Below are 144,179 nucleotides of genomic sequence, written 5' to 3'. Positions count from 1 at the left end.
CTGTCCCATACACACCCTGAAACCAGAGCACTGCACACACAGATGGGCCTGGCCTACACTTTCAACAAATTTTTCCTTCTACCTCCATATTCTTTTGCAACAAACCAGCTCCCCAGGTGGCTCATGCTGCAGAAATACTCCACTGCAACAGCTCTTAGATACAACGAAAGTTTGAGAGATGCTACCATTGTGCTGGCTGGAAGAAAATACACCTTGTCAACTCCATTCTCAGATGACAATGTGTCACATGAGTCATTGCCATCCCAGCCAGAGAGCACTATTAGTGTCAATGAGAATAATAAAGAAGACAAGGTTGGATGAAGCCTTGAGCAACTTGGTCTAGTGGGAGGTGCCCTTGCCATGGCAGGGGGGTTGGAACTAGATGATCTTTCAGGTCCCTTCCAACCCAAACCATTCTATGATTCCATAAGGAGTGCAGAAGAGCATGTGCAGCCCCCTCTGATTACTCCCATCACTAACAAGTCAATGAATCGAAGCATGAAAGTGAATGCATGCAAAAGAGTGTAAAGCTGAAGAAAGCCCCCCGTATTCCCTGATGGAGAGGGAGGAAGCCTGTATCAGCAAAACAAAGCTTCAAAAGCAGTATGAAAAGTTGAGACTGAAGCTATGCTGGCCACACTGCACCCCTGGGTGACTTTGGATAAAGTCCGTCTCCCTTCTGCAAAATAGGGATAGTGCTTCATTTCCTGCACCGTTGCCCATCAGGATTTGGTGGGTTTTGAAGCTCTTGTGGTGGGTGAGATCTCTGCCCAGCACAGAGGAGCTCCTAACTCTAGGCAGGAATCCCCCAAACAACAATCTTCACAAACTGTGCTCCCCTGTGAGACACAGAGGCAATGAGGCACAAGGCTCGGCAGTGGGCTGAAGACTGCTAGATGTACTCTCTAGGATCAGGACACGCCTGTGAGGAGATTGAAAGTGTCCTATTTAGTCCCCTTTCGCTGACACAATCATTACTGTTCAAGAATACTCCTCTTTCTAATCCTCCCTCTTGTCTCTGCTTCAAAGGGCCTGGGACATTACAGCAAACTAGCAGAGAACGAAAGCATCCAGGCAGTTTTTAATGAAACCATGCAATTAGGGTCTTTCCATTCTCATTCTGCCAACCAGGAATACTTGCTGTCATGCTCTGTTAACGCCCCCTGCTCTAGAGCAGAAGTATCAGCTCAGACCCTGATTCAGGCCCTCCGTGTCTGGGAAGGAAGAACTGTTTCACAACCTGATTCAGAGCCTCCTGACGCTCAGGAGAAGAGCTCGTTCCAGCCCTGATTCACACTGTTGTGATCTGATTCAAACCCTCCTGGCTCAGCAGGGAAGTGGGACCGTGACTCAGATGTCCAGATTCAGAGCAGGGCAACTCAGCACTGCTGCGGATCACAGCTGCGATGACTTCTCCAAAACCACCTCTGCTCCTCTGCCACCTACTGGGGGACACGCTACTGCCTGGGTGCTTGGGATGAGCTGTTCTGAGATGCACCTTGGAGCAGATCAATACAAAGAAGTTGTATGTTCAGAGAGCGCGAGGGCGTGAGGATACTCGGGCTGAAGTTTCCCCGTGCGTAAATAGATGCTAATCCACCTCTGGTGATCACTGCACTTTCAACCCGTTGCAAGAACCTGCCTGGCACGGCCCCTCCTTGTGACACGGTGCCAGGTCTCATTCTGCAGACACACACTGCTGGATTGATGCCCTTTATGTCCTGCCTTGAAGAATTCAATGAGCTTTTTCGGCATCAGCAGCTCAGAGCTGCTGGGTTTTATACCTCATGCTTACACTTATGGGACCTGACAGTGGCTCTTTAATTCTTAATCCTTCTGAGAAGCAGACTGTGTGTTCCTTCCAACTCGGGTCAGTCTGGACCTCATTAGTTCTTCTCACTCTGGTGTGCCTAGAGGAGGTGGCAGACGTACAGACCCTGGCAAAATTGCAGTCCTTCACTATGGCATTACTGCAATCAAGGCCCGTGAATTTTACACCAAATTGGAACTGAACTCCTTGGTAAAGCCCCTGCGGCTTCCTTGGCATTTCTGATTTCCCTTGGTACATTTTCCTTTTTTGCTTTCCAGATTTCCATTTATGGTCAGAATGGATCTTAGGGTGGGCTACAGGATGCAAACAGCTGATGCAGTCTGCCTAGGGGCCCTTACTCCCAGCAGTGGTGGGTGGTGACTGGCCCCACGTCTTCAGGGCCAGGTATTTGGGTGTGCGTACATGGGAGAGGCTGGAAGCTCTAGGAAAATCTTCACTGACATCCATTGATGAGCAGTGAGAAGAGCAGTCAAAAGCTGCTAGAGAATCCAGACCAGAATTGATAACATTATCTTGTGAACAGGACAGTCCTCTACTGGTGCTCTACAGGTAGGCACCATCCTTGGATGAGGTCTGAACAGGTCAGCTTTCAGGTGGGCTTAAGAATGAAATGCTTCCTGTCGGATCCCAATGCCTTCCCCAGGAACAGAGACACATTGCCCATTGGTATGTGCTTAGATAGGACTGGGTCACCCTTCCCTTGGTAGGGATCTCAGATTATGCCTAATTCCCCAATTTTTGGGTGGAGGATTAAGCTAATGCCATTTTAGAATTTGAAAAGAGAAGGGAAGGGGAAGGGGAAGGGGAAGGGGAGGAAAAGAGAAGAGAGAAGAGAGACGAGAGAAAAAAGAGAAAAGAGAAAAGAGAAAAAAGAGAAAAGAACCCTCCCCTGCAGAAAGATTTGTAACTCATAGATGCTTTGCAGAAAAACTTAGCTGGGGGTGGGGTGTGCTGTGAACTTTGGCAGCAGATTTGGGGCTACTGGGACGAGCCTGGTACCAACAAGCACCATGGCTGTGGTTTGGGCTTGTTAGCTAGCTGTTAGCGAGACAGGTTCTCTAAAAGGACCAATACTGATCAAAATCAAACCCACATAAAAATGTCACTGAACACAGTGGCATTTGAACCCTCCCCACAGGCCTGAGAGTCAGGAACCAAAGAAGGAGAGCGGGATGTCTCTAGTGTCGGCTGACTGTCGCTGTGGGCAGAGGGCAAGAGTGAGGGACTCAGCTCTCCATCGTGAAGCCTTCACACCACTGAGCATCCAACCTCCCACAAGGAGAATTGTGGCTTTGGAAGCCCAGTTCACAGCAGACCCCAAAATATGGTGAGACCAGTAAGCACTTTTAACGTGGAATTTTATACCAAGAAATGCAGTTTCCTTCTGCTCTTTAAGTTTGCTTCCACAGAGTAGTTTCTAGTCCAGAAAGGGAAAAAAATGCCTGGCAGCCTGAGCGCTGCCTGAGCAGTCATCATGGAAAGAGGCAGAGCTTTTCCTGGGCACCACAGATTGTTTGCTTTACTAAAAAAAGTGATCCTAACTTGTCTTAACCCTGAGATCCCCGGCATGTTCTGCAGCTCACATCAGGCCAGTCGCAGGGAGCTGAGGCTGGTGGCTCGGCGTGGTGATTGCTGGCCAAGTGGGAACAACGCACTCGCTGTTACACAATGTGGACAGCAGTATCTCCAGCTCAAAAAAAGTAAAATCCCAGCTCTATGGGCAACAGAAAACAGGCAGGGCCATTTGCGAAGGGGGAGCAGGATTTCCAAAGACGCAGGCGTGGACAGGAGCCAGGCACCAGCATCACTTCTTAAAAATCCACTTTGATTAAGATTTGAGAAACGCTTCATTGTTACTTTGTCTTGGCCCTGCTATGCTAAGCACAGCAGGGTCTGAGGGGAGGGGGACAGATGTGTTAAGGAGTTAAGCATGCTTTCACACGTATCTCAGGGAAGCTGTGTTTCCCTCGTGTTGCTTATACTGTGGGATTTCAAAACACACCAGAGTCTTGGAGGCTTAGCACCAGCCTCCCAACAGTTAATGCAAAACAAACTGTAGCATGGTTAAGTAGTTCTTTTTTACATGATGCAGCTGCAATTTGTCCTTCATTGTAATTGAAACCAAAGAAGCTGGAAGTAAATTGTTTTAGTCAAATCAGGACAGAGCTAAGTGACCAACAATCCCGCTGCTATGCCAGCCCTGAATGTTTACTTTTTTCCAGAGACTGATGCAGGCTGAGATATTTGCATTTGCTCGCTCTCATGTGATCGACATTGTTTCACTCCCCCAATTTTCATCGCGAGAGGTATATTAGCAGATCAGTAATCTATGCACTTAAGTTACCATTTTCCTTGCTGAAGAGCAGCGTGCACGCTGCAACGAATCACGAGCACAGACAGAGTACGGAAATCCATACCTCCGGGCTGCGGCGACAGCAGAGGTAACAGCCTGGCCTTGCAGTGTTATCTCTCCCTTCAGTTACCTTCAGCACCCTTGGGCGACCTTGCTAACATTTCAAGCAATGCACATCATTTACCTAAGCAACATGTACGCCAAGTGTAGGCCTGCCTATGGTAAACTGAGCCTCACACTGCTTGAGGGAGAGCTATGTATGTCCACGCTCCCCTTTTTCTAGTAAAATATTTCCTGGCCTGTTTTTCAATAGGGGCAAAACTGGTAGATCAGGTAGAACGGAGATAAGCACAGTCGATCTGAACACAGTCAAACAAATGACTGGTCACGCGGTTTATGCCGAATTAATAACCTGGGCCTCAGTTGATTTACGTGAGCGTGTCTCCAGTGGTTTCACTGGCCTCTGCCTGTTCATGTGAACTTTCTTTTTGGCCCATGCACTCCAGGCCATTATCTTGAAATGATGTAGCACAGCACCCCTCCATCACCACTGCAGCTGCACCCTGCCCTGTTCCCAGCCTCATCCTGAGCACAGCCTGCTGATGCCAAGGGTCTTTGCACACTGCAGAGGCCTGTTAGCATTGAAGTCACTCCCAAGATCTTTTTTTTTTAAATTAAGAAATCAAAAGGAAGTACATTTATTGGAGAAATTATGTGTTTATATTACCCACTGCCCATCTCTTGAAGGTAAAGGTACAAGAAAAATGCTGTTTGTGAAAAAAAATACTGATGTCACCGTAGATTTTAGGTGAAAGAGGTTCAGACTCCTGTTTCTGAATCAGAGAAATCCCAGGTTAGTTATTAAAGTCCCGATCATCTTTCTTTACTTCTGATTTTTTTGGTCCAACATATAGACAAGTTTCCAGCCCCTGCTCTTACCTGACCTTTATGGAATGACCCTTCTTAGAGCCGGCTATTCAGTCCCATGCTGTCAGGCATCTGCTTCCTTCACCAGCTGCATGGGAGCTGATTTACTTGCCCTTTAAAAAAATCATAATCCCCTAGACGTTTCTTCTAATTATCCAAACCTTTGTTTCCTTTCCACTGCCTGATAAGTGCTATTTATATCCACAGCTGCTGAAGTATCTTCTTCCCGATAGCAGGTGAAGAAGATTCCTGTCACAGCACATGCTCTGAAAATCCTAATCTGTTTTCTAAAGTCATTTGATGCTACCTGTCTTTTGCCTTGCAGAAACTGCCTCTCTGTTATTTTGGTGGCATGCACAAAATGACAGGAATGTCCCTGGGAGGGGGGGAAAAGCAATGAAAATTAAAGGAAAGCACTGGGGCAATACAGTTAAGCTGACTGCAGAGCTGAAAATTCTGATCCCACCTCCCTTCCCTTACCAATGAAGCACTGGGGCTTCTCCAGCTTTGTGGAGGAACCAACCAGCTATCCTCCCTTTCCTGATTTTTTTGATTGTCCATCACCTTGAACCTTCTCACTCTACTGGCATAAGTGGAGTGGCATAAGTTGAAAAGTGGAATCATCAAGGGGAGAAGATGGTGGAAGAAACCCCCTTCCAGCAACAGCTATCCCATACATCGCTAGAAGTATGCTTGGGTTTGGAGATCTCTGTCATGGGGTAGATAATTTGATGGAGTTACAAATCTGCCCCAAAATCAGAGACATGTGGAATGGTCATACAGGAGGTCAGTTCCTTCTGGCCTTGTAGCCTGTCCTGAAAACCTCAGGCCGTGCTGCAAACCTCACATGGACCCGTTCCACCCAGCTACATCTACACAAATGTTCCCAGGGTCAGCAACACCTGTGCTGCAAAGCCCAGAGTCAGATTTTCAGCTTCTTCCCTGCAATATCAAAAGAACCAAACTTTCATTGCACCTGGGGATTTTGAGATCTGCTGTTTGTTTGTCCTACCACAGAGCAGAATTCACACCTGAACTCAATGGGCTTGGTTCCCTTTTGTGTTGGTCAGGCTTCAAAGCAAATGTGGTTAAAATTGAAGATTGTGTTAAAACTGACCCTCATATTAGCAATTTCACTGCAATTATTGAGAACCTTTTCCATTTAACCTGGCACAACAAAGCCTTCAGGCTCAGCTGCATAACCAGTGATTAAGATTGAAAAGTCCATCCTTGACAAATTAAGAACAATGCTATTGAACTGGCTGAGAAAGGAACACAAGCCCAACTCTCTGTAGCCTGAGGGATGTTTTTTGCCACATGGAAATTTGTAGACGAAAGGGCAGAAGCTCTTGTAAGAGCCTTGAACCTACCCGCTGGAGCTATATGCCAGGAAACACAATAGTTATGGACTTAGTCCCATAGGTACCTCAGCAAGATGCACCCAAGAGAGCCACTGCAGGATTCAGCCTTCAAAATCTATGCTAATTGCATGGGCATACTAGGGAGCGAACTGATGGGCAGCAATCAGTCCTCAGTCCTTAGAAGTTTTGCAATTGCTCCTTGTGCTGAAGGAGGAATGAACCAACTGCAGTTCTGTCCAGAGAGACGTCAATAACCTGCACCCTAGCAAACTGCTGATCTGATGATGGTCTCTGCTGGCTTCAGCTTTATCAGGCTCATTCCAGTGTGCAACAGCAATTAGTTTTAATTCAAGTGCCAGCACCTTGTGCTCAAGTTCAATGTACTGGTATTTTGTGTGAGACTGACAAGATGTATCACTGCTCCAGGAGCTATGTTAGTAGCGCTCCACTGCCAAGTATTTTAAAGGGATGTTGATGCTAAAGAGGTGCTCTGAGTTATTTGCGCCAGAGGCAGTTTGGTGGACCCCCTGGAACATTCATGGGGAAACCCCAAAATATTAATGAAAAGTGCAGAACATGTAATGATGTGTCACATGAGAACAAAAAGCAGACATTGTTGTGATCCCTGAGTGATGTGTCATTAAGAAGGATAATAACTCCATATAAAAACAGTTACAAAGTTATCCACAAAGGAATTCAAAAGAGAGCCGTGAGAAGAAGAGAAGAATGTTCCCGCAAGAAATAAAGAAAAAGTCTTCAGAGTGAGGTGAGCCATTGGGAGCACACCGACTCCTGCAAGAACATTGAATAGACCACGATATGGCGATGTGTATCTGGGCTCTCAGGGTTTTGTGCAAACACTTCTGCCAGGACACATTTATCGTGGTTTTCACCTACTGTGCCAGGCCAGCCTGGCAGTCCCTCTGCGTCACTGACTGGCACCAGTTAGGCAGCCACTGTAAAACGCTGTGCACTGGGAATGCTGTACAGAGGTACACTCTGATATGTGCATTGGTGACGAGGAAATATCTAGTGATACTTTATGCATTATTGGAACCTAATAACCTCTACTCACAAAAGTGATTTTGGACCTCTCTGCCGTGGAAAACCAAGCCTAGCACACATGAAAATGTCCTGAGAAACCACCTGGTAAGAAAAACAGTCCTTGTCGCAGCTCTTGCATTGGGCTCCTGGGAACAGGGGTGCTGAGATCCACCAGCCGCACTCCCCAGTAAGCACCATGCAGGCCAGCAAGAGGGATGGTCCTTCCTCTGCAGCACGGACACAGCAGTGAAGGTCCCTCCGTGCCGTGGGCCAACAAGGGCAAGCGTGAGCAAACGCCCTTTGCATTCGCCAGGATCTGCTGCCTCACTCAGTGCAATGTCAGGGCCATTACTCACAAATACTTTGTAAACAGAGGTGTGTTTGCTGCAGTGTGTTCCCAACTGGGCTGGTCGGAGCTGCCCTGGCAGGGCAGAGGGAGTGGAGTACCCGCCTTTCATGTGCTGCAAGACGTCTGCTGGTGGCACGGTGCCAACGGCAGCCACACCGTGGGGTTAGAGGCTCTTTGCCTTTCCCAGGAAAACGTCCACATGCCCTAGGTGGGGCTGCAAGGGGTCTCTGTCTGCCCCTGCAGCCACCATGCACATCCACATTTACCCCTGGGCTCAGGGGTCTCACCCAGCAAGGTGCTCTGAGCTCCCATGGGCCAGCGCTGGGCCCCCACCAACTACCTGCATCTCCTTCCTCTCAAGTTTTCATCAAAACAACCTGACCTCCTTCATAGTAGCCTCCCCAAAGGCGGCACACACAGAGACCTCCAGCCGTGCCAAAGAGCCTCTGACTATGCCCAGCCAACGAGGCTCGCCTCCCCCCCCTGCAACAGCCCAGTGCTGTGTACCAGAAATCCTGTCTGCCCCGTCCCTTCCCAGGACGGATTTGCATATTGGGTCAGGCGAGTGTTTCCAGCCGCTTCATTTCCAGGGGATAATATTATTCATGAAGCCATTTGCAGTCCCCAAATCCTTGGTTGCTGTTTGTTTGCCTCTTTCTCACTCACTCTTCCCTGCTTTTTACTCCCCCTTGGCTATTTGTCTGTTAAAAAAAAAAAAAGTTTCCCTTGGCTGTACTTTCAGTAGGACATTTCAAAGTCAGACTGAGATGGGTATTAAATGAGGATAGATGCCAGGTTCCTTTTCACTACATCCAAAACTACTAGAATAGAACCGAAAGCTGTAAATTAGGTCAGCTTTGCACAAGAGCTTCCCGAGCTTTTGCCGGGAGTGATGCTGTGCACAGCCTTCGAGTAACTATCGCTTTAAACAGATCTGGTGCAGCTCGTCTTGGGGGACTGGTGTGATGCAGTGAGGCCTCTCCCAGGGCTGCCCCCTCCCCTATATAGACACAGTTTTGGACCCAGACCTGCTCCTCTGAGGGTGCACAGTCAGGGGGAGGCACAGGAAAGCCGCAGCACCCTGAGGCTGGGGCCTGATAGCCAAAGGAGATAGTGTGCATGAATATGGGGCAGGGTCCCAGCCCACAGAGGAGGGAGGCTGTGTGCAGTCAAGATGGGCAGCAGCAGCTCTTGGATGAACAGCAACAGGCTGAGCAGCAATGCTGAGAACTGAGATTGCCTGGGGGAACTTCCCATCAGGTCCTGTGTCGCTGTAGAGGCTCAAAAACACCTTTTTGGATACAACTGGTGAAACCAGGAGGATTGCTGGTGCTGAGATGATGAGCAGAAGGACAGGCAGCTGGCTGCACGTGCTCTCTTGCCAGTTAAGCCATGGCCACCTTGGTATACCATTCGCAAGGTGATGCCAGTTCCTTGCTCCCTGTGGTGAAAGACTAGCTCCCTGGTTTCAGAAACGTGGAAGCAAGCAAGTGGGGTTATGGGCAGGGGATATTTTGAGAGGAATTCCTGTGGAAGAGAATTAATGGTCTCACATGGCTTTTCTGACTTTGTAGAGGGCTTGACGGTGCAAACCAGTGAAGAGCTAAGAACAGAGCAAAAGTATATGCTCCTTCCCCAGAATTCTCACCTGGCTTCCTCTGACCTATGGCTGAAGGACGTCCTGTTTTAGGGGTGACGCACGTGTGTTTAGTAGCCCTGGGCGTATTTGCCTTCAGTGTGTTTGTCTAATTGCTTTTTCAACCCGTGTAGCATTGGGGCAACATGTCCCACCCTTCGCATGTGTGTTTGGGAATATACAGGCTGTCTCCTCTCTGCTCAGTCAGGTTTCGGAGTCCTGCCCTGTCTCCTGTGGCACCCTCAGAGCTAGCTCTTTGCCTGGGGCAAGACCATCTCCTGGATCGGGGACAGGTATGCTGGGAGGAGAGAAGGAAGGAGGAATGGGTCCAAGTCCTCAACCATTAATGGAAAAGCAGGAGCACAAGGAATGCAATTAGCATCTTGGCATGGTGCTTGGGAAAACCAGAGAGGCATGTCAGAGGGAGGAGGAGAAAAGGATCAGAGGATAAGCCAGAGAGCAGAGATCACGAAAACAGAAAGTAAAACACAGGACCAACATTGTGAGGCTCCTGAAGGACAAAGGTCTTCTGGCTTGGCCAGCTCCACTGTGCCTCTCCTGGTGGCTTCAGGCACCCTCAGGGACTGTGGGGATGTGAGTGACAAAGCTGATGGTGTGAAAGGCTTCTTCAAGGACCTGCAATCCTTTCCAAACCCTTTCTACCCTGAATTCCACTTCTGCGGTTTCTGCAGAGATGTCGTGAATGGGAGAGTGAGTGGAGGTCCACGTGCCCTGGGTGGGATGGACTGGCAAAAGCAGTCTCACTCTTGCACCTTTTACAAATCTAAGCAAGTAAATAGATACAAATCAGCTAGAAAATTATCTCTCTGCCCTGACACTTGCAGGAAGCACAATGGAGGTTCACACATGGTGTCCCTTTGAGATCTTTGTGGCTGGAGGCAGGCAAGAGGAGAGAGAGCAAGGGCAATGGAGAGCTCCTTACCACCTCCAGCTGAGCTCTCCGGCAGCAACACAGTCCAAAATGATGATAAAATAACCACTTTCTGCCCTAAAAGGCAACAGCAGACCATCAGCAAAGCCTTGAGTTTGATTAAACTGCAGGAGCGAGCTACAGCTTGGCTTACCAAGCCCACCTGTCCCTGCTTCCTCCTGAATGGCACAGCCATCCACCCCGGCTGTCCTCCCTGCAGCATGGGCATCATGCCCTGGGACGGGGTGGTGGGGTGATGGTTTGCAGGCAGGGAGGAGGGAAGGCTTGGACTTCACCATTGCCATGTGTTTATTTGCAAGATGCTGTTGTGTTTGGACAGAGCTCCGGGCAGGATGTGTCTGCAATAAACACAGGAAAAGGGCTGACACTGGAGTTGAGTGGAAGGGCTGGCAATAGTTTCAAGTTTTAATTAAAATGGCCCCTCTTGGGGTAGCATGTGATTCCTGAAATCATGGTCGATAAAGGCAGGCAGGTTACTGAGGGCTCCCTCTTCAGGATGCTGTGGAGGTGCCTTGGTCATTTGAGTTTCCTTTCTATAAATGGACCAAGGAGACACCAGATACCTCCGGGAAAATACATGCATGGATTTAAACACTGAAACATCTCCTGATAATGTTCTTTAACCTCAAAATCAAGCATGTGTTTGAGACAGGAATAAAACATACGTTGTGCAATGTCAGTGTTGTGCAATGTCAGTTGTGCACAAGCCCTCCTCATTGCAAGTTGTGCTTCTCGGCCAGGGAGTAAGAGGGACATTAAAGAAACTCCAGGTTGCGTGTCTGGCCCTGTAATTTCACAGTTCCCAGGCTCAAAATGCTTAATGGCTGGTAAATGGATTTTCCATAGAGCACTGCCCCCTGCTGCGGGCTCGTCATTCCCACACACTTCACTCCTCACCAACCCTCCTGGTAGGAATAATCATCAAAATAATGGTGTTCTCCCAAAATTCTGGGCCATTCGTTGCCTGTTTGTCTGCTTGATGTCCGCAGGTCTCCCACAGAGCAGAGGCTTCCTCAAAATATAAGGAAGAAGAAATACCAACAGAACAAAAGGGGGGAATGAGGAGCATGGAATTTGGTCAACATATTTCTTTACCTCAGCGAAATCACTGACTGATACCTGAGATCTGGGAGCATCTGGGTCTGCAGCAGCTGCAGCCCAGGCCTTTGACACCGGGGCTTACCCTGCCACGGAGGCACGTTGTGTGACTAATGCAGCAGGTGGGGACGGATGGGACCAGTTGAGCAGAGTTGCTGATGCCACTGGGGCAAGCCCATACGTGTGTGAAGGGCTTGAGCGATTTCACTGCTCAACAGCAATGGAGGAAATACACATCTCTAAAGCATCGCTTGTCTTAGTGCTAATAAGCTGCATTGAGTTGAACCCTCAGCCACGATGCTTGTGGAGTTACAGTCCTGCACAGCGGTGGGAGAGGTACCCCAGGAAAGCGCAGGCTGCCCACGGGGAGCAGCTCTGTAGGAGCTGTGGCCAACGAAATGCTGCTATCAGCACTCTCACAAAATTTTCCCAACCAGTCAGGGCATAAAAATGCACCTCAATGATATTATATTTGCAGCAACCAAACCCTCCCATACTGCTATGTCACTTGCTGGTGCCGAGAAAGTTTATTTGGCACAGCAACGTGATTTTCACAATATGATTCCTTTCTTAGTATTGCCAGGGCTAATGTTTAAAGTCTTCTTGACAATTTAGCCATGGTCTGGGTAAGTCTGGTAACTCAAAAGTCTGATTTCTGGTAACTCGATCTCTCGTTGAGTGAGTGGTCTGCCTGCAGCTGTGCTGCTGGAAGGCTTCATTTTTATGGTGGATAATGTATTTCAAAGGCGCCCTCACACCCCATGGAGGTGATGCGGTTGTTCTCATTTTTGGCAGATGAACGCGGTAGCTAAAGACTCAGCCTTTCACCTGCTGAAGTCCATCACAGTTTTGCCCTTGTATTCAGGAGAAGCTGGTAGCGACTTTTCAGTTAAAGAAGGAAGAGAAAAGGGGGAAGAATGAAATAAAGACCTGCTAGCATCCAAGCTGCAGGAGGAAAAGCTGCAAATTTTGTAAACAGAGGACACAGAGAAGACAGGAAGTTTTGGAAACTGTATGCATTCTAGATTAAATAAGCTTAGTGTGCATCTACTCTGAATAAACCCTGAATACTTAGTGCACATCTACTTTGAATAAACTTGGCAAAAGTCTACCCTACAGTAGATTGTAAAGCATTATGTGGTAGATTATAAAATGACTAGTCAGAGAATACCTTGATTGGCAGATAAGAAGAGGTGGCTGCTGTAGTGCAATTCACAAAATGAAGCCCTGGGGCACTTCTACCTACAAAACAGCAATTCCACCCACACTGCAAAGACACGGCTACAAGCGAAAGGAAGGGAGAGAAGGGTTTCTCACACAGTTGTAATTGGGACCTTGGGGAAGCAGAGATGGAGATGACTCTGGGAGGCGTGTTTTCAGCCAGAAAGAAGGCTTTTATGGTTGACATTCATACTGGGAAAATCTGTCAGCGTTAGTGAACTGCCAAAGACTGTGAGAACCGTCGTGGCATGCCCTCTTGGTCTGGGAGACACAAGTTTGATTCTGCAGCCTGGCTTCTTATTCCCCACATCAGAAACTCCCAGCAAAAAGGTAGAAAGTTTATCTTTATAGATGTCTGTGGCTGAGCTAGGAACTGAAACAGCAGGTACTGAGGAACATCTCTGCTGGCCTGCAAACGTCACCAAGAGATGCAGTGTAAGGCATATTTCTACATCTTCCATCCGCTTTGCAAAGTGTCTCTGAGAAATCTGAAATAAAAGGGTTGGGCCTTTTTTTTAATCTCTTCTACCATTTATTTTCTTGATGAGACTCACTGTTACCATTAAATTAAATGTGTTCAGGTTCTAGGAGAGTGAATTTACACAGGGATTAAAATAGGCTAATATTATGCCATTGAAAAATTACTTCGCTTGCTACTGAATGAAAGCTCAGTGCTGACCTGCACAAGTATTTCTGCCCAGGAACAAAAACAGGTCTAAAAGACAGAAATGAGAAGACAGCTGGCAGGATGAAATGAAGAAAGAGAGAATGTCAGCTGTCTCTCTGGGGACCAAGTTTCTTTGAAACGAGCCCTGCTAGACAGAACAGAAGTCCTGTCGCTCGGCTCTAGCACAATATTAGCAAAGGCCGGGTCCTGTATGCCTCAAGGCTGGAGTGTATCAATGTTAAGATAAAAACGATAAACGGGGGTGGAATATGAATGGTGCAGCTCAGCATTACTGCTCATGTCCCACTGGTCTCCACTCCTTATCACACCCCAGAGAAAGGGAACGAGTTTGCCATGGCCCTAAGCTGGGCACCCATCAATGCTGAAGGCAATCCCTGGCATCTCCCTCATACTAACCCCCTGCAAAAAAACAGGGACAAGAAACTATGCCCAGTACATCAGGAAGATGGACAGAGGGACCCAATATGGATTTTCTCCTCACACTGATATGATGATACACCTCAGGTTTAAATAGGGTTTCCCACTGACAAGCCACAATGTTAGCTGATGTACGTGGACTTCACATGAGCTGAGGAGCTTATTGAAATGTCCCAAAATAAGAGAAAGGTTTTTCCTTTATCATACTGGTCTGACTGAAATCTCTAAGCCAGAAGAGTTGGATTGAGGGAGCATCTTAACCCACCTCTGGCCATAATTATTTCAACACAGCTGTGCAGACAGGACATGGGCAGTCTTTGTCCTGCCATAATTATTTTTGCCAAGGTATGGTTTTTTGCTGATATATCCAGGAAACAAACTGTTATAGGATGCTTCATACTGCTAGCCATATGGGTCCATACTGTGTCTGCTATATAGGACAGATTAATAACAGTCCTGTACTTATTTCTGTACAGATAAGAATAAATATTCATCCCAGTAGCTGGTAAATCCCATTTCGACCACTGTGTACAGTTATGTGACTACCTCCCTTAGTGCATAAATTGTACAGGTATAACTGGATATATGTTTTAAACAGGGAGAGTTATTCTGTTTCTGTACAGGAGCAGCTATCCCAATACAGATGTATTTATACCAGCACATCTGTGCCCACTCAAAAGGAGTTTTGCCATGTTAACTGTGTGCACAGCTCAGCATGAGGGCATCATCGAGCTAGCAGAAGCTATCAACGAGAATGCGGTCTACTATAACACATGCTTTTCTGCAAGACTTGATGAGCACACTTCCTCCAGCACCACAGGGGGGTGACCAAGAAGTAGAGCCAGTGTGGAAAACAGTTAGAACAGGTGACCTCTAATATTGGGGGAGATTCCTCAAAGAAATCATGTCTTTCCTCCAGTGGGGAAAATAGAGTTGTTTACTCCTTTTTTTGGTCTGACAGTAGTGGGTGTAATTGAAGGCAGCCAAAAGCGTGGCCTGATTTGTTTGACTCATTGGCAATCTGAATAGCTGCCTTCCATTTTGTTTGGCTGCACCAGGAGCCAGCCTATTTTGCAGGGTGACACAAGGCAGGGGTATAAGGAGTGAATAGCTCCCTTCCTAAGGAGCCCCTCTTTTCCCCCTGAGCCGCCAGGCTCTTCTGGAATTTGACACTTCTGGAGAGTTTTTCCCCCTCCGTGGGTTTTCCATATTGCTATTTTCGGGAGATTTCAGAAGCAGCTCAACCTTCGCCTGTTCAGCTTCTCTCTGACGGTAAAAAAGCCTCCCTGCGCCACTAACCATCCAAATGTTTGGTATTAAATTATCCATCAGAGCTCCTTCAGTAGCAGAGGGAGCTGATTGCAGTGTCTTTACAAAGGATAAAAATAGCAAACCTCATAGGCGAGGGCAGCAGGGAGGGCTGAGGCAAAGCTAACGAAGGCGGTGGCACTTTCACTGAGACTAAAGTTGGTATCTTCACCTGCAGACAGTGGGATTGGTAAAAAAGGGGTTAGTTTCTGTTATTGATCAAAATGTAAACAGCGGTTTCTGAATTCATGCTAATGACCTTCATCTGTTAGGCAGGGAATGAGACACTGGATACTGTAAATTTCCCTGCAGCAGCCTGAAAACTCCCAATCGCCATCAGAAAACCCCTGCCTGCTTCTTCAGCTGCCTCTGGAAAACAACCCTGCCTGCTTTCCTTTTCAGTTCCAGCACTTGCTGAGCTCGCACGTCCCAGGAGGAACAACGAGGGAGGGAAGCCATCTCCTTGCAATTTTTTGCAGCTGTTAAATAAGTGGGGCACCCTCCTACCCTGCTCCACTGAACCCCCTTCCAGCTGCTCTGCTCCTAATCCAGGCTCTGACATCCTTGCTCAGCCAAGACCACTTGCATCATAGATACAGCGCAGCAGCTCTTCCTCCAAACCTCACCGAGAACTGACAAACTCACTGTTGTTTGTAGCCCAGAGGCAGGGCTGACACGCAGAGACGGGAGTCATTTGTCAACAGCATGTCCTGAAGTGGGGAGGAGATGGGATTTGCCTCCTTTGGCCCACGCACCAGCGAGCCTATAGTCTCCAGTGTGTCGCGTGCCACTTTCCCTGCAATGGGCTGGCCCACGAGAGCACAGCCATCTGGCAGCTCCTATGTGTGAATGATGCCGCTAAAGAAATGAGGATTGCACATTCAGATCCCTTTTTTTTTTGCAGAAGTGCCAATCAAGCGTGTGCTACTTGGGCTGGGAAAATGGTTTGAGAAGTTTGCCAGGATTAGTAGAGCTTCCTATCTGTTCAGCAGAAAAAAAAAATAGGAGCACATTTACCTGCAAGTTCAGGTAATTTCAGACCCAGAATTCAACATTTCCAGGGCTAAAGCTCTTCATGGGTATAGAAAGGACCCAGTTATGAGGAGCATTTCAGGAGACAGCAGAAGAATATAGGAATTTTACCTAAGTATAGATCGAAGTGCAGGTTTGGGTAGTGAGTTTATACCTTTTAACTAGAGATGGGGATATGCTCTGGTAGCAAACCAGAATCAGATCTCCTTTTCACTGATATGAGGGACTGGTGGCACAAATTTCAGTGATCTGAACTTACACCCTTTGGTAAAATAAGAGCTGAAAAAAAATAGGTGGTGAATCCTTTACTGTTCTCTAGCACCTTCTAGGGCACTATCAGAAATCACACACCCCCACGGACACACATCTGTTCAGCAGGAACATACAGGGTCATACCATTTATTTATCTGTGATCACTTAAGCTTTTATTAATCAATAACTGGATATCTGTATCCCAGAAATGCTGCTGCTCTGCTATTTCAGCACGGTACATATAGCCAACAGCAATCCTTCCCCAAAAAGCAGACAGTGAACGTAGTCCACCCACAACCCACGTGCTTTCTAGGAGCACCTGCACTCTACTAGCTCAAGCAGTCTCTGAGACATGTCTCATGTTTTCACATGCAAAAGGCTGTTGATACCATGGTAAATTAGACATAACACTAAATTCCCAAGAACATGCTTGGGAAGTGCAGAACCAAACCACCCCAGCAAAGTGTCAGTGCTGCAGGCCAGCTCCTGAGGCTGTGATTCATGTGAAAAGAGTTCAGCGGTCCTGCGTGGGTGCAAAGGAGCAAGATCTGACACATGCAGACATCTGCATTCTCAGATGAGACCCGAACGGTGAAGATCTGCCGCGTCCCCCGTCCTTCCAACGGCTCAAACATTTCCAGGGTGAGCGCTGAACGCAGAAGACCATGGGGTGCAGGGAGTGACTGGCCACACTTAGGCTGAATTTGGTGCACAGAAACTGTGAGAATCTGCCTTCTCGTTTGTATGACTAACCACAACTTGCGTGTTCAGCCCTAGCAAAGTTTTTCAACTGATGGAGACACTAAGGCACAGAGGAGAAACAGTCCAAAATGATCCTGCTTTGCTAAAAGTTACATCTGCAACTTATAAAGCAAATTGCCATGGTAAATAGCTATCAGTGAGGCTGAATCATCTCCCCATCCTCTGCACATTTTCACTTTGACATTTGTTGTCCTTCTTCTTCTGTTTAACGAGTGAAATATATTTGAAACTTGTGTCAGTGCATCTAGCAGATGAAAAACTACTTTAAAGAAAAAAGTACATTTAAAATTGCTTAAAGCTCAGTGTAAAGAGAGTACATAGAGTGATTCTGCTACTGCACATTTTATTCTGGTCTGTAGCAAATCAGAAATAATAAACTTGAAGATCCAAAGTGATTAATAGCTCATTTTCTCTCTGCCTATCATTGGCGTCAGCCCCACTAAGCATTGACACAAGCTTTTCTTGGGTAAACTAAGCTTTGATACTTCAGCTTTACATATTTTGCATATGAATTACGCATTAAAATATGAATTTTTATATATACATATCAGTATCTTGAGATACATATCTCAATTCTGAGATATATTATTTAGAAAACAAAGTTTAATGGCATCTGTAAAAAAGATGAGCATTTCATACAGATGAGTTTTATGAAAATAGCAGTGTGATGACTGGGCTCTGTGTTACTAACACTCCATTAGCACTTTTTCCAGCCCATTACTAATATCAGGAAAAATGTGTCTTTCAGAATAACCTTCATGTGGATGCAGTGTCACCAAGACCTTCATAAGGCAAATAGGAAATGCAAAGGGCTCCAACCACTGGGTAAGGCAAACAAAGCCACTTGACTTTACATCGTCTCTATGTCCCAGTGACACGTAGACAAGACTGCTTTCTTTTCTAAATGGGAATAAATTGTTGCAGATTCAGGGCCAAAGTTACTGTTAGTGCAAACTAGCAGCTTTTCAGACTTAAAGAACTTGTGCCAGAATACAGCGGGACCAAATCAGGCTGGCTTTAGGTCAAAATACAAAATAGATAAAGCCTTAAAGGGAAAAAAATCAAGTATGTCCAAAGCACAAATTGCCCGGAAAATCCAAACGTTGGCGTAGCTTTATGCAAACAGAGAGTAAAAGCAAAACAGTGAAACCTGCTTGTTTATCAGCACTGGGAGCTGAACCTGGGAGTCCTGCATGGAAAGCGCAGAGCAGCCCGCGCACGCACTGCTGAAACCACAGTGGGACCTTAGACTTGGTGATCAGGGGCGGTTTGGAGAAACAACTTGTTTTGCAGAGAGGAGCTGTGCCATGACGCATAGAGCTGTAGGCTCAGTGATTTGCGAATCCTTAGGAGATCAGTGGGGATCCCTGTCAAAAGCTGCAGAATATGTTGGAAACATGAAAAAGGAGCTCAGCTAGTTACACGAAAATGAACTCTGCTTGTTACTTGGTGACAGCGGGACCTCACCTATGAAAGCCACTAATATGCTTCCCCAGACTCCACAAGGTGATGATTAGAAATGCACCGATGCTGAATTAGGGGATTAATGCCACCTACTGAATGACCTATTCTGGTGTGTAATGCAAATGCATGGGCTGAGCTCATTGCTGCGCAGCCCTTTTGCGTCTGGTTTGCAAGAGTTTGTGAGACACCAAACCAGTAAGAACACAGAGGTGGGCAGGGGTGCTCGTGGAAGAGAAATGTGTTCCTTGTGACAACTATTTGCCAGCAAGCAAGACAGCTGGACAGTCTGGTGTATCAACTCAAGGGAAAAAAAGGTTAACACAAGCAGGGGGGGGAAGGAGGGATGGGCAAGGCATGGTCTGAATCAGCTATTGCTACTATTAAAGTGCAATTTTAAACAACAGGTGGATACAAATATTAATAAAGAGAGTGCATAGCTGCTCAGTTTTAGCTGGTACCTTTCTGTACAAGAAGCAGAAAATGAGCCCAGTCAGCTATAGCCTGAAGGGAGTCCTACAGGTAAGATCTTTAAGTTGTTCCCTAGTTAGCTCCAGACACAGCCAGCATCCAGTTGCCTGAAATGCCAGAGGGAATTCAAGCTCCTATTGACACGTCCTCATCTTGCCTGAAGCTCCTGTGTCTGCCATGTCTCCTGCTCCCAGTGACACCTCAGGCCCTCTCCTTGCACAGAAGCACCCGCTGCCTAGTGAGGTATGGGATTTGCCAATAGCAGTAATTGAAGCAACACATTTTCCATGAGCAATTTGGCTGCTTATACTCAGACTGTCCTTTTATTTATTTGGTCCCACCTCAGGGAAATGCTGTAGTCCGGTCTTACACTGCTGAATAGGAAAGTCTAATAATTATTCCCTTAACAGAGGTACTCTGCTCTTTGCAGAGATGCTCTACACTTAGTTATTTTCTTGGTGCCCGAGGCATCAAACTTTTCCAGTGAGATCAGCGCCAGCAACGTATTTATCCCAGGGCTTGTAGGGTTCCATGTTACTCTTCAAAACTCACAGGTATAAAATTTGTCCTCATGAACCTCCTGATATTTTCAGCCAACACCAAATGAATAAAGTACATTGAATCATCAGCCAGCTTAAAAAATTAACCCAGCTGCAAGCATCGTTGTAACAGCAGCAGAAAAGCGTTACTATTAAACAGTCAGAAGTGTCATTTGTCCCCAACCTGGTCCACTGCTCCAGCCTTTGGGGTATTTCAGACTGATTCCTTTCCATCGTGTCAGCAAAGGGGAATCTTTTATAAGCTGAGAAAGGGCTACGGTAGCAGCTGACATGATTTATGTTTAATAAAGGCCCTTTAGTGCCAGGAAAGGGGGGCCCTGCCAAATCTCAGGCGTCTCTCGAGCCGCTGCTATTGTCCCTGGGGCAGGAGCACTTTTTAGGTTCCCTCTCCATCTCTATAAACAAAAGGACAGCTGTACGCTTGGCTGGCTCCGGACGGGGCTCTTTGTGCATGATTAGTACCCCGCGCACATCATTCATGGCTCTTGAATAAAGATGACCTCTCGCAGGACAGGATGGGGATGGATGGGGGAAAAAAGCTTCTTTATTCAGCAGGGCTTGAATTAGCATAAGGACAAGGAAACCATTCCTTGGAAGTCACAGAAAGAGCTAGATAAATACATAAGCAAACTACAGGTTCCCTGCAAATATTTGGTGCTCAAGAGTTGTGCTTGGGAACTGTAAAATGCCAGGTAAGTTGTCCCCACTCACAGTCACTAACACATGTGCCACCCCTCGCTCTCCAGTCTGAGCTCTGTATGGCCCAGACATACATCTGCAGCTGGGAGAACGCTTTGTCACAGAGGTTATGTCCCAAAAGGAGGAGAAATGAAGCATGCAGCATGGCCAATGTGAATTAATTTCCACCACCTGATCTTTCCACCTCTCTCGGCCAGGCAGGATGATGCCTCGGTCAGTGGCTCTTGAAGTGGCAATAATATTTGCCTTTATTTTCCCAGTGCTGTGTGCAGGCTGGCGGGTCAGGCAGTGAGCTATGCAAACAGACAATGACATAACGAATTTTTTCACATGCTGGGTTTCCTGGTTGATGAAAGGCAATTCAGCAGCTTATCGCCATGTATGCTGCTGCAATTAAGAGCCCTGGGAGCAGTGGCAAATGAAGCTCTCCTCCCCCAGCCCCCTCCACCTCTCATCCCTCCCCCATGCCCATAGGAACAGGCTGTCTCTCACCACCCACCACATCAGCACAATTGCAAGCCTTATACTCAGCTATGAGCTCCACCGAATTCACTCTGACCCAGCAGCCAGGGGCACAGCAATAAGCACCAGGGTGTCCTCTGGACTCAACCTTCACATCAGATTAGTTTTCAGTTGAAGCCCTGCTGTGTTAACTGTAATAGCCCTTACAAACATGAATTTCTCTCCTGGAAGACTTAGCAACAAACAGCAGAGTTAGCTTGTACCCAAAATTAGCTAAAAGCAGCAGACCAGGAATAAAATGGGTTTTAAAATTAAATTAAATTCCAAAACGGTTTTTAATGCAGCGTTGCCACCTTCTTTGGTTTTGTAAGTGCTCACAGTACTTGATGGTTTTCTGTAGGTCTCACTTCTTGAAAATTATTCCATCCCTGTTTTTTCCTTTTTAACAACATCCTTTTTGCTGAAAAAAAACCTGAAAATATGGCCCTGGCTGTAGTCAAAGGCTCCAAATGGAGGAGGCAAGCACAAGAAAAAAATAAATATTATTTCATGACTTCTGGTTTTCAAGTCAGTCTCATTACTTCTAACCCTCCGCAGCCAGGAGCAGAATGAACAAGCTGGAGTTCTCACTGTCACTCTTGTGTTCTGTGAAAGTTTCATGAGTTTCCAAAGAAGCTGAAGCAGAAAAATGCATAAAGACACAAAACAAGGCTAATTGCTGAACCGGCATCAGACCCCTCCAGTGGTCTGGCTTACTTTGGGACGGAGATTAATACAGGCCAACTCTAATCATAGGTAGCGATGTGATTTACGCAGGTGGGCTTTATCCACCCCATTCTTAAAAGCATGAGAGGCCAAGTGTCTTGCCCTGATGGTGTGGTTTGACACTGGAAAACTGGGGAGTAGGACACTACTATTTAATTTAAACCATGCACCCACACAGAAGGACATGACACAGTGAAGACTTCTGACAGCGGCTGCCCAAGGAGTATTGCTGGAGTAAAGATATTTCCTGTTGTGCATTAGTCTTTGGACTTCAAATGACAGAAAGTGAGCCATTGGAAAGTTATTTCCATGAAAACCACTTGCATGTTCCTCCACCCTTGCCTGCTTCCAGCTCCCTGCCCTGCACCTCATGTGTGTCCTGTTTGTTTCTATTCGTCTCTGATGGAGAAAAAAAGAACACTCTAAGTTTAATAGAGTGGGCTAAACTCAACATTTACAACAGGTATCTCTGATATATGTGATAATTACATGTCTGCACCATTAACAGCCCTGTTGGAGTTGCAGCAAATCAATGAATGAGTCCATAAAGGGCTGAAATACAATAGAAATCTGTGAATGGGGCTGTAAGAAAGCTCAAGTGCATCAGACGCGAAACAGTAAACCTGAATGAAGGGACTTCTCAGAAGAGTACCTAGTGAGAAAAGATTATCAAAAGTGCTTGTTATTTAAGAATGTTGTATTAATTCAAGGGAACTCCTGGCATCCTTAGAGGTACTCTGCCTCTCTGCTTCATTATGGAAATGCTTCCCTCAGGCCCCATCTGTCTGGTTTTCTGCTGCGGATGAAGTTGACCCAAAGGGAATTCGTTACCACACATCTCCTACGGCAAAGCAAGCCTTGCTGCAAATCAGGCAGCGCAGCCTGGTGAACGCTGCCTGAAGAGGCTCTGACAAACACATAGCAGACAGGACTCCACCGTCAAAAAGATTCTCATGTGACAGTTTCTGCTTTCTCCTCATGCAGCTGGAGGTTTTGGCAGCAGGCAGGAGGTTTGGGAGGGTGATATGATTCATGTAGGGTTTTTGCTGGGAACATGCTCAGACAGGACAAAAATCACAATGCATGCTTGGATCAGGTACTGTCCTGGATGCAGGCAGGACATGAGAGCTGTGTACAAAGGAGATGACTTTCCTGGAGAAATCAGACAAAATGCTGCAAGTCTCAATAAGGGAATATACATATTTATCTCTCATCTTCCGTCACTTTTCTGAAAGCATTCACAGATTAACCATCCACTACAGCTGGGAGTACTTCGCTAGTCAGTGTTAGTAGAAAAAACTGGGGCATAAAACATGAAGTACTTCATTAAAGGCCACGAAGAAGTCATAGACAGACCTCCCGCCTGTTTTCTAGTATTCATGACAAAAAAAAACAAAACCCAAACAGAATGGAGTCAGGCTTTGCCAGCTTCAAAAAAACCCAAAATCCGTGTGAGGCAGAGGCATGAGATCCTCAACCTATAAGTAAAGCCAGGGCCCACCTGGCCATCAGATTTCAAGTACATGGCACCTTTTAAATACGTAAGTGCATTAGATAAAATGCATAATCTCGTGGCTTAGACGTGTCATAAATCAGGGAGACGAGAGGTGGGTAGGAGCTGTACACCAGGCTTTGACTTTAACGTGGAGGATTAGCACAGCACCAGGATTATCTGGCAAACCCCATGCCAGGTACAGTTGAGCTGGGTCAAGCAAGCAGTTGAAGTTAGTTCCTTGCCAAAAGGCTCAGTCACATAAAAACTGTCTGTAGCATTACACACCCGTATGACTCAGGCTCCTAGCATCTTCAGCTTTATTCCACAATAAAAAGAAATACAGATGCAAGCCTCTACAACAGAGAGGCCCTTGCAGACGTGGCCAACAGTATTTTTGAGGGTCTATCATCCCACAGGTTACTGTGCCAGTCCAGCAGCTGACTGACATCTTTGCATCAGTCCTCGGTTCTCCAGCTGGGCTGGCTGGACCTACAAAAAGGGGATGCTCAACGTTTCTGGGAGACTTTGCCCTGCTAAGCTCCATGGTTCCTCTGCTGCTGTTTTGAGAGAATGAGAGCCTGGCGGAGGAGACATGGCATGCGCCTGCAAGTTGCCAGGAGTATTCCCAGCAGAGGATGAGCTCAACGCCTTCTCCAGCAGGATGTCAGGCAAACATCAGCTCTGGAGAGGTTTGGGTAAGGCAATTCCCTCTGCTCCGAGGCATGCCTGCTCAAAGCTCTGAAGCACCACGTCCTGCGAGAGCGTTGCCCGAGGAAAGGGGTCCGTTGCCTGTTCTCCAATGTGCAAACAGTCAGCAACGTGCAGTGGTTAGTTTTTTCACATACCCATGGAGCTGATTCCCTGGTCTTCTGAGTTTTTTCCTTCTTTACTAAACCCCGGCAGTGGCTGAGGGATGCAGTCTTACAGGGCACATCAGGGAGCAGGGGGTGTAGGAAGGAGCGTGGCAGCATGTGAGGGAGCAGGGCATGCAGAGGAGACTCCATGGCACCGGCGGGACAGGCAGCCCAGGAATATGGGATTTCAAGGGTTGTTTTCTGCAGCCTGGATTATAAACCTTGAGATTTATAGTCTGTTGCAGTGGGAAGGCTGCAGCACTTTGCCTGCCTCCTGTTGGCTTCATGTGGACTTTCTCCAGCTCCTTGGATTTCTAAACTGCTTCTTGCTTAAAAACCTTCATTTCAGTGTGGGGCCATGAAATCAGTCTGGTCTGTGGCATGAGCCACATGAGGAGCAATCATAAAAATTTATATTTTCTAGTGAGATGGTATTTGTGTGTCATCGGGTGGAGAAAGATGTCCAGGAGGACATCTGGGACGTTTAAGGACGTCTCCTACACCACCCTTAGCTGTGGCATGTCCAGCGTGAAAACACAGGCAGACTCACACACCCAAGCCATACTTTTTGGAGTATGAACTCAAAGGCCTCAGCAAAAAAGAGTTGCTTCAAGCCTCAACATAGGCTTTAAAGCAATGAATCCTAGTCTTTGCTGTAGGATGGCAAATTGACACAGTGTTTACAAACATTTACAGGCATAGCATGGTAAAACAAATGCCGCCAGTCCTCCAGCAAAAAGCGTGATTTATTTTGTTTCACACACAAATATTTGAGTTGTTCTGTCTTTGAGAGCTGCTGAGTGAGAGCAGTGAAGCGGCCTCTCCCACTAGCTCGGCCCATGAGGTGCCTGTACGCGGCACCTCCAGCTCTGTGCAAGCGCAGAGACAATGCGGGTGGTCAAACTGGGACCCAGCCTGGCTACACAGTTGCAAATTGTCCTGTAAAAATTTGTTTTGTGCAGGCTGTTATCTTTCTGAAAGGGAGGAAGGTTATATTTATACTAGATAAAACCCAACAGGGCTTTTTTTCTTGCTAAGAAATAGTAAGATAAGAGTTTATAGTTCATCTCTTCGCTGTGATGGACAGAATCAGTGACAGATATGTGAGGGAATTTTGATGAAAAGCTTGTAAGCATCCGCTCTGAGAATATGAGAATCCTCCAGAGCAATTCCATCCTGTCCTCCCATCTCCACTGCTGCCCTCAGTGATGCTGAAAGGGCTGTCCAGGCAGTGGGGCCGTGGGGAGGATGCCCAGTCCCTCTGCCCCGTGGCATGCCAGCTTACAGCGTGGGGAGGGAACACCAGCAAAGGAGAATTTCGTTTCTTCTCCCACTCTCCCAGCACCAAAGCAGCTTACAGAGGATTGCTGGCGGAAACAGCTCATGCAGACCATCAAACCACCAGCTGAAAAAATGCAGATAAATGAAAACATGGTTTCCTTCCCATCCACAGCATTAGTAAGGGGTTTCCACTGCAAGAGGATAGGGTAGGGATATAAATACATTTACAGCTCGGGGGATTCTGCTGCATCACCTCCTCTGCTGCAAACCTCACTGCAGGCTCCTGTTTTAGGGAGATAATTTCTCCCAGGCCCCACGGAGGGCAGCTGCCCTTGCCAGGGTAGGATTTCTGTGAGGATGCAGCTGCGGAGAGAGAAGGTCAGTTTTGGGGAGACCTGGCATCCTCACCCCAAAAAGGCAGCAGGGGAGCCAGGGCAGCAGGATATCAGCACTAAACAGCAGAAAGACAGCAGGGCTGATGCAGGTGAATGCAGCATCCGCAGGGAGATGTGGACTCAGGGAGGGCTCAGCCATCTCAGCCTGGGGCAGCTTCCAGAGCTTCTTAGGTTTTGTGCAGGCAACAAGGAATGGGCCTCTATTTCTCCCCTAAATTGTGTTTCCACACATCACCACTTTTGTATCTGTGCTCCATTTGTTTGGACCAATGGCACCATCCCTGTCTGAGCGGTAACTGCTTGTATTTACTGACCAGGGCAGGCTCAGCTGGGGAGGGGATGAGACCCTGCAGATCTCTGCTGCCCACCATGCATTTCGGTTCAGCCCTCCCTTCCTCAGACAGACCCAGGAAGCTCATCCCTCCATCTGGGGACTATTGGGAGGATTAGTTATCCTACATGACACGGTTACCTGAGATAGCCCAGGGCTGGATTCAGTGACTCAGGAGCTCCCTCTGTTTCTAATGTTTGCACAGACTTCCAAGACAGAAGCACTACCCAAACATGTTTGCTGAGGGCCAGATGCTCACAGCAAACAGGGACGCAGCTGGGGAACGCTACCAATGAATATGATGAGCAGTTGTGAGGAAGGGGCTGGAGTCCAGCCGTTAGCAGGCATGACAGTGCACATATAGCTTTGATCTATTTCCCCTTGCAGAAGGTGCACATGGTGAGGTTTGCACCCTGGGGGCCCTCTACAGCTGTGGGTGCAGCGCCCTGGGATGTTGGGGCTGAATGCACCACACATTTGACGTGGTATGCCTGCCCCAGAGCCCTTCCCGAGGCTACAATCACCCTGCCACCTCTCCGTGCCCTGTGGGCAATGAGACATGGAGCCCCTCCAAGGGCAGGCAGGAGGAAAGGGGAGATGCCAGGGACAGTGGCAAAAGAAAGGGTGTGCCTGGATGCTGTGGCAGCCCTGCACCCCAACACCAACCCCGGATAGGGATTGCTTGCCGTGAAGGTTAGGTCACATTTGTCAGACACAGGTGATTTTTATTTCTTTTCCTGCCTGAGCTGTGTCTAACTGCCTGCCCATATGCTGGCTCGCTGGCAGCTCTGGGCACCCGGGGTGCGGTGTGCCTGCGGTCAGATGGCGGGTGGCTTCACCCATGCAGGGAGCTGGCTCTGAGCTGCACCCTCAGGTGTTGGCTCTGCTTTCCCATCTCCCGTATCACCAGCTTTCACCACAAGCCAGCCCTGATGATGGCATTATGCCCTACTGTGTGTCACCGGGGGACCCTGCTACAGCTTACAGACCTGGCAGTATTCAGATAGTGGCCTCTTTGGGATGCTTAAAATGAACAGAGCAGCCTGCCCCATTTTACAGAGTACTGCTGCCCTGAGTCCCAGTCCTGCTCTCAAGCTTAACTGGGAGTTTGCCTTGCCTCTGTGATAGCTTCATTTCTGTTTCCATGCTCCCAACCTCCCAGCCCAAAGGTGAAAATATCTGTAAAAAAAGCAACCCCTGTGCAAGCATCGTTTCCACAGCGTCTTATAACCCTGAATGATATTGAAATTGTCAAACCTGGGACTGCTTTGTGGTCATTACCCAGCTGCGACATCAAGGGGGCTGAGAGGGATGCCGTGCTGAAAGCTTTCCCCACTCGTTTCTCAGGAAGAAAGGAAAGAGAACAACCAGCCCTGATTAAAAGCTTTTTTTTTTTTTTTTCTAAAGCAGTCTCTGCATGCAAAGATTTGGTTCAAGGAGCATTAAAATCACTGCTGTCAGTTCAGAAAGAAGGAGCCGAAGGGAATCTGGGCCATTGGCATTGTGCGAGGGTTGCTATGGCAATCCCCGCAGAAAGGCAGCTTAATAGGCTTTCTTCCCAGGAAACTCAAAACTGCAGCTCGCAGGCTGAAAAGCGGCGCGTGCAAAAATATTTTCATGAATAGCATCTCTGTGAAAAATTTTGTTGGCTGATTACGTCCTCTCTTCAGAAGCAAGGCAGCAAGGAAGGTGTTTGAAAATCACCTGGCGGTGGCTGGTGACATAAAGAGGGGACAGGTGACGTTGCACAGGGGCAGAAGCAATGCAAAGGGAAGGGCAAATTTCTCTGCACGAGACAGGCATTGCGAGCGACTTAAAAACACACACGGCAATGAGCCGTCTTCGCACACTGGGAGATGCTTTAGTAAACAGGCAGGACCAACGAGCTGTTTGCCCCGAAATCCGTGACTCTGCACAATGTTATTCCTGAATGCAGCAAAATGTAAATTTATGCTGTCTCTCAGCTCTTCCCTGTAATATTTACCATGCTAAAAAAATAATGACATTAGCTAAAATATTCATGAATGCTAGTTGATCAGACTCTGCTTTTTTCAGTGGAAGCTTCAGAGAATACCGATGATTCAGGGCTTACCTGAAAAAAGACTTAAATGTTGTGGATTAGGGAAACATATTTTATTCTAATGGAAAGAAAGAAAGACTGGGGATTAAAACATGAGACTGTGAGAGAGGATACCTCTGGGCTCTGGCAGACCTTCATTTCATGACGTCTGGCTAGTCACATAAATCCCTCTGTGCTTCTATTCCTCTGTGCCACCTGTAAGCTGGTAGTATTACAAGCAATTATTTACTTTCCTGGGTACTACAAAGTTTAATTATTTTGGTGTCCTTGGCTGCATGTTAGTAATATAATATATAATTTAGCATAAAGAAACTACAGTCAAATATGTACATGTGCATTTTATTGGGAAAAACACAAACTGCTCACCAGCCTGGCATATGACGAGGAAGATTTTCCTTTTTCTTCAGCAGTAAATGCTTTGTGCTTTGGAGCAAAGAGATCTGAGTATCTCTCTGCTAAATCCAGGAAATTCCAAGTTATCACAATGTGTAGCACAGAGCTAACCCACAAGTCTTAAAAGGTCATGAGTTAGGTTTAACCTGCTGTACTTTTTGCTGTAGCTCTATTTTCCATTTCATCTGTAATTCTAGTGCTGCATTCTCTCAATGCAGGGATAATTAGTGCATTAGTTGAATAAAATCTGCACTTATTATAAAAGACGGCTATGTGGCCAGGAGAAAAAATTAAACCAGATTTACATTATAATTAAAAATCAGAAGAAACCATAGAAAAAATAACTTGGGGTGGGTCAGGATAAGAAAACAACAGATAAGTGTCTGAATGGTTCACTCCTCACTGAGTTCGTGGTCGTCTGGCAGAATTATGCCATTTCCCCATGTTATGTAAAGAGATTACTGCCCTCACAACATTAAAAGGAGAGTCTGAGCTCCTCATTTTTAGATTCAAAGTCAGGCTCATGTAATGAAACTAAAATCAAAATGTGTGAAGACCTAGGCATCTGTGACATTTTTTTTGTAGGCTCGTCTCAGTTATAGGGAGGTTTTAAAGACCAATTAACAAAGAAGGGGAAAAGTGGCATGCACGTCTTTCACTTCACTAACTGAGCTAAGTCAGATGTAGGAAACCCCAAACAAGCTATAGCAGTCCTTCCTCTGTCACTAGTGGATGGTGGTGCCAAGAATGTAATGACACAGTAATTTCTAATGGCTGCGAAAAATTATGTACAGAGGAGCAAAGTCCCCGAAAGTCCCACAGCAAATCACAAGTAAACCTATGAAGATTTCTTGAACTTCTTCTTGAACTTCAAAACCGAACTTCTTTCTTAATCTGATTACGTAATTTAACTACTTTACATAATACTAAAACCCAGAAGTTAGTCTGTTCTTTAGTGTATGAGATAATGAAAAGACAGTGTGCATGCAGAGCTACAGCTGCTTCGTTGTACCCAGGTGTGCAGCGGGAAAACTCCCGCAGGCTGGTTAACTCTGTTCTTGGTAGTGAATGAACACAGGACAGTGCCCTCCATTTATTTTTCAGGCTCTTTTGGGTAGTTAATACACAAAAGGCATCGGTTGCTTGATTTTCAGGAGCCAGGCAGCATGCATCATTTTCCTAAAGTTTTGTCAGTCGGAGCTACAGCTGGAGGAGAGACTATAGACCTTCAGGGACTTCAAGCAGGTCTCTAAATTGAAAGCTACAGTGAATCCAATTTAAAAAATGCAATTTACATGTGATTATAACTCATCTGCATAAAATGCAGTTGTTTCACTGCTATTTTTGGCAAGCTTAAGCTTCAACAAGTCCTTTTCTTCACACTTTCAAAATTACTCATTTGCATTTCTCATTTTCTCACCTTTGTTTCCCTGAAGCCCTGAATCTCAGAGGATCAAAGGATTATCTGGGTTACCCGGCTGCGTGGGTGCCTGAGGTCTTTGCTGGGGCCTTGCTTCCCTGAGCCTCTAAGAGGTCTTGTATTTGGAGCTGAAACACAACTGTATTATCTAAATAACCAGGGCTTCCCTGCATTCAGAAAGCCTATTCTTACAGCAGATACAAGGACTTAATCCACTCAGTTTTGCTCCCTGAAGATTCAACCAAAGTTTATCCAGCGCTGGCTTGTCTGAAGGCATTCAGAAATTGCCACAAAACCTCCTTTGGAGCAGCAGCTAAAGCGGCCGGGTGATTACAATGGATGAGCTCATGCTTTTCCTGGTAACAAGCACGGCTTTGTTCAGGGCTCTGGGGATGGGAGCCGTGAATGGCAGGGAATACACCAACTATTAGGGTCAGATGATGCAGGAGTAAGAACTTAAATTGTTTTCAGTGGTGGGCTGGTTGGAAAGATTAAAAAATAGGTTTTACAAATACACTGGGCAGGAGGGGAGAGTTTTGTTCAAAAATGGTTCAGCCCCTCTCTCTTCTGCGGGTAAGTAGTATTTGCCCATGCACTACAGAGCCCGGTCTCTCTCCCATTGATGCCAGTTACAAAATTCTGGCTTCAAGCAGCAGAACAATGATTTTATAGTCTGCAGTGCTGTTCTGCAGTGCTAACCACAAGTCCTCTAATTTCACCCTTCAATTACCATAACTACAATTTTTCCTATAGAAGCAGTAATGTAGAACCAGCACACTAATAATAAACTACTGCTTGTATATCAAAGTAGAAGATAATCTACTGCCAAAAAAAAATCAAGGCACTAACCAGGAAGGCATTTTAAATATTATGTTTTTATCTAGATTTGTAATCCTAAAAAAAAAAAGCTCTCAGGTGAAATTATTCCCAAGTGAAACCTCGTGCAGAACAATAGCAGAGACTGCAAATACCGTTAAATGGCTGAAAAGGTTAAGAAGGGATTTATGAGAAAAACCTGGAGACCATTAATTCAGGTTCCTATTTTGAGATCAGCTTGATGGTAGGAGATTAAGACAAAGACAGAAACAAATTCAGAACAGATGCCAAGATATGCTAGTTTACTACAGAGAACAAATAGTGGAATTATTCTGCTTCAGCAAAAATATTAAGCCACAACATAAATATTTAGATAAAGAAACATTAAGAAAACATGGAGCTGCTGTACTTCTCTTCCTAGGACACCCGTGTTTTAAAACAATGCAATAAATATAGCTGGATGATTAATTCTGCAGAAATAAAGAAAGGGTGTTAACCTGAAATGAATCACAGCTCATGAAGTTTATGTCATATTATTGAATTGAAGGAATTTCCTCCAGCCCAGGAACATTCTGAGTGACGTTTTCACTAAACAGCATGCTCAGAGTGCCACCTGATGGCTAAGCCTTGCTTTCTTCTCAAGCAGCTGTCTTCAAAACATAACAGGGCCATCAATGATCTCATCACTGTTTTCCTAAGCTACAAGAAAAATCTTCTGCTTAAATTACAAATGCTCATGCACTTTGGTGTTACATTCCTACCTGCTATTGTCAGTTTGATGAAGTAGACTGGTCTACTCTGGATCTTCATTTCAGTGGGTGTGTTTGGGGGACACACTGTGGCACTTGGGGGACCTCAGTGGGTCAGGGATTGATCTGAGACGGGGAGACACCACACCATCTTGGGAGGATAGGCCTGGGAGATCATCCAGAGCTCCAAGCCATTCCAAATAGGGAGGAGTCAGCTCCAAGCCTCAGAGAACCAGACCTATGGATTTCAAAAGACACCTCAAAATCCACATTTGTGGATTGAATAAAGCCACCCTCAATTAATACCCTTCCATTCTGCCTTCTAAAATGACCCCAGATTTGGAAATGAGGATGATGCCTTCTGGGAGTATGCACTGGATCAGCCAAATAACATCCACTGAGCTGCAGCCTGGATCTGGTTCCTCTTTATTGACACTACAATGAAAACAGGAGAATTTTGCCTGATCTCTGCCGAGCCAGCAAAGGCAGCCTCTTCCTTCAGCACTCTGTGTAGGAGTCAGACATGATCACGTCCTTGAATGCCTCATCCAGCCTGATGGAAACAGGGCCATGCTCCCACCTTCCCCTGCACTCATCTGCAGGTTTTGACAGAGGGGAAGGTGAGCATTTGCTCTTCCCCACTGAGGACAGCAGACATGGCCTTGCTTTCAGGTGAAGGCTTGTCCAGGTCCCCTTCCAGACAGAAGCACAATTCCAACTGACTTCTATAACAAAAAGATCTCATTCTGGTTGATATCCAGTTTTCATGTAAGAGGCATTTCCATTTTGACACCTGCTTTGCCCAGCACCTGCTAAAACATAATGCAGCCCGAGGTTTAGCTTTCTAGCTGGAACAGGCGATTGCAGAACAGCTGCAGAGGCTGTTCAAGCTGCCAGAATATAGAATAAGAATAACTGAAATATTGCTTTGTGTTCTTATGTATCTGTGGTTCTCAAGAGAAACTGCAGGCAATGCTTACATACAGCAAGTCATGGATTCGTCTTTCCTGGAAGGAACTAAGAAAGAAGGTCATCATAGTTTTTTTAATAACTGTATTTAGTCTTTAAAGTAATGTCTGTCATTCCTCTGCTAGGGCACGAGGCTGATAAGAATTCAGAATAAGTATTCATTATGGTACCGTTTGTAGGAAACCAACATCAAGGCCTATCACATTTTATTTAAGTATCATTGTGGGGTAAAATACAAATCCCTCTAGAATCTCATAATCTCTACAGAAAAACAGGAAAGGCAGCATTCTTACAAGACAGGTGTATCAGAGGAAGATATATATCCAAGCTGACATATAACAAAACAATATTTCACTATGACAGTAGTGAGACACTGGAGCAGAAACAAGTGGACTCTTCCTCCCTGGAGATATTGAAAATTCAGCTGGAAAAATGTCTTGAGCAATTCAACCTAACTTCAAAGTCAGGCTCATTTTGAGCAGGAGGTTGGACTAGATGACCTCCAGGCATCCCTTCCAACGTAGATTATTCCCTATCTCTATGATGCAGACAAGGAGAACATCATCCCACCCTTCCACTCCGACCAGCAGCAAATTAATTTAACATTGCGCCTCTCTGCATGGGAAGGTTGCACCAACCTAGAGCTAATGAGTTGCTGATTCACCCAGCAGTCACATCAGGCCAAGTCCTGCAGCATCACCCCTTAGAAAGCTCCTCTAGCTGAGGCTGACCAACATGAGTGTGTGTTGTCCCACTTTACAGTAAATTCCCAGAGGCCATTACCTATAAGCAAACACAATATTTCAAATCCAGCTGACAAAACAAAGTTTGGCAACAATATAGCACACCCTTCCCTTTTGAAAATCCCCATTAAGTGCAGGCACATTCCTTACTCATCACACTAGCTTCCCTGCAAAACCTTCCTCTGACCTGTACATCAGAGCTGATGCCCTTTTCATCATCCAAGAGCAAAGCTTCTTCATTAATGGCAGCTGCCAGTTCATCCAGCTGGGCCAAGCTGCAGCTCTTGTTGAGCCTGTATGGACCTTTCCACTGCCCAAACAGCATTTTGTTTTGATTGCTTCCCTAAAGCCCGTGGGAGACAGAAAAAATACAATTTTCCAAGAGATCTTTTCCCTCCATTCTCTCACAGAAAACACTCTAAGGTTTTCTTCAGATCAATGTTACATTTATTATCAAAGCTCTTTCTGCTTTGTCATTGCATCCTATGGATGCATGGTCCTATGAATACAATTACATTTGCACAGTGGATCTCTGCTGTGTGTTTTGACCAGTTTTGATTGGAAAATTCCTGACCTAACACCTTTTTCTGCTCAATTTTCACTTCATATTTGCCTGATTTTGTACCTACTCAAAGTTAACTGCTATGTGCTGTAGAGCCCCTCATGGTTCAAAAACCTCAGAGACGGCCTGTGAAGGGGCACTGGGACATGCCCGAAAGCACACTCAGTGTCCCCTTATAGACGATAGTTAACCTCACACATTTCAACCTGATGGTGCAAGAGGGACTGAGCAACTGCTCCGCAGCACACAGCTCATGGCTGGGCACGTGCCGAAGGCAGGGCAGGCTGGACCACTCCCTGACTCTGCTACTGCCGGGGTCCCCCTCAGCGAGGTCCTCAAGGATCACAGTAGGTCAGGGCTAACAGCATCCACAGCCTACCCTCCTGACCCTCCTTAAATTACTGTCACACTGCCAGACATGATTCACAGACTGTGAAAACCAGAGGGACTCTTGCAGTGCTCTGGTGTGACTCCTGCCTACCGCAAGCCACGAGTCTGCCACTAACACCTGCAGCAAAAGAGAATTATTTTTCCCTTGTTATATGAATGTGTATCTGCTGGGACTCAAGCTCATGACATGCTGCATCACGTAGAGTTACCAGCAAGAAAAATAAATGGGCTATGTGTCATGCTCAAAGATTAATTAAATAGCTATTGAGTAGCCCAGCTTCCTCAGCCAGCAAAAATCTTCAGGAGGTATTGGGACACATCACCCTCTGGTAATGTGTCATAGTATCGCTGATCACCATTATCCCTCTCCGAGGTCACCAAAACATTTGGCAATGCACCGGCGCTTTCATATCCGCTCTGAGAAGAGTGTGAACAGCAGAGCCACCAGCTGACACTTTGTTCTTCTTCAAAAATCCTGAGGTTTTAATGGGGCCCTGGAGGCAAAGGAAGGGAGGAGACGAGCCCATCGAGGTGTGCCCTGGCATTTCTGGAGGCACATTCACTCAGACACAGACTCGCTGCGGGCTTGTGTTTGCTCCTCAGGAAAGCAGCATTGGAAACAAACCTGCCAGCAGTAGCACCATGTCCTTCACGCAAGCCAAAGCAAGTACCAGCCGTGCAAGGACTGACTTTATAACTGACTTAACTTCTTTCCATCAGCTTACACAAACAGCTGCCAGGCATCTCTGAAAGTCACAACCCTGGCTTCAGTGGAGGTGCGACAGAAACAGGGAGAGATGCGTGCGGGAGCTGGTGGTGGCAGAGGCAGTCTGCAAAGGCAACCACTGGCTGCAGGGGTATTAATGTACCCACAGAACAAGTTCATATATTATTTCAGCAATCCCCTTGCTAATCCTCAATTCTGAAAAATCTGTGGATGAGCCAATAACCTGTACAAAGTGTACAAAGGCAATAGGCACAGACAGAGTGTGTGCTCCTTCTTCAAGCATCCCAAGGGCCCCATGGAGCCCCCTCGGCCATCACACCACCAGCACAGGGCTGAGCTCAACCCGTTCCTGGGATGCAGCCCCTCCATTCAGGGCTGCCAGGGCACATGTAACTCCCAGAGCAACTCTTCTTGCCCAGCCCCAGGCTGGCTGAAAGGGCTGTGGGAGAAGGTGGAAATATTGCAGGGGACAAAGGCCGGTGGCTGAGGGGACCAGGGTTGCAGTGGGGTGGTGGCTTGCTTGAGTGTGAGTCTCATGGACCTAAATACCTCGATTAAACACTACTCAAAATGATCTATCATGTCTGCTACAGATTTTGCTTCTTAATTCAAGGCTCCTGAACAGTCACAGTGAATTGCCTTGAAACCAGAGGGGATGTTACATTGGTTGCATTCAGTACTAAGGAATTGCTGCAAAACTCCATCTTAGGGGCTTAGAAGGTAGAAAACTCTTAGGATGGAAAACATAGTGGATGAAAAGTGGTCTTAACCTGATGGACATAGGTCTGGATTGCCTCACATGAAGCACAGTGCAGAAAATGCCACTAATGGGATTCAGGGAAACACGAATTTACTGGTGCTGCTCAGGGCATGGGGATAAACTTTTATTTTGCACAGAGCTGGTGTTTCTAAGTTCCCTTTTCATTGCAGAGAACAACAGAAAAGGCCATCTACCATGGCTGCCTGTGTGGATAGCAGACTCCCAGAAGACCCAGGGCCCTGGTGTCCCAGGTTGCCGGAAGTCCCAGTCCCTTGGAGCATCCTCCACCTCCTGCAGGCTGAAGGGTCGTGGTGCCACACCATGTCAGCTTGCACCCATTACTTCCCCTGCTTGTATTGTGGTTTCCTCCTCGGAAAAGAGGTGATGGCACCACCCTCTCCGAAAAAATGCTTTGAGATCCATGAATGCAGAAGTGCAAGTGAAAGCTAGCAGCTGCTTACTGCTGTGGCTGCCACTGCTGCTGTCCTTGGGAAGGGAGGCAGGGCCATGAGACAACTGGCAGATTTGTTAGCAGCTGAATTTGCAAAGAATAATTAAAGACATGTAAAGCAGAGGACAGGCACCAATTTCCTTTAGTTCATTCCTCAAAATAAGCACAATAAAAAATGCAAATGCTTTCAGATTTCAGCCATGGGGAAAAATCCATGAAGAGTCTGGTTTTCCTTCCCAACCTCACCTGGTTGCACACCAGGTGAAGATGAGCCATTCTCCCCCGAAATTCACCAGGTCTCACGTGCTTCATTTCCATCCCAACCACACAAATGATGCTCTGCTCTCTCTCCACTCATCCAGCCTTCCCTACCTGTCACTCAAAGGTGCAAACACACAGTGTGGTTACAGCTGGAGCCTCAGCTTGCACCACAAACTGTCCCATCAGTCAGAGAAGAAAATCCCGGAGCAGAAAGGCACTGGAGACAGCATTCATGGAAACAAGAGGACTGGCAGTTACCTGCTAGACCATGACTGCTCACTTCCAGGCTCCTTTGAGCATCTAACACCAGAGCTCTAAAAAGCTCTGTGGCTATGCAGGGAATTTGGACTTCCCTCTTGAGCCCTGAGCCATAACCACACTGATGTCCACAGCAGGAGCGTGAATGTGTCCCTCTCTCCTCGCAGGCGGCGTGACCATGCTAAAGGACCTTCTACCATCTCATATTGTTTGGCAGACAGAGGGTTGTCAGGCGTGGCTGTCACTTGCCCTGCCTTGTCACCAAGGCAGATCAGCATTGGCAGAGAACTGGAAAATCACTGCCTCCCCTCTTTGCTTTTATCCAAGGAGGTTAAAAAAATGCTTACTGGCAAAATTTGTGGTGTTAACTACAAGAGATCGATAGCTGCTAGATTTTTATACTGTTTGAGACTACTCAGCACAAGGATAACAGCTGCTTTTGCTTCTGAGAAAGGTCTAGAAAGAAACCAGCACTCAGCTATTCAGCCAGCTGCTTTGTGTCAAAAGAAAAGTCATTTGCTTCACAAGGAAATGCTCCCAAATTTGGATTCACCTTGTCAAGAGGTGCATCACTGCATGCTGCAAAGAAGATCAGAAGAAAAATCAATTTCTCATGCATTAAATACTGGTCTAGGGAGGGTGGGCACCAGTGGGGTAAAAAATTAGTGAACGCAGTATCAAGAAGGGGAAATGAGTGTTGAACGGTGCTGTGTGTGGGTACATGTGTGACAGCAGTACACCCTCTGCGGTAAGCACTGTACAACCTTATTTTTATCACTCTGCTCTAACCCAAATACAGCAAACACAACATCCTGGAGCTGTCTCCACACAGCAGGGTAGTTTCTTGAAACAATGCCCCTGTTAAAGCATCTGCACCCTTCACACCTACCAGCTTATATTCAGCATCTCCAGAGAAAGTGGGCAGTTTCCCACCCTTCTGTGAAGGAGAGACAGGATTCACCTTTCTCAGTGCCCTGGGCAACAATAGCTGTGTGCAGCCAGGTTGGTGTCGCAGAGGGATGAACAGGAGACAAGGCTTAGGTTCCCCACAGGGCAACGGGGACAGAGTGGAGAGCAGGGACACCTCCGTGTGAATGTTAACTAACACACCTCTGTTGGCTGGTGTGACGTGGCCTGAACTCACAGAGACAGACTGCAGAATGTAGCAGGCAAAGCAGACAGGAATTAATTCATGCACAGATAAAACACTTGCTGAGGAAACATGAGAGACATTTGGAGAAACAGTGAGAAAGTTATTTATTGAGGAACAGCCTTGGCACATCCAGGCTGGCAAAACGTGCCCACATGCCTGAAGATAGAGACCCTGAGGAAACCCTGCACACACCATGCTGGGGAGGGCTGCCGTGTGAACACGAACCTGGCCGGGGAAGGACATGCTTTTGAAGCTAAAGGACAAAGTCAGCACAACGACAAATGGTTATAAACTGGTTGTCAGCAATCTTAGGTGGGGCACTGCAAGGTTACAGCTAGCTTGGAGGTTTGAGAATAGGTTGGTGGGAGCAAAAATAATCCATTTCAGGAGGAGGCTTGATGAGTTTAGAGAAGGGATTTGTACAAAGTGGAGTTTGCAATAAACAGGGTCAACAGGCAGTGACCTGCAAAGTGCCAGTCAGTGCAGCGCTGCTGCGTGTTCACCCTGGTCCCTGCAAGGGCACAAGACGGTGCCTGTCCTGTAGCAAACCTGCATGCAGGGCGTGAGCCTGCACCCCGCTCCAGATGATTTTTGTGGGAAGGGGCTGTGCTTACGTCTGGCAGCTGTGGAGCTGTTTGCTGGCGATAGAGCAGCCGAGGAGCTGGAAGGGTGCCCTGGGTGTGGCCCACTGCCTATCGCAGGGACCGAGGGCCTGAAATTGCCTTCATTTGCTTAACCTGCTATAAAAACAAGGCTGAAAGCAATTCTTGGAAGCACTGCCCTTCTCCACGTGCTAAACCAGCAGGAGGAAGGACAAAAGCCCTGGGTCAGCATGTTGGACTTCACTAGTGCACATCAAGCAGAAACTCAGGACCAAATTTTTCACCAAGACTTCCTATGGTCCATCTGTGTTCTGGTCATGGTTATATTTATTTGTTGTTGTTGTTGTTAAAAGGTAAGCCTTCTCTTGCTTTATTGTCAGTATGGGGTGTTCTCAGCCTGTAAGAGCTGTCTTAGGTTGGGTCTTCAGGCCATATCGACCCTGAGGTAAAAGCTCATAGTTCCAGGCAGTGTTTGCGCTTCTAACCAAGTTGTAATGTAGTTAGCATCTTGCCTTTCATGCTGTCTCCTGTGCATGGGTTTGCACATACAAATGACTTTTCTGGCTGAAGTCACAGAGTTTGCATTTCTGCAGCCAGAAACAACTGAGAGACAAAAAAAAAAGCTGGCTAAGCATTATTCTTATGATAGTTTTTGAAAGGGCCTCTATTAACCTAAACTTCCTATTGCTTATGAGCTGCTTAGCGCTTCTCCTAAATTTACACTTGTGAAAGGCTTTTAAAAAACATCTTACATGCCACCATTTATGTTTGTGGGTTGTATTTAAGAAAACTACGCAGTCTGAAAAATGCAGACACATTCCCCTACTTCCATTTTATGGTTTAATTTTTGCAAAATCATAATCTTTTCTTCACTGGGCACTCAATGAGAGCAGCTGCAGTGTCCTCTCTGAGTGGTTTATCAGACACCTCACAGCCTCACATCCTCAGGAATTTAACACCAGCAGCTGAAGATGTATCAGCACTCTTTAAACATCTGCCCGTGCTTTTGGCACTGTGAGCAGACAGGATTTCCTCTCTCTCTGCACAGGCCAAGCCACTTGAAATGAGGAGGGGCTGAAGATTTTGCAAGATTGCATCCTGATAGCTTTGGAGAACTATGTGTTGCAGGATGAAAGTCAGAGCTGGGTTCTCTAGCTAAATGACAGAGCTGAATCCCGCTCCCTACAACTCCACAGGCAATAATCCCTCTGACTTCCTGCACTGCCAAAATGCCATTAAACTACATTGATTTTATTTGTTCTGCTGGCTGTTTTGTAAAAGGTGAAGCCAACAAAGACGTCAAAGCCCTGCTGCTTTCAGTTAGAAAAGTGACAAGTCAGGTTAGCGTTAAAAGCCCTCATGAAAGCCAAGGAACTGCATTTCCTATTCTGCACTCCATGGCAATACAGCAGCCACTAAGTACTGCAGCTTATTTTGGGAAGTGTGTCATGCACTCCAGTTATATATAGAAAACAGCAGATTAGGTGGTGCCCTGTTTCTTTCAAGACCCTCATGAGATTTAGGGGACCAGGTACGAGTCTGGCTCCCAAGCACAAGGAACATGTCAGACAAAATGGGTAAGTAGAGAAGAGAAGAAATGGAATTGCTCACACCCTGCAAGGCAGCAGCTCTGTGCGGTGGAGAGCAAGGATCTGGAGCAGCATATAGAAATAGAAACTTGTTACTGTCCCTCCCCCTTGGTTCCCAAATGAAACCTACTTTCATCAAACTGCAATAACACTGCAACTAAGGGAGCACGTGGCTTCAGGCTTCAAAGCAGAACCATCCTGGAGAGATTAAAAAGTCACAACAAGTATCAAATCAGAAAGAAAATCAAGGAGCAGAATAAGACACCGCTAGGTGTTTTCCACCCACAGGGAGGAGAGATGAGACAGCCTGCAGCAGAGAGTAATCTGCTGCCTTGAAGGAAAGAACAATGGTCTACGAAGACAATAGACACTTCCAACACACCCAGCAGCTTATACAATGGGTGGAAGTATCTAATGCCTGTTGCAAAATAATGAAGTGATTTGTTTAACCCATTGACATGAGGAAAGGGACAGCTTTCATCCATACCAGTTGCCTTGTACTCATGCATTAGCTAGTTTCTCCAGTTGGGCCGATGGCCTTCAACACCCGCAGAAGTCAGGGACCCAGTGGGGAAGGAGCTTCTCCCTAAAAGGTGACTTCATCTGAGGGAGAGGCTGAATTTAAACTAAGGTTGGCAATCACATGTAGGGATTGTGGTACAGATGTTTGTACAGGAGGGTATGTATCTCACAGAAAGGCCTCGGAGACACCAAAGCTAACATCTCAATATTCAAATTTTAAAATTATATTAAAAACTGAGCCAGTGATCTGTGAACTGCTTTACTCTCGGGGAAGGTTGCTCTGCTGTTGGTTGTCGTGGCTTATTGTCACAGTGCCTCTATCCAGGGTTGGAGCCAAGGTGGGCCATTGAAGTCAGGCTGGGAACTCCAGTTCAGCTTATGGGTGCAGACTGAGACAGGTACTCAAGTCATGCACAGCCATCTACCCTACTCCCCAGTGTCACCAGTCTAACTCCTTACTCTGCCGGATATTCAACCAATGCATTGAAAGACGGAATCACTAAACCAGCAACAGTCAACTCAAGGATCAAATATCAAAACAAGAATTTCTGAGGCCTGTGGTAATGATTGCCACCTACATCTGTCTTCTTGCTTTGAAATATCCCAAGCTAGAATACAGATCAGTAAAACAGAGTACACAGAGAAAGCTTCACCTTAAATCACTGCCTGGCAATCACTAATATAAGTCATGCAATGTACTGTCTACCTTAATCCAGATTATGTGGAAGAGAATGTGTTCATTGTCAATAAGATACACAAGCCTATAAAACCCCAGAGAAAGAATTTTCTTTATTGCGTGAGAAGGCTGGCATGCCATAAAGCAGAAGGCACTCCCATTTTCAGCAGCTGAACAGGTAAAACTAAGGAAGGGTGTGGGAATCAGAAGGCTCAGCAAGGGGAAATGAACCAAGATTTTCATGTATTTCTAGTGAGTATGGAGATCTTTTTAAGTGTCCTGTTAGAGCTCTCTAAGCAGTACTTTGTCTTCAGAAAATGCTTGGGAACTGTCTCTGAATGAAGCCTCTTGTGGAGATTTCAGATCGAGTGGCTGAAATATGCCTCCTCCTCCAGTTAAAGACCTTCCCTCCAGTTGCCAACCTTGATAATTCAGGGAAGGGAAGTTTCCATCAGAGTCCTTTCTGCCTGTTGAACTTTCAGCAGATCGCAGGATCAGAAGGGGAACAGAAAAGGATCTGAGGGCTGCAGGCTTTCCAAGCATCTACGTAAGTTATTGGCACATCAGGATGCCTGGCTGGGCAGGAGCCATCTGGCACCTCCATTCAGATGATGGGGAAGCAAGCACAGCTCCAGGATGCAACAGGAGTGGTCATCTTCTGGGGGGGGCTGGTTGGCAGTTGGCACAGCCTTGGTCAGTGAATCACAGATGGTGGCAACCAGCCGTGGCTGGCATGGGGAGCCATGGTGCAGGCAGGAGGCCTTGCCCAGCACAGCAAGTAGGTGCTCTCGCCCTAGCTGCAGGCAGGCCAGAGGCAGAAGCCAGTGGCATGAGTCCTGCACTTGATGTGTGAGATCAGACAGGTCTGGGCTTATGCAGGATCATATGCTGAACATGAGTCAACTGTGTGATGCTCTTGCAAGGAAGGTGTTCTTGGCTCCATTTATAGGACTGCAATAGCTAAAATATGAGAGGCAATTATGCCATGCTACTAATTACTAATGACTCCCCAGCTATAGTCCTGCGTCCATTGTGTACTTCACGAAATAGGCCCATGGTGAGTGTCTATGGGAGAGCCACCTAAGCAAAAGAAATTTAAATAATGTGATGTTACTCCATGATAGAAGATTGCGGCTGTTTGGGTGCTTGATCTGTAAAAGCAAGTGCTAAACGGGGAGCTGGGGAAACAGCTATTTTCTGTGAATGATAAGGGACTAGTTATTTGTTACCAATTATTACTCAATTACTCTCCAGATTCCTGGGGACAGAGTAAGATGGAAAGAAAATCAGTATTATTTAAATCTTTACATGAAAAAAAGAGTCAAGCTGTTAGGAAAAGCTTGCTAGCTATAGAAGCAGTAAAAACCTAAACCAGGCTACCTACAGAGGATGTGTATTCTCTGTGAAGGTTATACAAATATTGGTCACTCATGATCTGTTAATATTAATCCTCTCTTAATACAAAGATTTTCATGAGATTATCTCCTTAGGTCCCTCCCAAGCTGATTCTGTGACTTAGTGCCTGCCAGACATCTGTTTTCTGTGCTGGCTATTAAAAAATGGTGGCTGTGGGCTCACGAAGAGTGTGCTCCCACACAGTCAGTGAAGGCGCTTTAGAGGTGCCCATCTAAATTTTCACATCCTGTGTACTAAGTATAGTACAGCCTTTCATACCAGTTGGTCTCCAAAGCCAGTTAGGAACAAGAAACAATAACATAACCTCAGCTCTCGGAGGTGCTCTGAAAACAAACTCATCAATATTAGTGAAATCTGCTATTATGAAATTAGTAATGGTATAATCAGAGAAGGATTTATATTATTTGCAGGAAATAATATAAATGTGAACCCAGATATTGAATAAGAAGCTTAAAAAGAAATATTGAGTAACTTTTCACTCATGGTTAAAGAAAGGGTAATCACAACCTGCCTGCATTGGGCAGCTGAGTTAAAGCACGTGCCCTAAGTTAAAGTACACACTTCCCCAGTTTTGAGGGCACTTTGAGGGCTTTATTTAGCTACATTACCATCACAGCATGGCTGCTTCCCTAAGAATTTAACAGAACGTCACAGCTACTCTAAAGTGGATGGTGCATTAATTTCCAAAGAAGAGTAAGCTAAATAGAAATCCGTGACACATACTAGCATGTCCACAGAAGACTTAAGAATGAAGATACTCAACAACTCAAAGGTATCTTTAGAGTAATCAAGTCAAGGCAACATCTCATATAGCTTCCTTCAGAAGTTGTCTCTTCTCATTTCCAGCCTGGCTAATTTCTATCCAGTTGTATTTCTGCCCACATCATACATTAGCATAAGTAATTGCTTTTTCATCTTTGAGACTTGCCTTACTATTTAGAGAGAGCAATCTTAGGGTTTTTTTCTCAGCTTTCATTTTTCTGGGCTACAAAACCCAGCTCTTTTAATGCCTTCCACTAAAGCAGGTCCTTTATTGTCCTGGTCCGTTTCGCACCTCTCGTAGTCATTAAGTTTCCCGGCGTGGGAATGACCAGAAGTGCATACGATATTTCAAACAGGGTTTCCCTACTGCCCTGTGCAAAGATAGTAATGCTTCCCTTTCTGTACTGGAGATACCATGCCTGGTGGATTGTAGGAACATGTTCATCTTCTTTATGACCATACCATAGGGTATAGTAAAGTATAGTATAGTAAAAATACTCCAGAATCTCTCCGTGAGGTAGTGCCAAAACTGAAAGCAATACTGCAGCGACCACTCAAATTTCCACGTGAAGTTCTGTGCAGCCTCTGTGGGTCAAGGTCAATTGGCCTTGCATTAGATATGAATATTACATATGCTTATCTTCAGTCATATAGCACCATTGTATATAGCATCATAGTAAGCAAGTGGGAATGCAATTGCATCATGAACTGGTTGATGTGCTGGTGTGTGGCTGGTTTTGTATTGTATGATCAGAAATTGCATAGTTACTGAAAGTCCAGGCCTTTTCCATGCTTAGGTCCTTGAGGTATTCGGCAGCTGACTTTGCTGAACAGCTCTCTGAATTTATAGGGATGCAGCCTTATGAGCCAAGACTAAAACCAAAGTTCCCATAGTTTATCCTTGCGCAAACCCAATCCCTGATTATTTTCTATTGCCAACTCTTCAGTGATGCCACAACTGCTTAGCAAAACCTGTCTAAAACATTGTCATCTTTGACTATTAACATCTTTGATTATTCGGATTCTGACTGGGGCCCTGACCCCAACCTGATGGCTCAATTCCCAGCTTAACCTCAGACCTGCCCCATCACCAGACTTGTCTGGTGATCTGGAGTCCTAGCAGAGCCTGGATATTGTCACTGGACCTGCCCTGCCCTGCTGTCATGCTGGCTCCTGATGCCCCATCCCGTTCTCCATCTTGTCCTCCAACTCCTTCCATCAGTTGAATATATCAGCAGTAGTATTTTTTAGTCACGGTGTTAGTTGTTCTTCTATTGTCTCATGCTTTTTCATCTGTTGTTACAACATCCTAACGTCCTCTTTTTCCATACCAGGTAAGCTTGTTAAAGCTCTCTCAGTTGTCTTGTATCTTAGTTTAAACAGTTTCTTCACAATTACCAGAGCCTTGGTCCTAGAGATCTATGACACAGGAGCTCATGTGGCCTGCATGTATTTTTTTGGGGTCTCCAGGTCTGACCACGTGAGTAAAATTGATCTTTGCCAGAGACATCAACTAACAAATGCAACCTCAATTTGTTGGTTTCCACCAGGACAGAGAAAGAATTCAGTCATTGGTGAAGTGGTGGAAACACAGTCCACAAAAGAATTAGTAACTTGGGAAGCAGCTTGTGCTTGGGAAGAACAAGATGGACCAGAAACAGAAGTGAAGAAATTTGCCACAAAACTGAATTAAAGGTTTATAACAAAAGACAGGGACAAGATACATCAGAAACACAACAGCTCTGTAGAAATTAAAGAGTCAATAAATTGGCTTCTGCTCGGAAAACTGGGATGCTGAGAAATGTTCCAAAACACTGAGTTGGAATGAGGCCATTCTGAGGCTTCCCAAAGAAGCTGCTGGCTTTGCTGTATTTCAGTAATCTTTTTCTAATTATTTTTTTTTTAAAAAAAGATTATTTGCTCTCATTGCTGTAAACTTATTTAACCCTTGCAGGGAGCCACCCTACAATTCATATTCTGCAGACTCCCAGTGATCCCTGGCATACATTTAGAAGCCCCGAAAAGGCAACCCTTGTCAGATTTTAATTTGCCATATGTATTTTTTTGAGTTTATAATTTGAAGAAGGTTGGACATCACAGCACACATCATATGCATGTTCACTTGTCTATATGTGTTCAGCAAGATGTTTTGTAGATTATTAAGATACTTTTTCTTAAGAGTTTAGTACTCCTAATAATTCAAACTTGAAAGCACATTTATACATTATAGCAATGTAAATCATCCTTCTACACTAAGGCCACACTTCACAAGCAGTCTCCTGTTTTAACTGATGATTTCAAAGATCTTTGTCATGAATTGGGGTGGACTCTCCCTAGGGAAGCTTTTAATCCAGTTTGGATACTATTGCATTTGCCTAAATTAACTTCCACTTCCAGCCAAGCGAAATGATCAGTGATAGCTTCTGATCCAAAAACCACTCACATATGGCCCCTTCAAACAGCAACACATCTACTGTTGATGCAAAAAAACCCTAGCAGAGGTTGAAAATGCTTCCACTCCCTTTCTGCAGGTCACTTTAAGCTGTTGATTGCTAGAATACCTGAAGGCAAACCAGGCTGGGCATGAAGATGATGCCATGATGTACCAAAAATACACAGTTCAGTTTTTCACAATTGCACTGCTACTAATGTAACACTAACTTTTTTAGACTTCCTTTGAAACAAGGCATCAAACAACGTACCTGCACAAACTCCTACTTCAGGTTGGAAGTTTTAGCCCTAGATATGTTTAGAACTGGAAAAACTGAAAAAATTGTAAGACTATTAATGATTTGCTTTGGATTCAGAGAGCAGAGATTTCCAAAGGAGCTCAGTCTGTTTGGGTGTATTTGCTCATTAGCCAAGCAAAACAGGAGCTGAGAGGCAATTCAGCTGTGGCCTATAAATATATTCTAGACTACACGCTAGCAGAGAAGAAAAGCTTCTCATGCATATGTTTATGCTGCAAATTAGAAGGTTACTCAATCCTCACAGCAATGATGCTTTGGAACAACCTTTCACTAGAGGAATGAGGCAAAGCCATTTTAAGTTGCAGCTTGATTAGCTGCAAGGATGATCCCATGGTTGTCTGTGACAAGAAATGACAAGGGTGCATGGGTCTGTGGATGGGCTCCTTTTCAAAACACAGCCTTACTTGTCAGAGTGGGAACTTTAGGATGATGAGTATTCTGGAAAACCTGGCTTTTACTAGATGTCTGAAAGTGAGCAGAGGCCATTCATTAATATCCTTAGTCGATAGAGCACTTCAAACCTCCTTTTCATGTGCTATTAACATGAGGCAACTGGAAGGTAAGAAGGAGGCATTTAATCACAGGCTATAGAGTGATTTGAATAAAACAATGTTATGAAGAATTTTCTTTAAAAGAACCTAAGAAATTCAGCATAAACAATTACACAAATGATATCTTGCTACCAGTTGTTATACTATCCCTTCCAATTATCAGATTATTACAGGATATAGCCTTTGTGTTGAACACTGTCTTCCACAAGCCATGCTGATACTTCAAGTGCATGACCAGGCATTTCAGAGAGAATGAGGGTAATTATGGCATCCCTAGAGATGGGTGGCACTTTCTTGCCTGAGGGCACACCAAGGCTAACCCTCATCAGCTAGAGGTTGGATTGTGCCCGGGAGGAGCACTTAGGGTGACTCAAGTTGGAAAACAATGTTGAACTGCAGGGTGTAGATGAGGTATAACTGCAACAAAGCAAAAGGGAGCTTCGCTTTGCTTGCTTTTCTTATGTCGTAAAAGTTGTTGGTCAAACAACAGCCTGACAACTTTACTAGGTGGTGGTTTTTTTGTTTTCCTCCAGCCTTTCTTGTCTCTCTGCTTCTTTGGGTTTTTGATTTGGCTTATAGACCTCTCAATGGTCATGGTCACAGATTTCGTTTGGGGTATCTGCTCCAGAGTCGATACAATTGGGGAGCTAAATAAGACAGGACCTTATTAAGGACACTGCACTGCATCATTGTGTTTCTTCCCTCATGAGATGCTTTAGATTAGCTGCCTGAAATAGAAGCTTCACAAGGAACTCCTGTGGTGCACAAGTTTGGCAAAACTAATTGTGGAGAAATGGCCCAGTTAAGAAACTCATTGCACTTTTCCATTTCTAATGGCAAACTCTGCTAAGATTTATGTCCTGTAGGAAAAGTTTGCAGGCTTAGAAAGGGTCTTCACTGTTTTTGAACGGACAAACAGTGCAACTGATGCATTCACCTGCATTTGGCAGTGCCCAGAACCAAGTGCTGCAGCGAGAAAGGGCAAGTGTTGTGCATAGCCTTCAACAAAAGCACACTTCATCCTCAGCTTCTTCAGTCAATGACCAGCTTTCAGCTGACATGTACATACCTACCAATATAACCGAAAGCAATATGTACGTGATTGTTTCATGTAGCAAAACAGAATGATATCCAGACCAGCCAACATCTAGTACATGCCCCACAACAGCTCAGCAAAAGCCTTAAATGTAATTTATCAGCTTCATCTAAAAAAGAAAGCCTGACAGTATTTCAGGGAATATTCCCCCCAAAGAATTCACTTTCTCAATGAAAGCTCATAAGCAACAGGGGAACAGACAGAGCGCTCACTCAAAACATCAGCTCCGAACATTTGGTCGAGTGCTAACAGTTTCCTCTAGCAGGAATATTTTCCCCAATCCTGCCATTTAAATATCTCCTGCTGGCAGCCAGCTTAAAGAGTCCTTCTACTCCTTCGACTTCTCAGCTGAGAATTCTCCAAAGGAGAGGATACACCTATATGGAAATAAAATACAGTTTTTCCAGTTAAACCATTTCGGGCACCAAAATCTGCCTGTCCTAAACACACACACAGAGACACAAAAAAAATCTTAGCAAGGCAAATCCTCTCCTTTGACAAGTGAACAGCTGATCAAGACAAACAGGTCAGCAGCTAGCTGAGCAAAATCTAGGGCCATTGCCCAAATGATTTACTGGTCTTCGAAGAATGTATTTCCTTCAAATAAGCTATACTGTTAAAAGGGAGAGAAAGAAGATACAGTGAACTTGTTAACTATAGGACCATTTAACCTTTATAAACCTTGTTCTTACCTGATGTATTCTGGGCAAGACTTTTCCAGATTGTGTACAGTACTTTGACATGATCACTTGTGCTTTTTATTGCAAAACACTTACTATGTAACACAAAAGAGCAATTGAAAGCAACTGGTATATTTTCCGTACATGGTTCATTTGTATTGCCTTTATCATACCCCATTACTAAAGCAGCACAATCCTAGGTCTGTAAGAGTTGACAGTGCCACCTTCTTTCTTTCTCCCTCAGAGATTTAACTATGCAGGTTGATCTAATGACTTACTGCTACTGAAAACCTTAAAATTTGCTCCTAACCCATGGCCGCATGACCCACCCATTCATTTTGCAGTAGCTCTGGCCCACATGCCTTTCTAGAAGCCAATCTGACTCACTAAACCCACAGAAGTCTCCCTCCTCCATCTTTGTTAAGTTTGCTTTCTCCCGTTTTATTGGATTAAATCACCTCATAGGAGCTGGCCAAGCAGCAGAACCTGCACAGAGCCTGCAGCTTTCTGGGCAGAAATAGAACTTCTGATTTCCATCAGCAGTGAGCTGGTAACTTGGCTTGCTGCACCTTAAGAAAACGCACTGAGCTATGAGGACAATGATGGGAACATGGCTCACCTACACAGTGTAAAACCAGATTAACTTAACTCCTACTAAAGGTTCTTTAATCCACATTGCCTTTGCACATGAAGAGACTTCATACCGTCAGTTTTGCAAGCTCACCTGTGAGGCAGCACCCTTCAACAGAAAAGTGGCAAGATCTTAAAACAGCTACAAGTATTTTTGCAGTGACCATCCAGCTGAAGCTGAAGAAAGATTGCAAGCAAGGACTGCTGTAATGGTTGTAACGCAAGGTTGAATGCGGAGAAAACCAAAAGGCACCAGATTCAGCAAGTAGAGGTAGAGGTGGTTTCCACACAAAGAACTTTATTTTCATAAATACAGCAGTGAAAAAGCAAACTTTTAAAGAAGGAGAAAAAGAAACAGAAAGAGAGCTTTATGTCTATATGTTTAATAAAAACACTTTCTCTAAGACAAAAATCATGTACATTCTGGTAACTCACATTCAAAAATAAATAGAGAAAGGCAGCAGGGCATAACATTCAAATGAATACCTAGTAAAAGGTAGTAATGTATTTTTATTAATAATCAAGAATATAACACTGCAATAGTTAATCTTGAACTTATATATACAAATGCCATACCCTATACAGCAATAAATCAAGACATATACACCATAAGGAGCGCATAGACTAATTTCTGTTAAATTGAAGAAGTAGGAATCATACTGAACAAAAACCTCCTCCAAACTGATAACATAGCAAAACCACTTTGAGCGGAAAACAACAAAAATAAACAATGAAATAAGTAAAGAAAATAGTTTAAAAAGAAACACAATTAACAAATAGGAATAGATGTAGGATTACCTCTCCCCCAAATATCCAATCATTTACCTTGCTCTAAGGTAGATCACAGAGCACACAGAAAAGTTATTGTATTTCAGTATAGTACTAAAATGCAGGCTTTTGCAATTTGGTCCATTTACATTTTGCTGATTATTTTAGCCTGCCGTATCAGAAAGAAAAGTTGTGTGTTGCTCAGTCTTTGGATATAAAAACCAAATAAATTACATTCTTCAGCACAAAAGCAAGATTTTGAGAAATCTGTGCATTATTTTTTTTGGTTAAGCATATTTAGCTTATTACTTTCATTCATGCAAAATGTGTGAATTAATCTCATTCCAGATGAGGATTTTACCATAAAATTTATAGTCAATTTATTAGATTACAGAACAATGGAAAAAAGCTTAATCCACATAATATCTTGCTACTGAACTCTACTCAGTCAAAATTACATTAACCTTACAGATTTGCCTTCTTATAGACACAGGTGTAACTTTTCATTCAGAACAGCTAAAGGACATACAAATTTAAAATCTAACAGAAAACTATACTTACTCATTTTTACAGAGGTTCAAACATTTACAAAGCTACATGTAACCTCCAAAGAACACGGACACTAAATTCTTGGACAAACTACAAGTAACCACTGCAGACCTAATACTACAGAAAAACAATTAATACCATTACACTATCAAATTCTTATATTCCCTAAAAATGAAAGTGCAAATCAGAAGTCGCAGCTCAAAGGTGTAGAAAGCTTGAAATTAATAACATTATATACCTGAATTATTTTAGTAATTTTCTGTGTTGGCCACATAATATATAAATATAGATTGGAATTTTAACTAGGAGGTAAGGAGAGATAAATTCAATGGGGCTGTCTCTGAAGGAGCAGAGAGAATCCTCCAACAAACATTCTGTCATTGCCAAACTGTGCCTTAGGCACTGTACCCAACTGAAAAAACAGATTGGTTTTGGCAAGTAAATTTGCAAAGCAACCACCTGTCCAGTCACAAACAAAATATATTCACTCTCTGAAACTACACAGCCTTTCATCAACATCTCAAAGCATGTTATGGAGCAAACATATTCTCTCCTTGCAGCAACAGGCACAGAAGACCTGCACAAAGTCCCCCATCTCCACATCAATGCATTCATTTTTAAGCAGAATCCCTGTTTTGCAAATTTGGTACTCATTCTCAGGACTCTATAGAACAATTGCCACCTATCATACAACGTTAATTTGACATATATTATAGTAGAATTATATATGTGCGAGAAATGAAGTTTGCAAAGATTACAAATGTATCAAGCTGCCAGTAAACAGTTCCTGTATCTACACATGACGGTGCAAATTAGTGGTGTCACAAAGGCACTTGTCTCTCACAGACAGCATTGTCTTCTCTAATCAGTCAAAAATAGATCTAAAAATACTTATTTTTAACATCCGAAATGTTTTTTACTCCTTAAAGTGGTGCAAATGATCATCTATAGAACAACAATTCATTAATTCAACATGAAAGAGCTAAGTGCAAAGTATCCATACTTAAATATACGTTTGTAATTAATTCATTTTAATGCCATGCTCTCAAAAAAATGCCAAAACCCATGCTATAGTCGAAATGTGATTGGCACTAGCAGCCACAAATAAAAAGGTAGGTGCATACAATAATATAAGCAAGCTTATTTACGAAGTCACTAAAACAAGAAAGTGATGAGTTACAAGGAGAGACGTTTGCCACAAGTCTTTTCCAAGTCATGCTTGAAGCCACACCTGACCAGTATGAAATACATAACACACATTTTCATCATTAGGGACACCTCTATAGCTAACTACCTAATTTTACAAAAATAATTCCAAAGTGCTCACTCACTTCAAAGTGAATTGTTTCCGTTTTCACTGATTGTGAAAAGGCAAGTCAAAACCAGATCTAACAACAGAGTTTAAAAAGACACCTAAGCAGCCACTACATAAAGTTCAGTGCAGTTTTCAAGGGCTTGTGGATGGCAGCGTGAAATCCTTGAAATCCCATTTATCTGGTCAGTATATATGCACAGATTTTCCTCTCCACGTCTCAGTACCTTACAGCAGTAATTTGAAAGAGTTTCCACCAACACAAGACCTGTTTTTGCAAATCAAAGGGCTCAGGTATTACAAAAAATAGACATAATTGGCTTTGCCTATGTAAACGCTCATTTGCAGTTGTCACTATAGCTCCACTAACTCAGAAATCTAAACACCCAGAAAGGTGTGGTGGATGGAATAAATCAAGTACAACCCAAAAGCCAGCAGGTTTTTTACCCTTAATGCTTTCTGTCATAACAACACATTAAGAGCACATCCAGACTGCTGCAAAGTTGCTGGATGGAGCTTCATGCTTGAATACTAATTTTCATGTCCAGTCTTCTTCAGACAGCTTTGCCAGTACTGTACTACTAGGAAGTTTCTGAAAAACATGCATTCACTGAACATTGCGCAAGGTTATTAAAACAAAAACAGAAAGAAAAAAAAAAAAGACAACATTTGATCAAATATTAAGCTATTCCTTCAGAGAATCGCACTTCTTTGCTTATAGCAATGACCAGAATTGCTGATGGCGTACTGACAGTTGCCATGGCAAGTGGGTGACTGCGTGGGATAGCAGACATACAGCCAAGTCAACCGCTTATGCAATCTCCGTGATTTAAGCAAGCACAGAACACACCACTCTTATTATGTGCTGCCAATGATCCACATAAAGTGCCAGGGAAAAAACATTCTTCTGTGTTAGGCCGTGGCTGTTTCAGTATTCCCATTCATCTGTTTTCATGTCCAGATAGTACAGAATATTCTGCGCAAGCTTTACTGCTTGCTTTCTGGCAGCCTTACACCGCTCGTCACCTTGTGGATCAACAGCATCAAGTGCCAGAAGTTGTTTTGTAAGAAGTTCTTCCAATCTCATGTAATTTTTATCTGTTCTGTTTCCATCAAACGAAAGCACCTCCCGCTGAATTTGAGACAAGTTCCCAAGAACAGTCCAAACTGCCTTATGAGACTGATGTTCGGCAGCAGTTTGCTCAGAATACATTTGCCTTTTTTCAAGTGCTTCCTTCAAATCAATATACGTTATTAGAGTTTGAATTTCTATTACTGCTCTTCTCCTGGCTTCTCTAATACAGGGGTTTTTTCCTGGACTCACCTCATCTAAGCGGGCAATTAATCCCTGCAATTCTGCTTTGGATCCCAAATACAAATCAGAAGCGTTCTCTGTTTTTAAAAGTAAAGAATTAACTTCCTTCATTTTCTTGCGGATCTCTTCTATTTTTAGAATGGACTGATTTTGTGCCAAATCATATGCGTGAGTAGAATTTGCTTCTTCTTCCAAGTCCAGGTATTTCTGCAATTTATTGATCTCTTCCACTACTTCCTTTCTGTAATTTCTTATTTCTGTGTGACCACAGACATCTAAAGCATCCAAATCAGCAATGAGGCCCGTCAGCACACAGGACAGATGCCTGCAGGTATCATTACTACTCACTCCCATTAGAAGCGCAATAAGAGTTCCTCTCGCTTTGTTCACATCACACATTACAGAGTTAATTTTGGAGACAGAAGGATGTGCATCATTAGAGAGTGGCAGGGACAGCTGTTGCTTTACACAGCTCTCTATAATCTCCTGAACTGCACATACTTTTGTCAGAGTGCGATACCTTGCTTTGCGTAAAGAAACTTTCCCTCCGGTTTTCACCTGGGTAAGCCTCAGTACAATGTCCTGAATACCTTCTTCAAATTCGTCACTTATACAGTTACCTCCTTTGTAAAAAGGTGTAATCTCACGTTCCACAAGCGACTGTGCCTCCTTGAATATAGCCTCTATTTCCAGTCTGCGCGGATGGTTTGCGTTTTGTTCCAGTTCCTTAAGCAGTCTCTCGGCTTCCTGAGCAGCTCTCTTTCTGGCTTGCTGAATATCTCCCTTCCCTTCAGTGTCTACAGAATCTATTTCAAAAAGCTGTTTAGTGAGACTCCTTTCTAATTTCTTGTAATCTCGATCAGTAGACAGACCACTGAAGACAACCACTTGCTGTTCAATCTCTTTGACTTCTTTCTGAATTTCATGCAACCGTTTTATGGATGGGTGTTGGTTACCCATATCCATTCTCTTCTTTCGTCCAGTTTCAGATGAACTACAAGGAAAGTGAGAACAAGACTTGCGATTAAAAAAGTGCTATGCAAGCACACGTCACAACTTTCAGGACATCCTGAAGCACTTCAGCATTACAGCTATTTTCAGTATTGCTAGCAGTAAGAATAAACCACTTGGCTGACATTTCATAGCCGTTCCTCTGTTGTTTCACACCTTTCTATCCTGCTCGGGCTGCAGGGGTGATGCTTTAGTAACCACACGACCAGCTCTTAGCGTTTACCCACAGCCTCCAGCCCGCCCTTCCCCGCCCGCTCCGCAGCTGAAGGCACCGCGGAAACAAACCGGACACCCGCGGCCCAGGGGAAAAAACAGCGGCAACACCCGACCGCCCTTGGGGTGCCACAACCCCAGGGCAAGGCTGCCTGTCCCCGCACACGGCTGCCTGCCCCCGCACAGGCCCCGCAGCCGCCGCTCCCCCCTCAGCACCCGCCGCCTCCCGCCCCCAGGCCCCTCCGCGGCAGCAACCTCCCGCCTTCCCCCGGCGACTGGGCCGGCCGAAGCGGAGAGAGGGGGAGCCCGGAAGCACCCGAGAAAAGGCTCGTCCCCCACTCTGCCCGTAGCAAGCCCTCTCAGCGCCCCCGCCCGCAACGCTCCCTCCCGGCGCCCCCCGCCCGTCCTGCCCCGGCCGCCTCACCCGGCGGCCGCCCCGGCCGAGGGACCCGCTGGCCGGCCCGGCGCTGCGCCACGGGCCGAGCGGCGGCGAACCCCGGGAGCCCCGCCCCGCGGCCGGGCGGCGGCGGAGGCGGGAACACCGCGGCCGAGGGACGCGGCCCCTTCCCCGGCGCCGCCCCCGACCGCAGCGCCGCGCTCCGGGTGGCCTCGCCTTTACGACACCGCCGTAAAGCGCCGCCCGCCGGCAGGAGGCGGGCGATGGCGGCGGCCCGGGCGCTGCGGGGTGGATGCTGCCGCTGCCGCCACCGCCGCCTCGTCTCCTCTTCCTCAGCCGGCGGCGGCCCCACGGCTGAGCGCGGGGAGCGGCAGGATAGCGCGGTAAATCCGGGCGGGAGGGAGGGCGGCTCCTGAGTCGCGGAGCCAGCCTGCCGCCGGGGAGGCCTCGGGGTCCCCCGCCCCTGGGGAGCTCTGAGCGGGCAGCGGGGGAGGCCGCCCTGGCTGACCCGGCGGTAACTCTCCGCGGCGCTGGGCCGGTGCGTCCCGATAAAAGCCTGCGTTTCGCGCCGCTTCTCGCGGTTTGTGTCCTTTCCAGCGCCCCCGGTGTTCGTAAATACCCCGCGGGCCTTCCCCGCTGCGCGGGTGGGGCACAGGGGAAGCGAAACGCTTTTCCAGGCTAGGCGTAAGTCGCGGGCTGCTAGAGCCAGGTCTGCCTAAACCCGGCCTGAGAAGCTGCAGCTTGTGCGTGTTCACAGGGATGCATGAAGAAGGCAGCGCTCAGGAAAGCTTGCATTCTTGCTAGTTCTTGCTGTCAAGTATTTTAACGAAGTGGAATATCAGTCATGCAAAAACAAAAAAAAAAGAAAAAACCCAAGTTGTGAATCATGTCTGTTGGGAAGGAGTCAAAGGTATCTTCTCTGTAGTGCATTTCTAAATGAAAGTAAATTTTAAATGCATCACACAGTTTTCAGTCAGGGTAAATGGATGTGCATAATTTCTGAACTCGTTATGTTGATACGTTTTAAGGTTGTGTGGAGTTCTGGAGTTTATTCTAAATGGGGCTGTTCTTCAAAAGCTCTGTCGAAGTGGTCATAATGAATTCTGCCTGTGTTTTCAAGGGCCTGGGTTTCAGCCCCCCCGCGCACTCCTGTAACGACTGGATCGGGCCCCCCGACAAGCACTCCAACCTGCGCCCGGTCATCTTTTATGTGCCCCCCGAGGAGTCGCCCCTGGAGCGGCGGCTGCGGGAGGCGCGGCAGGAGGCCCAGGCCTGCGACCAGCGCTTCTGGGCACGGCACAACCGCGCCTTCCGCCAGGTGAGCCCGCCGCGATGCCCAGGGCCACTCGGCTCCCCCCTGCCCTCCCAGAATTGGGGGTTTGCTCTCTGTGAGGTAGGGTTCAGTTCTGCCCACCGTTACTGGCTGGTAGTTGATACCATTTCTTTTAATACACATGGTGTCTTTGTGGAAATTACTCTTTTTTTTTTGGTCATTAATTTATTTAAAATTATGCACAAAACTAAAGAACCTGTGTATTTTAATTGCCATTTAGTTGTGTATAATTATAGTTGCCTTTTTTTTTTTCCCATCTTGTACTGAAAAGAGAAAGTTGTAGCCACCCTACATGCAGGACTTATCTGTGAGTAGAGCGGCTGTTGAAAATGATTCTGCAGCTCTTCTTGCTCTGTCATAAGTGAGGTAAATCGGGTATAAGCACCAAGGTTAAATGAAGGACATGCCCTCATTCACTGGCAGTGTACCCCAACAAGGCTAAGAGTGGAGCTTCTTCAGTCATAGTCTGTCGTCCCTCATTGCAGCATTGGTTAGGAGACAGTGAATGTTGTTGGAAGAATGGTAACGGTTCAGTAATTCACCATCATTTGTGTTTATCTTTGATCATCATATCCTCCCAAAACTTGCAAAGATCTTGGAGAAAAAACAAAGGGTGTTTTTTAATTCCATAGAACTGCTTTTTAAGTTTGAAAAACTTACGTACAAATAATTATCCTGTTTCCATCTAAGTAATTTCAATCTTTTAAGGCTGCACGTTTTTCTCTGTGCTCAAATTCTCAGTTATACAATCCAGCACACCTTCATAGTTTGCCTTATAAGCTGAAGGTTCAGACCTTGTCAAACAATACTGAAGCTCAGCTGTAACTTTACTGCCCAAACAAGTTTTGTACGTTTCGGTAGAACACTTGCATGAATTAATTGATGCATGCAGGTAGCAGGATCTAAGTGACAAAGTTTAACTAACTCACTGGATTCAGGAAAATGTTTTGTTGACATTTCCAAGTATACTGAGCATTGCTTGTTACTCCAGAGGGTGTTAAGAACTACACCGCCATGTGATTAAAAACAATAGTTAACTTCAAGTACATCAGATTCTAATGTGGAAAAACACGTTTTAGGAAAAAGAAGAATTTATTTGTTCGAGACTGAAAGCCAAGGGTCTGGAAATGCGAGATGAAACAGGTTAGTGAGATCTTTGTTTGTAGTTTAGGATGCATTCTGAATTCTGTTCCACTTTGAATTTTGTTAGTTTGTGCTCGTTGTGTTCTGTCACAAGTGAATCTTGAGAATGGGAGTTAGAAGTGTTTTCAGGAGCATGGTAAAAAAAAAAGAGGGGAGGAGCTCTTTGCAGGTGTGCATGTGGGTGTCAGATCACCTGTTGCACTCTTTTTCCCCTGATTCCTTCCTCGCAGCCGGAGGGAATGCGCTGAAATCCTGGCCAAGTAATACAGTCATTCTGTAGTCTAAGGAGGAAAGGGCTTTCCCCTCTCACACGTCCTGACCCAGGGAGCTAGCTGAGCTAAACGTACAGAGCATTTGCCTCAGGTGCATGTTATGGTTGGGTGGATAAATTCACACTCTGGCTTCGGGTCCCTAGTGTATACAGTGAATAGAGTATTTTTCCTTGAGGGTGAATAAGGCAGCTTCTGAGGAGGCAGCAGCTGTTATCTGCCTGTCTTTGCCTGAGCACAGTTGCTGTAAAATAGTTGCGCCTCTAACTCATCATGTGAAAGCGAAGATGCCTTCATAATAACAGTGAATTGGCCATTGTAGTATGAGGTCGAACATTTTGTTCATAGAATAATGATCTGTTTGAGTTCAGTAAAGCATCTGCTCTGACATTCTGTACATCGCAGACCATTATTTTTCTCTTCTGTTTGTATCCTGGTGATCAACCTGTGGTTGAAGTTCTGTGTTGTTTAGAAAACACTTCTTTTCTATTCCCATTTTGGTTTGGGTTTCGCTTTTTTTTTTGTTTTGTTTCATTGTTATACCCTAGAAATAAAAGAAAAAATAGTAAGCATGTAGAAATAGAATTCTATTGTCTGCATGTGTGGATTAACTCCATTCAATAATACAGTTGTATATAAAAATAAGAGTAATAACAATATACATGAACAATATACTGGAACAAAACTTTTTTATGTAAGTGAATCTACAATCAGTTCTGCTGATAACAGTTTGAAGAAACAAATTAACTATAGGTGTTAAGTAAGCAGCCTTCAAACAGTTTTAAGAGTAAATTTGACCCATAATACGTTAATCCATTGTAATATGTTAGTTTTGTAAATAATGACAAGTAGAACTGATCAATAATTTACATTTCTATGATCAGTCTCAGTAGCTTTAAAATGCATTTTGGAACAGTAAGAAGTTGACTATCACAATTTCATCTCCCTCTTCATACCCGTGTCCCCTGGGACATTCAAATTTGACCTCATTTTAGAAACACTGAAAGTGCCAGGAAGTTTGCATAGGAGTTGTCCGGTAGAGTTGAGAATATTTGCTGGTTCTCAGGATTCTACGTATGTACTGTAGCCACAGGTTTTCCTTTTATGTTCTGTGGAGAGAATCCATCTCCTCTTATATTCTGCTTATGAGAGTGGCATATTCAAAGTCACCTTTTGTACTTGCTCCTTCACAAAATAATTGTCTACTATATTGTTAATAAATCTTATATATCGGAACGTAACTCTTTGGTATAAGTTATATGAAATTTATCAACAGCAGCAGAAAAAAAAGTACATCTGAAAATGTTGTGTCAGCCATGGATAGCGTTCTTTCTATATTTATTGAGTTGCTTTAGAGGGGAAATTTAAGTTACCAAGTGCTCTTACTGGTGCTCTTTAGACTTCAGCCCTGCAAGAGATTAGTTTTACTCACAGGATGGCTACTCCTAGATCTATGGAGTTTTTCATAGGGGTCCACTAGTTCCCTAAATAATCTAAGACCTGATAAACATAACCACTTTTACAAGTAATAACGGCGTAAGAGTTATGCCAGCTTCAAGGTGATCGGTATTTTTAATTTGCTGTGCTCCCTAAGTTTTAAAAAGTTAGAAGATGGAAGCTTATTAACTCGTTTGGGGCTACACAGGAAGCTTGTAGGAGCCAGGAGTCAGACCTAGCTCTCCTGCATCTGAACCCAGTGTTTTAATCCAAAGAATTATCTTGACATTGTTATGCCAAAACTTATTTTCAGGTCAAAAAGCAGCACTGAATGCAGAAGAAATGGCCGACTTTTACAAAGACTTTCTAAGTAAAAATTTTAGAAAGCATATGCAGTACAACAGGTATGTAGAAGGTGTTTATGTTGACTATTATACATTGCAGTCTGAGTGAAAGGTGTAAGATCAAATCGGAAAATTTGAACGTTTTTTCCCATAAGTGGTAAAACAGCACATAAAGCTGTCATTTTAGAGAATGATTTTTTTAAATGCTATTATTAGCATTTGACAGAAATTTGCATTATCATGAGTTCTGCTGCTTCTTGTTGGTTGAGTGGAGAGATGAATCTCATCTGTGAGATTCGGAGAGATGAGATCAGGCACTCAATTTTTTCGCTTAGGGCATGGGTCTCTTCATGCCGCTAATTGAAACTGATAAATGTGACTAAAACAGCTGAAATTTCTATATAACAGATTCTAGTTGACTGTTAAATAAGGGCTAGTATATGTGATTCATCTCAAGATTGTTTTCATCTCAAGGAAACTGTTTGAGAGTAATATTTAGTATTTTTGGTTTTATTATTTTGCATGCATACAGTAAACGCGAAGGTGATTAGCCTTGAGTTTGAGGGATTTTTGTGTGGTGAAGCAGTAGTAAAATGATTGCCTGAACTCAGCCTCTAAGCCCACATCCACCGTGCCTCTTCCCAACATCTACTGCGCTGTTTCAGTGTTACTGTTTGTACAACTTGATAAACTGGTTTGAGGATCTGAAACAAACTGAAAAATTACTTTTGAACACACATTACCCTGCAAGTAGTTGTGCACGCTTGGGAGAGGGCTAGAAATGAGGAAGGAACTGGAAGCTGGAGGAGGATAGCACTTCATGCAGTTACAGTAGCACTGCTCACTGAGTATGACACCACAACTTCAGTTTCTTCTCTATATTGGATTGAAAGATTATTGGGCTCAAAGCTGTCAATTGTCACTGGGTTCCTAACGGTGTAATGCTAGTGGGAATTCCACCAGCAGTATAACTGGTCTATAACAAATTGGTTTAGGGTTCTTCATATGTATTGTGCATATATCGTAACATACTATGTTGTAAGGGCAATTTTACGGTAACAAATACTTAATGCAAATATGCACATCTTGTCTTGCCTGGTGTGGGGGGGGGGGAACCTCCCCATAAACCTGAGCAACAGCATGAAAAGATGGAAAGTAAAAAAATTATTTTTAGTAAGAGGATTGTTGTTCAAATTGCCTATAACTGATGAGTGAGAAAGCAAAGAGTTTATCTTGGAACTAGTCACCAGATGCCATTGTTGTAGTGGCCTCGGGATAGTGTCCCGTCTTCACGGTAAGAGAGTTCAGGCTTTGTGCCTAACCATGACCTTCCTTGTTGCTGCCTTGTAAAATCACGTAGTGTCAGCTGCATCGTTGTAGTTTCAAAGTGGAACTGCACAGCCCTGAAGGCAGTGGAGCTTTTTACAGGCACTCTGTTCTGAGGGGTCATATTTATAAAAATCTGTTTATGCATTCAGCTGTATGTTCTTTTGCTGTGTTGCCAGCTGGCTTAAAAACTGTGGGTGCTGAAGTGTTAAACTTCTAAAATTTAGCTGAAATTGAAGCAATGATTGTGCATAGACATCATGAATATTTAGTTCAGGGTACTTAGACTGGAAATACAGTCTAGTTTGGGAAAAAAAAATGAGAAGGATATAGGAAATGAGACATGAAAGGGGAAAGGAAACAGTTGCAGTGTTAGCATGATATTTTGATTCAACATGACATTTGAGGGGGTAGCTCAGTGCTGCTTGTCAGCATGATTTTGGCTACTGTCCTTACTGGGAGGTTAGTATCTCAGGTTTGTGTTAGATCTGTATGTGCAAGTTTTCCCACAGAGATCTCAAGAGAAGACCGAAATCCCAGTGTTTAATATTTTCCACTAGTTCTACAGTATGTGTGGTTTATTGCTTCTTGTGTAGCACTTTACAAAATGGGGGAGGGATCGTTTTTAGAAATTAGAAAGAAATTATTAAATTGGTTTGTAACAGGGGCAAGAATTTGAAGCAAGTTCTCAGAGATTAAAAAGGGCTGATACAGACTATCCTGTCTACATCTTGAATTGGTTCCAGAAGCCATGCATGCTTCCTAAAAGCTATTTAAAGACAGAAAGACTCACTTTGGCCATATTAGAGGCATCATCTTTAAAAGGTACTGCATTAGAAACATAATGTTTCCTGTATTAGGTTATACAGTTAGTCTTTGATTTTGTTTTCATTTTTCCCACACTTATAGGTGACCAACTAAGCCCTTTCCAACACACACATCTTCATCATGCATAAACAAATCTTACCCATAGCACAGCACTGGCAGGAAATTCTTCTCGATAGCTTGATGATCACCTTACTTCTGAAACATGAGATATGGTTACAATTATTTTATCTTACCAAATCCCAAATACAGTTGGTCACAAAACTAGCCATCCCTTTTTTACAGTGAAGCTCTCAATGTTTATAGCTCTATAGTCCATACATAATCTGTTCATGGATGTGGATATTCATGTTGACCTTCTCATAGGTTATTTAACTGTCATTAAGCAGGAAAAGCATTGCCATGAATAATGGAAAATGCAGGTCATCACTGAATGGTCATTTATCAGTGCCAAAGGATATTTTAATATAATTGTGTACCTTTTTTCTGTTCTTGTTCTGTGTGCTGATGATTTTCCTGGCTTTGGAATCCTAGAGATTGGTATAAACGTAACTTTACTATCACATTCCTCATGGGACAAGTAGCACTGGCGAGAGCTCTGAGGTGGCTTCGTTGGAAAAAGAAAAGTGTTGGAAATTAATCACAGCTCCATGAAGAATGCAACACTAGCTAGGCTGCTATCAACTTGTTGTTTATAATGATGCTCAGAATCTGAATGACTAATGTAATAATTGCTTGAACCTGTTTGTTAAACTATATAAATAAAAGTTGCCATTGCCTTTAATTTATAATCACTATGTAGATTTTCTTTACCTTTTATTTCAAGAATATCTAAAATCTTTCCTGACCAAAACACAACTGAGAAAAACTATTAAAAGCTGTTCCTCATTTACATTAAACAGAATGGATCACAGCTGCCATGTTTTTATGACAGTCACAGCCCTAAATAACATCTGATTCAGTATGCTGTACCTTGACTCGGGTCAGAGAATGATGTCTCCACCAACCATATTAATGTATAAAGACAAAAATGCCTCATTCTGCAGCAGTTATCTGGGGCACTGGCTATCCGTAAGTGATACAACATGGCTGAAGGAAAAGTATGATTTGTGAGTATATGCACAATCAGTTTAGAATAATCCTCTTTTCAGTGTGATTATTTCCTATTTCTAATAAATATTTAAGATAAGATTTCATATAAGTCACTAATGCAATAGGATCTTCTTAGCTTTTAATTAAAAAGAAATGTGCCCCCTTGAACAAGATTTCCTCTAACTTATGATTGATAAAGATATTAGTTGCTGAGCAATAAAACAGATGCATTACCAGTCACTTAGTCTTGGTAGAAGAGGAAACTGATGCTTGGCTCTGTGGAGGAGAACAACATTAGTACTAACACGCACTGCTTTCTACTGGTTTATTTCTTTCAAAAAATGTGCTGTTCTCGCCGGTTTCTCCGAGGCACTCCAAACAACTCGCCTGAGGGTGATTTTTCTGGCCTCCAGGTATGTAACATCAATTGGAAGGAGGTTGGTTTAAGTGAAGTCTCAAAATGTTATGCCGTGTATCTGTAATTTAAAAGAAGTTCCATTCCTCAGAATGTTCTCCCTGTCCATTTATACAGTTAAATGATTTTTCTGATACAGTACTACTAAGAGGATTCCGTTAAACAGAATGTATGTTGCCAAATGAAGCGTGCCTTCTTAAAGCTATGCTGTAGGGAAGGTTCTGCTTTTCGAAATGTTAGCTCAGTAGCCATTGACCTGTTTGTCATATCTAAATGTGACATGATTTATTCACAGCTTTTTTCAGCTGGAGCAAAACCAGCTTTGTCAGTATCAACTGTAATAATTCCTTTGCAAGATTAAATGAATATTAATGTTATAGTAGCAGATCACACTGTTTCATATAATGATGATATATTTGCTGAGATGGTAACCAATACTTCTAGGAAAATATTATTTGTAAATGTTATTTACTGCATCAGTACTGTGAAAGGTGTATATTTATTAAAAAGTTACCAAATGCCCTGTTTCTTTAGGAAAATAAATTTTTGAAATGGACTACTGTGGGTATGTAATGTAAATCATATCTTACAGTCTAAAAGCTTTGACTGCAATGCAAATGCACACTTTAATAAGTTGTTCCAGTGCAGAAGAATGATAGGATAATACAGGAAGATGTCCCTGAAAGGCGGAGACGAGAACACCAGTGGGCTGGTGGTTGATAGCCATGTGTTCTGACAGCCTATGCGTAAGATCCCTAAGGTTGTTTCGCATACGCTCTAAGTGGGTAGAGGTCAATCAAAGGAACATTTTCATCTTCTGAGCTGCTCGCTTTTATTAACACGGACATTTTTGTGTCTGCCTGCTGAACCAGATCAGGAAATTGATTCACTACTAGAACTAATCCAAGGAAAAAAAAGTGTTAGATGTCAGTTGAATTAATATGCCTCATCATGCAGATATAAGTGTTCCACTGTTGGCATGGGGGAGATGTGGGAATTCAGATGGAAGGTTTGGATTGTGCTTCAGTCAATTCACAGTTAAAACTGTTTTCTGAACGGGTAATTTTAGCATTGGTCACCCAAAAATATAAGCAGCGTATGATAGAACATACTAGCATTCTGCTCTGAGCTGCTTGTAGGGAAAGTTCATGCCTGTATGGCGTTGCCTTCATTAAGATTCTATGTGGAGTGCTGGGTCCCTTCATCTAAAGCCCATTGAAGGAGTGAGGTATTTATCTGTTAGGTAAGTGCTGAGCTCTGATTTAGAATATCTAATAAAGCCACTGTGACAAGATGTTATTAAAAATAATCCATCTGAAATTTTGAGTCTCATTACCAAAACCTCATACATTTACTGCGATAATTACATTTTCTGAACAGCCAAAAGCCATATCATTTTTGCCAGTGTTGCATTACTTTCGATTTTTTTTTTCCTTGACTCAGAGCAGTTGTAATAATGCCAGCTACTTTCAGATATTATTGATCATAAATCCTTTATACATCAAAGGAAGAATAAGGAGCTGCCCCAGACTGCTAAAAATAAATTTTTTATGTATACAAAGGCCTGCTACAGTAACTGAAGCTAATGAAATAGATCAAAGAGTGACTTTTCTGTGCACATTTTCTGAGTATAGGAAAAATACAGGGGAGTGTTCTTATCATTTAGGTATTTAGCTAATCCTGTCAGAAGGAATAGCAGTGTTTCATATTTAGTGGTGTCAGTACGTGCCTTTTTAATCTGTCTCATGCAATCAGTAAGTGCATAATAAAGCAATGGTATTTGGGTAATATTCAAATCATTTTAGATCATTTGTATTGACTTGGGGTGGTTCTGTTTTGATAATTTGTGTGGGTTTTTGTTATTCACTGAATTTCTCTACTGGAGCATTAATTTTGATAGAATATGAGAGGAGTAAGGAAGTGTCAAATGGGGATTGAGAGGCAGATGACTAAAGGTTGGGTTGAAGTGATTGTAGCACCTTTATATATGATTAATAAAGAACTGTACATCTTAAATGCATTTCTCGATTTCATTAGGAGCTTTCAAAGTAATGGTAGCAACTACTGAGAAGATAGCTGCTATGTTTGACTGAACATTCTTATGGATAAAATTAAAATCTAGTTCAAAGCTCAGATTTGTTATTTAGAAGCTGACCCTTCCTGGCCCCATTTTAAGGGGAATGTTGTGCTTGCAATTTTTAGCTTTCACTATCACTAAGCAAGACTGGTATCCTCCAGGGTAATCGGATTTAGGCAAACAAGAACTTAATTTACATCCTGCGCAGAGCCCACGGGCCAGTCTTTTGCATGAAGACTGGGAGAGTGAAATGTTTTCAGGAAAGGATAATATATGCCTGGAACGTAATATGCATGAATAACATTTTCATATTAAAAATTATATCCACTGATTGCTGTAAACTGATTCACAGAATAATAACCCTATAATAATATTCAGGTTAATTTCTCCAAAAAAAAAAATAATCAGGGAAACACAAGTCACTTTATTTCTTAGGAGTTTGTTTCTTAAAAAGATTTTGTAAGTACATGGAACGTAATCATCTTGAAATACATACTCATTAATATTCATTATTATATAAATAACTTCTTTGTGCCTTGACTTTGCATTCATTAATAGCTTAAGATTTACCCAAGTATTGTGAGTTTTAGTTGACTGATACATTCAAAGAGCAGATGTACTACTTTTGGCTAGCAATAGTAAAGGCAAAAAATGACATGATCCCTTTTTAAGAGTGTTCTTACTCAGGAGAAATACTATTTTTTGGTACTACCCACAGTCCAAATCAGTTTTAGAAGCTGTGTAAATGCTCTGAAGACATGGTCCCTGCTTCACACAGCTGCTTGTGTTTTCTTAGTTCAAACCAGATACCCATTTAATCCATTTTTTTATATTTTTCAGGGAAAGGCACAGTGACTTTGCTTTCTGGTATATGCAGGTTGTCATCCTTAGGGGTGACCCCAGGTGTGTTGTGACCGGGGCCTGGGGTGGCAGAAGGCAGAATGACTGTATGCATCTCCTGAGTCTGCCAGGAGGCAATTAGCGCTCAGCCTAAGCTGGAGTAGCCCTGAAGCTTCCCAGATGGAGCATGACTGGCATGAGTTTCCAGCAGCCCCCAAGCCTGTCAAGAATTACCAGCATTCAGCAGTACTCTGTTCACACCGCTGCCTCCAAAGAACCCACTGATATCATTCGGCTGCAGAACTGGCTGTGATCACTTTCATCAGCTCAGCCAAAACACGTTAACAGGCAAAACGCAAGTTTCAGAATTGTAAGAAATTCAGGTCGTTATTCATATCTCATTCTTAAAAAACTTCCTGTTGACAGACTTTAGCTCCGTCTTTGTAATAAATCCCTGCTGTGGAAAAATTTTCATATGATGATCAGTATGTAGCATACATTGGCTGTTTTTAAAGGTTTCCAGAAAAGTTACAGATTTTCATTTCTAGAATGATTTGAATAATTAGAAGCCTAGATTCTTTGGCGGGTGTGTGTGTTTTGCAAAACAGGTTTTGTAGTCATGCCTATGTTAGAAGACAAAATCCATGAATTGCAAATTTCAAAAGAGATTAATTGACTGCCTTGATTGCTTTCCAAGTGATTTTATTATTCTGGAGTGCCATATAGGAAATAGATGGTATGACACAGCATAAGTATTCTGTAATAAACCAAGTCAAGACAGTTCTGACCTTAGTAGCTGTGGAAACTATATATACTTAGGTAGAAAACTCTTATTTGTCCAAAACTGTATGAGACTGAAAGACAAAATGGGAACTAAATTCCAATGAGTATGTAAGAAAATGTCTTCTGGGTTTACCAATCTTCTTCTCACATTTACCAAAACAATATTTCACTTTTAAGTCATGTCTGGAAAACCCAGTTTCCTCAGGCCTCAAGAAAAATTCCACCATGACAAACAGAACAAAGTACTAAGCTGACATATGAGTAAATAGCCACAGGTAATAATTTGTGTCAAAGGAAAATTCAAGCTCACTTCAAAGAAAAAAATCAGCTGTGATATAGGATACTATAAAGCAATTTTAATTTCCAAGTGATGCTCAAAATTAATTCATTTGCTATGCTCCTCTGCTGCTTCTTCCCTGGTGCTGCTTTTGCTGTAGGGAAAAGAGGGGTCTGTGCAGTGTGACACCTGGAGACCCGCTGGGCATGCTTAACAGTTACCACGGTATTGCAGCCATAAATCTGATTGCCATAGGACTGAGTCAAATAGGCCGATGATGGGAGAACGTGGCTGAACAGTTGCCACTGGACAGGGCTTGTTTCCATCTTGGGAAGATTTTTCTTAGGCTTTTGAATCATGAGGCTCACACTTTCTCTGGAAGCATGAAGAAGCTTATTACTTACTGTCTTGAGTCTATACCTAACAGCCACTTAGCACTCAATGTTGAATTTCATATGTAATTAACAATGTCACTTCAAGGTTTAGTGCTGTCATGTGTGCACATGTAAACTAGAAAAGCAATCTCACTTATTTACAATATGAGCTTTGTTTTTGGGCACTACCCAACAGAGTTCACAACCAAAAATTCAAAGAGAAAGAAGATAAGTGAAATTAATGAGAATGCTGGTAACACGGCGTTCCAGCCTCCGTTGGTTGCAAAATGAGTGGGATGGGGAATGACAAATGTGTGAACCTTCCTTTAAAGATATTTAAAGTGCTTTCTGCATTCGTGCACAATAAACCGGGCAGTAACATTTTAGGTTATGTAGTTAATTATAAGGATATGGGGCATGTGAAATTGCTGTCCGCAACAGAACCATTTGCTGGGTAGATTTCTGGTCAGCATTATACACTGATGAAGGAAGACCCTATTATTCATTAGCCCATTCTGTGTGAGTCTTGACAGGTTTCAAACACATGGTGATGGTGTACTTTGTGGCCCTTCAGCATGCAATAACAAGTGTAACACTGTGTAGGCAGTACATGTCACTTTTATAGCTGATTTATATATATCAGTTGCTCCCAGCTTTCTCCTAGTGTTTACTGAGGCATGTTTCAGCTTCTGTTTACAGTTACATTATTTTCAATACCTAGGGTTTGATAAACTGTAAAACTGCACTATATGTGTCTTTGAAACAACTTCAATGTATTTCATCTTTCATTAAAACACAATTATTATTTTAAATATTAAGGTATAATAATACGATGTTACAATACACAGATTCAAAATCTGAAGTACTGCATATGGCATGTTTCAGCAATTCCCCAGAACTTCTCCAGGAGTCTGTTGTTAACTGATGTGAGGGAATGTACTGCTCCATGTAATCAAAACACAGTCCAGGTGTTTAGGTGACACTGGTGTTGTAGAGAACCATAGTGGCACGGATTTTTTCCTTGAATTAAATTACTACAAGCTCTACTTTCTGTGGATTGTACTATGCCCAACTGGCCACCAAAGTCAAAGGTCAAGGAGTCCTGCTTTAAATCCCTGTCTAATTATTTGTCCTCTGAAGCAAAATTGTAGCCTCAGAATGTCTGTGATGATCTATGTACTGATGAGGTAACTGCCGCCTTAGCCAGTTTCTGCATAAATTACAACTTACCTAAATTGAGTCTGGCCTTTTTGGCACAAGGAAAACCCTCAGAACATGGTGTGATGCAGCAGTATCTGCTAAACTTGACAAATTAATAGCATCCCCTCACTGTTTTTTTTTTTTAATATACTGTTCTCTAAAACATCTAGATACAGAAGTATGAGGAGTTCCTTTCTTTGGAAATTGGCCCCTACAAGGCTAGTTTCTACAGCCTCCTTTCACATCCCCTAATATAGGGGGTGTACTAAGTGTGGATGGGCTAGGTTACAGATGGAGCCCGTGGAGGTCCTGGGCAGAACTGTCTCATGGAAGCCAGGTCCTTGTGGTTGTCTAAATCGCACAGGGAGCAGGGAGTAGTTTAGGATTGGGAAGGCACAAAGATGATTTCAAATAATTTTCTCAACCCCTTCTTGTCTAGGGTTTCAGACTCTGTTCTAGACCTTTTGGAGACTGCCCACAGATTGAATTCTTCAAGAATATTTACTCTCAGGTAACTGGCAGACAAGCCTGTAGAGATAAAACACACCATCCATCCTGTAGGAATGAATTATGAAATCATCTCACTAATGATTTAAGTCTAAGACTTGATGGCAGAGATGGACATATCTTGTTTTCTTCTGTATAATTCTGAAGATAAAAAAGAAGTGAAGAGTGTGTCCATGGCATGTCTTTGAACTTAATACTTTTCAATGGATTTCTCTGTGAACTGGCAAGAAAATGTTTCATTAAAGCATATTAAAAAGATAGAATTACAACAGAAAAGATAGGAATTACAGCATCTGAAACAAAAGCAAAAACTTAACAGTACATACTTGCTTTGGGAAGAGGGAGGCAGCAAGGAGAGAGAATTCATATCCACACCCCTGGGAATAAGATCTCTCCTTATCTTGCATCTGCTCCATTTCCCAGGAGACAGGATGAGGAACAAAATATCTAACACAGGCAGTTCTGTTTCCTATTGATTTCTAGAGTGACTCTGCCCTTCTCAGCCCCACCCACTGTCTACCATCCATCTAGCCAGAGGCATACTGGCAGAAGCCATTTTCTGCAGAGACAATTGGTCATTGGCACAGAAACGACAGACACAGTTGTCGCACACCAGAAACATTCCCATTTCCCTTTCCCTTGGGGCAAACTGTATTACCATTAATTCCCCAGTCCAGTGCAGCTGAGTACGGCCTTGGTTTGAATATCCTCTTAACCAAGGCAAACTCCAACGACAAGGAGATGTAAAATGGTCTCCCATGAAAAATAGGAAATTCCAATCAACCTTGGATGCCAAGTGAATTTGGTGTAACTCCATATAGAGTATTAGTTGAGGAGGAGGGAAAACCATTTAACAGAAGAACTGAAAGGGGGATAAGGGTTTGGCAATTACTGCGGCACGTGCAGAAAAGGAATACATCAAGTGAAAGGGAGGTTACTGATAAATCAGACTTAGGAACAATCACTTTCAATAGCGGCCGTGGCACAAACAGTTGCAGCACATTAGGCTCAAGAAAGACAAAGCAGTTGAATAATCAGGGAGATGTAGAATCTGTCTTAAAGAGATTAAGAGTTCAGTTTGTTTAGCCAAGCAAATTGATGGTCAGGAAGGGAGAAAGGAGTGCAGAATCTCTTAGTCAGAGGAGTGGAGGAAGAACAAGCTAAGAGGGTTAGCCAGGGAAGAATTCTTTGTCTACAATAATTTAATCAAACATATAAAAGAGAAGTGTTACATTTGAGGACCTTTTCAGAAATGCAAACACATAGAGAAATGGAGCTAATCACCAGCAAGGGAAAAAAGCTGGAAAGAAATGACACGGTTTGGCACAATTTCTGTATGTATGTATTACCCTTGAGACTGAACACTGGAGGAGTGAGGTTCTTGGGCAAGATGCCTGCTTGGTGTTCAATAGAGTTTGATAATTACATTTAGAAAAAGACCAGATGAGGTGGTTATCTGTAATGCCTTTTAGACTTTTGAGACTTAGTGTCCTTTCATCAGTAGGTGCAAATTTCTACTCGGAAAAGGTCACATCCAGGCATACACTGACTGGCGTTAGCATCGCTTGTGATTAGTATATGCATGAGTTTTAATAAAAGACAGCATCTGAAATATCACTTCTTTCTTTCATAAATGTCTGTAGGAATCTTAGTGAGAATAAAGAGAATACACCTTTGATATCTGATTGAGGAAGCACCAGTTTCCCTGGAGCCAAGACAAGTTTATGTTCCAGTCCGTGCCTCTGCCTAATGTTGGAAAAAGGAATGCCCTTCCTACACTTTCAAAGATTCACTTCTCAAAAAAAGGGAAAATCTCATAGTGGGTAATGAAATTATCCCAGATTTACATTGATGTGTGACTGAAATTAAAATCACAACCCTCACAGGATTTTTGTTTTAGGGAAAAAGCACATTTCACAATGAAACTCTGGAGAACTTAATGAGAAAAGGTACCTAAAAGTCCCCTTCACCATGGAAAAATCCCTACAATCACTACATAGATTATCGAGGTAATAGTCTCGCCTAATCTAATTGCAAGTAATCTGGCAGCAAAGCCTGGTGAGTTAGCAAATCTCCATAAAGGAATGCTGACAGACTATGTCGGTAACAAACAGCTGGTGTTCAAAGAAAGGGAAGGGGATAATGTAAACAGTAATAAAGCAGTAGAGGTGATCCTTTTGTCTTCTGCTTTTAGCTAAGCGCTCCTGGGTTTGAACACAGGCTATCCAAGATTTTGCGTCTGGAAGAGCCTGTCTGTTGTGTTTGTGGAACAAACTCTTTTCCTACCAATACGAGGCCTTATCCCAGTAGAAAGGTAAAGAAGGGGAGCACAGTCATGGTTGGGAAGTAAAGACATGGGAGGATGAAGAGAAGTACTGTATCACACACTGAATGTTTTTATTCTAGTAGTGGCCAAGATTGTGATACTCCACCAACAGAGTGGGTTTTTTTATTTCCTCTGAAGGATTTAATACACTTCTGCAATGGTTCAGTGACCGAGGTAGGTGAATACAGAACTAAATGTAACTTCCTGTGACTCACATGCGGTGATTTAATAATTCTCATAACCTTGAGTTAGCAACTGAAACCCCAAGAGAGAATAAACTCACTGAAGAGAGTATAGAGGAAGGAAAGCAGGAGCTATCTTTCTTCATGTAGAAGCACTAAAGGTCATGCAGAGTGAATATGGAGAAGAGAGTCTTTCCAAGCTAGAAAGGTGCTGGTAGTCAACTATCAGCTGACTACAGAACATGGAAGCAAGTAAGGAAGAAAGTTGCTTCAGCTTTCAATGCAATGAGAGGTATGGCAGAAGTAAGGAAGGAACAGAAATTGCTGGTTGAGCAGAATAAGTGTGTATTGGTGTGAGCATTCCCTTGTCAAGGTGGGAACCTATTCCTTGAATGCAGAGAATGAAGACACAAGCGTAATTATCACCATAAGCTCTCCTCTGTGAACCATTAACTTGGGAATTTTGATGCTTGAAAGTAGGATTTTGGAAAATACTGACAATGTCTGTAAATTCTTACAGCATAGAGTGTTATAGTTTGTCGAAGGGTGCAATTCCTAGCTCCTTGATCACTTACTACTTTGAAGATAATAGGGGAAATGAGGATATATAAATATAGCTGTGTTGCTGAAATTGTCTAGTATTTTCCTTTATGTTCACATTAATATTGACATGCAAATTCTCTAATAGTTTCTAGCTTTCAAGTGGTTACTTTAACTGTGTTACCTGAGGTTTTTAAGTCTGTTTTTCATAACAGAACTGTTTTAAAGCTAATCAAACAGGCTTCTTAAACCTTCCAGTAAGTATCTTTTGGGCTTTAGCAACAGCACAGCTCTGTAAGATTAAAAGAATTCTGTTTAGCAAAATGTTAATGTCTAGTGCAAGCATCCTGCTCTGTTTAAAAAAAGTAACAGAAATTAACTAATGAAATGGCCTGTCAAGAGCTGAATTAACACTGCATGCTTTATTTCCTTGTTATTTCTCTGTGGATAGAAAACGGCAGGGAAAAGCACACTGGCTTTCATTTGTTACAGCTTTCTAGAAATCCTTGTGACTCTGAAAAAGGAGAATTCACTTGCCTGTAAATAAAGCTTATTGACTTAGGAAGCAGGATCATGATCAGTATTTATTTTACTTAGAACCTTAATGCCATGCCCAGCAGTGGGTTCCCAATGGTACCTTCAGGCATCTGGACTATGACAGTGAGTCAAGGCAAACAAAATACAGTCCTGTTCCTCTAAAGTGAGCTCCCCAATAACGAGGTAGCTCTGCACGCAGCCGTTGCACATACATGCGCAGGAGCTCGGCTAAACTGGTGTCTGGGACAGTGTACGTGACACTTTTGATTCCTGAGCACTGATTTTTATGTTTCCTCATGTCCTTAAAGGACATTCTTGTAGGAAATACAAACTAAAAGCAATGCAACTGTCAAGTGGTTGTGATGAAAAGTCAGACAGGTTGCTGAATCTGGCCTTTCAATATTTATTATTGCCAGGGTGCTTTTAAACAGCACTTTAGCAGCAGTTGAAAATATTCCAATGTAGTGCTTTACTGTTGCCCATATTTATAAAATGAAGTCATAGATTTTACAGACTGTACTATTAGATTGGAAAAACTTTTGTCTCCTTTGGAGGAAAGATCCTCTAAACCAGGAAGACAGGGGTTTTTTAAAATAACAATGGTAAAATAAAACAACCCAGGCTTCTTAAATGAAGTCAACCTGAATTTCTTTATAGAGGCTTGGTCTATTTGTAGATGTCAGTTAAACTGAATCTTAAGTTTGCTGCATGTATTTCTCACGCTGCTGCACTACAAAAACCTGAGAGCTTATTTTCTCTCCCATGTGAATTGCCAACCTCTCTCTTCTGGGAGAGGAGGGGAATGGGTTTAATGAGCATAAAGAATACAGCTTTGTAAATAATGTGTTTTGCGGTTTTATTTTAACATCCACTCAGACGTCTGCAGAAGACCACGGTGACCTTGTTGGTGGCAGACAAAGAATATTCTAGAGCCAGGATGTCTAGATCATTTCACCCTAAAAGCAGGGCATATGGCATAACTAGTTCCCTAAGAGAAGGCAGAAATGCAGGCAGTAAATAGTTTTTACTGCTAGATGAACTTGGATAATTCTTATGTAGATGAGACAGGAAAAACAAGATCTAAATAGAGAGGAACTCTTACAGTATTTCAGGTCAGGCAGAAGCTTGAGGAAGAAGCACACTCACCGAGTGTCTGTCTGTCTGCTCCTGTGTGCCATAAACAGAGGGGAGTAATACTGCACTTCAGCTCCATTGAGTTAATCAGCCTTCCTGCAGGAGGGAGCTTACAGTGTGTGCCCTGATGTGGGAAATTGCCAGCATGCACAGACTTGATTAGCCAGCGCATTACGAATCAGGGTCATAGCTGGAGTAGCTGCTTTGTTCGGAGATGCTCAGATCCCTCGGGTAAGCAGCTAATTGCAGGAAATCTTTTAAAGCAAATGTGTGATAGGAAGAAAGCAATGAATATTGTTTATTCAAAAGACAGGAGTGGTTCCTTTGAATCAGTTCTCTTGCATAATTATGTAATTAGGGCATGTTCTATTTTTAATTACATCTCCTGCGTATTCATGAAAATTCTCTGAACCTGTGGACCAATTCGCGTGACTCCTACTTTTAAAATGTAGTTTGTATAAAGGAATGCCCTTCAGTCTTTATTTTTCCCTTTCATATTACTGTACAAGCACATATTTCACGTTATTATACATCATTAGTCTGTATTGCCTGTGAAAACTACAATATCATGATAAACCATTAATACAAAGTTGCCAGAGAAATGTTTTAAATGGAGATGAAGAACACAAGAAGTTGCTGCACTGAAATACTAGTAACAGAGTTGGCTTTTTGTTGGACATCCGTGTAAGATACCAACCAGTGAGCAGTACTCAGAAAGTACACTTCATTTCCCTCAGCTTTTCAGATCCAATAGCGACTCTGCATTTGCAGTCTGCAGACAAGCCATATTTCCCTAACTTTGTTCTGTTTCTTGAGGGCTTCAGTGACTCTTCCTGTTCTTCTGCCTCTTTGACAGCAGCATGAGCTTTGACTCCTCTTCTGTCTTCTGCTTCTTCGTAGGAGTCTTGCTCTCTCACCTGACTCTTGTCTCACACCTGCCATTTTGTAGACTTGCTCAGTGTTGTAGGTGAGAGCGAACAGATGTAAGCTCTCCTTTCCTGGTGCTTTTTAGATATTGGCATTTAGGTGAGGCTGCACATTTTGATTAACCACTGTACCTCCATATGTTTCCATTAGCTTACGATTCATCCCCTGCAGGTACTGCGGGAGTTACACAGGCAGTTGGACTAGATGATCGTTGTAGGTCCCTTCCAACTGAACTATTCTATTGCACGTGGAGCTCAGATGATAATTCATCACAATATTCTGCCCAGACGTTAACAATTCTTTTATAAAGTTAGGCTGTCACTGTTCCATGATGATTTCCAGTGTACATTTTACTGCTTTGCTATATTTAACTGTTTTTTTTTTTTTTTCAACTCAATTCTTTCATCTTTCATTTCTGGGCTTAATGTCTACCTAGTGGAACATAAAGCAACATGAATAAAATACTGTGACTGTTCCTTCTTCTCTAGCGAGAGCAGGAATGAAATTGGAAGCTGCAAAGACATACTTCTTGTGACAAGTGCCACCGAGTTCTCATGGAAGTCTTACTTTTTATGTGTAAACTTGTAAAAAAGTAGGGATCTTTCACTTAATTCAATATGGAACAAAGACGAGAACATTGAGACATATTAATAGCCCTAAGCGGGGACCCAGTGTTCACCACGGAATTTGTACTTCAGCCTCGGTTTCCCCTGTGTGACGTGCACTGCGAGCACCTGTGGCAGAGCTCTTCACGCGCACTGGTCCCAGAGGTGTTCAACTGAGACAGGAGCCTCAGCTTTACAAGTCAACCTCCTTTACCGAAGCAAAACCCTAAACTTCTTTCCCGCAGAACAACCAACACGAGAAGCATCTCCGCCGGCACCCCGCTCTGGAGCGAGCCCACCTCAGTGCCACCACAGGGAGGAAATGCCGGGACTTGCTCTCCGCCGACACCCGCCTCAGGCAGACAAGGCCTCAGCGAGGTTTAGCGCGGCCCCAGCCCGTCTCCCCCGCGATGCCAGTGCGGAACCTCGCACCCGAGCCCCTGAAGGCCTTCATCAGCAGCCCTCCTCTCCCTCCCGGGGCTGGCCCAGCTGCTGGGGGACGCCTCGGGGCCAGCCCCGCGCTAGCGCCGCTGCAGCAGGCGGGGGCTTCGCTGACGGGAGGCCGGCTGGCGGGGGGGGGGGGGGGGGGGGGCGCCGGGATAGTCGCCGCCATTGAGCCCTACCCCTCCCCACGCGGCCCGCTTCTCTCCGAGGGGGAGGGGTGACGTCATGCATGGGGGGGCGGTGGGAAAGAAGGGCGCGCGGGCGCTTGTGGGAGAAGACGGGGGAGCCGCCATGTTGGGCGGGGCGCAGGGCGGGAGTGCGGGGCGGGCACAGCCGCTGCAGCAGCAGCAGGAGTTGCAGCAGCAGCCGGGGCGGCGGCGGCGGTGGCGGTGGCTGCCTGCAGCTGTCAGCGCCCGCTCCTCCGGGGCCGACCACCGCGGCCGCCGGGCCGGGCCGGGCCTGCCAGCCAGCGCCTCGGGGGGGGCACTGAGGGCGCCGTGGGGCTGACCTGCTTCCTTGCTTCCTTCCTTCCTTCTTTCCCTCCCTCCCTCTCTTCGGTCCTCTCCCATCCCCCCCCGCCCCCCAAAAAAACCCTTTTCCTTCCTCCCTTCCGCCCGCCCATCGCTGACATCCTCCTCCGGTCGTCTCCTCCCTATTCCCCCCCGCCCGGGCTGCGCGGCCCCCGCCGCCTCTGCGAGCGCTGCGCACATCGCCCGAGCCTGCAGCACCGAGCGGTGAGCGAGGGGAGCTGCCCGCGCCCGGGGGCGCCGAGGATGCAGGCGACGGGGGGAGAGCGGGGGTGGGGGGGTGTGTGTTTAATTTTTTTCTTCCTTTTTATCTGCCGTTACGCGAACAACAAAAGGTTGCGCGGGGCGGCTCGTCCCCCCCGCAGCGCCGCTGACAGCCAGCCCCTTCCCTGCGCTGGGGGCTGGGGTGGGGTTTTTTCCGGGGACGATGACACGCTGGGGGGCGAGGTTGATTTTGAGTGTGTTTGTGGGAAGGTCTCTCGTTTACTGTCTGCGCTGGGCTGCGGAGGAAGGAGCCCCCCCCGGCGGGGATGGGGACCGGCTGGGCTTTGTCCCCTTTTCCTCTCCTGGCTCCCGTCGGGGCTGCGCCTCGGGCGGGCGCCGCCCTGGGAGGGAGCCTGGGCAGGGCCGGGGGCGAGGGGGGCTGCGGCCTCGCCCCGCCTGCGCCCCCCACTCCCCTCCGGCGCTTCGGTTTGACTCCACGTACTTCGCTGAGGTGGTTTCGGTGTGGGTTTTTTTTTTTTTTTTCTATTGCTAATTCGGAAATGGTGAAGGAAGAGGCGAGAACAGCTCTTTCTCGGGGTTTGTAAATTGTGACCGGGTTTATGTATTGTAGGTCACTTACTTACCGTGCTGGAATCGGGGGCGATTGGTAGACTCGGGTCTTGGCCAGATTTCTACGTTCCTAACAACAAAAAAAAAAAGCGTTGATTAGTAACATGTTATTTTAGCAAAATGACATGAATGCGCAACTGACAGGTAACTGTGTCTTGAGGGCAGAGGTTAATTAGAAAGACACTTTAAAGTCTTACTCATTCTGGCTTCGCTTTTCTAATATTTTTAGCAACAAGATGCCTCACTCGTAGATCTTCATAGCAGTTGTCTGTAATCACAAGAAGGAACTTCTTGATTTACAGAATTCTGCGTTCTAAGCATATTGGAGCATATTTTAATGACCAAAGTGGCATCACCCCGTGTAATGCTATCGCCTGGCTTTTTGAAAGCTACTCGATCGATGACAGTGCTCTTAGTCTTTTTTTTTTTTTTCTTTTTCTGTTAATGAGTTCCATTAGTGGGTATGATTTCAGTGTAGCAGCAGTACTCAAGTAATGCTCATGGAATCAGAATACAGAATCAGAAAATAAAAACAGCTAGGAAAAAAGCAAAAGTTTGGTTTTATACTTTGCTTTGAACAGCAAAATGGTGAGCAAATGTCATTTGTGATATAAAATACTTTCACAGTTATACATAAAAAAACCCTATGAAAACTATTAAAATGTAATTTTAGCATTCTTGCAATTGGTAGAAGGGGAAGTAATTGTCTCTTTCTCTTCTTACTTTTGTGTTTGCACTTCACTTAAATGGGAAACTTATGCCCAAAGATTGTGTACTGAAAGCTAAAAAGGAACCTTCAAGGTTTAGGCAGCTTAGCATTTTAATTAAAAAACAAAGCAACAAAACTGAAACCAACACCTTTTTGAATGCACAATAGATGTCACGCTCTTTTGGAAAATAGCTTTATTTTAATTGATTATGAATTCCAAAGCTTCAGCGAAACACGGTAGAGGATATTAGAACCCTGGGATTGTAGATACAATTGAAAGTAACACACTCAGCATTTACTCGCAGCAGAGAGAAAGCTGATCCATCTGGTGATTCTGAGCAGAAGACCTTGTGTTTTTTAAGTCACTTGCACAATTATTTTTGTGAGCACATGGTTTAAGAGGACCTTTTTGTGAAATTACAACAGATACAGAGAACTGTAGCAGTTCCATTTGGATACGCATTTTATATAATGCAGAACCGTGTGGGTGAGTGCAGGGAATTTAAATTGTCAGTTCCTGAAACTCACACAACAACGCGGTATCACTTCTGCATCATGTTGCAGTTAAAGTTTGGCAGCCTTTCTGTTTCCGAAGGATGATGATGGAATGGACAATTCCAGTAATCAGGAATTCTAACAGCAATTTGAGCTTAGATTCCCTTGATTTTCTAATCAAAGAAAACGTGCTATCATGTGTGATTAAAAAAGAGAATAAAGTCACCCTCCAGATGTCTTCTGATGTAGCCTTATTTGCTGTTTGTCAAATTACTGTGATATGCTAATAGTTCCTTATTAATGGAAACTGATTTTAAAAAGGTTTGACAAAAAGAGGAATTGCATAAAAAATTGTTAATTAAATTTACAGGAGTCCACAATAGAATCCTCTGAATGTTTTTGACATACAGGAATCAAAATAATACTGTACAGACACTTAAGGCATATAAGAGCAATTGCTGCTTCCTCGATTTATGAAGAACTTACCATGATAATGTCAGAAAACCCTCACTTGTGTGCTACTCTGCAGTATACATATTGCTCTGTATGTCTATATATGTGTAGGTATACACACACTCCACTACGTAAGTCTCTTATTCAGTTAGGAGTTTGGGGAAGTACTGTAGCCTTGTATTCAGTTCTGAGTCCATTTAATGCGGCTTCTGTTTCTCTTGAGATGTGGGCTTGGGCAGTTACCCTTTCATCCCTTCCTCTGTTTGGTTTCTCTGGCAGACATGCAGTTGGATTTATTCTGGGCTTAACAGCATCTCTTCAGATGCATAGCTCATGATTATTTTAAAACTTAATTCAGTGTACAAGTACTTGTTAAACTAACGCTTTTGTAAGAGGAGTAGAAAATAAGGAAATTCAGGTAAATTCTTAAATAAGCAAAATACACTTCTGTATTTAATGTTGAAGAGCATAGTAGCAGATAGTGATGGGGACAAGCGTGCTAGGTCTATTTAAATAAATTCCTCTTGTATGTTTGCTTCCAGGGTGTGTTCAGTATGACACAGCTATCGTAAAAATGGACCAGTTCCATCATCATTGCAATGAAGTGGCTAGTCACCGGCTTTTCTCTTAATCCAGCCCATATAGTACATTGTGTTTCCAAAGTATTTTTTAATTATTTTGTAGTAACATTTCTTTTCAATGTTAATTCTCATTTTCCTTAAAACAAAAGCATGACACATACAATGTCTAATAGGTACTTCATGGTAACCAAGTTCCAAAGACAGATGGTTTATTAGAAAAAAAAAAATTTTGACTTCAAAATAGAACGGATTAAAATAGTTATATCCTGAGTCACAGTTGGCTTCAGGTATTTTTGAGGTATTAAGGTTTTCCTAGTAATTTCTTTAGTGAAACATTTTCCTTTCTGAAAGGAAGTAAGTGTGGTTCCTTTGAAAAATTACTTAATCCATAAATGCCTCACCAGAAAAAGGTGCATTTATGCTGATTTAGATTTGCTGAGATACTTTTGTTGCCTTCATTTTATGGGATTTAAATTAGGCACTTTGTTAGAGGATTGGAGTGAGTATTACAGATGTTTTCAGTGATGGAGAAATTATTTCCATAGGTTTTTGTGTGAGGTGATTTGCAGGCATTAGACATGACACTATACTTGTGTGGTGGTGGTGTTTTTTTTTTATGCTAGGCAACTGATATCTTTAATAATGGCAGGCAATAGAGAATAGGCAAGCATGAGGACTGAGGATGTATGCTTCCAGTACCCATAATATATTTGGGAATGTGAACAAAGGTGGTGTTCTCAGATGATAAACACTAAAGCGCAGTTAACACTAGATATGCTAATTTCTTACAATGTATAAAGAAAATTAATCTTTGATAGTTGACAGTTTCTTCAGATTCAGTCAGCTAAGAAAACAGATGCAAGTTATAGTATCTGTGTGTTGATTTAACCACTGTTTGTTTCTTTGAATCCAGCTTATCTCCCACAGACTCTTGCTGTTTAACTCTTTTTAGTGCAATTTGGAACAATCTTTACTCTGGAGGCTGTGTTTGACATGTATGTAGAATTAAATTGTATTTATTTTGTCAATTATTGCTGGTCATCTTTCTTGCTCAAAATTAGGAAGCATGAGATCATGTAATCTTCTATTCCAAATATGCTTTCCCTCTGTCTACTTAAATGTACAGATTTTTTACATGGTTTTTCAATATCAAGTCTTGCTTACAGCTAAAAGCCATAAAACTTCATTTGCGGGTGGGCTTATAAGTGAGCAATTTCCTGTTTTGGTTATTTTGTAAATATCTGCCATAAAACCCATTCACTGATTAAGATTGTGTTTCTGGGATTCTGGCAGAACTATAGCTGAAGTTATTAAATTCTACAGTGAACAGAGCAAAGGATGTCCCCAGTCTAGTCGGTAGTACTCGCTTCCTTACGTATCAGTAGGGTGGGGGTGGTGGCTAGTTATACTCTACTTACTATGTGATGCACCCCAGCAAACCATTGAAAAAGTTGACATTGCAGTAATTAATATTTAGAAGGTCAAGAAATGTCTGACATAAAGCTGAATTTTTTGGAACTACTTAAAGAGATATATCTGAAAATCAATCTTTTTAAAGGATAATACTGGTATTTTTTTGAATGATCAGATAACTGTGTATCTTAATTCTTAGTAATCTGCATTACTAATTATAAACACTGATGTTATGTTCATAAACTGTTTCTTAAATCCTGTGCTGCTATCCCTTTCAGCAGCATGTTATTGCTGTTATTTTGTAGTGTTCTAATGCTGTACTTTGTCTGGAGACAGCACAAGTAAATGTTAACAAAAAATAAGATTACTTGCAGTGTGCTATTATTTGTGTGTGCGCGCGCCATTCCAGAGTGTAGAGGGTGGTGGTTTTAAGCTTTTTAAGGGATTACAGTAACTGCATTCCTGCAATATATCTTAAGTTTGCTCCTTCTGGCTGACAGTAGTTGAATGATTTGCAAAGCATGTCCTACAGATCATGGACTAGCAGGGAAGGAGGGTTGTTCTGTTTTTGTTTTGTTTTGTTTTGTTTTTCCCCCCTGAATAAAATACTGTGTTTAAGATCGAATGCTGTTACGGATGTTCCTTTTATCAAACAATGTCAGGCTGAATAGTCTAGAAAAGTCACAGATGTATCTTCCAGCTTGAGCAGCTTCCATTTCAGAGAGCCTGCTGTTACTCCCTCATGTCTTTTCCATATATTTATTTTCATATTTAGTCTGTGCTTAGAGGGAGAAGGGTTGGTTAAAAAAAGTAGGATTTCCTCCCTGCCTCAGTGTAGAGAGTGGCAGTGTGTAATCAGGTTAGCGCAACTAACGGGATGGTAATCTGTGAAGATACAGGGGAGGTTACAGCTTTGAGATAGAAGGAAGACAGCAACCTCCTGAAATGTTTCTGCTGACAGAATAGTAATATATAATTAATATCTAAGGATATAGTTGAACTCTTCTTCAGTCTCAGTGCTGGCTTATGTAGTTCCACGCTCCTGTCACTTGTTTCATGTCTTCATTCTGTTAACACAGCTCGCTGCGTGGGGAAACAGGTGTGTGTTTTGGCTGTGTTTGTCTCCTGGACCTTTCCTTTTCTGTCCCTCAACCTCTGACTGAAAATAATCTAGTGAAATGTGCAGATCTTTGGTTTGATTTATTATGGACAGGAGTTCTTGTGCTGGCATGATAGAGGATGTGAATTAAGTGAATGGCTGCATGAGGAGCATTGCTTATTATCTCTAACCATATCCTTAGTGGGGAATGCTAATGGTCTTGTGCTTGCAGGAAGCCAGACCAGATGATTTGGTGGCCGTTTCTGCCTCTAAATTTCTCTGTACATAGAAGGCAATAATGTGTGGAAGATACAAGAAGACATTATTGTTTATATTTACCATTTCCCTGGATGTAGCCCAGTTTCACTTGGTGTAATGACTATTGCAATATTGAAATATGGAGACCATGCAGTGCAGGAGTAGTGATGTTTGGCAAGGTGCCAGCACATGTGGTAGTGACCTAGAGATTGTACTAGAGATGAATGAATTAATGAATCCTCAGGAAGATATGTTAATTCTGAGGAGTGGTCTGTATTGTGAAGGTTTGATGTGCAAACCTGATCACTATGCCTACCATCAGGCAGAATTACATTGAACAGAGAGGATGTGATAAAGCTGCTCTGTAGGGTTCTGGTCTGGCAACATTCTGAAACACTGAATACTGGTGCCTGGTGGACATTCCTGGGGGCTTCAGAAGTCAGGCAGACATGACAGGTAAGATTTTGTTACGGTACGGATGGATGTCTTACCCAGATGTCCTCAGTTTTCAAAGACTGGTAATCCATCCTGTATCTTTCAAAAAGACAAGAGGCATCACAGGGTGACTTTAACTTGGTGTTCCAGTAATTTGCCATTACTTAATTACATTTCCTTTCTGTTGTTCAGGAAAGAGGTAAAGGCAGATTAATAGTTCAAGTACTCTGCTTTTAAGTCTTTCTTATTCAGTTCATATCAGTTTCTCTCACAGTACTTTTAAGTTAAAATTATATGCTGAAAGTTGATTTTAGAGCACATTTAAAATATTGCTGTTAGAATACTTGTTTAACTTTAGGAAAAAGAATCTTCTAGGTTTGGAGTTTGTGCAGAAAGCAGGTAGAGAGCAAAGATGCACAGTGTATTTTTGAAAGCAACAACTAGTAGGGTTTGAATTGCAGTGGCCTGCTTGTAGTTTGTGTGGCTGTTGAATCTTGATCCCCACCCAGCTGTGATAACAAATGGCCTGGAAATATTGCCCCCCTAGTCTGGCTGCACATAAAGCAATACCTGAACGCATTATACGTTGCTTTTGGTGGTGCAGTTATTTTAGAAAGTGACTGCTCCGCTGTCCTTGGTACCGGGATGCTTTCGAAATGGATTTATTTGAACAAAATGATTTAAAAAATAGTGTTAAGAATGTTACTTTTTACTACTTTTGTGTCTGTTTTCCAGTTAATGTGTGTGCTTGTCCTGTGTCAGTCCACCAGAAGAGCGGTGTGGTGCAGCAGGGCTGTGGGAGCTGTCATGCTAGTGTTGTTACCACAGGCAGTATTTCAGGAGTTCCAAAGGAGCACCTAGTGCCCCAGCACTAGGATAAATCATGAGTGTGAAAGATCACTGAGAGGGGAGCTAAAACTGTGGTTTTGAGCGTCAGGTCTGAGTGCACAGAATGTCGAGGTGACACTGTTGGATGCTGGGTTAGGGCCTGCTGTGCTGCTCCATACCTCCTGGCCCGGCAGAGTTCAAGAACATACAAGCAAGCCCTGCAGATTATGGAGCATTTAACAAGGAAATTATTCCCAACTTTACAGCAAAATCAGCTCTCTGCTGTTCTAGGTAAGAAACAACAAATGCTACTAGGTTGGTTTCTAGCCTGTTGCATCATTTACTATGCTTTCTATGAAATGGAATTTGCAAGGTATAAAAAAGTATTAGTTTGATAACTGGTGATTGTCATTGGAGGTATAAATTTTGTTGTAATACTTAATGGGGTAGAATTAATTCCTTCTCAACGCTAAGGATAATGCCTGAACTATTTAATTGTGTAGTCATTTTGGAAGAATTAGATTAGTGGGTTTGGATTTTATTTTTGTTTAATGGAAGGATAAGCAGGGGAGGCTGTTTTCCCTAAAGCTTGAAGGGAGACTGCACAGTTTGTGCATTTTAATGTGAACTATTAGATAGCTTCAAAACCAGATTTATGGATTTCTTAAACCTAAAGGCTAGTGTGTGCTGAAGCAGTGTTAGTGATGCTCCTTTTATGTCTGCAGAGGAGATTACTGTTTTTCTCGTTTTGGTTCAAATAACCCTTCTCTTCAATGTCCTCAAGCGTGTAAGAGCAATGTAATCTGTACTCATGGTAAATTGTCAGCAAAGCATCCCACATATATACAATAATATGAGGCAGATGTGGCTGCCTCTGCGCTTCCTGCATGCATTTTTTAATGGTTATAGGTATGCCATAAAAAGTAGATTTGGTTAAGATTGTAGGTCTGATATTAGTAAGTGGAAGCTGATGGGGTTTTTAATGTATTACGGAAGTCTGAATTGATGGGACGTTCCTGTGCTTTTACCTGAGTGCTATTTAGAGTTACGATAAGTAGATAACATAAATGGTGCTTACTTTGATTAGTCAATAAAGCAGTTCTTGTGCAGAAGTAACAATGCAAAATGAAAGAACTAGAGTCAAGCTCAAGAAATGTTTTGTCTACACTACTGACAATTCAAAATTGCAAGACAAGTAACTTTGAAAACGCTTCAATGTTGTACCTCTCTAATCCAGTCCCAAAGAGACATACTCGCCAGCTAGAATCTGTTAAAAATGTCAGTATTACCAAGACTCAAGATTCACTGAAGACATGGTTGCCTAAGTTGGCAAGTCCATGAAGAAAGAGCCAAGTGCCATTTCCACATAGAAATAAATGTCGATTCTTGAAATATTGAGGGTAAAAAACTGTGAAATTTGATAATGGTGACAGATTTCTAACTCAAACTGTCTTGACAGTATTTCTTTAAAAATACAGTCAAAATTTCCTTTCAATCCATTTAAAGTAGGTAATTTATGAAGCATGTCTTTGTAACTACAAAATACTAAACTCTAATACATTTTTTTGAATAATTACCCTTGATTTTTCCTGATGTATCTTTGATTCTTGTGACAAGCATTTTTAATAACTAAGGGTAAATATAATGACTTTTAAAATGATTCAACTTCTGCCTTTTGGTGCCTTTTAAGTGTGTTTATTCTGTCTTTATGTAATTACTCCTAATACAGTCATGATCGTTTGTTAAAATGATCCAGTGGGGTGGGCTTTGTGATCATAAGCACAAGGCAAATCCTGCGTGGCCCAGACTGGTATGTTGTGTCAGTGTTTTAGAGAACAGACAAAATGCTCTGCTTTCTTGAGGTCCGTTGGTGGCTGCCTGGAAGTGTTTATTAGAGTGCACAAGAAACTAAGGAAGTGCCAGCTTTGAAGAAGATCAGCAGACGCTGTTTGCTGTTGACAGAGCAGTAGTACAAAAAAGAGACAACTCCCTTGCTCCAAGGGGTAGGAGACATTGCGATTTGCAGTCCGTCTGTCTTCAAAAATTGCGTGGCCATAATTAAAATTAATAAATTGGCATTAGAGCTCTCTGCCCAAGACTACCAAACAGCAGAAGAGGTTTGTATTCAGTTTTATTATTCTGGAAAATAATGGGGTTTTGGTCTTGCCACAGGTGTGAGGATACTCATTAGATGTTGTTTCAGATTTAGAGTAAGGAAGGTATGTACCACCAGCCTGTAGCAGATGATAGTCACCTTGATTAACAGAGAGTTAATAAGCATGTACCTTCTTGAAAGTAGGTCTTTTAGTGTAGTTCCTCTGGACTCTGACTGGCATTACTAAACTGCCTTAGACACATGCCTGTCAGATTTCTCTTGCACTTGCTTCAGCTTTGATGAAGAGTAATCTTTGATGTGATAACAAATGCATGGATGGATCTCGCTTCCATCTAGCTTCTTTTGAAACTTGAGATGTTAGAAGGGCTTGGGAATATATACAGAGAATAAATTTTTCTCTTACGTGCTTATGATACACGCAGACTGATTGTAGGATCTAAACAGATGCCAGTTTTCAGAGGAAGAATAATTCACAGATTTTAAGATACGTCACTATTCTGTGTTTTAATTGCTATCTATTTTTAGTACTTCAGAAAGGTAAAATGTGGTGGGCGAGATATGCCAGAAAGGGATACTTTCTCTTGATTCCTTTTACACAAATGGTGGTGGGGGGCGTGGGCATAGACACGTATGGAGGGTAGCTGTGTCATCTGAGGCTCTCTGTCTGCTGCAGGATGTGAGCAGGAAGAGCAAGGTGGGATTTGGCCACAATTAGCAGCATTGTTGAATTCAGGATATGGTTGAAGGTGGCAGATATTTGGGAAATAGTTAGATTGGCAGGTCATTTGGATTGTCTGCGGTTAAAAGGATACAGATTTGACTGTATCATGATAATTGAAATGCTAGCTAGTGTTTATTCAGTGGAGTGCTATCAAGAGATTGACACCATAATAACCTTCTCTTTAAAGAGAAAGAGTGACCTCTGTAGTTACAGGATGCTCTTATGCCACTGAATAATTTTATACTGCATAAGAGACTTTTACTGAATTAACTGTTTCAGCAGGAAGTCATAATTTTAGTGAAAGTAATTTACTTGCCCCAAGAGAAGGAGGGATGAAGGCTGGAATGACTCTGAAGGGTGTGTTTGTTTTTTTTTTAAATTATCCTTGAAATGTGCAGAAGTATTTAGTTCAAAATAGAGTTAAGATTGTTACTTATAAGAATGCAGATGTGATTGCTAAGAAACAGTATATGCTTCATTAGTGTTGATGTAGCATGCTATAGAAATCCAAATAAAAGGACTCCACAGCAGTGCAAATCTTCGTAGCTTGTGCTTTCTCAGAGAATGGGCAGTATCACCCTTGCTATAGATTTTATAGGAGCTATTTTTGCTGTCATCTCTTTTATTAGCAAATATATTTTGTTAGCCTGCTTTTTTTCCTAAATAATATTTTAAGCTTCCAAAGAATCCAAAGATTTTCCCTGAAAGATAAAAGATAAATATTTTTTTTTTTTTTTTTTTTGGTAACAGACTGGTGACATTGAAAGATTCCAAGATTTATCAGGGCAAACGTACAGCAGCTGTGTTCTTCAGCTAAATGAGTACGTAATCCTCTTCACTTAAACATGGTTTAGTGCAGTGGATGGGCTTATTGATAACCATTGGGGTTTCCTAGAGCCTATGACGCAGTGTTTTTCAGAGGTGGGTGCTGTTGTGACGTAGGGGTAGAACATCTGGCCGTGCAGCCTCTTCCCACCGATGCGGTGTGGAGAGTAGGCTGCAGCTGGCAGTCTTAATAGAAAAGCAACAGCCATGTAAGTCTGGTGGAAAGCTCTGCCAGTTTTCAAGTTTCTTTGGTGTTTTACACTTTTCAGTCAAGCTGTCCTATGCTTATTGTGATTTCTTCAGAAATTTGTGCGTTTACCTTTATAAATGGTAACCCTTTACAAAGTATGAGTGTTTGTGCAGTTTGCTTATCAACACGGAGGTCTTGGGGTGTTCAGATTCTAGGTCAAATTATGAATGTGATTCTGAGCTGTTATTAGGAAATGTGCCCTTGACGTTAAAGGCCTACAGATGTCCTTTTTATAATACTCATCTTGCATACCTTCATTTTAAACTAAGCAGTAGGGCAGACTTCTGTATTCAGGGTTAGCTCTCAGTTGAAGGTTAGCAGAAGGAGCACGGTAAGGTTACTTAAATTCAGATGCTTACTGGCGGGAAGTTGGTAGAAAAAGTGACTCCAAGGAGTTAATTCTTTTTTTCAGGCACGTTATGTGTGTTGTGTTATTCTAAAGGACTTCTCCATAGCTTAATGTTGGTTGCTAGTCATGTGCAACTCCATCTTCTTACCTGCTTCTGGTCAGTGATTTACAGCCTCCAATATGTGCTGCTTATTGTTCTCACTGAGCTATTTTTGAGGTAGCTTGTGTACATGTGTGCTAAATTGTGAAGACACTTTCTGAGATCACGTATTTGGAAACCTGAGGCAATGCAGCAGTATTCTGTTTATAGAACTGGGTCAGCGAGCGTACCTTAAGTGTGACCTCCAGCAGAACACTGTTCGCAGGTGCCGTTCAACATTTTCTGTTCTGCAGAGGCTCATCTGTGGATTCAAATGTAGTGTGATAAAAAGTGATAGATAGCAATGGCAATTCAGCTACAGTCCTGAATATGTCAAGGGGAAAAAGCTACTCTGTCTCTTTTGTGGGCTTAGAGGTGAATGTATTGGAATAAAATAAAAAAGGGATCATTTTAGTTAAAAGGAGGGCAAGTCAAACAAAAATACTAAATTTCCTTATTAATTTATTTTATTATTTTTATTTTATTTCCTCATAAATTTCCTTATGACTTGGAATAGCAGAAATAGCCTCACAGAGAAAGAGAAATTAGCATCTTAGAGTAAAAAAAAAGTAACCGTTGTTCTTTTGGACTGGGAGATTTCTGACTGCAAACCACAACAGCAATGTATTGAAACTAGAGTCTTTCTTACCACAGTCCTTTTACAAATACCTTTCTAAGGATACCAAAGACATCTGTGGGTGATTCATCCTTGCTGTTGCTGACTAGCGTGTGTCGCTGAGCTGCCTTGTTAGGAAGGAGTGCAGTTCATGTAGTGTTTGACATATTATTTGTGCCCCTCAGCAAACTGTTTCTCATCTCTTGCCTTTGTGGTGGTTTTCTTTTTGTGCTTTGGAGGCCTGTGACCTTTTGAGGATTGTTTTTTGAGGCAGTTTACCATATTATGAAGATTAGTAGTTAAAGCTGCTTGTAGTATTTCAAGATGGTGCGTTCCATGATGTAATGAGATGTCTTCTTGGTCTGAGCAGGGAATTAATGACTTGTAATTTGCAGCTAATACAAAATGAAACAAGCGCATGCCAGATGTAGAACGCTGAGCCTTGCCATTTAATTAAGGAGGAACTAAGAGTGAAATTAGGGTTAAAGGCCTTGAATAGACTGATTATTGTTATGAAACAGTGAACTGATAGGTACATATTGGAGATACAGAAGCTCAAATTGGTATATACCGTATCTTTGTGCGGTTTGCAGTGCTTGTGATCACAGCGCCCATAGGCATGGCTTGAGCCAGTCTTGAAGTAGCTTTTACTGTTAGGAAGATGATTCACTCTTTCTTGTATGCAGACTCATTATCCCATAATTTTCAGCTATCCTGCTTGCTATCTGTATATTCAGAGGAAAAAGTTTAGGGAGAATTTGACTTGTCACAGCAGTTTACAGACTTTTTTTTTTTTCTTTATTGTATTTTAAAACAATAATGATCAGACACTAGAGAGATTAAATATTTATCTTCCAAGCTTTTAGTACTTGAAACCTAACTATTAAAAATTAAAAATATCAGTACCAAGAAAGGGAATTGTTAGGTGTCTTGGTTTTATTTGACTTTAGGACCCATGCTAATCTTTAGTCAAAGAAAAAATAATCTTGTGGATTTCTTAGAAAAATGTTCTTCTTTGGTAAGTTTTCCTCAGCAAAGAAGGATTCATATGGGTGTGTAGTTGGTTCAAGAATTCTTTGATCTGCAAGGAAAAGACACTTTTTTTTTCTCTTTTGAAGTAGCTGAGTAAGAAAAGCTATTTATGTTTAAGAGCTCCTTAAATATGAGTTGAAGAGCTTAAGTAGCTAGCTCTGATGTGTGTACATCCATAGAATTTAGGCACAAGTTGTGATATCAGTATTACTAGTGCAATTGGTTTGAAAGTTTTATGAATAACAAAATACTTAAACTGATTAAACATACAGCCACTTAAGTCGTTTGTATGTGATGAGATTATCTGAGTAGTTGCCTGACTGAAAGACAGTACGCATGGGTCTGCTTTCTTTAGTTCGGATTCTTGCTGTTCTCAATCCACTTCTTTGGTGTTCATGTTCTAAAATTTGGCAAAACTACTTTAGTAGGTGTCATTGTAGGGCTTTTTATGTTGGTCTTGAGTGTTTGAAGAAAATGGCTTGATTTTTTTTTTTTTTTTTTTGGTAAGTGTTCAGTTACTTTTGTATTCTAAGTCTATGTTGTGGTCCATAAACCAGGACAGTAATAGTCAAGATCCACCCAGACAAATATTTAACACAATATGTGAATTACTTAAGCCAGCTGATTAGTCTATTAACTGTGGCTGCATTGCATATTTTTTCTCTCATACAAAGTTCTGTTTTCCAACTAATCCTTTGTGCATCTTAAATTTTTGGTTTGTTTTCAGTTGTACACTTAATTAAAAATTAGTATTTGAATCTAGAATTCCTGCTCTATAACGGGTAAAATTTGCAGTGCAGTGGAGTGTATACAGGATAAAACTGCCAGGAGCTTAAGAAGCCTTTGACTATACCCTTTTTTTTTTTTTTTTCTATAGGGAAAAAGTAGAAGAAGAAAGAATTAACATTTTTGAAAAGCGCCAATAGAAAGGCATGGTAGGTTTTGTCTCTTTTCCACTGTATACGTGCATGTCTACTTCCTGCGTACAAATGTAACTTTTTTACTTCCTGTATGGGGTTTGCTGCCTCAGGGTATGCAAAACTGATTGTATTATTATGTAGTCAAATATTTGATGAATAGGTAATGCCCTTTTGTAAAGTACATTTTTTAAAAAATCATGGAAATAGCACCACACCTCCATGCTACTCTTTAAAGATATTAATTTATTAATCTTACTCCTACAAAGAATCAAATCTGACAGCATGATAAAATACGTGTTATCTTGCCATTTTCTAAATTACTGTCCCAAGCACAATCTGTAAAACTCTGAACAACTTCATCCAAATTTTCTGTAGTGTTTTATACGGAGATCATTTAAACAGACAATCTACAAAACCTATGCAGAAGGATTTATTCTTTTCCTGTCAGTGGGAGAGGTTAGGATTCTAACAATTTTCACTAGGGGAGACTTCAGAATCCCTCTCCCAGGCTGTGTGGACCTTCAAATCAATCTGCATCTTGGCGTAGCTTTTGCCATGACACCAGCTCCAGTACAGTTGCGTGTACTGGTAGCTCTGAGGCGGTGAAAGCTTGTTGTTACATTTGGTTTAGAATGAGGTGGCTTAAAAATCTGGCACACTGGATGGAGACAAGAAGCATGTAGTTGTAAAGCAGGTCTCCTGCTGTGATGCACTTTAAGTTTTTGTTTTGTGTTTGTTTTGTTTTGTTTTTTTTCCCCCCCCGTTGGGTTTAAACCTGCTTTTCCTCTCTTCAAAAGCTTCTGTGTCTTAGCCGTCCTTCATTGCAACCTCAGTGTCTTCAGCCAGAGCTGTGTGCCTTGTTCTGTCTATGACCTGACAACCTTTTTTCCTTATAGGAACAAATCAGTGTCCATTTCACATCTTAGATGAAATTGTACACACAGAAGTGCCTTTTGGGTGGATTTCATGTGTTGGATGGGTACTTCCCAGGCTACTTTATTCTTTTTGCATGAAGGCATGACCATTGCAAGGCCTAATGTAGTTTTTGGTATTACTTTCTTGGTTTTGTATATTCCCTTTCTGACAGTGAATGGCTGTTAATTTATCTGTATTCATCACCTAGAATTCATTTAACTTCTGCTGTGGTGGTTAAAATATGCAGTTTTTTTAAACAGCATCTATACATCCGTTACATACATACATGCACACACCTGCCTTCCATCTTTGGTGTAGAATGTCTACAAAATACTGAGGCATGCAGAAGGAATTGCTACCCCTGTTCACATAAGACAGACAAAGGACCACATACTTATTTTGGAATGTTGCAGGAAAACTAGGTATTTAAACATAATACTTCTCAGAACTTCTCAAATACAAAATTGAAGTCCCTATTCATTAGATGTCCTCTGCTGTTTTTATTTCCTTATGATCAAAAGTTCAGTTCTTTGCATTCAGGATGGAAATTGTTAATGGGAGGTATGAAAGCATGCCAGTGGTAATTCAGGTTGAGTTGTGTGCTGAAGTTAGCATAATCCCTAACAATTTCTTATATGGCTGCGTGTTAGAAGCATTTATTTACAAATTTGCCTCACATTAAATTGCAGTTCACTTTTATATGCAATTTTAGAGAGTATGTGCTTTAAAAATGTCATTTAAGCATTCTGGGTAGTAGTTCTCAGATTATAAATGGGAAATGTGTGAATACCATTCTGCTCATGAGGTTTTGGTGAGTTGATTTTTTTATGCCGTGCTAGATTAGATGTTTTATACAGATGTATATTCTCTGCATCACATATATTTGTGAATACGAAGTTCTTGCATTAAACTGTGGGAAACCGAAATTCACTGCTTCCCCAAATTATCTGTGTTTTCAGACAATACATTACTACAAAATAAACCAGTGTAGTCTACAGCTCTTGTGATAAATGAGTATGCCTTTTAGGTATCCTGTTCCAGGAGATCGTAACAGAGAGGGTAATTTCAGTATATATAAACAGGAAGAGCAACCTTTTTTTTTTTTTTCCAATGTAATACAAGAGTAGAAGAGCACACCCTTTGGCTGTTGTCATGAAGTGGTGCATATCTGCATGTTCCTTACAGCACTCTTATTCAAGATTTAAGTGGTTGTAATTTTTTTTGGCTTTCTTCTGAAACTAGACCACCTTCTATATAAAGTGTTAATACAATTTAGCTAATTCATCTTAAATGTTACTTTATCAAAGCTTCCCCAGGTGTCTTCATATAGATGTAATAATTTATTGATTTTGAAAAATCTTTCCTACTGTATTCTAATTTATACTTCTTGGTTCACTTGAAGATATAAATACCTTAAGTATAAAGGAGCAATTCCTCAATTCTTTATTTTCATTATAAAACATTTTTCGGGTGACGTTTAAAAAGGATCAAGTGATTTCAGTGTCTTCTCTTTGTATTTTTACATTGTTAAACATGTTTGTCACTTCAGTAACAGCATGTGTGCTAATAAAGCTACTTGAGTTTCTAAACCTTTTTGGATCTTCATTTGCATTTGCTGGAGGTGTGTTACATCCAGAAGTTTGCTGGCCTTGATGTAGCGCATAAGGTACTGACAAAATAGCACGGTGAAATGTTTCTTGCAAGGTTGTGTTATAGAAACCATTTTTTCCAGCGTGAGACAGCTGTTGCAGCTTCATCTAGACCTCTAGGCAATTGAATGTCTGTGTGTAGAGTTAGAATAATGAACATAAAGTAATCTTAGGGGGTAGTTGTTATTTTCAAAATATGTAGTGATTAATGGCTTTTGTAGCCCTTGGTGTTTCCTTCTTACTGGAAAATGGTGATTTTTCTCATAATTGATTGATCAACCCTTTTAGAGGGTTGGATGATATTTCTTCAAATTCTTCAGGCTCTACTTTGTGAATATTTGTAAAAATAGCTGTAGATCAGTGGCATCTGCAAATAGCTACCTTTGTTATAGTGTGTTTTTTATACACCAGCTACTTTGCTTTTGCACAACCAGAATCCTAGAGATGCAGCCCTGTTCTTCAATGCTCGTTAGAAATTCTTCTGCTATGTTGTAGTATATATATCTTATTTTCTGTTGCTGTTTGGCTTATGAATTTATTGTCGATAGTAAATCTGGAAATAGAAACTGGAAAACTTGAAACACTGTTCAAACCCTGGACTTAAAACGTTGTAAAAATTGTGCAAAAATATAATTGCGTTGTGAATATACATTTCAAATTCGTATGCTTTAATGACTTCTTAAAGGAAGGCTTTCTTCAGTTTTAGAGAATTGTTTATTTTGTTTTTACTTTTAGATTAACTAGTGTACTCTTTAATTTCAGAATGTATGAAAACATGTCCACAATGGTGTATTTAAAGGAAGAAAAGTTGGAGAAGCTTACTCAAGATGAAATCATTGCCAAAACTAAGCAAGTGATTAATGGACTAGAGGCACTGAAGAATGAACACAATTCAATTTTACAGAGCTTACTTGAAACACTGAAATGTTTGAAGAAAGATGATGAAACTAATCTGGTTGAAGAAAAATCAAACATGATTCGAAAGTCACTGGAAATGCTGGAGCTTGGCCTTAGTGAAGCACAGGTAAAATTGCAGTAGGCATAAGGCATTTCAGAATTTGAGGATTTACATTTGCCTTACTGAATATTAGTAATGTGCTGGGTCATTTACGTTGTTATTGTACATTAAGGAAAAAGACTGCTTTAATTAATAGAGGTAGATGCTGTCTGTCTTGCTCTGTTACAGAACTAGTTACGCATTCAATATTAAAGCACTGAAGCTCATAACTGAGCTTCTCTTTACTTCAGCTCAAAAGGTGATCATTGACCCACCCCCACCCCCACACCACCACCCCCACGTTTGTAGATGCTCCTGGGGCTTAAGAATCTCTACTGTTTATTGAATACTTTTGGACTAAACCAAAATGGAATCTAAATTAAAGGTTAAGAATTGAGTACAGAATCTGAACAACTTTCACTGGTGCATTAAAGAAAGGACTCTGAGCTAATTTCTGTGAACTGTTTTAGTCAATGAAGGTGTCATCTGCAGAAGATGGATCTCTTCACCCATGTTTAGTCAGGGTGTCAGGACTATATTTACAGTCCAACTTCAGGGTATTTTGTACTACGTCAAAAACCTGAAATGATGTGATGCGACACAATCATCAGGATAAAATGATAGTGTTTGCAAATGAGTTGAAAATGCCAATGAGTTAGCTCTGTATTACTAGGCTTTATATTGGTCCATAAGTGTGCCCAGTCTTCTTATCTGGATTAAGCTGCTGTTGTTTGGTGATCTGGAAGCTATATCCATTGGATCACAGTGACTTGAGACCTGAGAGACTGAACAAGTATGGGTTACCAGACATGGGAATGTAGAACCCCTGGACATCATGGTACAGACTGTCAGGCCTTAATCCTTAATATATTGTACAAGCTTTGATCTCTTGCATTGGAAGAAAAATTCTGGAAGATATACGGAATAAAATTGCAGTAGTTGAGTTACCTTTAATTGGTGGTTGCAGAAGATCTGTGAGTGAATGAGTAACTTCTCTGTCCTAACTTTGACGTGGTATTTGGACTCCGAAAAGCTAATTGTGATTCTTGGCTCTACCGGATTCAGCAGCCTCGTTGCAGATGTTACTGCTGTGTTTGCCCCACATGGTGTTTTGTGAACTGTGGTGGTGAGGAGCCAAGAAGTTTCATTTACTGTCTTTGTTAGGAAAGCAATTACGCTTCAAACTACTGCTCTCAGACCTGATAACGTACTCTTCCTGCACACTTTGGGTTGCAACAACATAGTAATTTTTTTGATTTGCAATATTTAGATTAAGATATGGAAATATGTTATAGATGGCTTTGTGCATGGGTGTAGGTCTGATGACACTTTTGTTATTTCCATGAAAATGAAACTGACTTTGCTGAAGAAGTAATCGAACATTTTCTTTCAATTAATTCTAGCGAGAACTATCACAAAGGATTTTAGTTTGCTATTGTAGCTTGTACAATGTTGTTTGAATATGTTAACCCTATTATCACAACTTCCCTAAATATACTTTCTGATGTTACAAATGCCACTAAGTAGGCCAAGTAATTTAAATTATAAACAAATTTGAATATGTAAATAAGTAGGTATTGAAGTCTGGAGATTTGGACTGGTAATAGGAAATTATACCTGGAGGTTTTTTTACCTTTATTGGAAAAAAGTAATTTCTAAAGGCTTGATGTATTTTTTTGATCCTCAGCTAAGGCAACCATCTGTTTCACATGAAATGTTTAGTTTAAAGCACTTCAAGCTAACTTTGTTTTAAAGAAACATGAAATTGAGGAGATGAAATACGAATAACTTGGGGTTCTCAAACTCATCTAAATGATTATTTGTATTGTCACCAGTGGCCCGTTCTTACAAGTGTGCTTCCTGGGGTTGCTGTCAGCTGTTCTACGTGTATTAGTGGGGGATTACATAAACAGTGAAGGGACAATATCTTCTGTGTGTAGTGTTTGGCTTTCACTTAGCAAGCTCCTTCATCATTTAACGTTGCTTAGCAAAAAAAACCTCAATCCAGGTAGACTCCTTTTATGGCTGTTTTGGTTTTTTTATCCTTCAATGTGACTGTTGAAAGGCATTGAATGTCCGCACACTCAAGCTTATGATATGTGTGTATATGTACGTATATGTCTTCAGTTGCACATTTAGATCTCAGTAGTATAATGGTCCTTTGAAGTATTATCATTATGCTGAGGTGTTCTTCCTTATGTATATGAATCCTCTGTCTGAGAGCTGTTAAATTAGAACTCTGTGTTAGTTCTTAGGTAATTTTTGTGATCCTTCAAGTTAAAAGTATTACTGCTTCATTTCCTGTTAGTGAAACAAAGATTTCTATGTCGGTAATCTAAATCCTAGTTCAAATTTTTAATGTATTTTAAGATTATATGTAATCTTCAGGGAATTCTAAAACAATTTTACTTTTGATAGCGTCATGGAAAACAATAATGAGTAAAGAGTTCTTCTAGGTTAAGTCTGGCTGATCAAATGGTAAAAAATGTTTAGAGGAAAAGTGAGAACCAGATACATACAGAAGAGAAATCTGACTTTTTACCAGATTTCACAGCTGGCATAGGTTTTAAATAATAAAAGGCTTTTACGTTAAGTACAGGACTGCATTCTAGAGGAAGTATGTCAAGTGATACCTTCTGCTTTTTAGGTAATGATGGCCTTGTCAAATCACTTAAATGCAGTGGAATCAGAAAAGCAGAAATTGCGTGCTCAGGTTCGCCGGCTATGCCAGGAAAATCAGTGGCTACGGGATGAACTAGCCAATACACAACAGAAACTACAGAAAAGTGAGCAATCTGTGGCTCAACTGGAGGAAGAAAAGAAACATCTAGAATTCATGAATCAGTTAAAAAAATATGACGATGATATTTCGCCATCAGTAAGTAGCTGTATAGTAAAAAGCACCTTACATTTGCATAGGTATTGTAATCTGCCCAGTTACCAAGAAATGACAGATACAAGCTTTTTATTTGTCTCTTAACATAAACTTGCCATTAAAACACTTACCTTGTACCAGTGTCATATAGCTTGCAGAAAGTTTCTTAGAGTTCAGTTCATTCTTATTCTGAGAGAAGATGTTTTACTATCTGTAGATAATAAAATACATATGAGGACCAAAGTGCATAAAATATTTATTTAGTATCGTATTAGCTTAAAAAATGGACTGAACAAACCAAAAATTTCTTCACTAAATTCAACAGTTAAAATAAGCAGCGAGTGTAAACTATTAGAGATTCTAAATATGTCCATGCAGGACTTGGCTTACTTTGATTGCAGGAAAAATATTCAGTTTTCATCTAGTCAAATCAGTGTTATTGAATCCCCTTTCAGGAGCTTCTGCCGGACACGGTGGTTATCTGCACGTTTTAAGTTGTGTTTAGCTAGCCCATTGTGTTACGTAGTCTTATATACAGAGAGGAATGGATACAATTTTAATTTACAGAAGTAGCTTATCACTTAAACTTCTGAATTATCTGCCCTTCTTGTTATGCCTTTATTTTGTTTCCTTAAGTTAGATGACACTGTAGAGAAAGATCTCATTTTGTGTGTTCAGACCTTCTCAGCTGTGTCTTGGAAAGAACGGTTTTTCATAACCAATTATTTCAGTAACACAATGGTTGAAAATATATGCGGTTTAGTCATGCTTAACTGACTGCTTGACTAAATCCTTTTTAACATACTGTAGTAGTGAGAGTTGTTTCGGTCAGTTGCATGCTATTTTATGAGTTGGTATTTGTAGCTGAATAATGTCAGTGAAGCCTGTTTAGAGGAAGGGCAGGAGGAGGGAATATTGGGATTTTGATGTGCTAACTGTTGAACTGTAATCTGCAGATGGCCTGAAGAGCACCATTATTTGAAGTTTAATTGGCAAATAGCGTCACAGCAAGCAAAGAATCTTTATAGTTTCACTAACCATATGGACAGTCTTTGTTGTAAGCCTTTGAAAATAGTCAATTGTATATACTCAGTATGAAGTTGGAATTGGCACACTTAAAATTAGGAACTTCCCTTTTGACATCTAGTCCCATCAATCTGCTGTTTTTGCAGAGCGCTCACTTTGCCACTGTTGAACTTTAATGCCAGCAGCAGCAGTTGCCTTTTTCTCATCTGTGGAAAAAGGTGTTGGATGGAGAGCCAGAAAAATAGGAATGTGTTCTGCTCCTGGGTTTTTCTCCTTACTGAGATTAACATTTCTGAGAACTTCAACTGTTTATATTGTGTAGACTCTACATTTAAAAAACAGGATTGAGGGATAATCTGTTTCTTTATTTTAGGTGATTGTGGGATTTGGAATGGTCTTTGGATGTTTAAAATCAGTATACACTGATGGATTGTGCAGAATTAATATGGTTCCAGATGGAGGCTATTGGAGATGAACTTCCTTCCAAGTGTTTTTGGTTTTGAACCTTACAGATCACAATTGCAAAATCTATTATTTGTGCAGAAGTTGAGTACTCAGAAACGGAGGTTGTCTCATTCCTCTCCCTTGCCCATCTGTAACTGTGTTAATGACTAAAAAAAGTACAGTGGAGAATTCTGTATTTGGTAGCGCTCACTCTTCACTGGGTACTTTCATTAGGTATAACATCTCTGTAAGAATAGCAGATGTGTTATTGTGTGCTTAAATTGAGACTGAAATCTGGGAGACCTGATTTCTATTCCTGGCTCTTCTGAAGGTGTCCTGTATTGTTTTGGGACAGAGTATGTAAATTATGTAAATACATTTGAGCATAAGACCTTCATAAAACTTCTGTGAGAAATGTTATTCTTGTCAGTTATGAAGTTCTGGATGTGGGGTTTTCCTTTAACCTTGCTAATTAAATGGTCTTTTCCTTTATGCGTTAGATTTAAATGTAACAATTTATTTGGGTTTGGGGTCATTCTATAGGAGGATAAAGATACGGATTCCACCAAAGAGCCTTTGGATGACTTGTTTCCTAATGATGAAGATGACCAAGGACAAGGAAGTAAGTGTACTTCAAATTACAATGTTAGTGTATTTCTGCAATGCAGAATATAAAGATGGTCTTTACAAAAATGAATCCGTGCTTGGGGTCTTCTAGGACCCAGCAGGAGTGGTGAATGCCTCGGCTAGAATAAGGAAACTAGTCACTGGTATACATTCTGTACATTGATATGTACAGAACTGGGCCTAGGTTTTTAAAGAGAGTTTACTAGCTGTTGTAAAGTTCTCGGGACTGACTTCAGTTCAAAATTTGTCCCACAGTCTTTTCTGTGGGCCTCAGAATGGAAAAGGTGCCTTCCAAGTGGCTGAGGCAGATTGTGAAACACTGAAACTTTTTGATGGTCTGCCCAGATGGTCAGTTCTCTTTGTGACGTTTTTAATAATCTGATTTAACGCTTTGGGGCAGGTTCAATTGAATTTTCTCATATAATCTTCTGTCCTTTGCTAAAGTTGTTTTCCATAGTTTTAATACTCACTCTAGAAGTGTTGTCTTCTGGTCAGAGGGACTGATGACTGTGCAGTGAAGTTTGAGGTAGAGGTTTGGTAGTGTGATTGAAAGCGGCCATTAATAGATAAGCCTTGCGTAGTGAAATGTGTTTTCTGTATGGGTGTGAAGCGATGTTGTATAATGTATGGATATTGTAGTGTGCATGCAGTGTGCTAGTAGTATAATGGTTCTTGGTAGACAAATTACTTCAGAAAAAATGTCTAAAGGGTCCCGCCTTTCTAATCAGCAGAGTTCTGGATTTCCTTTATGGGAACATACACAAGATATGCTGCATTCTTGATAGCGTGATAATGCTATCCATAGCCAGCAATAGAAGGAAGACTTGAAGAGTTTGGGTTGGTGTTGACCATGAAGTACCTCCTGAGCTCATCCTTGCTTCCCTAGAATTTTGTAGTAGAAAAGTTGGGTGGCAAAGCTGTCTGTATACCTGTGTAGTCTCTCTACCTTATTTCGCGTTACAAAAGATAAAGTTGACATGCCAGTAATTTCCTTGACTTCCAGGAAAAGAACTGAAATGCTGTGTCAGGCAGTGATTGTGGGTGTAGGCTTGGAGCTGTATGATTCTACTGACGTAAAAAGGCTCCCACTGCTGTGAGAGTGGTTTTTTTGCTTAACAGAGAGGAGAGAAGAAAGTCAGACTCACAGCTGGAGCCCTTATCCTGTGTGGTGTCTAGAATGTAATGAAAATGAGTAAGAGGGAATTTTCTCAGTCTTCCCAGAAATCTCCCAGGTGAAGAGAAAAGGGATAGTAGATTTTTGGGGGGAGTGGGAGAGTTGCAACAACTGAAGCTTAGGAGCTACTGGAAAATAAGTGGCTAAACCTGAGGGTTTACCCCTAAAAATTGACACTCTTTTTGATGACTCTGTGCCTTTTCTTTTGCAACTGTTGTTTGTGGCATCCAGGGTGTTTTAATCCTTTACATGCCAACCTTAAGTACTCCTTGGTATAACAAACAAAGGGAAACAAACAAAAAAAATCTTTGTTTAGAGAAGGAGAGTAAAGGAAAAATGACAAATCATTTGAGCTTTTCTGCAGATATTTGGCTTGTTTATGTTTGTTAATGTTCCTTTCCATAGGGAAATGTCGATATTTTTAACTGCAAAATTATGATAGTCTTGAGAATTATTAATGATTTGCTGAGCTGAAATAGTTTCCTACTTTCTTTTTTACTTTATTATATTTGGTCCTCTGAGCTAATAGAAGTGTAAAAATAATACAGTACTGGACAGAATATGGAGAATAAAATGGTCGTATTTGCACTGTCACTGTTCAAGCATGATTCTTGTGAAATATTTTCTAATACTAATGCTTTGTATTGAATAAATAATTTTGTGTCATTGAGCAGTAATGTTAGATGTTTTAGTTACAGCAATTTTTTAAACAGCTTTATCTTGTGGATTTCTTTCAGTTCAACAGCAGCATAGCAGCGCAGCAGCTGCTGCCCAACAAGGTGGCTATGAAATTCCAGCAAGATTAAGGACCCTTCATAATCTTGTTATCCAGTATGCTTCCCAAGGTAGATATGAGGTTGCTGTACCTCTCTGTAAACAAGCTCTTGAAGATCTGGAGAAGACTTCGGGTCACGATCATCCTGATGTTGCCACTATGTTGAACATACTTGCTTTGGTGTACAGGTTTGTATACTGACATAGATAAATATCGGTTAAATAAAGCGTTAAGATGTGGCTACAACCTATTACTGTTCAGATTAACACTTTTTGACTGGTTTATTTTCCATTCCATTAATTTTCCTTTCCCTATTTTTCATTAAAACACTGAAGAGGGTCCTGCAATGTTTATATCCCTCCCTATATGTAGAAGTTAAACAAGTTGCTGTGTTTTTGCCTACACCTTTGCTCTGGGAATGAAGCTGATTTTGATACTTTTTTTTTGTGTGTGTGTGTGTCTGCTGAGGGAGCATGTCTTGGTTACCCACTTACAGATGATCTAGAGTACAAATTGGACAGCACTATAGAAGCAGTGCATGCTAGTCCTCAACCAGCAAAACTACTTTACAGTTAAAGACTTGAGGTTTTTACTTCCTGATTTCTGAATATATTCTCAACTACTCTTCTTTTTACTAGCATCTTCTAGGCCAGTACTGAAGTCAGTTTCTTTGTTATTACTTTCTTTTCTGAATCCCCAGTATTAATTATGACTCTTTAAAATTTAGAGACCAGAACAAATACAAAGATGCAGCAAATCTCCTGAATGATGCCTTGGCTATCCGTGAAAAGACTTTGGGCAAAGATCATCCAGCGGTTTGTATACATGCAATATCATATTTTTACTTGTGTTTTTCACTGAATTTTTTTAACTTATTCTAATATTAAACTTAACAGGAAAGTTTTTAAGACCTGGCTTATGTCTAAACAGTACAGGTAGGAGGCCACAGTGTAACAATCATCGTTTTCTCTTAAATATTTAAAGTACCTCTTGAGCATTGTATTCAATGCTGTTTCACCACAAATGACTCGCACGCATTTGATTTCGGATTGCATGGTTCTTCTATGGGAAATGAATCTGTGAAGAAAGATTTTAATTTGCTTACTCAAATCACTTTATTAAACTCAGATTGAAGGGGTACTTCTGATTTGTTTTACTGCTGCTTTTAAATGAAAGATAAATCAAGCTTTTGTACTTCATGTTTAAAATTTACTGTGGTATGTCACTTCATGTAGCCTGTGTGAAGCAGGGCAGCTCTGAGTTACAGACGTGAGAGGTAACTTGTCAGAGAAGAACATATGTAGAAAATGTATGCATTAAGTGACGCTTCCACAAATGAAGCAAAGTATTTGATGATTTTGTTTTTCTTCTTTCCTCATTTGTGTATGTATACATTCAGTAGTAATTGTTTCTTCATTTGCAAATTTCAAGAGGTCTGCTCTGTGCATGGCAAATTTGAAAACATCAATGCGTTGCAGTTGTGTTCATTTGTCAGATATTTCTATCAGACAATTCCAGTGTGATTAATATTTCTCTGCTGTTAACAGGTGGCAGCAACTCTAAACAATCTCGCAGTACTTTATGGTAAGCGGGGAAAGTACAAAGAAGCCGAACCGTTGTGTAAGCGAGCTTTGGAAATCAGAGAAAAGGTATGAGTAAAAGAATACAGCACCTTTAAGTGGATTTTTTTGAGGGAGAGGGCAAAGTTAAACATGTCTGCTTTTTTTAGGTTTTGGTTGGGTAGATCTGCCAGATAAACCACAGAGTTAGCAAAGCCCTAGTAGTTAGCAGTGGCTGAAATTCAAAACAGTAGTAAATTCCAGTGGAGCTGTTGGAGCACTCCAAGTATCTTCTAAATTCTGTATTTTGTAGTTAACCTTCTTTACCTTTTTTTTTCCCCTTTGATAGTTAAGTAATCTTTGATTTGACAAGAGCTTTCTAATTGAAACTGAAACATCATTACAGTTTTTTAAGTTGATTATTCTGTGACACTGTGGATATTTATTCTAGTCCATGAGGCTGGCTGCCTGCATCTGCAGGCTTTGCATAATACGCTGCATATAATATTATTATAGTACTTACATTATTCCTGTTATGGTCTGCAGCATTCTCAGTTGACAACGGAACTGAGTAATTTTCTGCTTTTGTCATCCTCATGTTGAATTGATGAGGAATAAAGCCTAACAGGGTGTATCTAAACAATGCATTTCTAAACCCTGATATGATGATTGGAGGATGTTTTAATACAAGATATTTAATTTTCAGGTCCTGGGGAAAGATCACCCTGATGTTGCCAAGCAATTAAATAACTTGGCTTTACTATGCCAGAACCAGGGTAAATACGAGGAGGTTGAATACTACTATCAGAGGGCACTGGAAATTTACCAAACTAAGCTGGGACCAGATGATCCAAATGTTGCAAAAACAAAGAATAACCTGGTAAGCATTTTATAAAGTAAATCTAAGAAAAAGTAAAATTTTTCTGATGAATGAAAGTGCACCTTTATTCAGCATATATTGTGTTTATTATGTATCAAGCTAAAGAAAACAGTGTACTGATATCTTTTGGGGGGGTATTTTGTTTTTAGGCATCCTGCTATCTAAAACAGGGCAAATTTAAGCAAGCGGAAACTTTATACAAAGAGATTCTTACTCGTGCTCATGAACGGGAATTTGGCTCTGTAGATGGTAAGAAACTGAGTCCCTAGATTTGAACGTGTATGTCATTTTTGTGGTTTTTATGAAATACAGTTAACTTTCCGCTGATTTTTATCTGGATTAAAATTGCCGTCTGCTTGAGGTAGTCTTAAAAAGTGAGGTTATAGATGTGTTGAAGTACATTCATCCTAAGAAAGCGTTCAGATACAGCAGTAACGTTTGATTCAAAAGGAGAGTTTTTTTCTTATGTGAGGTAGACTTGGTAGGTTTATGTTTTATGGATTGTGTTTCTGTCATAATTTATCTTATGCCCAACCAAAACCAATTTTGGTATTTTTGTAGAGGCAGAAAATTGTATGTCACTTTCCAGTCGCAGGACAAAGTCAGTGCAGGAGTTACAATGATATAGTGAACACATTGTTAATGTGAGTCTGCCATTAATAGAACATTTAAAGAATGGGGAAAATACGCTTACATTGTGAATTACATTGTACATTGTAGTCAAATGCATTTTATCAACTATAAATCACAGTGAAGAGTTTTCATTGTATTCCATGACGGTAGCATATGTACCACTTAATAGATGTCAAAACAGTTGTTATGATTAAAGAAATAAATGTGTGTTATAGCACAGAACTATGCAAGTGACAAATCGATGGCAGCATATGCTGAATTGAAAGCTTCTCAGAAGTAACTGGTTCTAAGCTCAGATAAGAGAAGACAGAGTTGTAAAACTGTAAAGGAAGAGGTGCATGTTTTACCTGTCATATGGACAGTAATCTTTTTTGTGGTGGTAATAGTAGAATTCCGTGGTTCACAACTTTATTTCAGAACAGTGAAAATCAAACAATGAATACTTTGTAGTTTTGTGCTTCTATAAAATGTTTTCTTCTGTTTCTTCAGATGAAAATAAGCCTATTTGGATGCATGCAGAAGAGAGGGAAGAATGCAAAGTAAGGCTCTTGTCATAAATCTTTCTTGGAGCTTTTACTTATTTAAGTTATAAATCAGTTATTTTTCTTCCCTTTTTTTGTTTTTAGGGAAAGCAAAAAGATGGCACATCTTTTGGGGAATATGGTGGCTGGTACAAAGCTTGCAAAGTTGACAGGTGGGTAACTTCTTTACAGGACAAACAACGCGGCAATACCCAATATCCAGAAACACCGGATTAAAGCATGTTTAAAAATGAAACCAAACCAGCTGTTTGCTTAGGACTATAAAAACTATAGCATTAACAATTCAGGTCCAAGACTGGGTTTCAGGAACACAGTAGCAATTTACAACAACAGTCCTGAGGCTGCTTTTAATCTTGGCTGGCTAGATCTAGTAACTGACATAAAAATGCACCGGTTGTGTTCTTGGCCGTTCTTCACATGGAAGCATAGGTCACCTTTCTTCCTTTTCATACCGGTGGTTGGCGTACATGCTCTCCCTGCCCCAGCAAGACCTCTAGAAAGGGCCAGAAGCAAAACGGAAACTGCGCAAATAACTGAGTCTTGAGTTTTCTAGCTGGCACAAAAACCAAAGTTAAACTGCCACAGTTCAGCATTATTTGAGTTTCTAAAGCTTGAAGAACAGTTTTGTGTGGATGAGAACGTGTACTTCAAAATGGGAGAAACAAGGACTGTAGCTTGGATTATACTTGGTGAAATACTTCTTGTTTGCTTGCTTTAATTTTGATCCTTAACTGCCTTTTTTTAATGTGCAGGTGGTACAATGCAAGAAAAACCTCCACATACTGATAATGTTCATACCTCACATGCTGATAATGTTCAGTGGGGGGGGTTAATTTCTTCAGTGTTTGAATGTGTGTGTTTAACAAGCAACAGAGCTTCTGTATTGTTGAAATTTGCTCTTTTTTTCTCTCCATCTTGAACTCTGGGTGCAGTACATTTTGTTGGTTTGTTTTTCATGTGCTAGATATTTCTAATGCATGAGGAAATCTTTTCTCTACTGTTACTGGAGCAAAACTTCACACAACAATACTGTGACTGAGCTAATTCTTATTGTGTCATTGAAACAAAAATGTCTTGTTCGAGCGCGAGACCGGTTAATGGAACGTGCGGTATTTTTTTCCCACGTTTATTGTTCAAGCATAGGTTAAATGCATCGAAACTGCAAATAGATATTAAGTAAAAGCTCATCAAAGGAACTGTTAATGTGTTTTGTGACTAACACACACTACAGTAATGGGCACTGCATGCATGAGTAGGCATATTTTCTGGAAGCTTCACAGTTATTCAGTTGGACACGCTCAGATTGAGCTAGACTTTCACCTTGAGATGCATCTGAGAAACACCAGGATATAGCACTCCAGTTTTCTATTGAGTAGATCTAGAGGCTAGTTACTAACTTGCAGTTTCAGGGCTGTTGACTAATCATGATCTGAGACATTAATGCCCTTGGAAAAACTGTACCTCATGTAAATTATAGTATATTTCGAGAGACTTATTAAATAATTACAAAAATAGGATAAATACTATATTAATTTAAGTTTTGTTAGTTTGTGAATTGAATAGTTTAGTGTGTGTGTGTATATATATATTTATATACTTTTTTTTTACTTTAGTCCAACAGTAACAACTACCTTAAAGAACCTTGGGGCACTTTACAGACGACAGGGCAAATTTGAAGCTGCTGAAACATTAGAAGAGGCAGCAATGAGATCTCGTAAACAGGCAAGTATGAAAATTTGCCTTGATGATATTTCTGCGTAGTGGTCATGCAGATTTTCAACACCAGCACCTATTGTACACGCGGAACATACAAACTTTTAGCTATTCAGTGCTGGTGCCTGCTGGCGCCCTCTGATTTTGGTCTGCACTGGTAATAAACCGATACCTTCTTAACACTTGCAAACTGGTTAATTGCTAGGGCAGTGGCACCATGTACTGGGGACACGGTTCAAATTGGGGGTGAAATTATGTGGAAGATGAAGAGCAGCAAACACTGTGTTGACCAACAGTTGTCAATATTGGCTACATGTCCTGGGAGAGAGACTGTAGCTGGAGGAAAATGTGGAGTTTCTGTTGATAATCATCTCCTTTGCCCATAATGCTGTTCTGTCTTTAATAAGGAGCTGTCAGACTTGTAAGTGTTCTGTTTCTGCACACAACTGACTGGTGCAGACCTTTAGAAGATTGTTATAAAATTTATCAGTTCCTGTTTCTGTTACTTTTGCAAACCGATGGGATGGATATTAAGTATAAGGGGGGACTATGACTCTTTTGATGTGGAGAAGTTCTGTACTGTCTCTGTGCTCTTAAATCTGCTGTTCAAGTAACCCATTCTCAGTCTTAGAAGGTGGGAGAGTTTGTTTTGGGGTTTTACTGGCTTATTGTTTTTCCTTTCCCTTCTGGATGATTTGATACAGTATTTCTTACAAAAGTCCAGCAAACTGGACAAGCAAATGTGGCTTTTCAGCCAGTGTTGAAATGGAAAGCAAAATAAGAAAATACAAGTGGGGAAAAAAAAAAAAGTGGAAAGTTTAATTTTAACTTCGTTTTATGCCATAGCAAGATTTGTTTTTTGTTTTTTTTTTTTTTTTTCAGAAATGGTTTGTTTTGTTTGTTTTTCTTATATGTCCGTGTAAAGTTCTAAACTCTAAATTCAAGTAAACTGACTTAGGTGATGGACCATATCTTTATTGATTACGTACTGGTTTTTACTGGTTATACTGATTTGGAGTTGTATTTTAAAGAACGATACTGCAGTGTTTGATGTATATAGAAGCAGGTTTCTGGAAAAAGGAGAGAGAGAACAGTTCTGGGCAAATCTTCTGCTCTTCTAGTGAATTCAACAACAGTTCCCTTTGATATGAGGTGGCATAAGTTCTTTCTTCCACAAAAAATGGTGGAAAGCATGCAAGTGTTTGCCAGATAAACGGAATAAACCTGGTAAGAGGGAAGTATGAATCTTCAGCAAGGAAAATTCAAGGGTGGTGGGGGAATAGTTGATATAGATTCTTTTTAGTAAGGATGATTTTCACATACTTTTACTGAGGGTTCATTTTTGGTGTGTGTCTCACTCAAATGTCATTTGAAAATAAGAAATGAACGTGCACTGCATCTTAATGTATTTTCTTTGGTTCTTAGTTTTACTGTTGCCATTACATGTGATAATTTTTTTAGTGTGAATAGATACGACCAGGATAAGTAGGGGTAATAGTAATAAGAAGAGAGGAAGAAAACTTAGCTAGTAGTTACGTTTGTTTCCTTTTTTATATATATATATATTAAAACCAAACCAAAACAAAACAGAGCACAGCTTTTCAAATTCAAATTTTTACTGGGAAGCTTGGAATTGATTATTTGGGAATTAAAGGTGGGAGGATCTTGCTATTGGAGAAGTCTGTTTAAACTAGGACTCAGCCCACTTCTGGCTTGCCAGTACCGCTGCAAAAACTGTTCCTTGTCACCATTTTCCATAGAGCCTGCTGGAGGCTTCTTGCTGCTACTTTAGTTTTGTTAAGCATGCTTCAGATTTTCATCGGTACATCATACACCACCTATACCATAACATACCGTGTTACACACAGCGCTAGATTTGGACATGTAGGAAACGGTGCTGTCTTACTAGCAGCGTTTCGCACTACCTTTCTCTTCTAGGTCATTAGAGTAAAGGAGGACAGACAGGGTTAACGCATTTCTGCTTTTTGAGCTAAAAGCAAAGAGGTACTTGTGTTCCCAAGTGTGGAAAAGCATCAGTCCTCCACAGCTCTGTTCTCCTTTATGCATGTTTTGTTTGCTTTAGCTGCTGGGTTGGGTATGACGGATTTTTAATGACCGGTGAAGTTCTTTGTCCTTCGTCTTTCTTGACAGTGTCAGACAAACTGGGAAAGTGCAGTTCCCCATCCCTTCAGTATTAGTAGTGTTACTTTTTTAACACATGAGGTAAATGAGAGACGATAGCTTTGGAACAGAGCCTGGAGTTTATATATGATACATCACCTTCGTAGTGGTGATTTTCAATAGTTTCATGCTTTTTGTGTTCTGTGCTGCTAAAGGGATTGGTGAAAAAGCCATTTTTAGCCCACGCTTCTCTACTGGGAGCTCTAGCCACTCTTCTGCACTGTACTATGTGGAAGTGAAAATATATGATCATTATATGTTGGTTTCATGCTTCCTTGTGTGTGGAATTCCATTAGGGAGGCCTGTTCTGCTCTTCAGTTAGTAGAAAGCAGCTATATGGGAACAAAGAACCTGATTTCTTCATGCCACTAAACCAACTTGCATTATCATTCATGCACTTTATGGGATTTTGGCATGATTTTTCCTTTCTGTACTGTGGTGGACTTTATGGATTTGTCGCACAGATCCTCTGCTGCATTTGCTGCTAATGCTGCACAGTGAAAGATGCAGAATATTTTCTTTTGTGTAAGGCATTGATCTGGGATCTCTTCCTGTCAGCAAATACCACTTATGATGTGGAGTAGGTTTATTATAAAGAAAACAAAACTGAAAATAAGTATGATTTGAGCTTTGTTACTTTCTAGCTTCTGTGTTAAAAGATTTTGCCTTTAGTGCAGGGTTTTCATAGAAGGTATTTTAGCACTTTTAAGATATTTAAAGGATTATTTCGTAATTGATGGGCATTCTTTAACACAAAGTAAACATATTTTATTAACCATATATATAGCCTGTTCTATTATATGCTTATTTTCTATTTGATTTCTTTCTGAAGGATAAATTAGACTACTGTGCCAAGTGTCATATGTCAGTATTTTTAAGTAACACAACCTCTGTCTTGGATATTAGATATTCAGACACCTGCAACGTTCTTTTTAAAGGTGGGTGAATACTGCACTATTTGATAGGTGGAAAAGTGAGAATTGCATTGACTGTTCATGATCTATAGATTGCTTAAATATTAAGCTGGTGGACAGATGGCTTCAGGTAAGTGACGTGAACACCATGAGGCTTTGACAAATGATAGGAAAGGAGGAAAAGAATGGCAAGTCACTGAATTCTCAAACTACCAGGCTGACTGTCCACTTCATGCTATGTAGATGCCTGCAGTGTATAAAGGGCAACTCATCCTAACTGTCCTTTGAAAGCAGGATCAGGGTGATGGAATTATGGGTTGGTCTGACTTCTTTCTTGATATGGTTATTGTGTGTAAGTTGTAGATTAGTACAGCTTGCATAAAATAAAACCTTTTCACATTTTATCTAATTTTCAGGGTCTTGACAATGTTCATAAACAGAGAGTTGCTGAAGTGCTGAATGACCCTGAGAGCATAGAAAAAAGGCGAAGCCGAGAAAGCCTCAATGTTGATGTGGTAAAGTACGAGAGTGGTCCTGATGGAGGCGAGGAAGTGAGTATGAGCGTAGAATGGAATGGGGTAAGTACAGTACACAGTTTAAGAAAATAGCCTAGATAAATTTTCACCGTAACAAATATGGTTGTCCATTCACCAGCCTATCGTGTTTGCAGTAGTTTCTTGGTTGACCTACTTTGTATTTTGTGATTTTGCAGAATCAATTAAGAAATTAAGAATAACATTTTGTTTATCGTAACATAATGTAAAAAAATGGTAATACTTTAAAATTTTAAAACATCCTTTCTGTTGCTGTCCTGAACAGTGAAATTTCTTCAAGAATCCCAAGCAGTTGTATTTAACTCTTAAGTTGTTTAATGCTGATTGAGTGTCCTGGTTATGGTCTGGTGTATAATTCTTGTCAGTGGTTTCTTTTTAGTGGTAGAAATATTCTGGCAATTAACTTTTTGTCCTTTTGATGCCCTGTTTGCCTGTATTTTAAATGTTTCCTTAAAAATACTGCATCTGCTGGAATCACAAAGAACATTTGCTATGGAGGTATTAAGTGTTAGCAGTTTTAGAGTGAATTAAAGTGATCAGTCTAACACTAAAGTAATTCAATCTCCTCCTTACCCAACTTGTTAGAGGAAAGAACGTAACTTTTCAAGCTGCTATTCAATGCATTTTGAGAGGCAGTGCCTTCACATAACAATGTGGTAGTAACGTCACATTTCGTAAGTGGAATATTAATATCCCTTTCCCATATTAGAATTCGACTGGAATCAGGGCTTGTTCCTCTTTGTTTCCCATAGATTGGCTTTGCTGTATTATGCTGATTGTCATAAAGTAGAAACATACATATAATGCGATTACATACGCATTTTTCTAACCGTCGTTTTCCTTTAATTTGAAAGACAGTGCAAGCTTTTAGTTATTGATCTGGCTTGTGTAGTTGTTTGCTTCCGTCACCAGCTTTCCCATGCTTTATCCCATTGCCCGCAATGGGATGGATACTGTACCGTTCATTAACTCCCAGCTGTAGTTCTGCTGAAAATATTCTGTTAGATTATGAAAGTGGTGTTGCCTGCTTTTGCTGTATGGGAGGGGAAGTAGCCTACTTTGCAATACTGGGTGTTCTGAAGTTTCATTTCTCTTACAACAGCAATCTTTTTTTCTTCTTTTTTTTTAGCCACATGACACAAAGTTTAGCATTCCAGAGAAACCTTGATAAAACACATACTGCTTTAGTCTTAAAGGAGAATGTTCTGTCCATCTTTGCTTTTGTCTCTTTATTACTGTTTTCTTGGCATTGGTGTTCTCAGTGCCAAGACAGTCAATCAGCATCTATTGTGAATAATACTGCATCATTAATAAAGCCAAAGTAAGGTTGGATAACTCCTTTTTTTTTTTCCTTAATTCTCATTTTGCCCATTCAGCATTAGAACTGTGTACTGTACTCCTCCCTTAATTTTCACTGTACTTTGCATGACTATATGTTCTAAATGGATTAAACTTTTCTCTGTTATTGACATTAATTATATTGACATTAATTAAAAAAGCATGCAGGTTTTGGATTGAAAGGGCCTTCTGTGGAAAAGCAATAGACAGTATTTCTAGGTCAATATTTGAATCAAACTTAGTGATAAAATTTGTTGATCTGAAAAATTAAATTTTGACTTCTCAGGGCAAAAAAACTTTCCATTTTTAGTGTGCTGAAGTGGCATTGCTTTATTCTCATCTTCATTATTTCTTTTTTTTTTCCCCTCTTAAGAGACAGTATTTTGTATTAAACATGTTTTACATAAAGTGGGCAACTCTCTCTCCCTCTACCCTGCTGGTGTTTCTAATCTCAGTGCTGTTCTTCCCTCTACTTGATATCGTATAGTTTTCTTACCCTCATGTGTTCCCTCCAGACAAAATACTCTGATTCATAAAGTATAATAGAATTTTTTTTGTCAGGCAGATAATTCTGTGGGCAGAGCCTGAAGAGAGGCCTGCCTTTTCCCTTTGAATTATTCTGAAGTCATCAAGCTGACTCGATTTCTTGGCAGTCAGAGAATAGGTGGTGTGTGGAAAGCATCAAACTTCAATGAAAAAATGATGTTGGAAGATTGATTGTAATTAAATGACTTCCTTATGGAATGTATTCACTATTAAGCATTCTATGCTTTGATGTAATGTCTTACATTCTTACAAAAAGAACTGAAATAGCTATTGGAAGTGAACCTGTTATTAACTATTAAAATGAGCATGCTAAGTGAGGTTATGTAGTGCATGTTTACGTGTTTCATATAAAGTCCATCCCCTAAAGTTAACCAAAGATACTTGAAAATGTGAAGAAATACTTTGCCGTAAAACTCCAAGGCAGAAATCCCAAGATTTTTGTCCCTTACTATGTTTGTATATTTAAAATGACAGTGGGTATCTGTAATTGGCACTTCTGGAAATTGACCTGGCAGCCAGTTGCAGGACAGACAAAAGTAGTATGATACTGTTAATTAAAAGCATGTTTTTAGTGTGAGGAAGTATCTTTTATTATTCTAAACCATACGCTTCAAAAAGACAAGCTTTTGGGCACATCAGTCCACTGCCAGGTGTGAAATGAAAGCAATAGACTTGCGGGTGAGAGTTGCTTTTGTTTAATAAGAGGCATCAGACAGTCAGGGGTATTCCAGCAGACGACTGCAAAGTAGTACAGGAGATGAGGATGGTGGGGAAGTGTAAGCAAAAGTAATAAGGTGATTGTTCTGAGTGACATGAAAATTGGTGATTAATTTTTGCCATGGAGATGGATGTCTCTGATTTTTTTCTTTTTGTTTGTTTACACTGGATTTAGGATTTTTTTTTTTTTTTAATCCTAAACTCATGTTTCAAAGATGCGTTGTTAATCATTCAGTCAGTGTTTAACCTGGAAGTTCAGTGTTTTTATTTCACATTTGAAGTATCCAAAAGCTTGTCTGCTTGTTCCTAATGTGCTAGTTAGCACAATCAGTTATACGCTATATCTACCAAATTTATCTTGCCTTTGTTCATTATCACTACCATAGTGTCACTGGTTTAAGACCATAGGAATAATTAGCCTTTTCACTGATCTCATGCTTCTAATTGGAATCGGACTTCGATTTATTCAGTCCTGCAAAGCTGGAGTCTGTTTTTTTAAAGTGTGAATAATATTTGAAATTTAGTTTGAAACATAAATACTTGATTAGATTTTGATCTTCTGATCATGTGGTAGCAAGGCATTTTGCCATTTGCAAGAATAATTTTAGTTACTGTTCATTCCAATTGCTATAGCTAAAGGCTCTCAAAACCATGCCATAAGTAGTGGTTTCTGTACCTAACACTGAGAATGGAAAGCATGTGAATTGAACCATAGCTTATATTTACAAATCAGTTCTTTTAGCTGCCTCACTGTATTAGCGAAAGTACGGAAGTTTCCATTTGGATAATAAATAGTCACACAGATATGTTCTAAAACACACTCATGAGGTCAGTTGGATTTGAATTCCTTAAAGGAACGAACAGAATTTTGTCTGGAGGTTAGGGGGAAGCGTCTTTCTTCTTGCAGTTTTGTTTCAAGGAAAATTCCTGACAGAAGTTAAAGCTGAAATGAATGCACCTTGCTCTATTCCTTTCTTCTGTTTTGGTTTGGTTTGGGTTTTTTTAATTATTATTATTTTTGTGTTACTGTCAGCTGAAAAAAAAATAAATCTTTGTTTATGAAATGTATTACTAAAGCTATCCCTTCTTAAAGGTGTTCTGTGTTTCGTACAAATTCTGACTTGGAGAACGTGCAGCATCAGTCACGCTCGTTTGCAAGTCGCATATTAGTGATAGGGCAACACTGAATAAAGATGTACGTTCTGGTCATTGCAAGGGCCTGCGCTTTGTCCTTAAGGAAAAAATTGTTTTGAATGTGACCTAGAAATACTGTAAACATAACTGTTCAAAATTGAAAACTGTTGCATTTTCCCCAACAGTTTCATTCAGTTTTTCTCTCTCCATTTCTGACAGGCCTAGATGCCTTTTGTGATTCTTATACTGTCTCCTGCATGACGGGCGTGCACCATCTTCAAGCTTTAACTTCTCTCTTCAGTACTGACTGCTGTGTTTTAGCAAACCCCTTAAGATTCTTGTCAGAGCTACACTTCCCTGTAAACTGGCCATTCCTTCAGTGCTGGTGTCTCTTTTTGGTTTTCTATTTCTGTACATGCGTAGCTTTGCCAGATATGTATCTAGTCATACAAAATGTTACTACAACCATTTGCTGTGTAATACATTAGTAAAAAAAAAAAAGTACAATGACCTTTATAAGTAGCTGTTCACTATGGAAAAAAGGTAGTTAAAAGTATCACACAAGGTATTATTGAAATGGCATGATGGTGATCTTTACAGGAGAAAAACAAAACCAAACCAGTAAAAGTAAGGCATGTTCTCCAAGTGCTTTAAAATGTATTTAGAGACCTATTACATGGTTAACATCAATATGGAACTCTGGATGTCTTCACTTATGATTATTCTAAAGTAGCATTGCTGTTTAGTCTTTGTGTGAGATTTTGGCAATTATGCTTTTCTCTACTAATCTTGGTGTTCAGTGATTTGTGTATTTGTCTTTCTAACTTCTAATAAACTCACTCCAACTCAGGTGTCTGTCTTTGTCTTCTTAGTAGTACTTTACTTTCCTCTTCTACAATTCTTTTACGATTCTTCTTTCATAATCACATAGGATTTCTATGAAGTAGGAAGTGGTCGCTTCTAATCTTACTAAACTATTGGGGTTTTTTTAAGAGTAAAACACTTTAAAATAGAGTTACGGTCAGTTGGAAGTTTCTTTGGATCAGCACAGCAGTGTAAAACATGAATGCAATGTATGAGAAGTTCATTTCATCATGTTCTACGTTTTGTTTGGTGAAAGTTAAAATGAAGCACAGGAATTTAACCATGCATGTTCCTGATCAGAAATATTTTTTGTTTAAGGAGTTTAGGGTTAATTAAACATCTTTGCAAGTAATACAGATATTTAGAAAGAATAAACCAGGTTTTTTTCTTAGACTGATGGAATGCTTTTGCTTGGGGCCTGTACTGTGTTAACCGCAGTGCGCTCATATGATGTGGTAACATGGTGATGGTGCATTGTTTGACTGCTGTGGTGGGGGTTTATTAATTGTTATGAATCGTGGCTTGAGCATGTCTTCACATTTTAGAAGTCTTCTTTACAGTTTGGAAGGAACCCTTTTGTTTTGGTAAAGTTGTAGCTGTATGGTATTATGTGTTTAGGTAATTGTACCGAATATATATTAATAGCAATAAAACCCCAATATTTCATCAATAAAATGTTTTTGAGCCAAGCTTGGGGGAGGGTGACAAACTCTTGCACTTTCACATATGTTCAATTTTTTTCAGGATGGCACTGGATCTTTAAAACGCAGTGGTTCCTTTAGCAAACTTCGTGCTTCCATTAGACGCAGCAGTGAGAAGCTGGTTAGAAAGCTGAAGGGAGGAAGTTCACGAGACAGTGAACCAAAGAACCCAGGGTAATTATCTGTTCTTAGCTGTGCTGGTGTGCCCTTGTTCTGTGCCCCCACTCTAGCCTAGTCTAGTACCTAGGGCAGTGTTTTCTTCTCGGCTTAGCTAACTGCATGTCATGTAGATTTATATCTTAAAGAAAAATAAAATAGGAAGTAATTTCTTAAACTTACAATGAAAGTTCTGTAACATCTGAGGGGTTATATTTGCTTTTAACTCAATTTTAACGGTGTTTTTTCCCCTTTTTATGCTTTAGCCACTTGAAAAATACGAAAGCTTTTGTAGAATTACTGATAAACGTTAGTTACCTCCAAAATTCTCCTTTTCACACAGCAGTGAAGAATAATAAATGTTACTGATTTTTTGCAATAAAAGCTTGAATATGGTAAACCCACAACTAACATTCTTGATACAGATGTATGTATTACTGTGGGTATAAAGGGAATTACTGATTTGAGCCGTTCTCAGTTTCTGTTTTTGGAAACCCCAGGTTTCAGAGAGCGGAGGAGAATGTTGACAAACTTGAACCTAGTTGTGCATCTCACTAACATTTTGGCCTCAGTGAAGTCAGTGGTAAAAATTCAAATTTTAATGAATCTGACCTCTCACTCTTCCTATTTACCATATGATTATGGATTTGGATGTATGCAATATTTCTAATAAATGTATAAAAACATTTACTGTTTCTCATAATAGCAATTGTGGATGTTCGCCCTCACCCCCAGCATAATTGCTGTCAGTGTTGAAGGGCTTTTTCCCCTTGCTGTGAAAACTGGAATTCGTTTAGTTGACAGGAAACTATGACAATATGAATTTGAACTTATGCTTTAAAACAGTTAAATTGGAGAAGTTGGAGTAACTTCTGATGGAGCAGCTGGATCTATGGGTAATACAGTAGATGGTGATGATGGTAGTGGCTGAGACAGTGATCTGGAGATAGGGTCTCACAGGGTTTTTGTAAGTGCTCCAATGAAGTTTTGCTTCGTTGTTTTGATGTGGTTGTAAAACATTGTGTACAGCTGCAGTACACGTAGAATTTGCTTCCTTGCATATCTGTTTCAAATTCAGCTGGATCTGGTTTTTAGAGTTGTTAGAGAATTAAGATTTCACTCTTGGCTGCCAGAGACTTGATGTTGAAGGCACTGAATCAAACTCAAGGTCAAAAATCCCTTTGCATTTATTGATACATCATTAAGAACTGCCTCTGAGATGATAGATTGGAATGAACAGTGAAAAGCATGTGATTAGAAGAAGGAAATAATGTAAATGTAAAGTGCTTTAGGGAAAGCAAGCAAATGCAAGCCAAAACAGAATGAAAGGGATTTCCTTCTGGCTTCAGTATTAGCATTTTTATATGTTGGTTTTCTGTTTCTGTTCACTCCTGTCTTGAGTTCATACCTTGTAGTTCAGGTGTACTCTTGTATGAGTAGATGTGTATATTCATAGCTAATTTTGCATATTTTTTTACTTATTTTTGTGAGACATGGAAAGGTTTTCAGTTTCTTAAAAGCCAAGAGTTTTATTCCTTGTTCTCTGTAGAAAATAGAGCTAACTTTTTCTGCAGGTAAGGTAACTCCATGATTATGGATGTAGAAGAATTATGCTTATGTGTAACTGAAGACATTTGGCTTTGCAGTGTCCTGTAAGAACTCCCCTGCCTTTTTGTTGTCTGCTCTTCAGTAGTGTTATTTGACGAACGCAGAAGTAATCTACCCACATTAACGTTAATTACATTGTGGGGTCTCTATCACCAGATAAGATTTACTCAAGCAAAGACATTAATGTGAAACGAAATTGAAAACGAAGGAATATCTTTCCTGCTTTCCCTTTTTGACAAAATATTATTGGTTTTTAGATGTCCCTGTAGTTAATTTATTCTTAAAACTTGCTGTGTGTTGCATTGACAGGCTTTTATGTAGATACGCACGCTGAGTGTGTAAGACAATAACTATTACAATTTCTGTTCTTCTAAGATACACTTTTTTTAATCCTAATTTATATTAGCTGGTTTTAATAACAAATGCAAAGATTCCTGGTGTTAAAAACCAGCTTTGTAGATTACGAAGCATAGCTGTACATACTGAAGTACATTCCAAGAAGTCATTTTGATTTCATTTGCTGAAGAAACTTTAGTAAATAGAGATAATTTTTTTTCTGCTTCTGAGCTTAATAAAAGGGATATTCAGTTTTTATTATGCAAACCCTTTGGTTTTGGTGTGTTTGCTAGCTGAAGATTACACTACTGACGTAGCATCCTTCTAAATCACTTTTGCTACGGAGTCAGCCAGCCATTCTTGGTAGAAAGACTTAGGTGCTTCCCTCCTTACCAGTACCTTCTCCTTACCTCCTTACCTCTGCATTCCCCGCCCATGTCTCCATGAAGACTTAGTTTTGAAATTCATTTACGCTTGTTGCTTATGCTGTGCTTCTGTAAATAGTAATTGTCGGTGCCGGTATGATTCTGAGTGAGAAGTGCTCAAATAGAAATACATTAATAAAACAGCTTGAAAGCCAGACAGTTTTCATGTTGCTTTAATACAGAAGATTGAAGAGAATAAAGTGGAAAACTCATCAGGGAAATTGTTTCTTTAAAATCATGCAAAAACCTTTTTGACAAAGAACAGCTCTCTGAAGAGCTGCTCTTTGAGACATACAATACCTGAGGCATGGTTTCAGTTTGTTCTTTATCATATTTCAGAATTCAGTTCTCTAATAATTGAACTTTGCTTTGTTAATGTTAGGTTTACTTTTTTTTTTTATTTTTAATTTTGGTCATACAGCAGAACAGTTGAGATTTGTAATTTAAAAGGGGAGGAGGGGGGCAAGCTTTCATTATTGATATTACTTATGCACCAGAAAAACAACAGCATGCTATTTGTGCAGTCATATTTTCTAACATGGAGGGAATTGAAAGTGCATTTGCCAGACTGAAGTTCTTAAGTATGTTGATTAAAAAAAAAAACCAACAAACCAAAACAACAAAAAACCAAAACAAAACCAAAAAAATACCCCAAAACCCCCAAACCAACCCACAAAGAAACTAGTATTCAAAAAAAATTTTTTTTTAAATTGGCACTTCAGCAAGAACCTAAAAATGCTTGTGTACATTTTTACTGGTGGGTTTTCTGTTTCCCTGGAACGTTTTCCATAAACCTTTATGCTCTTTTGAAGAGTTTTATGTAACATGTTGTTTGTGTTTTACAGATTAACTCACTCTGACTTCCATTTATAACCTCGGTTGTACATGTTTCATTGAATAAATGAGGTGTATGCCATGCATGAGTCCTTGCTTTGTTGTTGCTAACACTCATGTCAGATACTTTAAATTGTGTGTGTTCTGGCTTCTGAAAGGTTCAGATTCAATGCTAGGAAAAGCCAGTGAGCTTACGTTATGTAGCAGCTGTTGCCTGTGTTTGTTAGTGTTTTGCTTCGTTATTCTGCTAAGCCTTTGCGTTACGAAAGCATATAAAACTGGTGCTTGACTTTGTCTGTAGGCAGTCTTGCTTCAGTAGAAAGAAAAACTGGTTAATATCTGATGTGATCTGTATGGATAAACCTTTCCATGCAATTGGAAAGCATTGGAAACCTCACATGGCCAGTTGTCTGTAAAGCTGTAGGTAGCACTGCAGGATTAGGGCCCCGTTGTCTTGTGGGTAGTTCATCAAATATGTACTGAAAGCCCTCGTTTAGTAGTTCTGGAATAGTTATCAAAGCCAACGTAGCACATTCTGAGCCATGTGGGGACACGCTGGGATGACAGGCATCAGGCATTCCTGTTGTCGCCGTGATGGCGGAGTCGAAAGGCTAATCTTGAATTTCAGTACGCACACTTTAAAATATTTTTGTTAAATTTTGTATGTGTTTGAGAAATGTAGCTATGTTATTAATCCTCATCTCAAACAGCAGTAGATACTACTGCTAACGCAGTGATAGTTTGACTGACAGTAGCTCCTGTGTAGGCGATTAATTTTTTTTTTTTTCCCCCTTATTTGTTGCTTTCAATACAGTGGTTAGTGGTGTTACCACTGCTCAGAGCATTGTAAAGCCAAAAGCATAACCAGAGTTAATAGCAGCAGCCGCCTTATTTCTCTTCACTTTGAAACGTGTAATATAAAAGATTTTAAAATGCTTTTTGAAATAGATGTCTCCATACCTAGATGAGGCAGAAAGTACTAAACTAATGTCTGTTGTAGCTTTTCCAAGTTAAATGCTGCCTACGTGACAAACTTACTCATGTTTCACTTTTTTTCTTAAACTGTCTGAATGTTTTGATGCTTTTGTAAGAACCTGCATAACATTGAAACAGAGAATTAGTTATTTAAAAATCAATGCTAAGTCAGTGTATTAATTTGATATGCTTTAAAAATTGAGATTTTATTTCAAGATGAAATTAAATCAATTGCCTGAAATGTTTAAGCTCTGAGGAGCTTGTGATTTTTTTTTTTTTTTTTTGGTTTTATATTTAATTTAGAGCTGAATAGAAACATTTTCTAAGTCATGTAGTTACCTTAAAGGGTATCCCTCAGATCAGTTTTGGGGCATTATTGAACCTCCCTTAACTGTCATTGCTCGTTGTAATACTTGTGTTTTTAGAGCTGTTAGTTTTCAGCTATTCTGATTGGTTTATCCTTGCATGTTCACTGTCCTGGTTGCAGCATGAAGCGTGCCAGTTCTCTGAATGTTCTTAACATGGGTGGCAAGGCTACTGAAGATCATTTTCAAGTAAGATGCCCTACAATACTCTTACAAAAATAGATACCGTTAGTAGGGTTTGAGATTAAGAGCATGGTAAAGAATGAAACAACAAGCTCCTAGTGATTGGTAAGATCCTACTTCAGTAAGGTGTTTAAAGCCTGTGCTTCAGGCATCGTCCCATAACACTTGTGAATTACGCTTAATTTTAAGCAAGTGCTCACGTCCGACCAGCAAAGAGACTGGCTTTTATGATACCAGGCAGTCTCTGGCTTTGGACATTCTGACTGTTACAGTGGATGTGAAACTTCTGGAATCTTACGTTCTTGTAAATGCTACTTAAAAATATAAAAACTTTTAAAGTCCAGTTACTAAGTATTTTTTACTTCAGGCCCTTTGTTGCAAAGGGCCCAGTCATCTTAATTGCTGTACATTTTCAGATTCCCTGAAATGCGACTTCAGTTGTTTCTGAGGTTGTACAGGAGCAGGCTCTGAAAGTTTGTCTGATCTATGTTATGCTTCTGCTAATATCAAACCTTCTTATTTTGCTTAACTGTATATGCTGTGCCCAATTGCTACTTCCCATTTCTTGTTTTTACCTAATAAGTCGCTGTTTCTTATATTGTCCAATAAGCTAGCGATGTTCTGTGTTCTAAACACTGTTGTGCATTTTACTAACACAGTAACTGCAACTGATTTTAGGAGGACAAAACCGCTTCTGTACTAACAAAACTGTACATGAGGATCTTCACCACTTTGTCCTAGAGTAGCAAGAAAGCCCAACCTGTATGGCTCTCATTTTACTGTTGAGTGGCATAAAGGTGTCTCAGCTATATTATCTCCAATAACTGTACTGCAGAGTTTTCTGTGGTGCGAGACGTGAAGTTCGGCCAAAAAAGAAATCCAGGGTAAAGCATGATTCTTCACAGCAACAGCGCCGAGGTTTCAAAATGCCATGCCCCAGGTGCCCCTAAACTGGATCCTGAGTATATAATTGATGTGAATTCCAGAAGAGTAATTATTGTTCGTGTGTACACTGCAATATTAAAATTAGTTCTCGCTTTTTGTGAACTTCTGTAGTTCACCCACTGTAGACACTCACCGCAGTTCCCATAGATCGGCTCTTGCATTTCTGGCAAGACTTGGGTCAGGATTGTGAAGGGTGTATACACATACATAGATCTTTTCAGTATTGCTAGTTGAAAGTTGGGGGAAAAGGTGTTTATTAGAATACAGAAAAGTGTCCCTCTACCCAACATGATCAAGGCCAGTTCTCCGTAGTTCCTTCTGTTTGTTTGTTCCGGTTTGTTAAAACTATTAATTTTGTTTATTTGCTTGAACTATCTGGACATCTGCTTAATTTACTTGTTTGTTTTTTTCCCCTTCACACAGGAACGAAATAATTGTCTGACAGACTCGAGAGCTCTGAGTGTCAGTCATACTGATCTGGCGCATTGAGGTTCTTGGACAGAAGCTAGCTAATATTCCTTTGTGAATAAAGAAGCACTGAGACCTTCAAAGCTTTGGTTCCTCATCATTATGTATAGGAACACCTAGTTTGTAGATTTTGTTGGGTTTTTTCCAATGGACTGCTGTTTTTACTTTTCTAAATAGGGACAATTTTAAACACAGCATTAGTGGGTATTTTCTTCTAAAGGAAAACTATATAGATATATATTGCTCATTGCACTGCTCCCATTCATGCTACTTACGTTGATTCCTTTAATAGATCTGAATATCACAGCAGCCAAAAAAGTGTAAAAATACAAACGTATTTAAAGCATACCAAAATGCAAAGATGTTTGAAAATGCAAGCAAAACTAAATGTGTAGCAGCAAATATATACAGTGCTGGAATGAGAAAAAGGATAAATTTATGTGCATTACTGTATAAATTGCGATGGAGCATACTGTATTGGTGGGGCTTGCCTTAGCACCACTGATTCTTGTAATGTTAAAAACCTTAGCTAGCGAAACAGCACTTGGACACGGCTTACTTAACCACTGGACTGAGCTATTACATTTTACAGAAGAGAGGGCTGGGGTTACATTACATACAGCAATACCTGTGACCATAACTTTGATACTTGTTGATAAAAGTCTTAGGGCACAACAGTCGTGGTTTGTGTTGATGGGGAGAAATGGAAAATGTTTTGACCTTTATCTTGTACAGTTGAAGAATACTGAAGTTTTGGACTGCAGCTGTCCCGGAGCAGCTGCTGTTGCTCTTAGGGAAGCATCAAGCCTCAGGTTGACCTTCTCGCTTGTCCACTGGAATTCACATCCCATTGTGTTTGCTGAAGTGCTCCAGCATTTCCACATGCTGATCCCAAGTCCGGCCTTTCTCTGCAATAGCTGATGGCGGCAGCAGGAGGCATCTGCACGCTAGGCTGTTACGCCGTGGAGTAGCTGCTGTGCAAAGGACCGCTCGAATCCGAAGGGCCCCAGTGGAAGCACTAGATGGCCATGAGTGGCAAGCAACTCGTGTGACCACACATCCCCGTTAAATCTACTTACAGTTAACATATATGCTGTCTGTATACAGGACTGCTGCTGGAACTACGTATGTATGGTTTAAGTATTTTATAGACACTAGTATTTCCTCTTGCTTTTCTGTAAAGCTTGTGATTTGGTTCATCTTTTGTAAAAAAAATTCACGTGAAGTTGGGTGAGAAAGTAAAGAAAAAACAACCAATGTGTGTACAAATGTATTTGTGGTTATAGTTGTGAGTTGGAAAATGACGAATGAAATTAACTTTGGGAAAAGCTGGAATATTCATTCAAGGTCAGCGCCAACTGAAGGAGGTAGAACGTAGGGGTGTAAGCAAGTTTTAGTATTTGAACGGGCTGTGAAGTCGTTAGAATTAGTACTTCATAGAAGTATTTAACTGGCTTTGCATCTGGTTTTAAGCTGTTACAATAATACCTGATGCAAAAAGCTGTGTGTAATGCACTTAACTATGTTTACCAGGAGGTACCTTATTAGCATCTCTTCAAAGAAAGCTGCGTATGGTATACCTGCTATAGGGACAGTTTAGGAGCGGTGGGATACGATGCTGCTAATACATAGAAGTTTTAGCACAGAGTAGTGCAATCCATTAATGAACTTGAGCAAGAACAGGTTGTTGCTCAGTTACCTTAACAATATATACTCATATAATGTAGACTCTTGAGTTTAATCTTTTTATTAAGAGCTTTTTATATAAAAAAATACATAATATATATACACTCCTTTTCCCCCTAAAGCGAAGCCTGTGCTGGGCACCCTTTGGTGGGTTCAGTTCTCTGCACAAAGCCCGCCTGAGCCAGCTTTGCACGGGAACTGTACATCGCCTTGCCAAGCGGGGTGGGCACCCGGTGAGCCCCGCCGCAGCCCTGCCGCTTCCCTCGCCGCCCCCGAGGGTGCCCTCTGTCCCGCCGGCCCTGCCCGGCAGACCCTCTGCCCGCAAACCCCCCTCGTGGTCGGCCCCTTTCACATGAGCACGCTGCCGCTGCGGTAGGAGCGGCTCTCTGGGCCTCGTAACCCGCGGGTCCGCGCCGTGCGGTGTTTCACTCGCAGACCATTATAAAAGTCTGGCTTCCGAAAACCCCGCACAACTGATCTGGGTGATAAGGAACTGAAGAATGTGTTTTCTACATTCATCTTTCAACTTCGAAGGAAAATTCTTTTTGCAGCCTCTCAAAAAACCGACAACAACCCTGTGTAAATAGCGATAAACTATTTAACCATGCCAGATGAAATGTACATGAAGTTTTTAAAATGCAAGACCATGGTATGTTGATGGTGATAGTGAGGGAACTTTCTCGTTCAGGATCTTGCTGGTGGTGGCATTACTAGTACTGTGCTTTTAAATGTTTTAAACTTTTATATAGTATTTTGAAGTGTGTTGGAAGATTAAGTCGTTGAGCTACTGCTTATTAAACAATTCTTACATTTAAAAGGTTAATTTTTTTTTTTTCAGAGAAGAAACAAATTTCAGGATTTCTCTAACCCATAAATCCCCAAGAACGATAGCCAAGTCCTTACTGTTAGGAGCCAGTGAGCTGTTTGCAGTTTGGGAAGAACTTGTGAGGTACAAAAACACAGTTAAGGTCAACATTCCTTGGGGTGGATCGTGAATGAATTACTGTCAGGATGTGGTTTGTATACATTTAAATTTCAGGTGGGCTTCTCAGTTTGCTTTTATCTAAGAGTTCCTTTCCAAATTCCCTCTGTTCCCGTTGTAACTTAACAGTCTGCATAAAACACAAAACCAGAATACCCACTTGTATAATTCTTGGATGTCTTCAGCACCAAACCACGTCAGCAGCTCTGATGAAACAGAAAACTAGGAAAGACCTTCAAAATCGACAGACATCTTGTTGGGAAAACTGCAGCCTTGGTAGTGCTGCTGTCTTTTTAACCCAGCCGGTCTGTCCTTGCCCAGAATTCTAAGGATGAACTTCATTCAAAACGTAACGAGGACTCCAGGTTAGGCCAGTTCCTCTGGATTCCCCTGTGAACAGTGGGTAGTTCTGGGGTGTACGGGCAGCGAGGGCCGCGGGTGGGGCGAGTCCCACACTTATAGGAAGGTGCCCGTTGCCTTCTGTCTGTCTGGTGGGGTGCTGGTCTTCAGGAGTATTGGCAATATTTGGTTTTACGAAATATTGCTGTAAAACGCAACTGTTTTGTGATTTGCTCCTTTTAGAGGAATAACTGAACTGTTGCTGTGATGATTGTGCTTGCAGCACTGCAGTGATAGAACGTAGCACTTGATGGGAAAACGATCGGACGTTACCTTTTCTTAAAACAACCAACCCCCCCCGTCCCCTGAAGCCCTCCTGAATGGTAGTAAATTAAAATGGTTTTAAGCTTGAGAAGTATTTGTGCTTAAATTGTACCATTTGAATCCAGTAACTTTGAAAACGGTGTGGTTCTGTTGTAAATATATAGTAAAAGGGGTGTGCAGTGCTTTGTTGGAATGTGTTTACAATACTTGATGCATTCAAGTTACTTTAGTTTTTGTTATGCAGGTCGTGTATTTTGTCTGAAAGCTGCTAAGAGAATTGCATTTTTGGTAATGTTAGCCTGTACTGAGAGAATAAATGTTAAAAGATGCGATGCTGTGAAGTTTACTGTCTCATTGTAGCAACTGCACGTTGTCACAGACTCACAGAAGTATTGGTATAACCCTTGGTTTGGGCTTTTTTTTTAATAGTTTAGAATTGAGGGAGATCTTGAAGGTCTACATTAAATTATTCCCCCCGCCCCCAACCATCCAACCATTCACAGTCCCAGTGCACTGAATAGTCAAGGTCAGTAGGTTTGAAAAAAAACCCCACAGCCTGAAACAACAGTGCCACTGCCTGACAGAGGTCAGAACACCCGAGAAGGTGCTGGTGCTCACAGTGAAGCTGCAGAACTGTTCTTTTATAATAATCAGTATTTAGGGGACTGTAGCTGGAAGTTCATGTAACGCTCCAGCTACGTCAGAAAGCCCGAAGCGGCTCTGAGGGTTGTGCTGGCACACACCAGGGAGAGGGAGATGTAAAAGCTGGGTGCGGCGCGGAGCAGGCCTAGCGCAGTAGTTCTTCAAACCAGCTCAGTCCTGAGGCTCCCTGTGTCTGTGCCCAAGTCACAGCTCAAGCAGGGGAAGTTACCGAGTCCTTAGGCTTAAATTAGGGAGCAGAAGCGTTACGCAGTGGCGATGGGGGGTGGCAGTATCACTAAGGCCGCTGAGTTCTCTGCCCTCAGGAATGGGGTCTGCTGTTTTCTAGGACCTGGTTTAAAAAACAAAACCCAACAACAGCAAACCCAGAAAACCATTTGTAATGTCAGTGTTTCCTTGAGGAAAACAACCCCACCCAGCCCCTGTCCTGATATGTGGATTTCATATTTCACTTAAAAGAAATAAGAAACCTTCCACGATGGGCTTTAAGCTGCTGCCTTGTGCTCTCCAGGGGCAGTTACTGCTTGTCACAGCTATGGACGAAGTCACAGGCGGAGTTCACCTGTTTGTCTTACCCCATAAAACTTAGCTGAAAATAAACTTCCACAAGTGTTATTTGTAACAAACAATAGCAATTCACTGATTTCGTCAAGAAACTTGTAATGAGATTGTTTAGTGCGTTTCACTACATCTGTTTTGTTAATAGGGCAGTTGTTATTACCAAGCACAAATTAATTTGGTTCTGCTTTTCCACAGCAATGTTTCCAGAACCTTGTATGATCTGTCTGCTGAAAAAGGCCTCTTTAAATATATCACAGAGCTGTAAACTAATTTGAAACTGTTCTTAAAAGTTTCTCAAGTGTCATTTAACATTTCGAAGCATAGAAAAATATCTAAAAGTAGTCTTGCAGGAAAAGGATGATCTACTTCATACATTACAGAATGTAAATCTTCTTTGTAAAAACTACAATTTATTTTCCTGTATAGCAACAAATCTCAGTTGTGAAATCCAAAGATGAATAAAGCTGTATAAAGGGAAGGTTCTTCGCATAATTGCATTTATTAAAACTTAAGCATGTCTCGATGCTTTTGATGCAAGGCTTCAAAGAGGGCAGCTCCCTTGCTCAGTCTTTATGAGGACAGTCTGCAGCCCGAAGCTGTCCTGATGCCAGCTGAACAACGGTCCAGGTTTCTGGCTGCGCAGGGAGGTGACTGAAGAGGGGCAGAAACTGCAGATGAACGTTCAGCTGCTGCGAGGGCCGGGCTGTTGACTGCAAGCCTGGGGGTCAGTCGCAGTCTCGAGGTTCAAGTTCGTGTGCGATGAAGAGCTAGGAAACGTACTGTAACGTACCGTGACTTGGGTTTGAGCCTCCAGCTGGAGAGTTAAGTGAGAACCAACATGGGCAATGACAGGAAGCCTTGCTCAGGTAAGCTGTTACTTAAATTTGCAGGTAAAAGCGTGTTTCACCAGGTAAACTGGGACTTTGATTACAGACCCAACCGTGAGTCTTTAGCACTTCCGTCTCATTCCTGCAAGCGGTCAGGTCGCAAAAAGAGCTATCAAAATACTACAAACCCAAACCTTAAGCCACGTATCAGACTGTTCTGAGCATGGTTCACAGTGAGGCACGCTCCTGGGATTGAGGCTCTTGTAAATGAATGTCTGGATAGGGGTGGACTGACTCCCATTAATCTGCTACAGCCCTCTGGCTTTTGTTTTGTTATTTTAAAAAACAAACCAACCAACCAAATTAGTACAATGGGATAAGCAATATATGGTCTCAAGTTCCTGTCCCAGACACCCATGCTAGAAATGGCAGAGAATAATTTGAGTGTTACTCATGCTGCATTAGTTTACCTTCATTAAAATTGTCTGGAAGGAGGCACAGAGCATGAGGATTTTAAGACCTCTGAGCTGTAGCACTCACTTTTTCCTTGGGTTGAGCAAGTACACAATGACTTCTAAGCTTCACAGTTGGATTTTATTACAAAGCATGAGAGAGCATGGTCATTTTCAAATACGGAGAATTAAGACACCTCAGAAAAGACTTAGAGACAATTTGTTATGCTGTTTGCACAAGGTCCCCTACGATGACTGACGGGCTCTCGGAAGGCAAGGTGAGCAAGTCGTCCTTTCTGCTTGCTTAGTTTCCTTCAGCTTCAAGCCCTGGCTGTGCCTGTTCTCCTCCAGAACTCCCCTGAGGCACTCGCACAGCCCCTGTCTGCCAGGCCTCTTTTCCTAACATCAGACTTGGTCGTCCTCTGAGAGGGTGGCTGCCAGAGACTTCCAGCTCGACAAAACTTGGCCTTCCTGCTGCCCAGCTGGTGCCTCCACAGGAAGCTGTATCCTTGAGAGCACTGCTGGGGAAAGGTCGGGGAGGCGGCTGTCTCACACCATGTACCAGAAGAACACGGAAGGAATGTGTCTGGACTCGCCTGCTACTAAGTGATAGTCATTCCTCTGAACTTGTATTTAGGGAAGAGATTTTATTGTTTAGCCTAGAGAGAACAAAAGGTTCTTATTTGCCAAGAGACAGAAGCGAGCAACGTAACTACATGGAAAAATGTCAGCCTCTGGTAGACTTCTTGTTTGGGCAGCCTGGGGAAGCAGGACAAGGGGGAAAGCTGAAAGCTTAACAAGTGCATGATGCAAGTGAGCAGCATACACATAAGAGCAGGCACCCACGTAACACACGCCAAAGGAGGTCTGAGGCCTTTGGAAAATGCGTGTGAGTAACTTCATCTGGTTTTCTTTCACATTGAATGCAGCAATGACTAGGATAAGCAGATGCCTTAGCAGTAGTCTGAGGACAACAGAAAAAAGATGTGATAAATAGTGCAAAGAGGGTAAGAGAAAACACTTCAAGCTCTAAAACAGCAACAACCTGAGCAGAGCAGTAACTCCATGGATGGATGAAAACAGCTACAGGTGCCCTTCAAAAACACAGTTTAGCTACGAGCCTGACAGTGAGGTCAGTGCCCCAGAAGCTGATGGAGAATGCCATCCAGCAGCACCTGCAGCTGGTTACACAGCTTCAGCACTGGGCAAACAGGACAAGGCGTGGGGGTACAGGGCTGCTTATTTGGTAAGTAAGTGGAGGAGGCTGAAGAGGGGAAGGAACTGGAAAGCAGAAAAAGAGTGGAAACGATGTAGGAGTTCTACGACACTAGATATGCCCATTTAGCACAAAAGCAGTACAACCTTAATTCTTACAGTAAGATGTTAAAATTAAGTATCTTTCTGGTATTTTTTTAAAATCCTAACATCAACCACAAGTGGTTTTAAAATAGGATAGTGGCTTTGTGACAAAGCTGCTTTATGTCATTTCTGAGGCCCTACAGAGAGAACAACTACACTTATGGCAGCATGACGCCCAGAAACACCAGCAGGCAGTATTAACAGGTTGAATTGGAGTCCTCCTATGCCTGGAAACAGAGAAGGTGCGCAATGGTAGTAAGTGCTGTTTCTAGATGAGCATGCTATCAAAACAGAATTAGAAATCTGCTCTCCCCTAACATGGGGATTGCCAAATCCCACTCCGTTGTGCAGCCTCCACCTGTCCACCCCGTTACTCCTCTTCAGAATACTTCTCTTACGAGGAAAAGCTGATGAACACATATCCAAGTATAAAAAAAAAAAAAGATCTTTCACAAAGTAGACAAGGCTTGATGTAGTCATAGCACTGTTCATGTATTTCAGCATCCATTCCTCTCTTCTAGGAAGAATTTCATTTTACTAGTAATCCTTCCTGAAGCAAAGTAGTTTTGGTACATTTTTAGAGCAGGATACTTTACTATGCAAAGGATTTATTCTATTCCTTTTACACCTTCCAATTTTACTGTATAGTAGCAAGAGGATGGAGGGAGATGAGGAGCAAACACTACTCTTAAAGTCCTCACACTTCCAGTGTGGTGTGCTGCAACTCCAGGTGATTGCTCAGGCTGGGGTACGCGGCTGACCATCAGTCTCATCAGCAGTTGATTTGCCCAGGTTATTCCAAGTGCTGGAGAGACTCTGTTATGCACTCCGCTATAAAGAAAGCATTACAGATTTCTGGAGGTGTGAATTGAATATGAAATATCTACACTTCTGTTGTAACAAAATTACACTGGAAGAAGTAATCTACTGTTTCTAAATTCACTGTTGTTTCCTATATTTAAACCTAAAGGTCTTTTAAGACAGAGATCACAGGGTATACTCACAAAACTATACCCTAGGTTCTCTCCACAGCAAGGTAACAACTGGAAGAGAAGTGCTTCTATAAAGGAGGATTCAGTCACTCTTCCAACCACAGCCATGGTGAATACCTGCCTCTGTCTTGACAGGTCCCTCTTGTGACAGGAAAATAGCAATACAAAAATGATCGAACTTTAAGAATTTGAAGTGTGTAACTGTTGGTCCTGGATTCCATTCAAAGGTCTATTTACAAATGTTCGGTAGATGTAACACTGCGTAAGTGTTACTTTCAACCTGAAGTTAAAAACAATTTTTTTTTTCCTGGAAAAAGCGCAGTCTCCCCGGTAAAACAATTACAAGGTAACCAGGGGAAAAAAAAAAAAAATAAAAAAAATTAACCTTATTAATGTCCTGGGTCAGTTTCTGAATCCAGAGAACGTAACTAACTCCTTGCAAAAACACATTTATGTAGCACCTAGCTTATCTACTAAATCAAGACAATAGTTACAATTAATTCAAACAACTAATATGTGAGTTTGAATCCTGTTAATATCTTGGTGTCAAAAGACACTCCTTTATTTTCTTAGGCAACTAACAAAACCAACTGATAAGGTTTCGTTGCTGTATTTTTTTTTAAGCAGCCAGAAAATGCACTCTGTTATATCAGAGTCAGGAAGAGATGCAAAACCACTCTTGTGTAAGCAAGTACACCAGCCATTAACTACTCCAGGGATTTTTTTTTCTCCCAAACTTGCTGATTAGGGATTACAACATAAGTGTGTAGGACAGCTTCTTCCACTTTACAGCACATCAGTTGTTGCTGATCTCCAGCACACACAGCATTGCTGGGTGAGTGCACTACTGCTCTTAACACACACTGGTAGTTTATACTGGAGTTATAGAAGAAATACAGTGGTTAAACACTGCCGTGTGTGGCATTGCCACATTTCTGTTGCGGGTGACTTACCTACAACTGCACTGAGCAGCTTCCGACTCGCTCACTGCATCGGTCACCTAAAGCAGAAAAACGATGTTTGAAGTTGACCTGTAGTTACGCAGTTGTTTTTAGCAAGCAGAAGGGCAGGGAAGGGAACGAAGCCAAGAAACTTCAAATGCTGCTGGATCACAAGTTAATCCAAGTTAGAAAACCCTTATTCTTCCATGGCAAACTAAAAGAGAGTTATGAAGTCTCATCTTGCTCTACAGTGCTACAACTATTTAGGTAGCTACAGCTTGTATGAATTTAACTACGATTAAGTGCTTAATTTGTTAACAAAATAAACAAACAAAACACACCCCCTCAAAATTGTTCCAGTGCTGCAGCTGTAGATAAAAGGTACTGAAGTGCGGGGATCTCAGCTGGACTGAGGCCCCTGGACAGGACTACTTTGACCTTGAGAGAATTCCAGTCTATCCGTGAGGGAACAAACAGGAATAAGAAGAGTTGCAGCTGCAAGATAAGCAAGTCCTGAGAAAGTGTTGACCACAAGACAAGGCATACATATCCTTTTGGCAGAAGAGCCGAGTTATAATGAACTGTGCAAATAACAAATGATAAGACTGTATAACAACTTTGAACCAATTAGAAAGAGACACATCTCGAAAGCTAAGGGAAAAGAGAGCATAAATGACCAGAGAAAGAGAGCAATGAAGGCTTTTGTACTACCAGGCTTTCAAAAAGACTTGTTGTCTTGTTGCTTTGTCCGTCTCGACCGCAACACTGAAACCCAAGTTTCCAAATGATGTCCTGTTCTCAATGATTTCACTAGCTTTGAAGGCCACTAAGGAGCAGTTTGTCTTAGACTACAACCTAGAAAAATCCACCCCTCTTGACTCCCTCTGTTGTCTTTTAATGGCATGATTCTTCCACACAAGTTCTTCACAAAGTACAGCAAATTAAGTTATAAGTGCTTCTCTAAATGTAACATACAGAATGGATTATTTTCCAGCCATAATCTTAAAGTTATTATATTCACAGTTTATCTCTGTGATGTATTGAGTGACCTTCCATTATATTACAGTGCCGAAGGACCCTTTGTTAGCAAACAGTCAGACTGCTGTCATTCAGCATCAGGCAGTGACCTCATCGGTTGTGAGCCAGCCCCAATCACGGGAAGGCAGATCTAAGCAGGTCTCTTAAATCACCCCTTTCCCTCTCATGCTGAACCATTCCAAGGTAGAGACTGGATACATCTAGACTTACACTGCCCTTAAATCAGAACTTCTTTTGACTGCTAGATGGGCCCTCAAAACCCCCAGGAAAAGGCAGACAGGCTTTTCCAAACACACATACTCGTAGTATCCCAGAAGCTAGCCAAGGAACCAGCTCCAGGGGTTGGCTTCGTAGCATAAATGCTGAAACACCCAAACCTTTGCTTAACAAAGAGCAAAATCCAAACCTTGCTTCCCAATGTCTCTGCTAATACCAAAATTCAGAAAGCAGTTACAAGAAACCCCAGTTTTCCTCAGAAGCTAGCTGACCCTGTGAAAGATTATGTAAGAAGTTGCTTAAAAATTCAGAGTGACTCAAGGTTGAAATTGAAACCTTCCTGAATCCTAATGGGACTCTTACTGAAAATAAAACTCTGTGCATGCCTGAAAGCTGCTCAGATTACTGCAGTGTATGAATTCCCATATGCTTTCTTCCAGTTATGGTAGAAAACGTGAGGTTTTACACACTGCCCATGAGGTAGCTCCAGAAGTTCCCCCAGGGAGCAGAAACAAACCAAACGTGTAACAGTTGACTTGATGTTTCTAGAACCTCTTTCTTCTTGATATAAAATTCTTCTTATTTCTGACTTCAAGTTCAGCTTTTCTCCCTACCTGTTTTCTTCCACTATGAGAAGGAAACATCAGGGCTGAGTACTTATTCGTTCGATGGAAGGGCCTTCTGGAACGGAAGTTTCCCAACAGTGGTGTGCCTGCACGTTTACTTCCCCCTTTCTCAGGCTGCATTCCAAGTGCGAATGCTTCACCTCCAGCACTCATGTGCTCCTTCAGTCTGCAGTTAGACTAAGAGCAGTGGCATGCTGCTTCTGCAGGAGAGAAGTAGTGTCTCGGCTCGTTTTCTCAAAAGAATGGTCTTTTTGATGAGTATCATTGTGGCCTTTTCAGCTCGAGTCAGCACGCGTGTGTTCTAATGCTTTAGTAATCTCAGCAGTCACATGAAAACGCTGAGCTACACAAAAATGCAGCAGAGTCCCTGGTGTTTCACTGTCTCCTGTACATGTGGAATGTAACTGTGCATGCAGAGTTCCCAGAGCAGTCCTGCTGGCGATGGCATTTGAAGCTAGTGTTGAGAAAGAGCTCTGTTATTGTAGTTCGCCGCTTTGTGCATTTGCCATATGTATCTATTTTCATTAGCTTTAATGGACAGCCTTTGAGAACATTAATAGTCTGTAAAAGCTTAAATGACATTCTTAAACTTCTAGAGGTTAAAATTTACTAGTTTAAAGTACATCAGTTTAAGGAAGCTCCAGTTTCCACCAGTCAATTAAAACCCAGTTAACAGTGTTAAGTACAGCACCAAGAAATCTGCACACACAGACTTCCCGCCCTGTCCACCCCAGCCATTTATTGAATGGTTCCTATTAAAATCAGAAGCAATTTTGATGTCATACCTGATTAATGCACATTATTGGAGTCCTGAATCTAGTGCTTAAACTGTGAAGTTGTGCTCCAAATGTCTGCAAATACCGAGCCTTCACAACAGAGTCTGAAACTCCAAATTCACATCGAAACAAAGCAGCAATGGAGTCTATGACCACCAACCGCACCATGCCTCTTGCGAGCAGTAGGGAAACCCTTTTAGTGATGCAGTTGTGAAAGGTATCCTACACAAAACACAAACAGCCAGCATTAAAACAGTTCAAATAACTAGTTGTGAAATTGACAGTAACCACAGCTACCGTCACCGAAACACGAGCCGATGGAGCTTCTAATCATAAAAGCAGTTTGCAGATCTTTAAGTCTCACTAGTAACCATTTTTTGCAAATGTCTTGTGATTTTACCTTAAGAAAAAAAAAACACCAAAAAAAACAGAGACCAAACTGCAATGTACAGTTATCTGCAGCCCTGACTTAAATCAATTATGTATCAACATTTCAAAATCTCAAGAATGCAATACTACAACCCCAACCCATTCCTGTTTTGCAGGAGTGGTTCTCACTGAACCACTGAGGACTCAAGACTAGCATTAAACATTCAAACCAGAAGTTAGAGACTATGCTGCTATTCCACCAACCATGTATTAACAGTAAAATACAGAGTTGCCACATCCAATCTATATTGATTGAGAGTTTTATAAACATGAGTAGCTGCAACTTACGTCCTCCCTATTAGAAGGGTTACTGACTGAACATTTTGAAGTCACCAAATATTTCAACTGCAGGAAGTTTAGCTAACAAGTATTTTGTAGGGTGCAACTTCCATCATGTAAGAATAATCCTATCAGTCAGATGAAAGGTCCTTGCAGCCCCTTATCCTGGCTTTAACAGTGTGGTCTGCAGCAGCAGAGTAGAAAGGAGAACAAGCTCATGGTGATAACCTCAGCTTCTGGCCATTGCAGTTTCAGCATTAGCAAAAAACAGCAATAATGTGAGAATCACAGTTCTGATTGGTGCCACTCTTTACATCTACACAGGGGTTCACAGCTAAGAGCTTACATGCCTCCAAAATTATATACAATACAGTCCAGTGTTCCACAGCTTCTAAAGCTAAATTGTAATCCTCACATCTGAATTACAGTAAGGTCTATTCAACCAAATGAGCTGCTTTTTACAAAATAAGTAATATTACAATTAAAAAAAGCCTTTTATTTATTTTTTTTAAACAGAGGGGAAAAAATTACTCTGAAGAATACACGACTGCTTCCCATTCTGGAAAATGGATTTTTTTTGTTTCACTTACTGGTATATCTACAGGAAGCTACACTGCACTTCAAACACCTCAGTGTTTGTACATGGTCCTTCTGTTCGTACAAGACTCATTCTTTGCAAGTGAACACACGAACAATTGGATTCTTCAGAATGAAGGAAGTAAAAAACATTTTTTGATGCAAAATATAGAATGTCATTGTGATTTGGGTTTCTACTTCAGTTGCTACAATCTGCCTATCCCTACAGAGCAATGTGTTCCATGTACGCACACCCCGGATCTATACATGGCAACAAATGAACTGTAAGAACCTACTGTGCAGTCGCTGGACTCACCAGTGAGTGTGGTGTTTTACTCTTAAGGGTATTTTACAGAGACGTACATACTACTATAGGGTGATTCTCTCCTCTTTACAACAACATACTCTGTAGCTTCCAGAAACCTCAATTAGAACTTGAGTTAGTATTTCCAATGAAAGAGACACAGAAGAGGTAGCTGAGCTGCTGCCTGGACCACACAGTGAGTAAGTGGCAAGCATACCAATGTACAAGATCTTCTTTCACTTGCAAACTACAATTAAAAATGCTCAACAACTGGAATGATTTAACAAGGGCTACTTTCAAGCCTTAGAGAAAAACAGAACTGACGTTCTATCAATAAAGAGCAGTCGTGGCTACTTAAGAAAAAGCACAAAACCGTGGGTTTACAAGGCAAGAACACAGTACTGAAGTCCGCGTCTTTTCCCCTCCAGTTCTACTTTGACATCTCACAGGCAGCGGGGCAGGACAGCTGCGCTGCTGTGGGTATGCAGTGCCATTAACTGTTCCAGGCATCATTTTTGTATCCTTTCCTCCCATCTGCTTAATCTGCAGTTTAACAAGTCTGGTGTTAGCCAGGATACATGCCACCTTTTGCATATTTATTTATATCCTGTCTCCAAACTCAATGAAGACCTCCTTAGGAACTGCAATAAAATTAGTAGCAGTAAGTCTACTACATTTAAATAAACGTAATTACTTACAAAAATCCACTACATGGTTCACTCTAAAAAATATTAATATTTCTCTCAATATCTTTCATAATAAAACACTCTAATAGTTCTCTAACAGCAAACCGCAGAGATTAAGAAGTATTCATTACAGATCTTAGTTCACTTTTAGCCTTTGGAAAGGTCTCCTATATAAGAAAAAACCCAACCCTGTGGTTATTGAATTATAGTGTAATAATTTGTGCTAGTACTTACTAGGTCTGCTGCATGCTCAACAAAAATATTGTTTCCAAATTTGATCTTCTGTATGATTTCAGCTGGAACATCTGCACGCAGCTTATGTTGTTGATCTATGAGCTGCTGCAAACGTTTACTTGGGAACACATCTTCTGTACAAATGTAGACAGCTCCTATAGTCAAGGAAACCACCGCTGTTATTACACCAGGGCTCTTACGCACGCAATTTTCTTAACAGCACAAAAATACAATAATACATTCTGCACTGAAAAGCTAGACATAAGTACCTGCAAGTTCCTCTTACTTTTTTTTTGCAGCCACATCGAATCAATGACGAACAACAAAAACACACTCCTACGAATCAATGATGAACAACAACAAAAACACACTCCTATGACTTTCCTGTAATTGCCAGCTCCTTTTTTTGGCGCCTGCTGACACAACGGGATTTTTGTACTCTCCACTAGGTGACACTCTGCACAGCTGCAGAACACCTCACCGCCTCGCTTGGGGGATTACAGGTATCGTAAATAGAGCAATACTGCATAGTTAGTCAGAAATCCAAAACACAGCAGCGTACTATGAAGAAAATCAGCTATCCCAGCCAAAATCAGTACAACTAGTATTTTGATTAATTTCACTCACTGTTTTCAAGTTTCTTGGGTTTAAATTTACAAATGGAGGGGTATTTATTGCCAGTTTGTAAGCCAGTTTAAAGAGAATCACTCATCCAATCCCAGTCCTGAAATTGGCAGATTAGATAAAAAGCATTTTACTTCAATCACATTACTGTGAGTGACGTCTAGAGATTTTTACTGTGATTTCTAGTTGACAAGTATGGATTATTGCAGAGAAAATTAACCATACATTGATATCAGAGATGTTGGGGAAAGAAAACAGAAGTGCATGCTATATTTTCCTTATAAAAAATTGTTACTGTTACTGCAGAACTAGCCAGAACTATCAGCAAATACTTATGGGGTTACCTCTAAGGACTAAGTCCACTCACTAACGTGGCTGAAGCTGCTAACACAGCTTGGCAGCTGATGTGCTTGGCAGTATGAGACATCCCGAACATTTCCACCCCAATGGTCTGTCTCTACATCAGCTCTCCAGGGAGCAGAAAGTCCCATTTCCATATGCAACTTCCAAATCCTCTATATATTCCACTGAAAAAAAAGTGTGAAACTATATCCAATAGCAGAAAATGAAAGATCTCAGGACTGGATCAAGTGAAAATTAATGGTTACTTTATCAATAAAAATATTTTCCTGATGGACACCTGGATAACACAGGGTACTGAATTCTGAGAATCTTCTATACAAGACAAAGACGAGCTTAAGCCTAATTTTCTTTAGAGCTAAACTTGCATCTTCAGCTTAATTCTCCCCAACCCCACCATAAATTCTTACCAAAAAATCACCCTACTGCACATATGTAACATTTTAAAAAATAAATTATTTTTCCAAGACATAGTCTTATTTTTAAGCACTCAGAAAGCTATCAGGTAAAGCAAAAAAAATTACCCATGCCCACTAATTTAAAAAATTGTCTTTGCCAGGTGACAATTAAAGGCCTTCCTCAGTTATTAATACGTGGAAAAATACTTCATCATCATCATCCACACCTTCCATTGGAGGTACTGACATGTTTCCAGAATTTTTATTTCTATTTTACCTAATAACAGGTTCAAATTATACTTTGGCTCCTTTTTACTCTCCTTGGCCCTGGCAGCCAACAGCATTTATCATTAGAATATTCAGTCTCCATTCTCAATTCCCAGTTTCATTATGTATATGCTTACGTCAGAGGGAACTGAGGGTTGTTGGCAGTGTACAATATTTAATAGTGAATAAGGACAACAATAAAGCATTAGTGATCAGAGCAGTCATGATCTGATCACGATTTCTGAACTACAACATATAAAAAAAACTAAGAAGTTGAACCACGAATATCTTCTGTACTTTCCCCCACTTTTTTTCCTAGTGTTAGAGTCGATGGAATTCTGAATTTTAAACTGTGGACATAAATGCTGTCTTTGGTCATTACAACAACTGAAGTCACACGCAATACCTGTAGGCTCAAACAAGCATGTATACCAAAAAAAGAGCAAATGAGTCCACAGTTACTTGAATCCGTTAAGTTCACAGTGACATCAGCAGCTTGTTGAATACTATCTGAACTTGTATGACGCTCAGGTGAGGAAAACACAGCGAACTATTAATCATACCACTTATCTGCTTAAGGCTTTTTAAACAGCTAGTTATTAAGCCATTAATGAGGTGAACCTTAACTTTCTTAACTATTTCCCTAGGTTAATTTCTCCTAATTGGACTCATTTTCATATCACTCTCCAACCTGACAGTAAGAGCTGAGTATCAAACAGGCAGGTGAGTATCTTTACTACGGGCAGTTCATGTGTTCCTAATCAGATTTCCAGTTTCATCATTTCTAATAAGCCAGTAGGTCAAGCAAAATTTCTAATCGGAAATGTGACATTATGTATATCTAGCACCAACACTCACTCAGATAAGCCAATTATGTCTTGCAACACTTACACCACAAACCTGAAAATCATTAAGATGCAAATTCAGAACCAAATAAACCAAGAAAACCCACCAAGATATGCAGCTTCCTTACGCCCATGCGGTTTCTGAATTTCCCACTAACAAAAGCTATGCTAACTTGTGTCAGCTAGCAACTTAACAGTTGCTAAGGTAAAACATTCTGGACTTCTCATCTACCATTCTTATTCATAGCTGACTGCCTTTTGCACAACATTGCCCAATGCTGAAAGAGGAATTTCTTTACCATGAATGCTGGCTTATAGAAAAATCATCTGCTTTCTAATAATCAACCCCACCTTAAGCAGTATGTCGCTTGTCCTCTCCTTGGTTTACTTAAAAAGGATGGAATGTCTGTTTGTTGTCAAAACTTCCTGGTCGTTGTTTCTTCAAATGCAGATTTGCATTTCTAGATGGATCAGTGCTCCATTGATTAGATAACTGCATTTTGATCCAGAGTTATTGCAACATTCAAGACATTTCAAAACAGAAAACCTGAGAAAATTGCTGAAAAAACGCACTTTTTTTTCAAAATTAAACTTATCTGGAGAAAAAGAAATGTAAAATTCTCCTAAAGATCTTCTTTGCAGATGATTTCGTACACTAGTAAGAACAGCGACAGAACAAACACAAGGCAAACCCAGAGGAGTATAAAACAATCAAGCATCTTACTGTATTACAAACTTACATGCAGTTGTGGCCCAGTTTCACATTTATACCTGATGAACAAGTAAATTGAGGCAAACAAGGTAATCCTACAGTTGTAACACCTGGAGGCAAAAAAGAACAGTGGGAGAAGCAAAAATCTGGTCCTCTCTGCTCCACTGGTCCAGCAGCCTGTATTTAAAACTCCTGATCAATAGATAGACACTATCCTCTTTGTCAAACCATGACAGCAGTTTTACAGTTTAAGTGAACACATTTATTCAGGTTAGGTTTTCTTAGTCAAACACTTGTAAAAAAAGAGAGATCCAGAAGATTAATTCCTTCTTGAGAACAGTTCCACTTCATAGACTATTTCCTGCCTCAGTTTAGTTTTGTAAATGCCAGCATTCAGTCACCTGCCAACCTTCTACTCTGCTGTAATGCTTCTTTGACACCAGTTCAATCTACTGCAGCAGATACTGTACTCTGAGTATGTAACTGGTCCATTTGTGATTCTCCAAAATATATAGTGGGACAACCTTTTTTTTTTTCTTTAAGTGATGCTCATTTCACAAAATAATTATGTAATTGTCATCTTGAACTTTAAGAGAGTAAAGCTACATAAAATATACCAGATGAGCTTTGTCTGGGCTTAAAATTTGAGTTTCACAGTGCAATGAGAATAGCACTCTCTCCTACTGGACCTTCACCACCAAGCCTCTGCAGCTTTTGTTTGTGCTCTTCAGTTGGAATCACACAGAAACATTTGATTAAGGAGAATAGATACACATGCATCAAAAATACAGGAGGTGCTTCATGACAAAGTTACAATGGCTAGAAGAGACTGACAAATAACTAAACTCAATATTAAAGACTGATGCCCAATTATGAGGCAAAAGCACTTAATATTCATAGATCTTTAAAGATAAGCGAATTATCATGACCTAGATGAAAAGAGGAGGCTAGCACCACACAAACGGAAACGCCTATGGCATCGTGCTGCTTACAGTTTATTAGGAAGCCGTCAACACTGACAACAAGTCAAGAGTCAGTCACCCCTTTTGAGAAAGAAGCTCAGACACACTCTTAAGAAGTCAGTTGTCCTCAGTGACCACATAAGCATCTTTCCTTACAGGTCCACAAAACCCAAACAGAAATCAGCGTATTTCATCAAATCCTAGTGCTTTACGTCACTTAGGCTGATAAAAGCGCTATGTTGGTTGTTGACCAAACCCCACCCCAACACCAAACACACAAAAATAAAAACACACTAAAAAACCCCACCCTCAAAGGAGGATGAATTTTGAGCCTTATGAACATAATCTGTCGTGCACCAAACCAGCTTGTTACCAAGGATCGGCAACAAACATTTTTTCCTAACTCAGAATTCTAATATGGATATGAATTTGTCACATTACATTCATGTACTGCTTATGAATTTGGGCATATAAAATAAATTCAGCCAACATGTGATTGACCAAAACTGACATTCTTGGAATGGCAGAAAGATAACCTGGAGGCAAAGGATGTCCTATTTTCTTTGTTTGCTGCCAACCTCCTAGCACAGAGAATTGTAAACAACATTAACACTAAATCAAAGTAAATACATCATGAATCTATACTGTCTAAAGAAATGTATTTCAACATCACCACCTAAGAGAAGAGAAGCTTCTAGCACTAAAAAAAAAACCCCAACCCACCATCATTTGAAATCGTTAGCAAAGTTTTAGCACTGAGATTAACCTTCTATTGGCAGTGCTAGATTTCTGTGATAGTTACTAAGCATCGTTGTTCTCAAGTTCCCTATAGAATAAAACGCCTCATAAGCTTTTAATTCCTGTATTTCTCATAAGAGACTAAACACAACCCTTATTTATAGGCTGCAGAGAAATCAAGTTCCATTTTCCAAGTGCTATGCAAACAGTATCTGCTGCTATGACTGTATGCAGTCTAACATATGGCAAGACACCACTCAGAGTTAAAAACTGGAAGAATTAGGATTCCACCACTCCCTTAGCTTTCCAACTCCTGCAGCAAGATATTTCTGCCTTCTGTACCTTCAAGGTCCTCAAAAGTTCTGCCCTCTCAGCCCTTCTGAAACGCTCTGGCTCTCTCACAGGAGCACTGATACAATGGCCATCCTACCCTATCTTCCATGAAACACTCGGGAGTGGGTAGACGGGGAACACAGGCACGACAAAGCACTCGTAATGGCACCAAGTGCTAGGTGCATAACAAACAAGAACCATCTTCAAGTACAAATAATAACAAGACTTGCCATTCTGTAGCCCTACAAGGCAGGCTGTAGTCTGGTACAAGAGACAAGACTGCCATTAGGATGTTGGGCACCGTGTGTACTCCAGCCCGGTTCGCTCCTTTCTTTCAACGCAAGTAGTGAGAAATGCTGGGGCATGAATAAAAATGTATTTGCATTCAAACTAGTTGCAGCAGTTAGCAGCAACACACGAAGGAATCAAACAAAATATATTTGGTTCTGCTCTGATTAATGACTTAACTTAAAGCAAAGTTATGTAAATCACAGGCTAATTACTGCCCTTTAAACAAGATCTTCATTTGGACATTCCATGATTTTTCCACATGGGTGGATATAGCACAAGAAATAATTAAGTTTCCAAACAAACCACGGAGCTGCCAAATTAAACCCAGTGCTGCACGGAAGAGCAAGATCACAGCCGAAACACACCTAAGGCAGACTACCAGGACACTGAGTTCTCAAAAGTGACACACATTTCCCCCCTTTCTAAGACAGCATAAAATACTTCAAAAAAATATGTATTAGGAGTCAGCTTAGTGTGACAGATGGTTAAAAAATGCATATTCTAATCAAAGAATAAACCCATTCACTTTGTCAAAACCAGGAAAATTGCAGATATAAAAACAACGTTAAGCTTTCTTCAATTAGATTTCCATCAATTTTACACTGTAAATCACTTTAATTACTGTTAACAAACTAAACATTCTCTGAAATTTGAAACCCCCAACTAGGTAACATACACCATAAACCCAAGATGTTTGTGGAAAATTATCTGACAAGCTGTTTTGCTGTGGTTGGTACCTGAGAAGTCATTAAGTATTTAGGACAGCAATGCTTTTCATATACTGTTTGCAGGTGTCTAGTTTAACCCTCAGTGGCAGGCAGGTAAACACCAGCCAATAGTAACTTTGCATTAAATGAGGCTGTGATGCACGGCACGTGCACAGCATGCTCTTCTCTCTGTAAAGCTGCTTTACCAGCTAACCAGCTTACTACTAATGCTACTGCAGAAGGGCAAGACATGCACTGAATTTGTGCATCTACTTCAATGCACTGATGATGTTCTTAAAGACAGTCTATTCCCCTAAATGGCAAATTCATCAGAATTTACACCGCAGTACTTACCGGACTCCAACCCACCGTAGTTGTAAGGATACTGCGCACAAAGGCACAGCTGTAAACAAATCTGAGTCTTCCCAGCAGAACTTTCCCCAGCAAGTTCTGTGATTCCCACTAAGGGAATGCCACCTTTTAACAAGGTATCTAGCACCGAACATCCCAGGCTTAGCTTCTGGTGTTGGGAGGTGAGATGATCTTTATCTTGGTAGAGCTGAAGTGCTGCAGGGTTTTGGATTTTTTTTTAATCATTAAAAAAAAAAAAAGTTTCATTTAGTACCTTTCTAACACTCAATGATACAAAATAGAGGCAGTATACCAGGTTTAGGTCTACAAGGGTCGCTTTCTTTATTGATGGGAAATTTTTCTAGTTCAGCCTGGTCTTCCCCACCTCCCTTTCCCCGCAGGGCCTCCTACCTGAATGCCTGTTCAAAAATGGATAGTTTACACTGACCCCTTTCCTCTTCTCAAACTTTTTTCCTTTCTCTGTCTCTAAGGAGTCTCTATGGAAAGCTACACTCTGGGAAAATATTGCCAGCAAGGTTCAAGCACAGCAATTATGGAAATGGAAAGCTATAGCAGACTATGAAACAGTGTACCAGGCACCCGGCCAAGGCCTGAAGACATATGCAAATCACAAGAAAATAAATTCCAAACACACAGCTGCCACAAAGCATTTGTACAGGAGAAGCTCTTAGGGCCTGTTTGCTTTGGAATGAGATGTTTATATAAGTTTTTCAACTGGTTTTAGTCCAAAAGGGAGAGGGAATCTTTTTTTTCCCCTCTAAACAAGTTTTTCATACTGGAGAATCATTTTGTCCTGTTTCGGGCAGGGTTGACCCTGAAGAATGACACCTATCCCCTTCCATCTACCTTCAAGGTCTCAGAGGAGCTGTCCTTCAGATCATTAAATAATTCACTACAGCAAAACAAAAACTCTTGCCTTTTCACTTTCAGAATCACATCACTGTGTCAATGAGGAGCTGAAACTATTTTCTCCCAGTGACAGTATTTTAAGATTTAAATAGAATACTTTTTTTTGTATTGACTATATTACCTGTAAGCATATCACTTCTCCTCAGTGTGAGAGAGACTGTTTTCAGCAAGCACTGCGTATCTGCACTGGATAGTTTCATCAATCTTTGCAAGTCTGCTCCAGAAAGATTTAAAATCTCTTTTATTGATTTTATTTCAGCTGAAATGAGAAGATTTTTTATAAATACTTTTGGCTGCATTACAGTCTTACGCACAAAAGAAAAACTTTTCCCACTTTCTGCTAATCATTTACTTGAGGTTTATCTACACTGCATTCTTGTAAGCTAGGCAGGCAACATTTACTTTCAGTATACGGACACTTGATACAAAATTGTTTGGAAATTATTATTGAACCATGGGAAAAAGCCATCACTTCTGATTACTCAAAAAACTTGCTTATGAAATACTTAATTACAGTTCTAAAACATTACTGTACATCTGTATGGTTACACCCACAAACACATCATTACGTAAAGGAAGACATTACGGTGACAGATGTATTAGTGAGACATTGGCAAATTAAGTTACCTTTCTTAAGCGCAGCAATTACTTTAGGGTTCAAGTCAAACTGGTCCCAGTCCATTTCCTGATACAGCACTGGGGTGAATTATCTGCTATTAAAGAGGCTTTTATGAGATACACATGCAACAGAAAAAATAAGTATAATTCAAAAAGTTTGCAGGAATATTCTTTTTAATTTTTTAACAGTATATTTATCAGTTATCTTAAAAAAATAACAAAGATTCACTACATTGGCAGAAGTCTTCTGTTTCCATATCTGCTGTTAAAGGGTTCAACTAGTAATACTGCATTTTAAAACTACTAGTATTTTAATAGCTTGTAATTCTGCATAGTGCTTTTGCTCTGCATTGAAGCTTACAAATACTTTGTATGGTCACTTCTGTCCTGCCACTCCTTCCATGAGCTTTGCATTTTCAAATAGAAAAAAAAAAAAAAAAAAAAAAATCTCATGTGTGTGCAATTTGAAATGATGCAGGACTATTCATACATTGGATTGTCAAATATATTTTGATTAGCCAAAAGCAAATTTAGTATTAAAACACTAAAATCAGTTTGTTCCTTGTAATATTAAACACTCTTCTTAATCC

At 41.4% G+C, this 144,179-nt stretch overlaps 3 protein-coding genes across 6 annotated transcripts; 1 reads left to right on the top strand and 2 right to left on the bottom strand.

Moving 5' to 3' along the window:
* Window positions 1–49,501: 49,501 nt before the first annotated feature.
* Window positions 49,502–54,633, bottom strand: BAG5 (BAG cochaperone 5). Its single transcript, XM_086462181.1, has 2 exons — window positions 54,604–54,633; window positions 49,502–53,949 (listed from the first exon to the last, which is right to left on the bottom strand). The coding sequence occupies exon 2, from the start codon at window positions 53,919–53,921 to the stop codon at window positions 52,569–52,571; it is 1,353 nt and encodes a 450-aa protein (XP_086318307.1). The 5' UTR covers window positions 53,922–53,949; window positions 54,604–54,633; the 3' UTR covers window positions 49,502–52,568.
* A 206-nt stretch (window positions 54,634–54,839) lies between these two features.
* Window positions 54,840–122,042, top strand: LOC104351986 (kinesin light chain 1). Of its 3 annotated transcripts, XM_086462512.1 has the most exons (19): window positions 54,840–54,959; window positions 55,697–55,894; window positions 56,989–57,052; window positions 59,072–59,162; window positions 93,440–93,701; window positions 96,322–96,552; window positions 98,563–98,641; window positions 100,558–100,783; window positions 101,323–101,410; window positions 102,143–102,244; window positions 102,861–103,034; window positions 103,184–103,283; window positions 104,157–104,206; window positions 104,294–104,361; window positions 105,823–105,931; window positions 109,434–109,595; window positions 114,915–115,045; window positions 119,693–119,759; window positions 121,122–122,042. In XM_086462512.1, exons 1-19 carry the CDS (start codon window positions 54,840–54,842, stop codon window positions 121,185–121,187), a joined length of 2,388 nt encoding a protein of 795 aa, XP_086318638.1. In that variant the 3' UTR covers window positions 121,188–122,042. The 3 variants fall into 3 exon arrangements, with proteins under 3 accessions (XP_086318638.1, XP_086318639.1, XP_086318640.1); XM_086462513.1 differs by lacking the exons at window positions 54,840–54,959; window positions 55,697–55,894; window positions 56,989–57,052; window positions 59,072–59,162 and having other exon boundaries at window positions 93,441–93,701; window positions 109,434–109,568; XM_086462514.1 differs by lacking the exons at window positions 54,840–54,959; window positions 55,697–55,894; window positions 56,989–57,052; ... (1 more) ...; window positions 114,915–115,045; window positions 119,693–119,759 and having other exon boundaries at window positions 93,441–93,701; window positions 109,434–109,568.
* Window positions 122,043–128,837: 6,795 nt separating this feature from the next.
* Window positions 128,838–143,653, bottom strand: XRCC3 (X-ray repair cross complementing 3). Of its 2 annotated transcripts, none has more exons than XM_086462142.1 (7): window positions 143,599–143,653; window positions 143,093–143,230; window positions 142,045–142,257; window positions 135,454–135,608; window positions 132,955–133,167; window positions 130,302–130,348; window positions 128,838–129,187 (listed from the first exon to the last, which is right to left on the bottom strand). In XM_086462142.1, the coding sequence occupies exons 1-7, from the start codon at window positions 143,651–143,653 to the stop codon at window positions 128,965–128,967; spliced, it is 1,044 nt and encodes a 347-aa protein (XP_086318268.1). In that variant the 3' UTR covers window positions 128,838–128,964. The 2 variants fall into 2 exon arrangements, with proteins under 2 accessions (XP_086318268.1, XP_009956514.1); XM_009958212.2 differs by having other exon boundaries at window positions 130,314–130,348.
* Between the last annotated feature and the right edge of the window lie 526 nt (window positions 143,654–144,179).

Source organism: Leptosomus discolor, chromosome 3, assembly GCF_034619465.1.
Source record: "Leptosomus discolor isolate bLepDis1 chromosome 3, bLepDis1.hap2, whole genome shotgun sequence".
Lineage (NCBI taxonomy): Eukaryota > Metazoa > Chordata > Aves > Leptosomiformes > Leptosomidae > Leptosomus > Leptosomus discolor.
This window is presented reverse-complemented; position numbering and strand designations above follow the sequence as displayed.

Coding starts and splice junctions, on each gene's coding strand:
- LOC104351986 (XM_086462512.1), top strand. CDS start 54,840: ATGGCGGCGGCCCGGGCGCTGCGGGGTGGATGCTGCCGCTGCCGCCAC. Junction 96,553..98,562: donor ACGATGATATTTCGCCATCA/GTAAGTAGCTGT, acceptor GTCATTCTATAG/GAGGATAAAGATACGGATTC. Junction 98,642..100,557: donor AGATGACCAAGGACAAGGAA/GTAAGTGTACTT, acceptor GATTTCTTTCAG/TTCAACAGCAGCATAGCAGC.
- BAG5 (XM_086462181.1), bottom strand. CDS start 53,921: ATGGATATGGGTAACCAACACCCATCCATAAAACGGTTGCATGAAATT.
- XRCC3 (XM_086462142.1), bottom strand. CDS start 143,653: ATGGACTGGGACCAGTTTGACTTGAACCCTAAAGTAATTGCTGCGCTT. Junction 142,258..143,092: donor GAGAAGTGATATGCTTACAG/GTAATATAGTCA, acceptor AAAACCCTGCAG/CACTTCAGCTCTACCAAGAT. Junction 135,609..142,044: donor CTACGGTGGGTTGGAGTCCG/GTAAGTACTGCG, acceptor CCTTGACTATAG/GAGCTGTCTACATTTGTACA.